Raw genomic sequence first — 144,179 nt, forward strand, 5'->3', positions numbered from 1 at the left:
TTCATTTTATTCTTCTAACATTGAGTTGTTTGTAGAAAGGAATAAAGGAACATCAAGTACTTCAACTGAAATTTTATTAGAAATTTTCCAGTACATTAAACAAAACGAAAGTTACAGAAATCTCAAGACAATCAAAACGTCTTCTGAAATTCTAGACTAATCAAGCTTATGTCTTCAGTAATATCAGCAGCTTGTAGTATTTTTGCAAAGTACTTCAGCAGAAGAAGGAGAGTCTTTTTCGAAAAGAATCCAGCAAGCTTAGGTCTTGCAAAGAATCTAGCAAGCTTGGGTCTTGTCAGCATTAATGTATAATCAGATACTTTACATGGCATTATAGATGATATTAGCATTATCGATCCACCAGAACTCTCTTATTGCATTAGCATGCTTCTGGAAGGGATCGATGCTACATATCAATCTCAATGAAAGCAAATAATCTTTTTGATTGATAATATTACAACTCCAGGAGTATGATCCAAGGATCATTATGTACAGAACGACTTTTTCCAACATCTTCTTAGAAATCGCAGCAAGCTGCCTTCTGAACATTCTTGCTTCTGCTTCCGGATCAGTTGTTACCTCTTCTTTCATTTGATTTTTATGTTTACTTAACCTTGTTTAACCCTTGCAGGTATTTATAGTGATATTCAAAGGAGATAAGGATCCTTGCGACTGTTCAAATTCAACGGTTTAAATTGAAAGATTGCCAAGAGTCGTTTAGTATTTAATATCCATTACTACTGCATTAATTGAGGGGGAACATCTTTATGGCATTTATATTAGAAACTGATTTGTCCTTTCGATAAAACAGTATACCTACCAGAAGTTGTTGAAGTGCTGCATTTGTTTCAGCATCTTATCCACTTCCAGTAGATATTATCATAAAATGACAAATCAGCTTCTGTTTATTTAGCAACCGCCTCGGATAGCCCGCCAATTTTTAAAATATTTTAAAATGAGTAGAGTAACTGACACTTTTGCCTCTCTCTCTTCTAATATATCGACACGTGTCCCTATGTTCACTGACGGCTGTATATTTTGCTTTAACCGTTCATTTTTTTTTTCACTACGCTTTACGAACTCAGATTATTTCCTTGTCTCTACTACTTTTTCGCATCTACTGCTAACATACTTCTATTCTCTTTCAAATTTAGAAATGGCCTCAGCATATACGTTGAATGCTTATCAGGTGAATTTTGCTTCTGTTCTCACCATTAAGGATGAGAATCTTGTCAAGATATTCAAATCATTGGAAAAGTCTGGGCTTAGAATATTGTTGGAATCGCCTGCTGTTATCTACAAGTCTGTTCTTCTGGATTTCTATGCCAAAGCAGAAGTTGTGGAAGGCAAGATTACCTATGCACAGGGAGATGCATCGATCTCTATTGATGCTGCACTTCTGTGTTCCACTTTCTTCCTACCGATGTCTGGCCTTTCCGAGCTCTCGGACATTTCAAAGGAAGACATGTCCATCGCCTTGACAAATTTTTCAGCCACTGGAAAAGAACTTTCACCCTCTTGCTTCAAAAAGCTACTGAAAATTGAGTACCAGGTACTCGCTGATATAGTAGCAAAAGCCTTGTTAGTTAAGGCTGGAACCTTTGACAAACTAACAAAAGAAAAGATTCAAGTGATTGTGGCCATCACATCAGAAAAGAAAGTGGATTGGGGACGTTTTCTGTTTTGCATTATGAAGGATATGATTCTCAGAAAAAGTACTGGATTTGCTGTACAATGTTGAAAGATGCTGGTTTTCTGGAACAGCAGAAGAGGATGGCTCTTCGGTAACAATGACTGATGCTGATAGCGTGCTTGCTTTAAGGCCAAAGCTAACCGTTGGTGAGTTTGTGGCAATTAAGAAGAAGATTGGAGAATCTCAAATTGAGGGGCAGAAGAAAATTAAACGAAAAAGAGTTGTGGTCTTGTCTGATTCTGACAAAACAGAATCTGGAGAATCAGCAGCACTCACTCAGCAAGCTTCACTGCCTCCCACCCCAGCTAAGAAGAAGCCTCGCACAACAATCCGCATCAAGAAAACAGCGGTTCTTTCTGAACTGGAGAATGTTCCTCTCCGCCAAGTTTTTCCATCTGTTGTTTCATCCACCAAAGCCAAACCTATTGAATCAGGGCCCTCACCTGCTCAAAGCTTCAGACCAACTTCTAGTTTGGTCATTCGAGAATCAGCTACTGGTTCTTCTGCTTTTAAACCAGTAGTCTCTGCCTCTTCTGGAAAAGGGAAAGGTAAGATTACTGAGTTGTCTGAATCACCGGTGGCTCCCTCCTCAATCCAAACAGCAATAAATCTACATCTGGAAGAAGTTGAGATCTCAACCAGAGAAGATATGAAATTTTTTGACGATTGGCTTAAGGTACGAGTCTACCACCCAATCACATTTTTGAAAACTACTGGTGTTTATGCTCAAACAGTAGAAAATGAGAAAAAGGTTTTTGATGCTGCCGGGACACGAAATGTGATAGAAGCTATAAATCGTCGCAATTACATTCTGGAAAAATTCAAAATGCAGAAGATGGACACTGTTCTGAAAATCTTAAAGTCAAATTTTGACTCTGCAAGTCCTACTGCTTTTCATGATCAGAATGTCATTCAAATTTTGTCGGAGCAGCTGACAATTCTTTCTGAACAAATTGCTGATAAGGAAAAGGCCTTTTCTCGGCCTCCAAAGTTCAGCCTCACTTCTGTCTCCGCAATTTTGAAGAATCAGACAGTTGAGGAACCGACCAAAGCTTCTCCTGAAGTCAAGGTCTCTAGTACTCCTGTACCAGTAGAAGTTCCTACTCAATCTTCATCTCTGATCTCTGTACATGATCTGGCCTCTGTTGATGAGGTAATCGAATCGATTATGCCGACCCAAACAGCACAAGATGAATTGCTTCAAGTTATTCCTACTACTACTGATCCTTCTCCAGAATCTGCTACTGCTACTTCAACTGCTGCTGCCAGTGCTACTGTTATGACTACTGCTTCATCGTCTCTTCCAGCACTTGAGCATTTTTCAGAAGCTCACCAAGCTGATATGGCAATTTTGTTGCATACTTCACCCTCTGTTGTTGAGCCACAAGCTGTATTTGTACCTGCTGCTATTTTGCAGCAACCAGACGAAGGGCCAACAGAACAGTCTACTGCTTCAGAAGGACCTTCTGCTGAACCAGAATCAGCTGTTACGACTCAAGCAGAAGCTGCACCATTCTCTATTCCTTCTTTGCAGTCTCCTGAGCGCATTGCCCGAATGGAGGAAATTAGACAAATATTGCAAGCAAGGACTCCTTCCCCAGCTATGGAACCATTTGATCTAGAATTCCAAATTGATGCTCTCCAAAGGGATCTTGTAAATCTTTCAGACTTAGTCAAGCGGATAATCTTATGAAAATGCCGTCGAATTTCATGATGCTCAATTCTTCCGAGAACGCATGTCTAAGGAAATACAGAACACTGCGGAATCTCTGAGTAAAATGCATGCTGAGACCATCGTCTTTCGACAGGCCATATCCAGAAGTTCCAGTTAGATCGCGCTTGCTCAATCTGATATATTTACCAGGATCACCGAGCATGATGAAATGTTTCGCTCAATCTCCACCACCATGGACCTGATGGATGCCAAGATTGATTTTCAATCTCAAACGCTCACTGCTATTAATGATCGAGTTTCTAATCAGACTCATTATTTGGAGATGCTGACAAATGGCATTCACAACTTATCTGGGAGAATGGATGAATTACTTGCTAGGGTCCTTCTTGATGATGCCAAAAAGGGGGAAGACGATAGAACTGGAGCAAGTAGCAGCAGACCAACTGGAAGGGATCAAAATCCAGATGAAGCCATCTTCAGGGATATTGGAACAAACTATTTTTCTTTGTGTCTCTTTTATATTTATGCTTTATGTGATTTTCTCTGGATATAAATTGTTTTGATTATCTAATACGTTCTTATCTTTATTTTACTAACACAGAACATGTAGGTTTTGGCATCACCACAAAGGGGAAAATTGTTAGAATTAAATTTATTGTGGAGATGCTAAGGAAAAATCAGTAGATGTTGGATTAAGTACAAAACCAGTAAAACCAGTAGATGTTGAATTAGTACAAAACCAGTAGAACTAGTAGATGTTGTAAACCAGAAGTACTTGTATCGCGCTAAAACATGCTTAAATAATTTCTTAGCTAAAACCAGAACTATAAGGATACAAAATTCGAAATATACACTAACAGAATCTTGCGTATCTCAAAGTCTCTAAATATTACCGTTGATCTATTAACGTGATACCAGCATTTATTGCTTCATTAAATGCAATTAAATGCTATACAAGAACATTTAAGACGGTATACCATTTTTGGTATGAACTGCGACTGATTACTTTATTCTGCAGGGTCTATTTTAAGCAATAAAGCTGAACCACCAAAAAGAAAAGAACCGTTCAGTTTTTGAACGTTGAATAGAGCCTATATATGGAGATGAAGGATTTTGTGAAGAAAATGATGTATTGAAAAAAAAAATCTGAATTGAAAAACATCATTCGAGCATTGTTAGAACTTTCAGTTATCTAAAGAGCTCAACACTGAAAAAGGCAGCACACGCTTCATTGCATATTGTTGATCATTGAGATCATATTGTGCTAGTTACTTCAGTTATATCTTCTTAAGCTATTTATTTCATCAATTCATTGATAGAAGAATTTGTAACTGGAAAAGAGTCTTTTCCAGAATTTAAGATCATTCAAGAAGTTGAGTTGTAAAGCTAAGAGTTTCAATAGGCGAAGGGCAAGTCCTATTGAAGTGGGTGTGTACAATTGTTGTGCTGTATTCACCAAAGTCTTTTAGTGATACCTTCTGGAAACAAAAGAAGGGGAGACGTAGAAGATTCATCTTCGAACATCCAGAAACAAACATTGTGCTATCTACTGCTTTTCGGCTTTATCATTTTTCACCCACTAACCAACAGATCGTTTTTCGCACATTATCTTGTGATCTGCTGGTCTTTATACTTGAACAAGAATCGTTAAAATCTCTAACAGGATTTTAGCACATCATTCGAAAAGAATTTAATAAGTTGGCCATAAATTCTACAAATAGATGAAAAAATAAAGATTTTTTTCATTAATAATCTTGGGGATGCTCTCGTATCTTCCCAAAAATCATATCCAAACTAGGATTAGACACACAAAAGGCATAACAAATGAAATCAACAAACACCAACCAACGTTACAAGAAAATGTTAGCATCATCATCGGATAAAATCGTCGTTGATTAATTTTTAGTGAGAGTTTTAACGTCATTTTATTTTTATTTTCGTCGATAACATAACGAATTATTGACATTATCCCAAACATATATGCTTGTTAGTGAGATATATTACCTTTGATATTTATATAATTATAATTATAATTATTATAGATTTGTGCATTTACGTAATATTAAAGATTTTCAGTCTAGTACATGGGCTAAACCATGTATAGGATCTGGGTTATATCTTGAACTCCGTCTGGTCATTTTTAAATGAAGATTTAACAAAATAATTATTTTGGTATTTGCGATACAATTTATAAATATTTTTTATAAATTTAAAATCATATCAAACACGATATATAATTTATCCGTTGCATATCTTTAACTTATGTAGGGATGTAATCGAGTCGAGTCGAGCCGAGCCGAGCCGAGCCGAACTCTTGAATGTTTGAGCTTGGTTCGTTTATAATCGAGCCGAGCTCGAGCTTTATTTAATGAATATATGAATGGCTCACGAGCTTATTCAAGCCTTTATCGAGCCTAAACAAGCTTAATAAATATGAATTATACATTTAAATTTTCATTAAATTAATTAAAAAATAAATTATATATTTAAAGAAAAATATATTACTCTTATTAAAATTTGTAAGTTTATTATAATAAATAAATTTAATAGATTTTTCAATATATTTCATAAATAATATGCAAAATCAATAAATCAAATATCAAAACTATTATTTTTTCATCTAAAAGATTACTCGTGAACTTATCAACTAACATGTTCACGAGCTAACGAGCCGAATACTGTAAAGCTTGAATTTGGTTTGTTTATCTTAACGAGCCTCATTAAACGAGCTCAAACGATCTTTTATCAAATCGAGCTTCGAATAGCTCACAAACGGTTTGGTTCGTTTACATCCCTAAACTTATGGTTCGGCAAGTGGAGAGAGCCTAAATTTTTTAAAAAATTTTACATTAAATCTTGGATCGGTTTTATATGAGTACGAGTAGCTCAATTTAAAAAAAAGGCAAAAACTTGTGTGAGACGGTCTCACAGGTCATATTTTGTGAGACATATTTCTTATTTGGGTCATCCATAGGGGTGATCACGGTGCGGTTTTGCGGTTTTTTTTTAAAAAAATTCAAGCCGAATTGCCATCTGTGGTCAGTTAGTATTTTGAAAAATTAATCGCGGTTTTACATGAAAAATTAGCCTTACGGTTTTGAGCGGTTTCAAGCGGTTGTGTTAGGTTTACGGTTTTTTTAATGAAAAATATTAGAATATATATTCTAATTTATTTGAAAACAACAACAATATATTTTCTTCAAATATAAAATAAAATATAGTTCAAAAGATATAAAGATCAAAATAGATAAAACAATAATCAAGATTCAAAACTAAGTTAATAATTTAACAATACATTCACAACAAAAATGACATTTACACTATTTTATCTTTTTTTTTTAACTTTAAAACTTCAAACAAAATATTGTAGCAAAAGAAATAAATTCTTTAATAAAAGACAAATATGATATTATTAAGAAAAAAATAAGTTTTATTTGTAAGAATAATAATTTTGAATAGATTTGGGATATAATGAATGATGACTTCTTTATTTGAATATGTTGTTTACAAATTATTATAATTCTAGGCCCAATATTATGATAAGCGGTTTAGGCGGTGCGGTTTGGTGCAGTTCTTGGCAAAAAAAATAACCGAACCACGTATGCGGTGCGGTTTATGATTAATATTTTTAATCGTGATTTTTATAAAATATTATGAAAAACGGTGCGGTGCAATACAGTTCGGACGGTTCAGACGGTTAATAAAAAAATTTGATCACCCCTAGTCATCTATGAAAAAATATTAATTTTTATGTTAATAATATAACTTTTATTGTGAATATCGGTATGATTGACCCGTCTCACAGATAAAAATTCGTGAGATCATCTCACAATAGTCGTACTCTTTAAGAAATTTCTTAAAACTTTAGCTTAGATAGATTAATAATCTGACTCGGCCATGGGTTCGGCCTCTCTCGATCTACCTTTCCCAACTTGTTTAAATTTAAATTTTTTAATAGCTAGCAAGGATAAGACGGTAAACTTAATTTAAAAATAATGACATCATCCATGACGTAATTTGAACCAGCAACTTCTTGGAAAAACCAATACACAAACCGAGATTTTGCTGTACGTTTTCTGAGACCAGGTGTTTCAATTTTCAAATGGTACACCTCAATTATTATGGATATGATTTTATTCCAGTTAAAATTTTAAATTTTAAAAATTTTTAATATTTTAAATCAATCTATCCAAATTAATATAAAATTATATATAAATTTTTTTTAAAAAAATTGAGTTATCATCGCCAAATGTGGCTACACCACTGTACACAGACAACTATTTTTCATATAGATCAAGAATGATAATCAATTATTTGAGTCGATTGAAGCTATTAAATTTAAAACAATACGCATTTAAGAAAATGATAAGATTCAAAAATCAAAATATTTGGATCATCTCGTGTTTGATCAAAAGTTTACGGTAATTAAAATTAAAAAATAATCATCTTATCCATATAATATCGACTAGTCAAGTTATGTCTTGGAGAAATCTTGCCACTTGCCCCAAAAAAAAATAAAAAAATTTGTCTGAGACGGTTTCACGGTCGTATTTTGTGAGACGAATCTTTTATTTGGGTCATACATGAAAAAATATTACTTTTTATGCTAAAAGTATTAATTTTTACAGTAAATATTGAATCTCACATATCAAAATTCGTAAGATCGACTCACTCAACGAGAAAAATCTCCATCTTTGTTTAGGGTCAATATGCACAAACAAAATATAATGACGTCACTGCAACCAATTTTCTTACCCCCTCTCTCTCTCTTCTGACCTCATCACCGCGAAGCTCATCTCTCCGAAACATTGTGTGCGTGTATGTATATATATATATATATATATATACGCACAGATTGTGTAATCATCCTTCGTGTCGTAAGTCGGTTAGTTGTAGGCTATGCGATTTCTTTGATCCAGGGTTTAGATTTTGTGAAGATTTAAGGGACGATTCATTGGGTGCTGAGATTGACCTCAAATGCACAGTCGAATTGCGTTTTCAGATTCCAACGACGTCAGCGGTGGGAGCTGCAGCACCTGCTGCGCCGCCGCCACCACTGAATCGTCGCTCTCGCCGTCGCGTGATTTGCCTCCAGACGTGGCAGCACTTAAGCGCCTTTCCGACAAGCTAGAATCGATATGCTTCCACACGTCATCGCAGCCGGACTTTGACTTTTTCGCTGACGCGAGGTTAATCGCTGCCTCTGGCAGGGAAATCCCCGTCCACCGGTGTATATTGGCTGCTAGGAGTATGTTTTTCAAGAATTTGTTTGTGGATAGGGAGAGGAATGCGAACTTTGACCTGAAGGAGGTGATGAAGGAATATGTTGTGGGATATGATGCGTTGGTGACAGTGCTCACATATGTTTACTGTGGAAAAGTTAGGACTCCGCCCAAGGATGTGTGCGTGTGTGTGGATGATGAGTGCTCCCATTTGGCTTGCAGGCCTGCAGTGGCGTACATGGTGGATGTTTTGTATGCCTCCTTCATTTTTCATATTAAAGAGTTAGTTGACAGGTTCCAGGTATTGATACGGTTTCCTATGGTCTATGAAGTAGATTGTTTTATTTTTCTTGAATTGTTACGTGATTCATGTTTATAATGTATGTGAGCGACCTATTTGGTTTCAAGTTTAAGGTTGATGTTATCGTTGCATTGGATTTATATTTCAAGTTTCGTGCAGTATTTTGGCTTTGCTAAATGATGAAAATTATGGTTGTCTTGCAGCATCATACACAGAATTTATTTCGTACATGTATTTTTGTCCTTTGGACATTTGTGGTCCAAGTGGTTACCTCGGGACCTTCAATTATTGGATTTGCAATGTGGCTATAGCAGGCCTTGAACTCGGTTCAAAGTGATAAAAAACAATCATGAATGAAAAGAAAGTAAAGAAAACCCAAATCATGCCACAAAATGATATGTTATGAAGGTTTAAAATTCTTTTAAGACGGTTCTCTGTCTTTTAACGCCAATGGTTAGAGGAAGCGAAGAAAGAACATGTTAGCTGTTGGATGGCATTTAAGTTGATGCTCTCTATTATTGGCATTTTAGGGGTGTTCTCATACTCTGAATTCCTTTATCGTCCCTGACATGACACTTTACTCGTGTACTGTTCTTTTTTAGTTGGATACCTGGGTGTTGTGCATTGTTCATAAGTTCAAATATGTGTGTCCTTTCAGGGGCATCTGATGGACATTCTTGACAAGGCTCAAGCAGATGATGTATTGATGGTTATGTCTGTTGCGAGCTTGTGTGGCATAGCTGGTGAGAGTTTGCTTGTAAGGTCCATTGAGATTATTGCCAAGTCTGATGTTGATGTCATTACACTTGATAGAGCATTGCCTCCTCACCTCGTGAAAAAAATAAATGACTTGCGCATGGAGCTTGGCCTACAATCACCCAAGAATAACAGTTTCCCTGATAAACATGTTAAGAGAATACACAGAGCTTTGGAGTCTGATGATGTTGAGTTAGTTAGAATGCTACTTAAGGAAGGGCATACTAATTTAGATGATGCGTGTGCTCTCCATTTTGCTGTTGCTTATTGTGATGCTAAAACCACCACAGAACTTCTTGATCTGGCAATCGCTGACATAAACCACAGGAATCCAAGGGGATACACCGTGCTTCATGTTGCCGCAATCAGAAAAGAGCCAAACATAATCGTGTCTCTGTTAACTAAGGGGGCTAGGCCATCTGATCTTACTTCAGATGGCAGGAAAGCCCTTCAGATCTCAAAGAGACTGACAAGGGCTGTTGATTATAATAAAAGTACGGAGGAAGGGAAAGCCACTCCGAAGGATCGGTTATGCATAGAGATTTTGGAACAAGCAGAGAGAAGAGATCCCTTACTAGGAGAAGCTGCAATGTCTCTAGCTATGGCCGGTGATGATTTGCGCAAGAAGTTACTATACCTCGAGAATAGAGGTAAATCTTTACCGCACTTTTCATTCTGTTTAGTCTTAAGAGTTTTTGCATGCTTTCAAAGCTCATCTTTTAACTTCTCTTTATGAACAATCTGAAAGTTAGTTCTGTAATCTTTGTCGCTCTAGAATCACTTCAGCCAGTCTCTTCGGCTAAATGGTTCAGTCACAGTGTTTAACTGGTGGAACGAGGAAAAATGATTTATTTCCACACAGGTTTCAGTTGAAAAATGGTAAGAAGTTGCGACATATGAAACTAGTTTGAAGATGAAGTAATTCACTTGAATTATGATGTGTTGGTTCTCAAACAATCTGCAAATGGAAAGTTATTTGTTTTCTTGGTTTTCGTCTTCTTTCTCCTCACAAATGATATTATTTTCTTCATAAGGCATAGCACTGCTTGAAGTGTGCCATTCGTACATTCTCCTTCAAAATACTTTCAATAGGCAGAACTTATTGAAATGCTGCATATTTTGTCATTTTTAAAACATATCATCACATTCATGTATTCAGAGCATAATTCATCTAATATTTACCTGCCTTGTCTTTTTACGACCAATCTGTATTTACGCTCATAATGCCTTAAGATTGAAATAATGATAGATGCTTTGGTAAAATCTTCAATGCTTGCTTCATGTGTTAAACTATAGACGAGCTATTTATCCTTTGTCCATGTGGGGACTTATAAATGTTTAAAGCAATTGTCTGCAACATCGTGGTTGAATTTTACTGGACTTTTTACCTTTCAGTTGCGATGGCCAAACTTCTATTTCCAATGGAAGCTAAAGTTGCCATGGATATTGCTCAAGTAGACGGAACTGATAACTTCCTTTTAACTGCTATGAACAAGAATATGACTGGTGCCCAGAGAACGGGTGTTGACTTGAATGAGTCACCTTTCAAGATGAAAGAGGAGCATTTGAATAGGTTGAGAGCCCTCTCGAAAACTGGTACAGAAATTTTTTGTGTTTACTTGCCTTTTGGCTCTTTTTCTTGTTTCACTGGGTGTATTAAAAGGTTTCGTAGTTTTAAGAATGTTCCAACAAAATGTGATTTAGTTATAGTTTGGAAAGTATTAGGGCATATCCTCATTTACCAGAAGAAATACTAAATAACTAGCACATGTAAGTGCATTGGAATAATCGACTGAATTCATTATACAGTCAGATATTAGAGACGGACTTGCTGAGATTAAGTTTTCTAGAGACGCGACATTTGTATACGATCAAATGTTCATCTTATCATCCACTTCCTCTATATGTTTGACTGACTCTTATAAAATTATTTGAAGCCAATTCTTCAAACGTGGTAACTGCCAGTGCACAAACTCTTCACTTCCTGTATGTGTGTTCCTAGAGAAAGAAGACTTCATTTCAGCTTTCATTTTGATTATTAGATGGTAAAATTCTTAGGTTCCCATAAAATGATAATTAAAAGTTCTTCTCTGGGTCTACGGTAACATAATAGTGGACTTGGTGTTACATTAACAAGTCTAGCTTTTAATTTTTCTAAGTCTATCTACCTGTTTTTATTGTGATGACAGTGGAACTAGGGAAGCGATTCTTTCCTCGTTGTTCTGCCATTCTAAACAAGATTATGGATGGGGACGATTTTCCCGAGATAGCTAGGCTGCAGATTGATCCTCACGAAGAGTGCCCTTCCAAAAAGCAAAAGCGGATGGAAATTGAAGAAGATTTCAGCAAGGCATTTACAGAAGATAAAGAAGAATTTGACCATACGATCAACTTTTCATCATCTTCGTCGTCATCGTCTATTGGATTGACGAAACCGAATGGTAAACTTACATTTAGAATGTAAATTTTAACAAAGTGCTTGGGAGAATTGTATTTTTCAAGAACTGTATACGTCAGTTTTCCAACTCTTTTTTTACAGGTGTACGATAGTTTTGTAAGTTGTAATTTCGTTAATTTACATGGATATAAAATTTAAATATATTATGTTGTAATGAATGTTGGGAAAATAAAGAAGCTATAGATTCTGGGTTTTATACCTTTTCAATTTTGGTTGAATTGATACTTGAATTAGTTAAATCTTGAAGAGATTTTTTCTATTCAACATGGGACAAAAATTTAAATTTCTCACCCCAATATATTATTATAATTTTTATTATTATTATTATTTTGGGAACTCACTCGTACATTATTTCGATGCATTTTTTTTAAAAAAAAAAACACAGTATATCCACTTGGAGGACTTTTCATGTCATAACGTGAGCCAATATCACATCATATCATACCAGATGAAATGCATTGATGTAATATAGGTAATTCAATTATGTATATAAAAAAAAGTAAAAACTTGTGTGAGACGGTATCACGGGTCATATTTTGGGAGACGTATCTCTTATTTGATCATCCATGAAAAAATATTACTTTTTATGCTAAGAGTATTGCTTTTTATTGTGAATATCGGTAGGGTTGACCCGTATCACAGATAAAGATTCGTGAGATCCGTCTCACAGATAAAGATGCAGTTAATAATCGAAATTATTAACTAATCGAAATTTATATTTATGAATCTGTTAGCCAATTTGCTAAAAGTGAAAATATGAACACTACAAATAAAGAACATTGAACGACAATAGTTTCGTGTATGTAAAGGCAAAGCACGAAACAAAAGAAATATACTATAGGAAGTATATTATCGCATATGAAAAAACAACAAGAATAAGTAAATCAAATCGAAGCATGTAACTAGGGGTGTTCAAACTTCGGATAAAACCGAAAAAACCGAAAATCCAAACCGAAAAATCCGAACACCAAACCGAACCGAAATCCGAATTTTGTAATTCGGATATAAATGTTAAAACCGAAGTTTATTTGGTTCGGTTTCGGATTATATATGTCAAAACCGAAAAAACCGAAAAAACCGAAATTTCATTAAATTTATAATTTTTTATATTTTTATTTATATTATATATTTTGTTATGATATTTAGTGAATGAAAAACCATTTTGAACAATTTTTAGTTGATTATTGTTTGTTTAACTAATTTAGACCTTATGTTTAAATATTTTACTAAGGAAAAGTTAACATATTATATTTTATAATATGTTTATATTATTAATTTAAATAATTATACCCAAACCGAATTAACCGATCGAAATAGCCGAACTGTTTTGGTAGAAAACCGAACCGAACCGAAGAAAAATGGTTCGGATATCGTATTATATATTTTCAAAACCGAAAACCGAAAAAACCGAAATAAAAAACCGAAAATCGAACCGAACCAACCGATGAACACCCCTACCTGTAACAAGTACAATTTTCTTAAAACAAATTTGTCCTCTAGTATGTGCTTGATGATCAAAATGGACGACTATTTCTCGGGATACAACAGGTAGACATGTTATGACAGTAGCACAAATCACTACGCTGGCAAGATGAATTAGTACCCTAACTTTATCAGCAGATTATGCAGAACAAGAAGCAATAGGAACGAGGGATGAGTTGATATGCCTGGTGTGTTTAGGGATGGCAATGGGCCGAGGCCGGGGCGGGTTTGCCATCCCCATCCCCATCCCCGAATTCCACCCCCATACCCGCCCCAATCCCCGTTTTTCGGGTTCGGGGAATCCACATACCCGAAACTTCGGAGATCGACTTCCCATCTCCGTCCTCATCCCCGTTTCAAAAATATTAATATGGCAAGACGATGACGAATTCGGAGATTTTCTCAAACCAAAATTTATTATTATTTATTATTATTAGAGATAATATTAATATTTAATATCAATATCAATATTAATAATAATATTATTATTAATATTTTAAAAAATAATAATATTATTATATTATTAATATTAATAATACTATTATTTTATTATTGATATTATTTTCGGGGCGTGTTCGGGGATTTCGGAGATGGGGATAGTAATCACATACCCGTCACGAATTACATCGGGGATTTTTTTAAATCCCTGAACCCGAACCTAAACCCGAAAAAATCGGGGATCCCCATCCCCATTTCGGGCTTTTCCCGCCGGGCCCCAAACCCGTGGGGAAAGTTGTCATCCTTAGGTGTGTTTGAGAGTTTGAGTCAGCCTCTATTATATATCATGATTGCATTCATACGAAAGATAAAAGGTTGTTATCAATATACAACCATACGATGCACCGACAGCCAATCATATGGAGGTGGAAGGTCTCACCGAACATGTGAAAGGTTTCTCTTCCGAAAAAAAAATAGAAAATTTTTGGGTATAACATTAGAACAACTATATTAATGTCAACACCAGGTACATATGTTTGTGTGCTTAAATATCATATATTAATATAAGATATAAAAGAGTTGATATTAAATATCATATGTTAGTTCCATTGTATCAATTTTCATCCAAAAAGACACGAGTTATTGATACAAATACTTGTTATACATATTTATGTACTTAAAAATCATATATTAGTATCAGATCTGTAATATTTTGACTCAAATATCGTATATTAGGACCATATTTTCAATGCTTTATACTCATTTTCATCCGAGAAAAGACGTGCCATTAAGACTAATACTTGTTATACATGTTCGAATACTCAAAAATCATATATATATTAATGTCAAATATAAAATATTTTGTACTCATACAACATATATTATTACAAAATTTCAATATGAGAAAACAATTGTAGGCCTAGAGAGTGTATACATATTTTCCGTGTGAATCAAAAACTACAAAAGAAAAAAAAATTGGTTTGACAGTCACCGAAAACAAATACAACTATGATTTCATGATATTTAATTTATATTTGGGGAAAAAAAAATTGAATTTATTTATATGTAAACAGCGTATGTTTTAACTTGAGACCATTGGACTGCGCGCAAACAACACCAACAGTGAGCACACTTGAGAGTTGAAGCGAATTTCGTGTGTGAAATGGCTAAGACTATCTGAGAATTGTCTTTGTTTCTCTGCTTCTCGCTTAACCTTACTCTCCTAGTCTTTAAATTCTGCGCGTTGGTCAAATACAAGGATGGTTTCTGTTTCAGAAGTTTTATCTGTTGGTTTTAGTTTTGTTCTTCCAATTGCCTTTAGTCCCCGCAAGCAACTGACATATTTTAAGGTAAAGTCGTTAACTTTCTTGAATTTAAACAATTTTTGGATATGTGCATGGATTTTATTTGATAACAAGTGCTTTTGCTTGCTGATATTGTGCAAAAATCTTGATCAAGGATTGTTTCTTGAAGCTTTTGATTTTTCTTGTTGTGCCCTCTTATATATTTGATTACTGAATTTGAGTTTTGGTGACAAAATCTATATCTATTACTATTATAAATATACGAGTTTGAATTGTTAATTTACATGTTTGTCCTTGTTTACATTTAATAATAATCATTAATACATGTTTGTTTTTCATCTTTCTTAATGTTTACTTTTAATAATAATAATTAATACATGTTTGTTTTTTCCATCTATTTACATGTATGTCCTTATTTTCATTTAATAATAATCATTAATACATGTTTGTTTGTTTTTCATCTATTAATTATTAGTGGAATTTAAAATATCTTTGTTTGTTTGTTTTTCATATATTAATTAATAGAATTTAAAATAAATTGAAGCCAATAATAATAAATATTTTGTTTGTTTGTTTTCTTCCAGCTATTAATGGTTTCTAAAATAAATTTAAGAAAAATAAATTTTAGCCACAATTTTTAACATTAGTTTAATAAAATCATTAATAAAGCACTTAACTCAATCAAACTATTTATTTTTTTATTTTTATTTTTACTTTTACTTTTAAATTTAATTACTTTAATTTATACATTAACATCAAATCCATAGAAAAATCATTATTATAATGTATACATTATAATAATTGTTAATATTAAGAATGAGTAATAATGGAAAGACGAATGGAGAGAGTGAGACTGAATAAAATTAAATTAGTAATAAATATTAAGGTCATATAAAACATCTTTTTTCCATTTAGAATAGATATATTTTTAGACTACTTATATATCAAAATAAATACGTGATTGAGAGAAAATGTTTGTATGTAAATGATTTCAATGCAAACATTTAAGCTATTTAGTCAAATTTCGATATATGATGCTAAATAAATATTACTAAATAATATATAATCTATTAATTAATTATTAATTAATATATTAAATATTTGACTTTCATTTGTAAGTTTACTATTTTACCTTCTTTTTTTTTAAAATTTGTCATCTTCATGATGTTGTTTACGTCATTTTTTATGTCAGTTTCATATGATCATTAATAGTGAACTAAATCAATCAAACTAACTATAATTTTAATTTTAATTACTTTAATTTATACACTAACATCAAATTCATAATGGAAAGAGTGAGACTGAATAAAATTAAATTAGTAATAAATATTAAGGTCATATAAATCATCTTTTTTCCATTTAGAATAAATATATTTTTAGACTACTTATATATCAACAGAGATACGTGATTGACAGAAAATTTTTGTATGTAAATGATTTCAATGCAAATATTTAAGCTATTTAGTCAATTTTTAATATATGATACTAAATAAATATTACTAAATAATATTATCTATTAATTAATTAATCTATTAAATATATGACTTTCATTTGTAAGTTTACTATTTTACCATTTTTTTGGTTTTAGAATTTGTCATATTCATGATGTTATTTACGTCATTTTTTATGTTAGTTTAATAGGATCATTATTAATGAACTTAACTCAATCAAACTAATTATTATTTTAATTTAAATTTAATTACTTAAATTTATACATTGCTGTCAAATTTATGAAAATTTTATACTATATCAATGATTGATAATAATGAGAAGACGAAGGGAGATGAGTTGGATTGAATAAAACTAAATTATTAATAAATATTAAGGTCATATAAAACTTCTTTATCTCATTTAGAATAAAGATATTTTCAGACTTTTTTTGTGTCAATAGAGATACGTGATTGAGATAAATGTTTGTATGTAAATGATTTCAAACACTCTTTTTAAGCTATTTAGTTTTTTTATATATGCTGCTAAATAAATATTACTAAATAATATGCTCCATTTTATCATTTTGTGTTCTTGCAATGAGAAGAGTTTTTTATCCTAGCGTTAACATGTTTTATTGTTATAAGTCATTTTTATTGATCATGTTATATTTGGATTGCTTATGTGATTTGTTTGTTTATCGAAAGAAAATAGAAAACAAAACTACATATCCCACAAAAATGGTTATTTTTCATTTTTTTTTCTTGAGGTATTTTGTTAATTTTTAAACACATAATGCATGTTTTCTGATTGCTTAGATTATTTAGTTTGAAGTGACTTAAAAATTATTAAAAATGATGAAATGTTTTTTAGTTTTTACCTTATGTCTCAAAATATCAAGAGATAAAATTTTTTTTATTTATTGGGGCAAATTTATTTCCAGACTTCTGTCTATAAATCGGTATTCAAAATTTTTACGACATTATTATAATCTCAATTCAATTTTTTTATTTAGATTGATATTTGAATTTGAGTTTTTATGTGCTTGCTTATATTATTTTTGTAGTATTATTTATTGTGAAAATAATAGGTGGACTAAAAAAATTGGTGGATCTAGGAGTCCTCTGATAGACAACAAACATGGATAAATTATTAAAAGAGATAATATCCATTAGATTTTTGACATGCTATTTTGTTTTAATTCAATGATTATGCATGATTCTAAGTCTTAATTGTATCTCAAGTTAACGTATGCTTTGTTGTTACCAGATATATTTTGTTAACGATATAATATTTTTCTTCGGATTAAGAACAATTGTGTGACTTCATATTATATTTTTACGACCATTTTTATTAATAGTCTTATTAAATGATTTTTTCATGATGATTTTGAGGCACTTTTTTTCTTTTAAAAAAAGTAGTAGAATATCTATGAAAGAAAGACGTTAATAAGGCATCTTCTCTTTATTTGAAAAAAATATTGAAAAATTTATACAAACTGTGAATAATATGAGTTAGTATTTAATTTGAGAGCGATTTATACTTTTTGTTGCTCGTATATACTTCAATTTATTTGTTATTGTACTAAATAAATTATTTTAAACTTTGAGTTATCATTTTTTTCTTACTGAGATTGTTTGTGTTATGAATTTTTTTATTTATTTGGTTAGTGTTGTTGGCAGTAATTGATTTTTCTGATATTCTATGATTTACCTTATTGTTTATATGAAAATAGGCATGAGAGTACATCAATCAAAACCACGTATTTTGGGTCATCTGTTCTACGAAGAAGATAATAAATGGTTTCTGTGAATTATATAATTACTTGATTCTTCATACATATTGCCTACGAAATGCATCAAATTTTGAACAAAAAAGTTAAGACAAACATAGTGGATGAAAAAAACATGTTAAATAAATAATAACGTTGCGTATTATTATGTCCTCATTTTTGTATGATATAATTCAAACACAATTTTTTTTATAGATATTTGAAATTAGGTCTAACTAAGTAACATGAAACATATACATATATATGTATATATATATATATATATCGTATTTAAAGCAAAATGTTAAGATCAAGAATGATATTTCAAATTTAAATTTCAACGAAGCACAATGAAGAATAAATTGAAGAATTGTATGTGTAAACTTTTAAGCATTATAGAGTGATTATGTTTCTACTTCATTGTTTGCGACATATGGATGTCATATAAAATGTCAATATTTCTCAAAGAATAAAATTGTTCTTCAAAAAGAAAAAATTATTTATTCCGAAAAAGAAATACATAAAAAACAAACTGTGCATAATTCTCGTTATATTTATAATGGTATGAGAAATATTCTAAAGCTTTGTGGATTCAATAGATCAATTTTGTGCATTTTTAGTACATTGAGACATTGAGTCAGTTGCACTTTATTACCTCGCACATTCAAAAGTGAGTTCAGTTTCCTAGCTATTGGACTTTGATGGCCTTTCACCACAAGCGAAAACCTATCACGATTAAAACATTTTTTCTTAGGAGTTATAGTTGATGATTGTCAAAAACTGAAAAATCATTCAACAACAAAACAAATAGTCGAAAAAATAAGATTAACGGATAAAAACAATGTAGAAACCGAAAAAATATCGTGATATGAAAACAAACTACGAGCATGTTAGATCCCAGATGAGGATTGTAATCATTTAACTCAATCAAGCTATTTATTATTTTATTTTTATTTTTACTTTTACTTTTACTTTTACTTTTAAATTTAAATTTAATTACTTTAATTTATACATTAACATTATGAAAATTGTTAATATTAAGAATAAGTAATAATTGAAATACGAATGGAGAAAGTGAGACTGAATAAAATTAAATTAGTAATAAATATTAAGGTCATATAAAACATCTTTTTTCCATTTAGAATAGATATATTTTTAGATTATTACATTTAATAATAATCATTAATACATATTTGTTTTTTTCATCTATTTACTTGTATGTCCTTATTTTCATTTAATAATAATCATTAATACATGTTGTTTGTTTTTCATCTATTAATTATTAGTAGAATTTAAAATATCTTTGTTTGTTTGTTTTTCATATATTAATTAATTGAATTTAAAATAAATTGAAGCCAATAATAATAAATATTTTGTTTGTTTGTTTTCTTCCGGCTATTAATTGTTTCTAAATAAAATTTAAGAAAAATAAATTTTAGCCACAATTTTTTACGTTAGTTTAATAAAATCATTAATAAAGCACTTAACTCAATCAAGCTATTTATTATTTTATTTTTATTTTTACTTGTACTTTTACTTTTAAATTTAAATTTAATTACTTTAATTTATACATTAACATCAAATTCATAGAAAATCATTATTACAATGTTATACATTATAAAAATTGTTAATATTAAGAATAAGCAATAATGAAAAGACGAATGGAGAGAGTGAGACTGAATAAAATTAAATTAGTAATAAATATTAAGGTCATATAAAACATCCTTTTTTTCATTTAGAATAGATATATTTTTAGATCATTAATATATGTTTGTTTGTTTTTCTTCTTTGTCCTTGTTTACATTTAATAATAATCATTAATACATGTTTGTTTGCTTTTCATCTATTAATTATTAGTTGAATTTAAAATATCTTTGTTTGTTTGTTTTTCATATATTAATTAATAAAATTTAAAATAAATTGAAGCCAATAATAATAAATATTTTGTTTGTTTGTTTTCTTATTGCTATTAATGGTTTTTAAAATAAATTTAAGAAAAATAAATTTTAGCCACAATTTTTTGCGTTAGTTTAATAAAATCATTAATAAAGCACTTAACTCAATCAAGCTATTTATTATTTTATTTTTACTTTTACTTTTAAATTTTAATTTAATTATTTTAATTTATACATTAACATCAAATTCGTAGAAAAATCTTTATTATAATGTTATACATTATAAAAATTGTTAATATTAAGAATAAGTAATAATGGAAAGACGAATGGAGAGAGTGAGACTGAATAAAATTAAATTAGTAATAAATATTAAGGTCATATAAAACATCTTTTTTTCATTTAGAATGAATATATTTTTATACTACTTATATATCAACATAGATATGTGATTGAGAGAAAATGTTTGTATGTAAATGATTTCAATGCAAACATTTAAGCTATTTAGTCAATTTTCGATATATGATGCTAAATAAATATTACTAAATAATATATTATCTATTAATTAATTATTAATTAATCTAACATACATGTAAATATATGACTTCTAATTGTGAATTTTCCAATATACCCTTATTCATTTAATGTAGCAAGTTAAATCAATAAATTTTTTTGATGGATTCTTTTATAATTTATTGTCTATCTTAAATGCCTTTGGATATTAATGCATATTGAATTTATCAATTTATCGATAATTTTTCTTGTTGCTAACTAAAATTTGTTACTAAAATTAGTGTATTTATTCATGGTTGCTAATGAATATTTAATATTCATATATTTTCTTTTATTTTATAAACTGATTTAAGTAATAATTAAATAAATAGTTACTCAGTAATTTAGTGATTTCATTTATGATTTATTATGTATTATGATAATATTTTAGATAATAATGTTTTTAAAATTAAAGTTTCTATTATTATATATTTTGTTATCAATTTTCAATTGCGTTCTAAACATAATATAAAGTATGGTTATATTAGCATTATTGTATTACGAAATCATCGTATATAATATATTGATTTGTTATATTGTTTTTTCTTTTCAACCTATTAATTAATTTCTAATTGCATATGATGAAATTACATACATAAAAAACAATTTGTTCTCTTTTCTACATATTAATTAATTTATCATTATATATGATGAATTTATATATATAAACTATTTTTCACATTTCAAAATAACAAAATTGTTATTTAATATTACTCACTTATTAAATTAAGTAAGTTATGTTTACCAATTCATTGTGCATTATTACTATGATTGCAACTTAATGAAGCATAAGTGATGACATAGAGTGGTCACCCTAACAATTAATATTTGTGTTTAAATTATTATTAGTAATTAAAACTACTTTGTGTTCGATGAAATTATTTGATTAGTGAGAATAAATTTAATTTAGAAAAATGATTTCTAAAATGTAAAATAACAACTATATCATATTTGTTAGGTGCAATAATTGTTTATGTAAGGTATAACAATCCAAATGTGACGTTTGAGTTGTTTTACGATTTTAAAAGATTTTAGTTAATGTTGCATCGTTACCCCGGTTATAACTTTTGATAAAGCGGCAAATACATGATCTTACAATTGGTATATATAAGAGTCAAAGTCATGAGATCGATTCTCATAGATTGCAATTAGTGTGATTATTGATATTGTTGGAGTGCAATAATTATCCTTGTTGGATACATCGATCGAATCATGATGGTTGAGCTACTATATCATTTAAAATATTTGAGTTAATGTGTAATATTTATTTTACAAAAGAAAAGGTTAAACAAAATTTGAAAGGAGTTAAAAGTTAGCAAAAACACAATTGATATTTAACTTAATAACAAGTTTAGGGGTTTTATTTTAACATAATTATGATAATTTAGTTAATTAAGAGAATTTTATTTGACAATCACTATATGCACTCCATTTAAATACATTGTGATTTTGGTTTTAGTAAAATTTAATATTCTCTTAATTTTATTTTTATTGTTTTTCATTGCGAATGATATTTGGATGAAAAATATCTTTGTTAATTTGATAAAGCTGTCATTATGTTATAATCATGCAAATTGAAAAATGTTATATAAATAAGTGAATATATTTGATTTATCGTCATGGTGTATTTTTATTTATTGTGTTTTGATATATTTAGATTAATAAATACTAATAAACAAGATGTTATTCAAACGATTTTAAAAATTATTAATTATCTAAATCTCGTTATTATATTTTTCATTATTAATCACCTATCTAAATCTCGTTATTATATTTTTCATTATTAATCACTCACGTGCATCGCACGTGATCATTCCTAGTACATATAAATTTATGAGTTTCATTTGTGAGCTTACTATTATGATATTGTGTTTTTATTCTGATATAATTGATGGAATTATTTTAATCATTGTCCATGTTAAGTTTAATAGAATTTAATTCATTTTACTAGTTATCATTCAATTTTATTTATGTCGATAGAAATTGATGTCTTATGCACTTATTTTTTGTTCATGTTTTTGTTATATTTTTGTGACATTTAGTATTAACTTTGTATTCTTTTTTTTCACATGTTTATTATATTCTTGTTACATTAGTATTCCCTCTGTATTTTTTTCACTTGTTTTATCATTCTTCTTCGTTTTTTATATTGTTTTCTTCATACTTTTCTTCATCTTCTTTGCGACATTCGTTTTTTGTTATTTTCACCATGTTTTTTCCTCTTTGTGGCATTTGTTTTTTAGTCATTGTCCATGTTAAGTTAATAGGATTTAATTCACTTTAGTAGTTATCATTTAATTGTATTTATGTTGGTAGAAATTGAAGTCTTGTTGTATTTATTTTTGGTTCATGCGTTTATTATATATAAATTCTTTTGACCTTTAGTATTACCTTTTGTGTACTTCATTTAAGTACGTTGTTGTTTGGACCTTGGTAAAATCTATTATTCTGTTAATTTATATTTATTTTTTTTCCTTTATGAATGTATTTGGATGAAAAAAAATCTTTAATGGCTTGATAGAGTTTGTTATTATGTCATAATCTGGTTGATTGAAAAGTTTGTCATATGAATAAGTGAACGTGTATGTTTATGATCATGATGCTATTTTATCTATTGTGTTTTGATCTGTTTAGATTGACAAATACTCTTAAACATGATATTATTCAAGCGATTTTGAACAATATCTAAATTTCGTAATTATGTTTTGATAGTTAGTCAACCACGTGTAACGCACGTGCACTTTCCTAGTATATAATAAAAATACTTCTCTCAGTTTCAGAAAATAAAAGATGCCACTGAAATACATAATATCCAGTTTCATTTATTGAAGCAACAATGGGGTGTTTTTGTCAACTTATTAGTTTACAATGTTCACTGCAAGAATGTAAAGAGTATTTGAGGAACTAGTAAGTCTGATATTTTCTCTTTTATCGAGTGAACAAATCACATTGTCTAAAAAGATTATGACTTGCAGTGTGCTATCCCGTGTTCAAATTTTTTCCTCTTTTAGAAAACTGCTTGTTGAATCTGTTTTTCTGATTCATCAGCTAGCGTTTGGTATTAGATTCATGCGAATGTCGCCAAGACTGAGCTGCCCAAGTGGTGGGGATGATATGCAGGCCCAAATATGAAAGGCATTCACTCCACACAAGAATTCTTGAGCGCCTTGAGTGAGGCTGGAGATAAACTAGTTATTGTTGAGTTCTATGGAACACGGTGTGCTTCTTGCCGAGCATTATTTCCCAAGGTAATTTTTATTTTCCAGGTTTCATAGTACCCTGATGATAGGATGGTCTATTGAAAGATTATTCAATGGCCATCATGTTAAACTTCTCTACGCATTGAGTTACATGTGATTGATGTAAATGACCTGAATACAAGATACTTGTACAAAAGGAAATTTATGTGGAGTGAAAGCTTTGTTACTTGGTAGAAGAAGGTATATCATTCAATGGTACACTGGAGAATCCTTGTCTGAGCCTATGCTAATTTGAGATCTTTCTTAAGATTGATTTTTCCAATTCACTTGAAATCAGTGTTAGCCTGGGAAAATTTTGAAGTGAATACATTACATCTGTATGCCATACCTCGAGAAAATAAATTATGATCTAATTTATTTTCCTCCATACATTACACATTGTGATTCAGTTTTCAGTTTCTCTTGTAGTTTAATTGCTTGTTACAATGTGAGCTTTGCAGAACAGCAGATGAGCATCCCGATATTGTGTTCTTGAAAGTCAATTTCGATGAAAACAAGACCTTGTGCAAGAGTTTAAATGTGAAGGTTCTTCCTCAATTCCACTTCTACCGTGGAGCAGATGGACCGCTTGAGTCCTTCTCATGTTCCCTTGCCAAAGTAAGTTAGCTAATTCTGTACTTTTTCTTTTCTTGCTTTTGCTGTTGGTAAATAAATTGCTTTAATGCCGCCTGAGGTTTTGCGTTTCAGATAATACTTGATTAAAATTTGAGTGGTATCTGGCTTTGATATCGAGTTGTTTAGTTCTAAACTGGGTGAAATGATTTTTGGCCTCCTGTGATAATGAAAACAGCTAAAATCCTCTGCTGAAAAGGTGTAAAAACTGTGGTCAGATTTGAAATATTTTGCTAAAGAACTCATGGCCACAAATGATTTGCCTTTATGCTCATCTTTCGCTGCTCTTAAAAATTTGTTCTCTTTAGTCGCCTAAGTAAAGCATTGTCTGTAGCCTAATAAAACAGAACATTCAAATTTTAGACACATAACTAAAGATCTATTTTTATCAATTGGTTATTTTCTAGACCTCCTCTTTCTGACAGATATTAGTTAAGGAAGAAGAGAACGAAATCTTCAATTTTAACAAATTAAAGAGTTGTGTTTGAGTCATCATGGGAGAGTAAAAAAGTCAAAAAAAACCTTAAAGAACAGTAATAATTTCTCATGAATGCACGTCATTGGAGTGCTTGGGATTTTTAAAAGCACGCTAAATGTCACTGGGCGAGGGTTTTCTGCTATTTTTTATTATCAGATTGGGGATAAAATAAATTTTACTCTGTATCAGTGGCACACAATGAACTTTAGAGTGAATATATAATAAAAATACTTCTCTCAGTTTCAGAAAATAAAAGATGCCAGCTGAAATACGTAATACAGCTCGCTGTAGCATCAGCCCCCTAAAGGCGTTGGAGATCTGAACTTCGAAAGCTCCACGAGGCCGAAGGATCAGCAAGCGAAATTCAACTGGAACATAATTCCTTAAATCCTACCAATTGTTTATAGCTTCGGATTTGTTGTTTGATACTAGGGATGACTCCTTGTGTAAAGTGTGTGTACATAATATATGTTTGTAGGAAATTCTTGAAATAAGAACACACAATGTGATCATGTTCAATGCTTGGGAATGTACTTTACATTTCCAATCTGAAGGTTTGGTACTATAAATTCAGGATCATATCTTGGAGAAGAGAGAGGGAGATGAAATAGAATCTATTTTGTGGGAGTAACACATTAAGAATTATAGAAAGCATTAGGTGCAGAAAATTTAATTATCATTTTTTTTGTTGACGAGCCTCTTTCGATTTGTGTTCCTAACTACAGAGAAATACTGAAGTTAATACATCTATGACTGTAACATGTGTGTGGGGATCGAATGTGGTCGTTGGTGGTCGTGAATAGCGATAATGTTTCGTTAAAAATTTTGCAAGTTGGAAAGGAAAAATTAGTGTGACCATCTGAAGTTAAATAGAATTACAGTAACTCCTATATATCTTGGTTAATTTGGGAGAGTTTTCTTGTGACACAGATGAAATGGAGACATATATGATAGCAGCTATAAAAGGAAATTATAAACAAATAATATATGCCATAATTATTTTTTTTAAAAAAAATAACAAAAAAATAAACATAATCATATCAAAGTTCTGTAAAATCAAGAAGGAAATGGGACAGTCAATAAGATATGGAGAGTGACGAATTCTCCACTGGGAAAAAGTGTAAATGATGTTTTTTTATATATATAAATAAAAAAAATCTTACTTTAAGGTAGTGGAAGCCTAAGTTTGTTATTTTGAGAGTAATCTTTTTTCCCCGCTTAATTTAGTATCACACCCTGACCAAAGAGAGCAACCGGAAAACAAACAGTGACTCGTAATTTTTCATACACATATACTATCACACTTTGCTCGAGCGTTCGTATTCATGCAACATGGCAGTGAGCAGTAACTTAACAGCAATCCTGAATTTCGTAGCCTTGATGTGCTCCATCCCTATAATCTCCTCTGGCATATGGCTCGCTTCTAAACCAGGAGACGACTGCATCCATTGGATTCGATGGCCTCTCCTTTTCATCGGAATCGCATTCTTAGTCGTGGCCCTCACCGGATTTCTGGGCGCGTATAAGAAAAAAGAAGGCCTGTTGGGAGTGTACTTGGTGTGTATGGCTATGCTCATAGTGATGCTTCTTGTCCTCCTTGTGCTGGCCTTTGTGGTCACACGCCCTGACGGCGCCTACTCCATCCCCCAAGTGGGATTCCGGGAGTACAGGCTGGAAGGTTTTTCCTCTTGGCTTCGGGATCAGGTTACAGGCAATGATAATTGGGGGAAGATATGGGCTTGTTTGGCGGATACTCAGACATGTTCTAAGCTTGCCAACAGATATTTCTCTGCTGCTGATTTCTTTGCTGGTCATCTGTCTTCTATTGAGGTATGCAATTGAGTTCATTAGTTAATACTCCATATAAATCTAGGATCGGACTCACAAATTTGGATGAGTCCTAGCATATACAGTCCATGTTTGTTTGTTCGTTCTTTTTTTTTTTGTCATAGGAGAGAGAAAATAAAGAACAACATTTTAATTGTACACTAGCATTTTCTGAGATTTATTTTACAGAGTGAGATAGTAATACTGTAATAGTTTGTTAATAAGTTCATCGAGATGTAAGAAAACTACCCAGACATGTTGTGACATTACAAATTAAGGTTGATTTGAGTTATGAACTGTGGGAGGAATGAAATATTTAAGGGGGAGTGGTGTTGATTACCACTCAAAGGGACGCTTCTTCCCTTGTTCTTTCTCTCGCTGTCTTCATGTAAACAGTTTAGTGTTTCTTTTTAGTTGGTTGAAAGTGTGACACGAACCACGAACTAACCACCATTGACCATTAGCATCGAAGAAGCTAGTTGACTGCTCACAAGATTGGTCGAACGAACTCGGACTTGTATGTTAGTTTAGGAGCTGAGGCTCGAGGGTTTTGCTGAAATGATCTTTACTTGGTTCAAGAGACACTTTTATCATTATTTTCTTGTTTCCTTGACTTTGATATAGCATAGAAAAAGCATACATGCATAAAGTTACGAGTAAATTTTGTTGAGTTAACGTGATCATATCCGCACTTGTGGTTAGCTGTCGAATACAGGGCAGTTTGTTTTCTCTTACTTCTCCATCTTCGAAAAAAGTTCTTTTTAATCTACAGATGAATTAATAAAGAGTCCAGAAATATTTGTGTGCATTACTCCCATAATCCCACTAATTGGTATAAAAGCTGATTTACAGTCAGGATGCTGCAAGCCTCCCATAATATGTGGGTTACAGTACTCGAGTCCCACGACTTGGATCGGATCATCGAACGTAGCAGCAAACGCGGATTGTGCTCTTTGGAACAATGATCCGAGAATATTATGCTACAACTGTGACTCTTGCAAAGCTGGTTTGCTTGAAAACTTGAGGCAGGAATGGAGGAATGTCAGCATTATACTAATCATAACATTGGTGGTTCTCATTTGGGTTTATCTCATAGCTTGTAGTGCATACAGAAATGCTAAGAAGGGTTGAAACTTCTAAAAATATAAATTAATTATTATTTCTACAATTTTACATACAGCTTGTTTTTTTAAAAAAAAAAACATAATTTTTTTTTTTTTCAAATTCTAAAGTCTGCAGGTGGTTGAAGGAATAAAATTTAATGGACTCCATCACATGTTCATATTCCTATTCTCATCAATTTGAAAGAATAAGAATCATGTGCTTCCCTTTTGCTTTTGGACCTATCAATTCACCCTTTCTTTGAAATTTCGAAAGCTTTCAACTGTTGATTTTAAATATATTTTGATCTGATTTAAAAATCAGAATAAATCAAAACCGTTCGTATGTTTGTAAGAATTTTGTTTAGAAAAAACTCAAGTACTTAAAAATAATTATAATTCAAGAATATATATAGCTTTCAAAGCATCAGCTAGAGTTTCTTTTGACAAACTGAAAGGGAAAAAAATCTATTTATTATTCTTATTTTATCCAATTAACGTTAAATTTTACGAGCTTGACTTTATGCGAGAAATATGAGTTCTATTAAGACATTATACATTCTCGTACTTCAGATAATTTGATTATATATGGAGTTTTTTTGTTGTATAAAGATAAAGATGAATAAAAAAATATTGAAATAACTTATATATTAAACTTGTTGGCATTCACTTATTGAATGCATAAAATGTTACTTCAATTGATACTCACATAAGTGTTCATGATAAGTACTTATCATATCAAATATATACACATATATATACATAGAGAGAGAAGTGTATATCAAGAACTTTGAAAATACAGTTTACTAGATCTTGTCTTAGAAATGAGAGCACTGGCTCTTGTGTGTTACTTCAACCGGTCCTCACATAATTGTTTTATGTATCCATTAATCGAAATTTGAATTTCAGATATATATGGAAAACACCCCATATTTTATTAGCTGGGCCTAGCTCAATTCAAAGGCAGACATCCAGACTGCATGAGTTTTGGAACCACTAACTTTGATTTTTTTTTCTTCCTCCAGCCCTTTTTTTTAGTGTCGACGTTCCATCGAAAATTGTTGACGTGTCTGTATCGTGTCATCAATTGGACTAAAATATCAGAAAATTAAAAACCAGTATGTGAAGACTAAAATTTGATGAATTAATAGACTAAAATCTAAAAAGATTGAGCTAGCTGATGGGTTTCGTCGGTCAACTTCGCTCTATGTATAGGTAAAAGGCGACTTCATAACATGCTCCAAGAAGGACAATTCTGAGCTGTAAAAACTCATCTCGTCAAAGGTCCCAAAAAATTTGGAAGGTTTTCTCATCACAAATGAGTCTTTTCCAGATAGTTGGAGGTCTTCCTTTAACTCATCTTCAAACCAAGATCGCATTACCTTGCTGTCGAGGAAGCATGGTCTCCTTTGTGCCATCGAAATTGTCAAGTACTACGACGATCACGATGTTGATACAGTTAAACTTATGAACTTAAATCCCTTCTTTACGTAAATTTAATGGACATGCATAAAACATCAAAATCTGATTATTATTAGTACAAGTTTATATATTTGTAGTAACTGATTCTACAATATTGACAGGAATTTGAAATGCTACTGAAGGAGATGAACTTCATTCCTGGTTTAATTTTCAGTGCGGATATCTCCTATTTTGATCTCCTCACAAGAGTCCCAAGATTGGACGTTCAGAATAGCCCGCAATCACCGACTCACCCGTGGCTGAATTTGTTTGTGCCGAAGTCTCGGATTCTTGATTTCAATGCTGGTGTTCTTGTCTCTCATTCCCAAGATTAACACTCAACTCATCCTCCTCTACCCATTTAACCGAGACAAGCAATCACTCTACAATCCCCCCTTTTTTAACTTGATTGACATTATTATTATTTATTTATTTCTCCATATTTTACAAATAATTTACTTGTTTATTCTTTGTATTTAAATTTTTCCAGATAGGATAAACTAATGTCTGCAGTTACAGCAGATGAGAACATCTTATATACTCTAGGACTACTTCATTCGAGTAGCCCCAACGAAACAAAGATTTACGATGAAGTGAATAATGAAATACTTCGATTCTGCCAAAAGACTGATATCAAGATCAAACAATATCTTTTGCACTACAAATCAAGGGAACATTGGATCAAACATTATGGCTCCAAATGGAACACTTTCCAAGAAAAGAAAACCAAGTTCGACCCAAGATTGATATTATCACCCGACCAAAGAATTTTCAATCAATAACTTATATTTAGATTGAAAATTTAGTTTGCTTCGAGTTGCTCACTCCTCAGGACTCGAAAGGTCGATTTGCTTTCTTTGTGAATAATATTGCAAAGGTACTTACTCGGGTTAAATAGGTCGACTTCAAGAAAAGAGTAAAATTTGACTTTGGTCACACACTCAAACTTGAGTGATAAACTTCTTTATTTTTCTTAAATGTTATTTAGATTTCAAGTTTATCATCAATTTTATCATAAATTACACATTTAACAGCTAATTTCCCAAAATTAAAGTAAAATTTTGTAAATATACGTTCAATCTCGTGCTTAAAGTCAAATCAGCAGTCGCTCAAGAAAATCAAACTTGCTGAGCCAAAGTTACTCAAAAATTATCCAAGTTAAGTTCTCCAACTTTAAAATCTAGACTTGATCAAACTCGAGCTCGAATCGGAGTATTAATTTATTCCCGTCGAGCTCTCCTAGGTGCCACTTGAGCTCGACTCAGCTGCATCTGCATCTACATCTACATCTCTAACTAAACTAAAGAAAAAGGTTGAAACAAATATTTGTACCGTTAGTGCCCTAAAGCTCATCAATAAAGGTTAAGGTTTGTAAGATTTTGAAGATTGGTATAAATCCTTAGCAGGTCAGTTCCAAACAATTGCATTATAATACTAGTCCTCAGTAACATCTACACATTAATATAATTACATTTCTAAGGATTTTTGGCTTTGGAAATTATTTTTAAAAAAAAAAACAAATCCTAACAAATAAATGAAACCAGTGGCATTCCAAATCCAAATATCATAAGACCATTAACTTTAAATTTATGTGTTTCGTTTCAGTTAATATGTATTTCAAATTCACCCAATAATAATGTCTTTTGAAATTCATTACACTTTCTGTAACATCGTATAAATAAGTAAATTATGGATTTAAGATTTGATATTTTGTTTCGTTGCAATAAAATTATAATCGAAATCCATGAATTTCAAATTAATCTCCACAATTGCACCATAAAAGAATTCATGCAAAAACATCAATGGTATCGGATTACCACAAAGAAGTGTATCTCAGAAACAAACACAAAAGCACATCGTTATCCAAGTAGTTTCCTAAGAACAGTTTGAAAGGCTATTATAGTCTCTAAAAAGTGCACAAGACGTAAAGGCAGATGGAAAATCAATAGTAGCCTTCACAAGTCTGAGACATATAAACAAAAAGACCATGTCATGGAACAGGAATGATCCAGAATCAAAATTTCATCTTTATTTTGTCTAAATACGCATATAAAAGCATCAAGATAGCTATTATACATACTAATTTATAAAGTAAGCATGTTTCTGAAATGCAAGATCAAACGGCATGTGAGATACTATACCACATGCGTGATAATGTCAACACGTTGCACATGTCATGCATCTCCAAAACTTTAGGGAAAGCCAAAATATTTCAGAATTTCCTTCCATATGTTACGCCGCCACCGAGATATTGCAAACATTTTTCACAATTAAACTGCTGGAACCTTTTTTCCGTCCTCAATAAAGAAAATGACGGTCTCTGAGACCTAAAACAAGAGGGTAAGGCCTTCAATCAATTTCACAACCGGTGCAAAGACGTTGAATTATATTGAGAAAATGAGCACAAATTGCAGTTCATTTTAAAGAATTAAACTAAAAAAAGGATTATATAACCAATGACATACGCAAAAGAACCATTTTCATGAAAGTGATTCATGGCAAGTTTTTTCTTTACATTTTTTAAAGACGAAAAACAAATTTTAATAATGAGAATAAAGTTGTCTTTGCATTGGAAACATGCTAAATGTTCTTTTAAGTCGATGGAAATTTCTTATTAAAGCTGCGTGTAGGCACAAGAAGTAGAATAATTAAAGATATCTTGTCCTGGTAATGGAACTGTCATCCAATTTAGGCCAAGCTGTAATCCCTCCTTGAGTTATGCATATTATAATGCAGAGCACTGTGCTGAACGCAAGGTCAAAATTCTAATATAGCCCTGTATTAACATATTTGTTAAATGACAGAACCATGGGTTCCAGTACTCAGATTCAAAGACATGCTCTCGTTGATATTTTGCATGAAATGACACCAAAACACACACACAAAAATTGCCACGCATGAACAAATACATACACTACAACCTAGGCACCATGGAAAGAAGTTTCAGAGCAGCATGATTGTATGATACTTAGCAGCAATAGAAATTGATTTGTGGAAGTAAAATTATAATCTACGTGAAGCATCAACTGAGAAATAATATCTTCCATGGGCTTTCTGCATAAACTCCTCCGTTACCTCAATCTAACAACCAACTCAGGAGCACATTACTGATCTAGACTAGTTATTTTTTTTCAAATTTCGCACACAACAATGGACTTGAGGAATGATAAAGAATGGTGCAATATCTTTGCGTTTATATGGATGAAAATAGACACAAGGTCATGTATGTCCAAAAATAATATAAACTTTAGTAGAATAAACATAAAATTCACCTACATTTTAGCAATGAGCAACGGCATCATTTTAATCCAAATATGCAAGGTAAGCAAAGGAAATATTACTTGAAAAGAAAAAAAGAAGAAGACGTGAAATTACATCTGGCCAGGTGTCAGTAATAAACTCTACAATGTCATAGACGATGTCTCCTTGAACATCAATTTGTTCCTTCTCGGTGGGGCCCTATTCAACATGTCATATATCAGAAAGGTGGAAAAGCAAACCGTTTACATGTTTGAATACTTATGTCAAAAAGGTTTATGCTGCTAATGCAAAATACCTTGACAACGGAAGCTCCAGTGGCAAATTTCTTCCCAAGCTTCTTTGATGCATCATTTAGTTTAACCCCTAAAAATTTGAAATGTACAACAAGCAGGTTATAGAACCTTCACCAAGAGATAATATAGTAAAAGTAAAATACAAGGAGCATACACCCTTACCAAAAAGTTCAAGGCCTTTCACAGTGGTGATACATTTCCTCTTGTTTCGAGTCACCTTTTCAATTATTACCTCCGGCTTCTCCTGCAGAACTTGAAAGTTTCAATACTGCCACTGTGTGTGGAACTAAAATGGACCAGACAATTCATCATGCAACTAGAAACCAATTATAGAGCATATCATGTATCAAAACTGTATAAAATATCAGTGTTAGCAAATGATATTGATAAAACCTGAACTGAGGTGCCCACTACACCCATCATTGTGATCGATACATTATTACAACCTCCCATTGAATTTCATGGTCAAGCACGTATGTATTAATTTCCATTTTAAATTATTAAAAATATTACATAGAGACTAGGGATACAATCCAAGCTGGGCACTAGATGCTAGAGTAAAGCCAGTGTATGATACACCTAATAGGGTGCTCTGTGTGCGACTTGATCATAAACAAAAGCTTCAGGTGACATAGCTCCTAAATCCTAAAGTCTTGAAACTGCAGAAAGATACAGCTTCAACATGCTATGTTCTCCATATAAGCAACTATCGATTAATTTATGGCAACAGAACCATGCACTACAGTCTACATTATGTTCAGATTCTCGATTCAAAAAATATAATATGAGAACATTTTTGTAACTACCTGAGCAAGCAAATAAAGATAAATAAGAAACAAAATATGAATCTTGGCTGCATCTTCCCGAATCCAGTAAATCTATTTTTGTACCATTTTACTGGCAGTTGCATGCAAAAAATCATTGCTAAACATCCATTCAAAAATAATTCACTAAATCTAAAGCAAACTAAGATTCCAACCCATTATTTACAAAAAAATTGCACAATTACAATACAATTGTGGCTTTCAAACTTAGCACGAGAAAATATTCTTTGCAAAAATCGTACCTTTTTTTTAATTTTCCCACCAGGTAATCGTTTTACTTCTTCCTTCGGTTGAGAAGAAGAACCTGTTGAAATCAAGAAGAGTAGTTCAAAAAGCAAGCCAAAGTAAATTTAATAGGTTTGAGTGTTCGACAATCAAAAGACAACAAAAAAAGTTGTTCACTTTCAAATCATGCACGCAAATATTCAATGATACAGCGACAACCAATGGAAAAACACGCAGAGGTAATGCAAATTAAGATACTTTTTAAAAAAACACAAATAAATAAATATAAGTACTTAAACCACAAAAAGATTACATTTCATTTGAAAAATGATATAAGAAATACTGCTGCATTACATCCTCTATCTGTTTCATAATTCTAAGCTCTAAAGAAGCACATTGTATTTTTTAGTCATTCACAAAAATAGTGAGAAGAACAAGTTACACAATCTGAATACAGGATCAATATATAAGGCTAAAGATCCATCGAAATACAGGATTAAAACAGTCGAAAAAAATTTACAAACAGAGATACTTGTGTGTGTGCAGAAGTACCATTGGAGGAGATAGAAGTGGACAGAAGCTCCGTGCCAGCCTCTGAAACCAAAACGTAGATTGAAAAAAGAAAACAGGGAAAAGTATCTCCAATTACAGATCATACTCGTACAATTAGGGTTCCAGGGGAAACCTTTGACAAGATCTGGATAAAGTTCAGGGGCGTTTTGGATCAACCATGGCTTGCATTTGTCGAAATCGGATCCAAACTCGCAATACTCAGCGGGTAATCCGCAAACCCCACAGTATGAAACCCTAACCGGTTCAGGCTTCTCGGCCATAACTGCAAACTTTGTGGAGACACACTCGCGGCGGTGATCGTCTTTGGGAGCCTCACGTCACACGACAGCGTTTTAAGAGGCCGTGATAAATAAATGGCCTATATATATATCGTCATGCATAAAGATGTAAAAAAAAAAAAATCAGTTCTATTCACGAATTATTGATAAATTAAAAAATTGATATAAAATTATTATAAATAGTTTAACTGATATTTAAATACTTTATAAATTAATAGATTTGTAAATAGTCGAACTAAAAATCACTTTTATCTTTTAACTTAAATTGTTTTTAGTTTAAATTATCATTAATCAATTTAATTAAATACATATTTTATTTTCAAATTTATTTATTTTATTGATTACTTTTTAAAATATATATTTATTTATTTGAGGTTATATTCTGATATTATCAATCAAATATATAAATAAATTTTTTTTATCATACTAATAAAATATAATAAATATTTGTTAACTCGATTTCATATTTCGGATGAACTAAACAAAATAATCAATATTTTAGTCTTGAGTACGTCTTCTATAAGACGGTCTCACGGATTTTTATTCGTGAGACGGATCAATCATATCCATATTTACATAAAAAGTAATATATTTGACATAAAAAGTAATATTTTTTCGTGGATGGCTCATATAGAATATTTGCTTCACAAAATTGACCCGTGAGACCGTTTTACATGAGTTTTTGTGTTTAGTTTTTAAGCGTTCAATATAAAAGTTATGGATTAGAAAAAACAAATCAGTTGGAACAAAATCGATAAAACGACAGTGTGTGAAAAATCTCATTTTGTTGAAAATGTGAAAAATATTTGTATTGAAAATTATAATGTTGAATGTTGAAAATTATGTAAAATTAGGTGTTGAATGTTGAAAATTAGTGTGTGATGATGTATGTAATGATGAAATTGTTTTTGGATTGTTTTCCAAATAAATCCTATAAATAGGTCTTCATTTGTAAAGATTTGAGAGAATTGAGTTGAGAAAAAAATATTATAAAGTGTGTAGTTTGATAATTTTGAGAGTTTGAGATTTTTACTTTTTATCATAAATTTTTACTTTTTCACAACACTTTATCAGCACGAAGCTCTAAAAGTCCTCCATACTTTTCCAAGCTCCAAACATAAGAAAAAGGTAACAAAAGTAATAATATTTATTTTACTGTTATTTATTTATTGTGTATATATTTAATATATAATATAATATTATTATATAATAAAAATTAGAAATAATAATAATAATTTTTTCAAAAAACTTGATATAAATCCTGGGAGGATGTTAAGACGACATCCCACACTCCCGATAAGGGATACGACAAGTATAAAAGCCTATAAAATTTTTAAACAAAATAACTTGTGACACCGCATTATAATATTGTGATATGATATACACAATTATTTAAACATGACTAATATTATATACATCATATTATTACCATAAAATTGTACAAATATATACGTTTATTTTTTGTACACCAACGGTCATAAACGGTAACAAAACGGCCAGTTTTTGCCCTATAAATATGATCTCATAAACACATTCAATCACTCCAACTTTCTCTTCTTCTCTAAAAATTATTCTTCATCAAATTTTTCGAAGAAAAAAGAAGATGGCTTTCTAAATGTTATTTTTAATTATTTTGGTTATCATACTCACGAGTCTTGTATTTATTGGAGAATATCCTCCTCGTGTGTTTTCTTTATTTTTACGAATGCGTGTACTTGTTATTTATCCATTACTTTGTATTGTAATATTCATTAACTAATAAAATGCATCGTAATTTTTTTTAGTATCACCATGTCAAATTTGACAAAGCTCGAATTTGTTGCGCTCGACATCACGGGAAAAAATTATATGCCATGAACTCTCGATGTAGAAATGCATCTTGAATCATTGGTCTAAGCGAGACCATTAAAGAAAATAGTATATCTTCATCACAAGAAAAAGCAAAAGCTATAATATTTTTGCGTCCACATCTCGATGAAGGTTTAAAATGTGAATATCTCATCGAAAAAGATCTCATGGCTCTGTGGAAAGGATTGAAAGAAAGATTCGAACATATAAGTGAAGTTATATTTCCGACCACCCGTGATTAATGGAATATGTTAAGATTCCAATATTTCAAGAAAGTTAGTCATTACAATTCGGCGATGTATCGAATAATCTCGCAATTAAAATTTTGTGGACATGAGGTTACGGAATCAAAAATGCTTGAAAAAATATTTTTCACGTTTCACGCATCAAATATAACTTTACAGCAACAATATAGAGTGCGCGGATTTGCGAGATATTCTGAACTTATCGCCTGTCTTCTTGTGGCGGAAAAGAACAACGAGCTATTAATGAGAAATCATCAGTCCCGACCCACTGGATCAACAGCATTTCCAGAAGTAATGATGTGGGATAAAAATGAATTTAAACCTGAAAACCAAAATCAAATCCAGAGACAAGGTTTTGGTCGAGGTCATGGTCGTGGAAGTGGACGTGGAAGTGGTCGTGGTCGCGGCCGTGGTTTTGAAAACAATCGAGATAGTTATTATTATAACTCATCTCAAAAGGGCGTCACGAACCACCCACCAAAAAGGCATCATGAGAACATGAGTGTAAATGAAAATCACTCAAAAAGATTTGAAAGTTCTTGTTTTAGATGCGGCACTCCAGGACATTGGTCTCGTATTTGTCGAGCCCCCGAGCACCTTTGCAAGCTCTATAAAGAATCAATAAAGGGGAAAGAAAAAGAGACCAACTTCACTGAACACAGTGGCCGTTTGAGTGATTCAACTCATTTTGATGCTGCAGATTTTCTGAATGATTTCTCTGGAAATGATCAATATGCTGGTGGAATATAAATGAAAAATATTGACGTTGGAGATTTTCTCAATGATTTTTCTGAAAATGAACAATATATTGGTAGAATATAATTGTAAAATAATTTATTTTTCATGTACTCATATGATAATGTTTCATTGTACAAGTATGATATGTGTTGTATTTTTCAATTTATTGCATACGTATTGTCAATAATTTTTTTTTCATTGTATATTTTTTTGAAATTCAAATATGGAAAATGCTACGAACAAAGCTAAAGCTTGCATACCTAATAGTGGTACAACGCACACTATCCTCCGAGATAAAAGATATTTCTTGGAACTAAAACCAACAAAAACAATGATGAATACAATATCAGGTCCTGTAGACTTAATTAAATGATGTGGTAAAGCACAATTTTTGTTACCTAATGTACAAAATTTTTTATCAATGATGCTTTGTATTCACCACAATCAAAAAGAAATTTGTTGAGTTTTAATGATATATATTCCCATGGGTATGATACTCAAACAATGAATGAAGGGAATGGGAAATATATGTGTCTTACCACATACAAATCAGGAAAGAAATATGTAGTTGAAAAACTACCAATGCTACCTACTGGATTGCATTATGCATATATAAGTACAATTGAATCAAACATGGTAATTGATAATTCTTCAATACTGATCAATTGTCATGATCGATTAGGACATCCTGGTTCAACAATGATGCGAAGAATTATAAAAAATACGCATGGTCATCCGTTGAAAGACCAGAAGATCTTTCAGAATAAAAAGTTTCAATGTAAAGCATGTTCTCTTGGAAAACTTATTATAAGACCGTCACCAGCCAAAATCCAAACGAAATCACCAATGTTTCTTGAACGTATTCAGGGTGATATGCTTGGATCAATCCATCCACCATGTGGACCATTCAGATATTTTATGGTATTGATTGATGCCTCCAGCAGATGGTCACATGTATGTTTATTATCAACTCGAAATATTGCATTTGCAAGATTACTTGCTCAAATAATAAATTGAGGAATCAATTTTCCAATTATACAATCAAGAAAATTAGACTTGATAATGCTGGTGAATTTACTTCCCAGACTTTCAATGATTATTGTATGTCTATGGGAATCATTGTTGAGCATCATGTTGCTCATGTACATACACAGAATGGATTGGCTGAATCATTGATTAAACGTCTGCAAATAATTGCTAGACCAATGATTATGAAAACAAAGCTCCCTATTTCTATATGGGGACATGCAATTTTACATGCCGCTGCATTAATTCGTATCAGATCAAGTGCATATCATAAATATCCCCCATTGCAACTTGCATTTGGTAAAGAACCAGACATTTCTCATCTGAGAATTTTTGGATGTATGGTGTATGTGCCTATTGCACCACCGCAATGAAAGAAAATGGGACCTCAAAGAAAGATTGGAATTTATATCGGTTATGATAGTCCATCAATCATTCGATATCTTGAACCTCAGACAGGCGACATGTTCACAGCACGTTTTGCTGATTGTCATTTTAACGAGGAAATCTTCCCAATGTTAGGGGGAGAACAGAAACATACCGAAAAGGAAATTACATGGTATGTATCATCATTGTTACATCTGGATCCAAGAACAAAACAATGTGAAAAAAATGTACAGCAAATTGTGCACTTGCAAAGAATAGCAAATCAAATACCAGATGCATTTGCAGACACAAAAGGAGTAACTAAATAATATATACATGCTGCAAATGCCCATGCTCGAATTGAAATTCCGAAGAAACAAATTGAAGATACTCATGATGCAATTAAACGCCTGAAGCGTGGAAGGCCAGTCGGTTCCAAGGATAAAAATCCTCGAAAAAAAAATTCATAGAGAAACACGATGATCACAAAAGAGAAAATGATGTTCCTGAAGAAATACATGATGATGAAAATGTTCTGTCAGAAACACAAACTGACGAGAATCGTGAAATATCTATCAATTACATTAATACTGGAAAAATATGGAACCGAAAAGATATAGAAGAAATTGATGATATATTTTCTTATAATGTGGCAATCGACATCATAAATGATAATGAAGATTATGAACCAAAATCTTTTGGTTCATGTAAAAATCGGCAGGATTGGATAAAATGGAAAGAAGCCATCCAGGTTGAATTGGATTCGCTAAATAAACGTAATGTTTTTTGACATATAGTCCTTACACCTGAAGGTGTAAAACTGTTGGATACAAATTGGTTTTTATTCGAAAGCGAAATAAGAAAAATGAAATAGTAAGATATAATGCTCGACTTGTTGCACAAGGTTTTTCTCAAAGCCTGGAATTGATTATGAAGAAACGTATTCTCCCGTGATGGATGCAATTACGTTTCGGTATTTGATTAGCTTGGCGGTATCTGAAAATTTAGAAATGCGTCTTATGGATGTTGTTACAGCTTACTTATATGGATCACTTGATAGTAATATATATATGAAAATCCATGAAGGATTTAAGATGCTTGAAGCACAAAGTTCAAAACTCATAGAATGTTATTCTGTGAAATTACAAAGATCATTATATGAGTTAAAACAATCCGGCCGAATGTGATATAATCGGCTAAGTGATCACATGATGAAAAAAGAATATGTAAATAATTCAATATGCCCTTGTGTTTTCATTAAGAAAACAACATCCGGATGCGTAATTATTGCTGTATATGTTGATGATTTAAACATCATTGGAACGAATAAGGAAATTCAAGGAGTTGTGTCATACTTGAAGGAAGAATTTGAAATGAAGAATCTTCGAAAAACCAAGTATTGTTTGGGTTTATAAATTGAACAAAAAAATGTGGAATATTTGTTCACCAGACAAATTATACAGAAAAGATCCTTAAACGTTTTAATATGGATAAATCAAATCTTTTAAGTACTCCAATGGTTGTTAGATCATTAAATATAGAAAAAGATCCATTCCGTCGATGTGAAGATGATGAAGATATTATTGGTCCAGAAGTACCATATCTAAGTGATATCGGTGCCCTTATGTATCTTACAAATTGTACAAGGCCCGATATATCTTTTGCAGTAAATTTATTAGCAAGATTTAGCACATATCCAACAAAGAGACACTGGAACGGAATTAAACATATATTCCGTTATTTACGAGGAACGACAGACTTGGGACTTTTATATTCAAAAGATGCTAATCCAAGTATAATTGGTTATGCCGATGCTGGATACTTATCTGATCCACACAAGGCACGTTCCCAAACTGGATATGTATTTACTCGTGGAGGCACTGCAATTTCTTGGCGTTCACAGAAACAAACGCTCGTAACAACTTCATCAAATCATGCCGAGATTATTGCACTACATGAAGCAAGCCGTGAATGTGTGTGGTTAAAATCAATGACCCAACATATCCAAATCTCATGCGGATTATCATTCGACGAGAAGCTTGTGATACTATATGAAGATTATGCTGCATGTGTTGCTCAAATGAAAGAATGATACATAAGAAGCGACATAACTAAACATATTCCTCCTAAGTTCTTCGCATTTACCAATGAGCTTGAGAAGAATAAATATATTGATATTCGTCACATTCAATCAAGTAAAAACTCATCAGATCTCTTCACAAAGGCACTTCCTACGACAATATTCAGAAAGCACATATATAATATTGGGATGCGCAATCTACGAAATTTATGAAGAATTGTTCATGTCAACATGAGGGGGATTTTACGTGACTGCACTCTTTTTCACTTACTATGGTTTTTATCTCAATGGGTTTTTCCTAGTAAGATTTTTAACGAGGCAGTATAAAAACACGTAATGAAGACAATCATTGTATTATGATCATCATCACAAGGGGGAGTGTTGAAAATGTGAAAAATATTTGTGTTGAAAATTATAATGTTGCATGTTGAAAATTAGGTAAAATTAGGTGTTGAATGTTGAAAATTAGTATGTGATGATGTATGTAATGATGAAATTGTTTTTGGATTGTTTTCCAAAAAAATCCTATAAATAGGTCTCTATTTGTAAAGATTTGAGACAATTGAGTTGAGAGAAAAATATTATAAAGTGTGTAGTTTGATAATTTTGAGAGTTCGATATTTTTATTTTTTACCATAAATTTTACTTTAACGACACATTTATGTTTTATTTATATGTAATTTTAACTAACGAATAAGAGTTATGATTGAGATAATTCATTCATAAAATTATATTTTATTGGGGAGGCCCAAGCCTACCTGGCCGAGCCCAAGCCTATCCATCCCTAAACATGAGCTTCATGTCTTCTTCTCCGTCGCCTCCTCCCCAACCCGCAAGATCAAATCTTTCTCCTTTATATTTTAAAAACGATAGCGGCAAATGAAGGATTGTGTTTTCTGGCAATTGCTGAGCACGCGCCACCGCCAACCTCGAGTCAGGGAGTTTATGAGACATAGGTCACCAGCTTTAATCCTCCCTTTGATTTGAGAAAGAATCGTTTTATTTCTGCTATTTGATCGAAAATGGCAAGAGGGCCTGCAAGCCGCCTGCTTTACCTTTATTCCTTCAATAAAAGAAATATTTCCAGGGTTCTTTCCAACAGTCTCCGCCATTTCCACCCTCAAATTCCGAGGCAATCTACCGATTTAATTCATTTTAAAGAATTTGGCATTTTCTTTAATTTTCATCGACATTCGTTCTGCACGTTGTCCGGAACTCAAGAAACCAAACACATTTTAGATTCAACTGCAAGTTTCCAACGTGAGCCCGAGCCTAGTCAAGTTGATTGTGAAGAAATAATGTCTGACCCTAACAGCGAAGGTTCAGAGATACGGGAACAGGATTTGAGCTTTTGCCATATAGTTAACCGTGATCCGGCGGAAATATACAGAGAGCTTAAAGATACTCTGCATGGTGAAAAGCAATCCAGGAGTGATTGGGATACTGTGACGGAGATTTTTAGTAGTTTTTCCAAGTCTAGTTGGGCTTCCAACCAGGCTCTGGGTATATATATCGGTGCCTCAGTCTTCCCCACGGCAGCTCATAAGTTCTCTAATCTTTTCTTGAAGAGGTTGAAGACTGATATAGTTAAGTTCTTGGTGTCTCTCGGCCCTGGTAATGAGTCTGATAAGTTCTTGTTCCCCCTATTTGTCGAGTTTTGTGCTGACGAGTTTCAGGATGACATTAAAATGTTCCGGAAAATGGTGGAGTCAGCTGACATGACAAAGCCTGAGTCATGGTTCCCATTTGCAAGGGCAATGAAGCGGAAGATTATTTATCATTGTGGTCCAACCAATAGTGGGAAAACATATAATGCATTGCAGAGATTTATGGAAGCAAAGAAGGGAGTTTATTGTAGTCCTCTTAGGTTGTTAGCAATGGAGGTTTTCGATAAAGTGAACGCATTGGGTGTGTATTGTAGCCTTATCACTGGGCAGGAGAAGAAGGATTTTCCTTTCTCGAACCATGTTGCTTGTACTGTTGAGATGGTATCCACAGATGAGTTGTATGATGTGGCAGTGATTGACGAGATTCAAATGATGGCAGATTCCTGCAGAGGGTATGCATGGACTAGAGCATTGCTTGGGCTAAAGGCTGATGAGATCCATTTATGTGGTGACCCTAGTGTTCTGAATGTAGTCAGGACAATTTGTTTAGGTACTGGAGATGAATTGATAGAACAGCATTATGAGAGATTCAAACCTCTGGTGGTTGAGGCGAAGACTCTTGTAGGAGATCTTAAAAATGTGAGATCGGGAGATTGTATAGTTGCATTCTCGAGGAGAGAGATTTTTGAAGTTAAATTAGCTATTGAAAAGCACACAACACACCGCTGTTGTGTCATATATGGTGCCTTGCCACCAGAGACCCGTCGACAGCAGGCAGCTCTGTTCAACAATCAAGATAACGAATTTGATGTCTTGGTTGCTAGTGATGCAGTGGGAATGGGTCTGAACTTAAATATAAGAAGGACTGTATTCTATAATCTTTCAAAATATAATGGTGATAAAATGGTTCCAGTTCCAGCATCTCAGGTGAAACAGATTGCCGGAAGAGCTGGTCGTAGAGGAAGTCGTTATCCTGAAGGACTGACCACCACCCTGCAGCTAGAGGATTTGGACTACTTGATTGAGTGCTTAAAGAAGCCTTTTGATATGGTAAAGAAAGTAGGACTTTTCCCTTTCTTCGAGCAAGTTGAGTTATTTGCAGCTCAACTTCCTGATATGAAATTCTCTCATCTTCTGGAAAAATTTGTAGCGAATTGCCGTCTAGACGGGTCGTATTTTCTGTGCCAGCATCATCATATAAAGAAAATATCTAACATGTTGGAGAAGATTCAGGGATTATCTTTGGAAGACCGTTTTAACTTTTGCTTCGCCCCAGTTAATATCAGGGATCCAAAAGCCATGTACCATCTGTTGAGGTTTGCCTCTTCTTATGCCCAGAAGCTCCCGGTAAATGTAGCAATGGGCATACCCAAATGCTCTGCTCGCAATGATTCAGAGCTTTTGGATCTTGAGACTAGGCACCAAGTATTGTCAATGTATTTATGGTTGTCTAATCACTTTGAGGAGGAAAGGTTTCCATATGTTAAGAAGGCTGAGACTATGGCCACAGATATTGCTAAGTTATTAGGTGAATCACTCATCAATGCATGCTGGAAGCCGGAATCAAGAAATGCAGGTAAATCAAAGCACCAAAAAAAGGAAGATGATTACGAGAGGCCAACGTCGATTATTAAACTACATCAAAAGTAAGTTAAATTATTTATTTATATGATGAACATCACATCATGAGTTTAATACTTACTTTAATTTTAGCCACATTTGACTTGGAATCATGAACCTGTGTACTAAGAAACCATATGCTTCACCAATTGGCTTATTGGTCGGGCACAACATTAATATGCTAGGCACCCTAGGAAATGGAATGGATCACCAAAGCTTTTGCTTTTTCTTTCACCAATTTTATTATGTTTTCTTAAAGAAGATATTTGGTCGCAAATTGAAATGTGAATAAAGTTTTTCTATAAGCTTGTTTTACTTTTTGCCATTTCAAATGACAAGCCCATGCGGAATGGAAAGGTTTGAAATCTAACTTTTTTTTATCCTTTTCCTTTTGTGATTTTTGTCATGTGGTATTGTGAAAGAGAAGAAGAGAAGTAGAAGGTTTTGTGTTTATGGTCCTCCTTTGACTTTGGTCATGTAGTATTGTGAAAGAGAAGAGAAGCAGAAGGTTTTGTGGCTATGGTCCTCCTTTGACTTTTTATATCTGATTTAAGAAATGGTATTACTGTAAAATGATGAAAGAAACCAGTTTAAGTTCATCGTAGTGGCTTTTTGACAAAGTGTTGAGTCTGAGAAAATATTTCTTGGCTGATGGTTTGACTCCTGTGAGAATTAAAGTTGTTGGTTTCGTATGTTGGAGAAAAATATGCTGTCAAGCTTAGGACAGTTCTACTTACCATAAGATAGACGTCAAAAGTTATGTGAAAATGTGTGTTCTGGCCTGAATCAATGACTTGGATGCATTTTAAGGTGTTATGTGCATGGGTTTGGGATCGCGTTATGGGGTGTTTAACAAGTGGTGAGTCGTTTTATTCTGTGATGATGTCGTGGTGTTTTCCTTCCTTGTTTATCTATTCGAACTTAGATTCAGGCTCGTTAGAGAGATCTCCACGATTTCATCTTATAAAAGAAATTTAGGAATTCAAGCTTGAGATTTTATTGCTTCTTGTTCCACCATGAATACAAGAAGAAATCTGGTAGCGATTAGTCGCGTAACGCTCAAATTATCCTCATTCAACGAAATTAATAAATGTGTAGTAGTGTGAGTAGGAACGAGGAGTTTAATTCTGCTAAAAATTAAAATACTTAAATAAATAAAGTGGTTTTTCTTAAAATTAAATCTAACCAGAAAATAATTAATTATCATGCAAAATAAAAAAATTCAAATTAACAATCAATGATAACTTACCTTGGTTTTGCTCGACTCCACTATTGAAACTTATTAACTTGATCATCAATGCATTGATATCAATTTACATTCAATTATTCACAATTGGAACTTCAATACGTATCTCACTTTTTAGTTAAATAGAAACAAGCGTGCTAAATTAACCCTTATCATTTAATCAACCCAATACAAGCTGTTAAGGTTTAATTTAAAAGTAGCATTAAAACTAGTGAGAATGATGAAGCTAAACAACACAAACACAAGCGGTTGTATTTAATTTAGTCAATTATTTTTGCTAAGAACTAATCATCCCAATGCATCAATGATTAATCTTAGTTGCTTCATTCTTTATTATATTCTGTTTATTTTTCATCTAGTTTATGCAATAGATAAAATCTAGCAATTTCTGTTGTGTTTCAAGATTTACATTACTTCATGCTTACTTTCGATGCTTTAATTTTTTTTAATGTCTATGAGCACCAGAATCCTAACTTCGACTTACTCCATTAATCAGGAAAAGGCATGAGATATTGAGGAATGGACAGCACGCTAAAAACGTGGCCGCATAAAATATTATGGGTAAATTTGGTTATATTATTTGTTATTTCTCGATTTTACTTTCATGTTATGGCTCATAAATGATAATATATGTTAATATTTGAACTTGGACTTAACTCAATCCCAAAAGCTAGCTCAAGAGGGGAGGATTGTCCAAGTCCATATATGCACTCTCAGGGATTTTATCTAACCGATGTGGGACAACTAACACACCCGCTCACGTCCAGGAATGAACATCTGGAGCGTGAATTTTACGAATGACCCAATTATGGGCAGAACGGGTGTCCCAACTATGGGCAATCCAACACATAACGGTAGAACCTGAGCTCTGATACCATGTTAAGATTGGAACTTGGACCTAACTCAATCCCATAAGCTAGCTCAAGAGGAGAGGATTGTCCAAGTCCATATATGCAACTCTCAGAGATTTTATCTAACCGATGTGGGATAACTTACAATATGTGTTAGAATACCTTTCGGTGAAAAGTATATCTCATCTAGGATATGTTTTCTTAATTACTTTTACATGCATGTATCTCTTGTGAAACAAGTTGAGAAAAACTTTCATGTTTGAATTTTCAAAAAAAAAAATAAAATAAAATTGATTATGTGATTATGTTTGTCAGATTGTCCTGATTCCCATTAATCAATTATTGATCAGAATCATTTGATTTTTCTCTGATGTACCTTCTTTTGGTGTACTTGTTTTTCAGGTTAGATGAACTATGCTTGCCGGCACATTATGTTTCATTATTTACCATCCGCCCAATAGTTTGGTTCGTTTATATAGCAAACTGTGATCTTAGATTCACTGGGAGGTGAGGTCTGTAAACAAGAATGGATTTAACCGCAGTCGGATACCAAATCACATGCTCAGGCAAAAAAGGAAATAAATGTGTGATCTAGAGACCTTACAGAATATAATTGGCGTCATGGTAAAAAATTTTGATATTAGATGTTAGTATCTATAGTTATATGCGGCTGCAACATCTTATTAGTCAATAGTGGGAAAAATTTGTAGTCATATGCCAGGTCGTTTAGTTTAGGCTGCCATTGTTGTACAACTTCTTTGTGAGTTTGTAATTGTGACTTCTATTTCATGAAAGCTAAACTACCATGCAATATCACATCAAATTAAACATGTGTTTTCCGCTTGCATTATGTGATTTTTATGCTTACGAGCTCTTGTTTTTCGGGTCATGGTGAGAGGAGAAAGGTGGCAATGGTATGGATCCAGAGATGGACGAGGTTTGATTAATTATTATGGTTTTTGCTACGTGGGACAAAGTAATTTTTGCTATGAATTAATTAGAGATAAAAACGTGGTGACTATTGGACTTTTCTACTTCAATTATGTTGTTTTAAGTACGTATGTTATCACCATCTGTGCTGCAGCAAAGTTGATTTCTCAATTTGGATACTATTCGAATTTTATCATCATATTGATTTGAGGATTTGATGATGATTGTAGTCTCCTGGAATTTCGATCCTTGAAATGAGCAATATAAAGAATCTCAGTTGTTAGATGGAAAACCCATGCATATATAGATTCATAAATCTATATCTACATATCTATATTAGTTTTTAATTGTTTATTTACTGTATTAACCTTGTTCTATAGGAGTTGATTTATAGGAGAAAGGACATGCTTGTCATTTTTCCTCATTCATTGTGCATTTAATTTGGTCGTACATCATCCTTCTTTGTTTTCAGCATTTCTCCCTTCATTGTTTTCAGTATTTTCGTTTCATCTTCCCAAGAGTGGCATTTATGTTTGTTTTGCATTCTGTGTGGAATTAATGTTGTACTTTTTGATTGATTGTAAAGAGTTTAAAAATAATGTTATACATGCTGAGATTACAGTAGAACAACATCAAGTTTTGATCCCTCGCATACCATTATCGCCTACAAATAATGAAGGTTATCCCTTCCAGTTTAGGAGGAAACAATTTCCTATTCATCTTTGTTTTGCTATGACGATTGATAAATCTCAAGGGCATGCTATTCCAGTTATCGATGTCTAGTTACCGGAGCCCATCTTCTTGCATGGTCAATTGTATGTTGCACTTTTGAGAGAGACAACTACGATGAATACAAAGGTCTTGATTAAACCGGATCTGGCTAAGAATGTTGAAGACTAAAAAACCAAAAATGTGGTGTACAAAGTGGTTCTGGAAAGCTTTCCTTGATTGCTTTTTTTGACATTCATGCCAGGTATATTCTGAATAATGTGCTGTTTTTACTTATTAATTGGTTACTCTGTAAAGTTTGATGTCTTGGATGGGAATTTGATTGACACTTGTTAATTTGTTGCCTTATACCACTGTACTGTTGTGGATACCATTTATTGTTCATATCATAAGAAATTATATTGTAGTTTCAACCAAATTTATTGCACTGCGTTGTAAGTATTCACTGTTGTAGATATTTATTTCCATTTGTTATGATTTAGGTTCTCTATTTTGTTTGTTGCAGATTTATAATGAAATTGTTGTGATATACAACAATTAATAGTGGAAGATAAAGTTGACCATATTTTAGTTAATGGTTTTGTGCATAAGATTTGTTTCGATTTGCAACATGTTTATTTGTATCAATGAAAGATTCGAACATCCTTGTCTCCTTACAGTATTTCTATTGTGTGCAGTGAAAAACTTGAATCATGCTTCACTGTTTTTTATTTCTTTTTATTATATATGTGTGTGGTTTTTTTTGGATGCAATAGATGATTCTTATTGGATTTTGTTTGTCAATCTTAAACGATGTTAAAGAAATATTATTATTCTGGCAAAATATTTTTGGTAAACTTATCGGTTAGTAGATGTATATGTGTAATATAGGATAATATTAGCTATTAAAATTAAATTATTAAAAAGGGAAAAAGACTAACAAAAGTTGCATATAAATTCACTTGAGAAAAGTAGCAAGAAAACTTGTTTTTAAAGGGTTTTTTTATTAGATTGTAGTACTTTTGAAATATTTTTTCAAAATATCATGTTTTCTCATAATCTATCAAATTATTGTGAAATAAAATGAAAAAAAAAAAAAAAAAAAAACTGAGTCACGTTGCTCCACACCAGCAAGAGGAGCGACAAAAAAAAACACTTTTAAAATAATTTTTCAGTATATACTCGAGTATTAATTTGTCGTGTTGCATTTTTCAGTATATGCTCGAGTATCTATAAATTTTAGTAGTTAACATTTTTAATATAACAAAAATTATGTTCACAATTAATTATTATAATTATAAATTTTGTGAAGAAAAATAAAATATTAAAATATGAAAATGATAAATTTCGAAACACATTCAATTGAACCATGAAACTTCATTACACTAATAAAATCGACAATAACAATATAATTAAAATTTTACAAAAGCAAATGTTTGAAAACAAGATAAAAATGTATAATCAAATCTTAATTCCTAAATAAAATTTAGAATAATATAACTCATAATATTATGGAAAACATATTTCAGTCATTCTCTAGCTTGATGATAGCTTTAAACTTTTTTATCGGATGAGAACTGATCAATAAGTGTTCTCTTCAATGTAGAATCATTTAATATATCTTTTGATGAAACTTTCTTGTTGTAGACTTTATAGGTGTGGAGACTTCATCTTTGGACGAAAGAACCTGAAAAGAATAATTTTATTTGATTTTGTAAGAGCAATGTGTTAAATGACCTTGAAATTTTTGGAATATAAAACGTAAGGGGTTTGTCTAGTTTGTCATGCATATTTTATATTAATTAATTCTTAAATTTCTATAAGTTTTTTGAATATTTTTTTTTTTTTACTATTAATCGGGGATTACAAGAAGTTGAAAGGATTTATAATTTCTGATTTCTGATTCGATCATTCGGAACATTAAAGGCAAGTCTAAGTAGACAAAACATAAGACACAGGCAAAACAAATTTGTCATTTAGAAAATATTATTAATTTATTATTCATTGCCAAAATATTAAATAGGAAAACTCTTTCTATCTTCCATTACTTATTAAATTATATTGTGTTTATAGATCAAGAAATAATATTCATATCTAGCTGTTAAAAATAAAATTATATATTTAAACCAAATATATATCTCGAATATATAGGGTGCATTTGTTTTTAACTCGTGAAAAAAACAAACAAGTCTATAAATTTGGGATAAATACAATAAGCGTAATTGTACAAACTAAATTTAAGTGGTTTAAAATTTTTAAGATTATTCAAAATATTTGTGTAATCTATAAAATAGAATTTATAATCCTTATTTTTCTGGGCTAAAGTCAAAAGTCGTTACTCTTAGTAAAGAGTTAAAACGTTAACACACATATAAACGTGTGACTAGATGAGACACGTACACACAATTTTGCGTCCGGAAAAATTGCCCCAAAAATTAAAGTTTTTGGGACAGATTAATGAATAATTTGCCCCAAAAAAAATAGAGAGAATCTATATGTTATATTTAAGAGAATTTCGATATCAAATATAAGAAAATTTGTTACCTCCTGATCATGAAAGATGCATTCGAAAGTAGGTCTATTGTTTCCATATGGAGGAAGATCGTAACAACGAACCATCCGTAGTTTCAGCGTCCATTACCAGGTTGAAGGTTCAACTTCACGAACATAACTAAATAAAGGTGCATATTTGGGACAGATTGCACTGAAATGGTGCTAATTGAATTTGTTGGGGTCTTGCAATCAGAAGTCATGCTAAATTGAAAAGTTATAAAAATTCAATAATAACAAAAGATAAATTAAATTATAAACAAAAATAATTAAATTTAAAATATCTGTTTCGAAATTGAAGAAATTAAGCTAAGTTTCCATTTATTATCGTTTTTGTGACATAAAACGTACTTTGAACTCACACTTCACCCCCAAATCGTCTTGCACGACACATTTGAAGAATCACAACAACTGGTTCATCACTGACCGTGCCCAAATGTGCCATGATTTCATCAACAAAGTTTCCACACAAAGTACATGATAATTTGATGTTTCTAACAAACAATAAATATAGATTTTGAAATGTCTAAAATTAATTCGCACAAATAAAATATGAAAATAAGAAAAATCGTTGTTACTCTAAATCTTCAATGACGAAATCGAAAAATTTTGTAGCACGTCCACTAATTTCTTTATTTTGAGGTGAGTCTCTTGCTATTATTTTACCAATGACGTCTAGAAAGAAATAAAAAAAACTTATAAATAAACATAAAAATAATAGAAATATGATAGATCCACAAGGTACCGTTTGGTTCGTGGTATGAGATAAATAGTATGAAGATAAGTAATATTTTTTAATAATAAAATATATAAAAATGATAGTTAATATAATATTTGATTTGATTGATTAATTTGATTAAATTTGAGATAATGTGATATTACCGTTTTGTTTTTTTGAAAATATTAATAAAATATTTATAATATTATTTATTAAGGGTAATATTGTAATTTCAATTCAATGATTTGATTGATGTGAGATAAATGATTGATGATTTGATTGATGTAAGATAAATGATTGATAGATGAATAATTAATATAGTGCATCAAACATGAGAATAGATTGAATCTGAGATGAAAATATAGATAAATAATATAGCGAACCAAACGGTACCTAAGTAAATAACAAAAACCAGCTTACCAAAAAGTTCATTCTCATCAATGACATCTACATTCTTCAAATCTGCAAAGCTCTTGAATTCAAGCATAGTTGATGAAAAAGTTAATCGAAAATCTCACAGACATTAGTTTTATTAATAAACATGAGTTTGTATTTATGTTGTTGCCTTGTATTTCAGACGATTGTCTGCAACAATTACGTTTTTAATTGCAAAAAGATGACCCTCTTTGAGAATTGGTTTCATTTTTTGTACGAGGCTTTCTTTTATTGTTGCATGTATGCGCGAACCCAAAAAAAATAGAGAGAATCTATATGTTATATTTCAGAGAATTTCGATATCAAATATAAGAAAATTTGTTACCTCCTGATCATGAAAGATGCATTCGAAAGTAGGTCCATTGTTTCCATATGGAGGAAGATCGTAACAACGAACCATCTGTAGTTTCAGCGTCTATTACCAGGTTGAAGGTTCAACTTCACGAACATAACTAAATAAAGGTGTCATTAGGGTATGGAAGACTTATTTGCTACAAAATGAATTTGAGCACGGTTCTCAGAGTATTTGGAATCTGGCTGTCGTTTTTGTGATAATAAATCATGCAAATTTATATATGTATTTATAGATTAAAAAAACTTTAATTTTAAATTAATAAAATAAAATGATTTAAATGAAGCAAAATTTTGAAACATGTGTCAAATTTCCATAATTCATATTTAAATTTTGAACAATAATCTGAATTTGATTTATAATTTCCAGAAGAGAATTCAATTTTTGGATTTGAAATTTGAAATGTTATTTAATTTGGTTTGTAATTCTTAGAAGAATTTCAATTTTCAAGTTTTATACCCACACAGATATTAATATATAGTTTTAATAATGAATTAAATATTTTTAGACATTTTTATAATATAATATAATATAATATACCTAAATATATTTCTCGTTTATTTCCTTTTTTAAATGTTTGTTTAGGCGGAAAATTACTTAAAATATCATACAACTTTGCTTTCACACACACACATATATATATATATACACACACATATAGATATTCCGGTTATTATCCCATTTTATTTTTCCTAAATTCATTTATTTTAGTCCTCGCTCGTGAACTTGGTTTAATTTTTTCATCTTTACTTTGATTTGTTGGTATTATAATAATGTTATTTTTGTATTTAACGCTTTACCAAAAGAATTTGACTGGTTCTGCATAATTTCTTAGGCATTTGATTGAAGTTGATAATTTTGATTCTCTAAATACGTGTAATATTTTTGAGAAAGAACCTGTCTTTTCCTAAAATAATGAGCTCCAATATTAAAAAAATTGTAGTTTTAAAAAAATAATTTAATTGATCAATCTAAAATTATGACAATAATTATTTTATTAAATCACCATATTACTTTAAATGTCTTCTTTTTTCAAATCCTTATTTGTTTGAATTTTATGGTGAAACGATTTTGTTTGTTTCTTTAAGAAAGGATTTGCGGATGAAGTAAATAAAACAATTGATATATTTCTTATTGGTTATTGCCCTAATTTAATGTGCCCCAACAGGCCCAATGCTCCAACAACGTGTGGTTTTCGGCAGCTGCAGAAGAAACAGCAACAATTGATTCTCGTAGTTTGGACTGTATCCATAATCTGTGCAGAATGGAATTCGATTTGAATGGAGCAAACCTCGATAGTCTCCGTATATCCCCCCTTGATGAAGAGGAAGATGAAGCTCGAAATAATGATACCGAAGATGACATCAGCGATGAAGAAGAGGGGTGGATACCAATGACCTTAGGGTTTGTGGTCAAACCGAAAAATAAATGGTCATTGCGCCGTCAGTATTTCCCCAGCAAAGCGGGTGGTACTCCGGTAATTATTTTTTTTATCAACATGTTTCATAAGATTTATAAGTTTAGTTTTACGAAAGCATGGACTCGTGCTGTTTGTGTTATCTATTATTGTTTTATAACAAATGAAGGAGAAGTGGATTTTAGTGTCTTCAAGGATATCTGTTCCAAATAGTGGATAATTATTTGATTTGTTGTGGATAGGCTTGGCTGGATCCGGTTAATTTTCCTTCAGAAAAATCGAATCTTTGTGATTTTTGCGGTGACCCTTTGCAGTTCCTGCTCCAGGTATTCTAGTTTTTGTGAATAGAATTTGGTAGGTTTCCATTTTCTTTTCCTAAAACATTGAAAATGTACTCTATTTTTATGTATATGTTGCTTGCCTTTGTAGGTTTACGCTCCACTATCGGAGGAGTGGACGTTTCACCGCTCACTGTTTGTATTTATGTGTCCATCAATGGTTTGCCTTCTTCGTGACCAGCATGAACAATGGAAGCGTTGTCCAGAGAAGCTCTCCAGAAGGTAGTGCATTTTTGTCTTACTTTTTGTTATATGTTTGTTGAGCTGATAGACTTACGATTTCATGTTTTCTGTTTATGATGCCGACCTGTTTTCTAAAGCGTGAAGGTTTTTCGGTGTCAATTGCCACGCGAGAATTCCTTTTACTCCATTGAAGCACCTAATGAAGATGGAACTGAGCAGCCTTTGACAGCCGGAGGTAACTTTTTTTTGTGTATCTTAATATATACCTTCTTATTGATATCTTGTAGTCGTCTAAACTTCACAAACTTCTGAAAATAGGTCTGCTCGTTGATAATGCTAGCTGACAAGAAAGACTAATATGAAAAAATATGAATTAAGACTGAAATGCACAGTTCCATGTGGTGGTAGTAGTTGTGAATAAGATGGACTAGGATACTACATTTGCTTCATTTTATATGTTTCTTGAAATGCTGCTGCTGTTACCTTGTATAATGATTTGCTTCTGTTTGCCTGGTGATTTGTTCCAGCAACACTCTGTAATTGGTGTGGTACATGGAAAGGAGATAAAATTTGTGGTTGCTGTAGAAAAGTGTGTTATTGTTCTGGGAAACACCAGGTATTCGGTTTGTTTTAGCTCCTATGTGCATGAGGCATATGACATTAATCTTTCAGGCTATCAAATAGAGGAGTCATTAGAGTTATGACTATTTGCAGGTGGCTCACTGGAGATCAAGTGGCTCAAGCCATAAGGTTAGCTGTCAGCAGTTGGAGACATCTGCAAGATCAACGGAACTAGGTAATGGTTATACAGAAATATAACTTTTTGTTCCTTTTTGAACGAACAAATAATGCTTCTCCACCATCTAATTATAGTGGTTATTGAATGTGACGGAAATTGATATGCTGAATTGCTGACATGACACGAATAAATCTTCCTGTAGTTTTTTTTTTCATACATGGTTGATTTCATTGTACCATCCAGTATATTCAGTATTTCAGCTAGCTATTACTTCTGAAAATATAATATTATCATGCCTAAATGAATAGATATGGATTGCTGCCTGTCAATTATCAAGAGGGTTTCACTTTCCATGTTTTTGGCGTGACGTTTTGTCCTACATTGTGGAATTACACTTTAATCTTCTTCAAGATAATTTGGTGTTCATTAAAGGCAACAAACAATTTTTTTAAATAAAATCTATATTGGTACTTTATTTGCCAATAGCTGCCAGCAACTCCCTTTGGCCAGAGTATGAGATCACAAATGAGGATGAGTGTGAACTTGATACAGAGATGTCTACTGATAATGATACTGCTAGCTCAATAATTCCTAGAACTCGTGTGGATGGATCTTGCACAAAACTGCTGAAAGATCTCGAGGCAAGCTTCTTGTTTAATTGATTTTGATAATTGTTGAATTGCAGTGTGTATCTCTTTTTTTCCTTTGTGATAGGGAGATGATGACAAAAGGAGCTGGGCATTTTTCCAGAAGAGAATATCTGTTGCCCCAGACCAGATCTTGAGGTGATCATATTGGTTAAAAAGAAGGAACTTATGTTTCTTTGTTTATGTCTTCGTTGTTATTATTGTCCTCTAAGAAGATTTTCGGATGGGAACATCGAGTAATACCAGGATTCGTGAATCTCGACATCCCCCTTATCTCAACTTTCCTATTCATTTCTTCGACAAGCAGGTATTCCAGTGATGCTGAAGCGAAACCACTGTGGCCTGTTTCTAGCGGTCGTCCATCGAGACCAGACATTCCCAAGTGTAACTATTGTGGTGGCACTCGTGGTTTTGAATTTCAGGTGCTGTCTCTATGCATAAAGATCATAAATTTATTTTTCAAACATTGATGAAAATAGATTGGCTCAAATAAATCCCTCGAAACTTTCAATCTCTTCTCCTGTCAATGGTTCGAATAGATTGTTCCTGCATTCACAAGCTTTAACCAATTGATGAAACTCAAATTATCGCTATTTTTGACACTTTGACTCTCCCTCGGAATCTTTTTGTTCATGTTCTTCCTGGTCGATGGTTTCAGGTTTTACCACAGCTGCTCTATTACTTCCATGTGAAAGACAGTGAGGATTCTCTTGATTGGGCGACTATTGTTGTGTACACATGCGAGGCCTCATGTTGGGGAAACAAGGCTTATAAAGAGGAGTTCGCTTGGATTCAACTTGCTTCTCAGTCGACGTCACAAAGTTAAGTGATTTGCAGATTTAAGAACCCAGATATTCTGAAAGATTTGATATTTATCCCCGCTTCTCCCCATGTTTCTTGGTCATGTACCCAAGAAAGCAATTTTCACATTGGAATACCAATTTTACAATCTTGAAGCAAGCTATCTCCAGTATGTGTAACTTTTATTGGTTTTGATTGAATAATATATTTTATTTATTTATAAAAAAAATGACTGAAAACTTGTCTTCATAAAAAAAAAAAAGACTGAAAACTGTGTTGCAAAGTTGCAAACAAAGTTTGACCTCTTCACATCAAAAAACTCGACGACCAGAAAAGCTTGATATGAAACGTCTTGTATCATATACAAATATTCTCCTGTTGCGGTTTGTTTGAGTTTGGTCTTCTTTCTAATAACTTTTTTATATTTTGCTCCACGCTGGTATTGTGACTTTGTATCAATAAAATAAATGATTATTAAAAGCACATTATTGGCACTTGGACCTAACTTAACCCCAAAAGCTAGCTCAAGGGGAGAGGATTGTCCAAGCCCATATATACAATTCCCAAGTTATTAATTAAGCCAACCGATGTGGGACAATTAACACACCTCTCTCACGTCCAGGAATGAACATCTGGAGCGTGGAGTTTACAAATGACCCAATTATGGGCAGATCGGGTGGTCTAATTATAGGCAGTCCAACACATAACGGTGGAAACCTGAGCTCTGATACCATGTTAAGATTGGCATTTGGACCTAACTCAACCCAAAAAGCTAGCGGGAAAAGGATTGTCCGAGTCCCATATATACAACTCTCAAGTTATTAAGCCAACCGATGCGGGACATTAACACATCTCATTAGTGAAGAATCGGGTCTCGTGAGTTAATTAGCACAAATTTTTTTTTTTTCAATAGAACACAGGAAACCTAGCTCGGCCCAAAGATGTTTTCCTTACTATCGAACCAATTACTGAATAAGCGTGCCGGATACATTTTCGCTGCACAAACCAGACTGGCGAAAAAGCTTGGTGCTTGATAGCTTGGCTCGTGTAGATTTTTAAGGACTTTGAATTTGTGCCATCCCACGTATTCATTAGCCCTTTTCCTTTTTGTATGTTTAAAAAATAATGACGCTTTATTTAGCTGCATTTTTCTATGTTTATAATTAGAATTTAATACTAGTGCATTGAGTACATGAGTTGTATGATAGAATATATATATTATTTAATGTAAAAAATTTAATTTGTATGTATGCATCACATATTATTTATTTGATACTGACCTTATTATTCATAGCCCTTGTATTGAGAATAAACATATGTTACATATATAAAAATAATTTTAAAAAATTAAAAATAAAGCAAAACGAAACCTAATATTATATTTCAAACTTTGAGGAAAAAAATTGTTGTTTCCATTTAGTTTTGCTTAGATAAATTTTAATATATACAATATATATTTTATTATCGCTATATGAGTTATGGAGAAGAGTATCATAGGTTAAATAAACAATATTTTATAAAGTTAGTGATTTCATATAAAAAAGACAAAAAAATCAAGTTATCAGATAAAAACCAAATTCTAACAAATTAAACGACTAAAGCTCAAAGCATGAAAAATCTCTGAACTAGCGTTCGATTTTAATTGATACTATATGAAAGATATCTATATATAACATACATTAGTATTTTTTGTTGTACAATCGAATTTATATATATAAAATAAAAACTGAAATTAAAAAATGACATTTGAAATTGAGTAATTTTTATGATCTTTATTAAGTCTTTTAAAAAATTTAAAATTGAATTTAAAAATTTTACGTACTCTAAATGTGTAAATAAAAAATTAAAATTTATAAATAAAAAGTACAAATAAAAGGTGCAAAATAATACAAGTTAAGTTGAAAAAAAAGTTAAAAATAATAAACATTTAGAAAAATATACGTAACATGGTGGATAGGAAAATAAATTTGTGTTTGAGAAATACAAAACCCTTAATTTAAAAAAATAAACCGATTGAAAATTTTAAAAATAAACCCTAATAAAATTTTTAGTGGTTAATTAATAATAATAATAATAATAATAATAATAATAATAATAATAATAATAAAAATAAAAATAAAAATACATCAATTGATATTATGAATTTGGCAAGTAAACCATGCTTCAGCTGAGCGGGGAGAGAAGGTGATAAAATCCTCGCCCATTAAGCATTTTCTCCGGCCAGAATCCAGGTAACTTGATATTTCTGCGTAGTTTTTTGGCGACAACGATTTCATTTGTGCTACATTTGTTCTGTCTTTTGTGCATATTAATCGGATGTATATTTTGATTGGTCATTTCTGGGGTTTGATTTGAGGGTTTTGGTGCGTCGGCTTGGTGTTAATTCAATTATTTTCTTGTTGTTTTTTCGTCTTATTTTGAGGGTGGACGTATCCAGGAAATGTATCATGTGGAATCCGGATTGGTTCCACGCCCTTTGATTTGATTAGTTTGAGATGAAGAAGAATTGATTTGGAGCCTGAGAAATGTCTAGCTTGACAATGGAATGATGTAAAGAGATTGTTAGTGGAGCCCCTTTATAGCTTCTCTGTGGAAATCGGGGTTTATAGATTTCAATCTGTTAATTAGCTGTTCCCTGATTCAATGTACAAATTTAGCTTCAAACAACAATTCTATAGATTCACCCACTTGATTATTTCATCTACAGTTAACAATCTCTTTCTAAATTTACTCCAACAGTGAAAAATTATTTAAATCGTGTACCTAACTGTGCATTGTACATATGTTCGGTAAACAGGCATCTGTTTGAAGTGAAATGGTCATCTTTTGTTGGACGGCTATTTGATCTATAATTGTTTTTGCAAATGATTCTTGCGTTTTTTAGATACGTTTTCAAGGTTCAATTTTCCATTCAAACATGTTGCTGCGATCATGATCTTCCTACTAGTGAAATTTTTCAAAGGTTGGGAATAGTTAAAACCAAGATTGGTTGTGGTTTGGAGTGAATGGTCATTGAAATGAGCTTTATATTGTTTTAGGTGTATACTATTGATTTTATTCTGGTCTTTGCTTAGTATTTGAGTATGACAAATCTCAGCTTATCAATAGGTGTACTTTTTGTTGGCTCAATAATATAGGCTTGTGAGGTGAACCTGTTACCCAAATATGATGACAATCGTGAGACGTTAGTTATAGCAAATTTATGATTCTGGACCAAACTAGAAGGACTTGAATGTTCAGTTTAGACCCTACAGATAATATGGAATCTGCTAGAAGCATTTATACGACATAAATATCCTGGCAAAAGCATATCTGTGGTTGATTGAAATTTTGAAGTAAAAAATTTTGTTTAGTTTCCCTTCAATTCTTTTCCCTAAACTTTAGTGCATAAAAGGTGTGTGGTGTTCTATCAACGAATGGTATCTGTCTGTCTCAGTTCTGAAGCTCTCGTACATGACCATTTCTGTTTTCTTGTTAACTTTTTGCTTGAAACTGTTCGTGTAGAACTTATTTTGGGAGGTAATGGCATCCAAGTTACATCAAGTGCAAGCCAAGGCTTGCCAAGTGTCACAATTCGTGGCCAAGAATGGAACCACCTACTACAAGCAGTTGTTGGAGCAGAACAAACATAACATTGTGGAGCCGCCAACTGTGGAGAAATGTAATGAGCTATCCAAGCAGTTGTTTTACACTCATCTTGCCAGGTTGCTCTTGCAGTATATTTCTTATTTTAATTTCAAATTGTTCAACTTGTTTCATTGGAACTTGATAATTATGAAATTCATTCTGTGATGCAAAGTGGCAACCAAGTTTGATCTCTCATCTTTTGTGATTATTTAGCTTTGACAAATCTTTTATTTTAATGTATTATTTTTTAGCCGACATTCAGTATAGAGGCTTTATTTTTTGTGTTACATGTTACATACCAGATCATAATCTTTGTATTTGACCCTTTACTCTATGGACGGTGGCTGTCTCTTGCTTTGATTTTTTTTCCTTCTAATTTATCACAACTTGAGGTCGCACCTGAAGGAATATACCTCCAGTTAGTTCTTTTCATCATGAAATTTCGATAGCTCTTTGCTTGCTGGAATCAATCATATTTGAGATTTTGTTTGTGTCACGATGCATTGGTCCTCTTGTGGTTTTTGTGACTTTGTTAGTTTGTTCCATTGGCAGCATCCCAGGTCGTACAGAATCATTCTGGAAGGAATTTTATTATGTCAAGAATATGTGGAAGCACAGGCAAGAGTTGAAGGTTGAGGATGCTGGGATTGCAGCTTTATTTGGGCTCGAGTGTTTTGCATGGTTCTGTGCCGGTGAGATTATTGGAAGGGGCTTCACATTTACTGGTTACTACCCCTGAAAATTTATGTTCAAAACGGCACACATTATCTTTCTAAAACTAATTTGATTTTCTTGAGAAGTTTTGAAGCTGAGAAACTAATGTTTAATACGATTTCCCCAATAATTAGTATATTTTGTTGACTGAATCCCCTCTCGAGTGAAGTTGTTTAGAAAAACAGGTATTTCAAAGGTTCATTTTGAGAAATGAGAGTTTTTTTTCTTCGCCTCCTTTTTTTTCCTTTTAAAGAAACATGTTTCAGGAGACTTAGATACATCCTGTTGATACAGACCTTGTTTTGTTTTCAAAATAAATGAATTTTAATATAGTTGTCAATTCCTATAAATTTTATTTACGCTTGCATTCAAAAATACTATTAAAATTTAATATGTTTATCAATATTATAACATAATAAATATATATTCTCAAACATTAATGGTTATATTGGGAGATATATCCAAATAAATTGTTAAAATGAATGTGTTTGGGAGAGACGGAATATATTATTATATTTAAAGGCAAACATTATGAAACAATTTAAGGTACTGTTTGGTTCATGGTATGAGATATATAGTATGGAGATAACTAATATTTTGTAATAATAAAATAAATAGAAAATGATAGTTTATATAGTGTTTGATTTAATGATTTGATTGATTAAATTTGAGATAATATGATATTACCATTTTGTCATTGTTGAAAATATTAATAGAATATTAATAATATTATTTATTAAGGGTAATATCGTAATTTATATTATAGATTTGATTGATGTGAGTTAAATTATTACGAATTTGATTGATGTGAAATAAATAATTAATAATTTGATTGCTCGAGATAAATAATACTTGTACAAAACAAGTGATATGATATGACTATTCATATTAATATTTACAAGTACTTGAACCAAACAGTACCTTACATAATAAGAGGGCTATATCAAATTTACCAGAGCACCAAGCATAAGAATTTAAAATATAAACAATAAATTTGTTTAAAAAATCTTTTATATATATACATATATATATTTTATTATATTATTCAGATTATATTAAAAACAAAACTAAACATTGTCAATTTTTTTTTCATGATGTGAGTTCCACATTTGTTATTTTCTAATATTAGATAAATCTCGGAAGTACTATATCCGGACTTCCATTTTTTTTTAAATATATACATTTTAGTTTTGTTGTATGCATCATGGATTGCATGTAGTCACTCAATACGCGCATGGTGGTAAAAATATAAAAGACTATTAATAAATTGATTGTCATACCAATAAATATTTAGTTGGTAAAATATATGACTTTGATATGTGAAATATTTGAGAAGATGAATATCTGATTTATGACGTAGATCAATGGTCAACAAATATTTAGGGAAAATATCTTTGATTAAAGTGATGGCTTTTTTTAAAAAATATTATAAATTTTAAAAATCATTATAAAAATATTGCAGAATGGGTGGGTTTACAAAACTATTATAATCCGCTGTTAACTGCTACGGATTTTCAAATATTTTAATTAAAAAAATAAAAAAAATTTTAAAAAAGAAAAAGACAGCTTGTCACGAATTCAAAGAATCCGTGACAGACTGTCACGGATTCTATGAATCCGTGTACAAACCGTGTTCTCCCCACTTTAAATATATGCTCATCTCCTTCAAATACCGTGTACCCTTCCATTTCATATACGAAATTATTTGTTCTTTCAGACAGTTTCGTGTATTCGATATGCGCGAAATCTTTCTTCTTCAACTTCAATTACTATTATTTGTTGATCATCCTTTTCATTTGAAGATATATCAACAGGTAATGTTTAATTTCGTTGATAATATTATAATTATATATTAAGAAGTAATATTTTTTTTGTGTACTTTTTTTGATAATACTTGTCATTTATTTCAGATATTAGCATCGTCCGTTGATATTATTACAAGTTCAGTATAATTACGTCTGAGAAGGTAATTTAAAGTAATTATATTTTTGTTCACTAACATTATATGATTAAGTATAATTTAGTTAAATGGTGTATTTTTAATATTAATCGCGATATTAAAAAATAGTTAGAAAATTAAAAAAATAATAAATATGATATTTTGATTTATGAAATATTTCAAGGTTAGTATTTATAATATAATTAATTTAATTTAGCATTAATATTATTGTACTTAATACTAATGAAATTATCAAGTATTTTGTTAAGTTTTTTAAATAAAATTATAAAAGTTTATATATGAAATAGTGTTTAGTTACTCTATAACTTTGGTCACTTTAATATAATTTAAAACCTATTATAAATATGTATAAGAAATTGATAATTCTAATTAAAATATTTTTATTCAATTATATTTTTTGAAAATAACTTACTTAAAAGTTTAATATACATAAATTATATTAATTTTTATTGTCAAATTAATTTGTGTGGTTATGTACAAAATATTTTAGAAAAATATGTAATAAAATTGCACCGAGTATTTGGCGAATTCATAAGTCCTTCAGCGTTTTCGGCTTTCTTCTTGTGCAGCTCTTTTTTTTTTTTCTTCACTCTGTGGTATTTTGTTTAGGTATAAAAAATCCGTGATTCTTCTCACTTTATAAATTGCGTCGATCGTGTGAGTATTGGAATTCCTAATTTGATTTGTTAGTTTTATGTCGAATATTATAATTTCAGAGAATTGCGCCGAGTCGCAGCAATTCAGAATTTGATTTGGAAGAATTGTGCCGAGTAACAGAATTTGGGAGAGTTGCACCGAGTCTAAGTCGAATATTTGTTTTTTCTTTCTATATTGAATTGTTTTATGTATATTATATCTCATGATGTTTGTAATTTATTGCAGATATTAAACTCCGGTAGCTCATTTAATTATAAATTACGTACAACTGACATTTGAAAAGGTAATTTAAATAATTTCTTATATTTTAATTGTATTATTTATGTTGTATTAATGTAATTATAATTTATTTCAGTTGCATTATATTATTTTATATAAATTTGTTATATTTTATATTTTTAATATTAATTATGTTTTATATTTGTCACAGACATGGATACTGTCAGGGCCTTACTTTACGTAAGTGGCTATGTCATTATTGAAGATGGTAGGGTTGGATATAATATCCCCGCGATCAGGCCCATTAAAATCCCCCGCTCTACTACATTTTCTCAATTGGTGAATTATGTGTATCGCAAGCTTGAGATCGACCCATCAAAATTCTGCATCAAATTGTCAACGAAATATTGTTATAGCTCGTTCTCTCGTTACATTGAAGAGCGTGTCTCTATCACAGATGATGATAGTCTACAATTTATGCTTGAGTTGCCGACACTGGATTGCATGTATTTGTATGTTGATTCATCGTCAGTGTTACAGAACGTAAGTGACTACGATTTTGATGCAGTCATGCCAGTAATAACGCAAGGTTTGGGAACAGTAGGTTTGAATGAAGCGAGACCTTCTATGTATCATGTCGATGAACAATCCGCTCATACATACTCTGGGATCGACACTGGTCCTTGGGATCACCATATCACCGCTCACACAGAAGAAGACTATGCGTGGGTGATGAATACAACACGAGAACGGGATTATGCTTCAGGGAGTTGGGATCATCATATCACGGGTCCATCAGGAGTTGATGTCGCATGGGGTTCTAGTAGAACATGTCAGTTGGATTTAAATTCATGGGCTGATGAGGAAAATACCACAAATGTTAGACATTTTGATAGTTCTACTATGGATGCAAATATTCTCACCCCAATTACAGAACACATGCCTGAGCAAGATGCTTTATTTGGGGACAGTTCGCATCATCTCATGAATAGCGATGATGATTTGTATGCTACATCAAGTGACGGAGAAGATGATCATCATGTTGACAATGCAACTAAAGGGGCATCGACGCGTGTGTTAATGTCTGGAGCAACAATGACAGAGAACATTCTATTGCACCGGAGAACATTTACGTGAAATTCCCCAATTTTTCAATGAAGTCTACGACGAACAAATTTCAGATTCATTTGGTATTCTTTCTGCATCACGAACAAACTCTTACAATCCTGAAAGGCCAGAGCTCGGTGTAAAAATGGTATTTAAGAGCAAAAACGATTTAATAGCTTCAGTGAAGGATTTTTCAGTTCGGGTTTTGAGACGTGAATATATCGTTGTCCAAAGTTCTCCGACAATTTGGAAGGTAAGATGCAAGAACTAGTTCGAAGGTGGCAATTGTGGGTGGGGACTTCGAGCATCGTTGAAAAAAAGTTTAGGCTACTTCATGATCACGAAATATGGTGATGATCATACATGCATGCCTACCCAAGTCGGTATAGATCACCACAACCTTGACGTAAACATGATAGCCAGTACACTTTGGGAATCGTGCGTTGTGATCCTGCATACGAAATCAAATATGTGCGAGAAAGTGTTAAAGAAAAATATGGGTATGATATATCGTATGCTAAGGCATGGCAGAGTTTGAAACGCGCGGTGGAGGTAGTATATGGCACATGGGAAAGCTCGGTAACTTTGCTTCCTAAATATATGGGAGCTTTGTCGAAGTACAATCCATGAACTGTTGTAGAATGGAAGCATCTTCGACCGTATGACCATCCACATAAAGTTTTGAACTTTGTGTTTTGGGCATTCACACCATGTATAGATGGTTTTCGACATTGTCGCAATGTAATCAGTGTAGACGGTACCCATATGTACATCAAATATAAGCACAAACTACTCATTGCAGTAACATTGGATGCCAATAACCAGGTTTTGCCGCTAGCCTTTGCGCTTGTTGATGAAGAAAATTACGAGTCTTGGCATTGGTTCCTCGGTTGTTGATATGTCGCCCAATCAAAGTTGTTCCGGCCTTGTCGAGTCAGTTTATGGAAATTGTCGAAGTTAGTAGCAGGTGGCGGAATACCCTGACGCATTCCAAACTGTCGGAGACACCGCTCTGGTCTATGCATCTCAACTATATGAAAATTAATCAATGCGCATGTCGATCGACATAGATGAATTCTATGTCCATCAAGAATTCTGCCAACCTCCGGGGACTCCATATCATAAACTGTCCATAGAAACTGAAGCAAATAAAATGAAAAAAAGATTAGCAATTTGATAATATATAATTCAGACTGAATTTGTAAAAAAATTTCAAACTCTAAACAAATAATTTATATATCTACCTGCCCTTCTATCATCCTGTCAAGCATATCTCTCATTATATGGACCGAATGATGGGCCGTAGTGCGTCCAAGAAAATTCGCGTCTCCACATGCAATTTATAAAAGTACACAATATTTTCATTTAAACAAAATAACAAAATAATAATAATAAATTTTAATTATTTCTTATTAGTACCGTGCGCCGTATGGTGGGAATGGTAGACCCTGAAGCACATCTGCAGCCTGCTCTTCTGAAATAGATACCTATTGAGCTCTATCAGGGCAAAGAAGAGTAATTCTAGACCACACCCAAATTTGCAATAACATACAACATAAATAGTCAAATCATAAGAAAAATTAAGTACAACAAATATAGTGACCGTACAAGTGTAAAATTACCTGCAATATCTGAACAGGGCCACACAAATCGACCTTTAATCTCATTGATGTGTCGCACAACTCTCTTTAAAGATATGCCAACATAGCAGAACCCCAGCTATACGTATTCACTATTTCTATGTTCTCAAAAAACTGCAAATACATAAGTTTGACAGCAGCACCTTCCGAGTCCGGAAACATACATCCACCAATGATCATTAATGCAACACAACGAGAATATTGTGTCCACGTCCTCTTCAGTGCTTTGATCATTAATCATATTATTTAGGCAATGGTCTAGCAAAGCTGTCAGATAAAGATGTGCACCTTTAATCTGAGAAGATGTGGGCGTAAAACCCAACCAAGTAGCGCATCGTTGTTGTAAAGTAAGTTTGTTGTACGCGGTATCTAAACCAGTGATAGGAATGCCATCAATATTCAACCCCCAAATAAGGGCAACGTCCTGCAGGGTGATTATTGACTCGCCCACGGTAAGGTGAAATGTGTGTGTCTCACGACGTCATCTCTCAAAAATGGCTGTAAGCAAATGATTATCATAATATTTAATCGGACCACACTGAATGACACCATAGAAGCCCATGCGTGCAAGACATAGGCGGACGCGGAGGTGAATCCCAGCATTAAGCAATCTCCAAAGACATTTGTCAGACCGGACGTGGCGGAATTAGTGCATCCATGTTCTCAGCGTTGATACTATTTGATATGTGTCTACCCCGCAAATACAACTACATTATCCGTATTTTCAGCCATCTTGCAAGCAAAAAAATCATTAGTTAACAAATATTTTTTTTTAATCAACAAAATTTAACTACATTTTTTAAATTAAACGAAAATTATTGGAAATTTCAGGCTCGAAAAAATAAAACGTATTTGATGATGACAAATTGATAATAAGAATAATTACTGTAGATTAAATAATTTCTTTTAAAAAACAATAATACTTCATAATACGTTACATTTAATTATAATAAATACATTTATAATAATAAATACATTATAATATACTTATAAATACATTATTAATAACAATAAGGACAATTCTATCCTAATCCGAAAGATTTACTACATATTAAATAATATATATGTGTCATTTTTTATAAATTTACTATTAATTTTATAAATTTTCTAGCTTAATTAATGCCACTAATATTAATTTTACCACTAGATCATTTTTTCTTAAAATATAGAACTCATTAACACAAATCAAAAAGTATAAAACAAATTGAGAATAAGTTTCAAATTTTCACGTAATTTTACCTTACGTAATTTATAACAAAATTAATATTATAATTAAACCAGATGTTCATATTCAAACTAAAGAAGAAGAAACTAATATTGTTTCTATTGCTACTTCTTCTATTCAATCCCCTCCAGATATCAAGGATTTTAAATTTAAATCTTCTGTTTCTGATATAGAAAAATTATTAGAAGAAAAATTTAAAAATCTGAATTTGAATACTCTTAATGAAGAGTTTGATAATGATAATGATCATTCTGAAGAAGAAATTAATAAAATTAAATGGGCAGATAGACCTACCCAAACTAAATATTATTATAATAGACATACTCCCATGGACGTTCTTATTGAAGAACAAGAATATATATTTGCTAATAGTTATAATGGGAAAAGTATTTATGAATGGAATATTGATGGTTTTAGTGATAAACAAATTTATAATACTGCTCACAGAATGCTTATGTATAGTACTGTGTGTAAACCTTCAGGCAATACTGATAAAAATATTGCTAAGATGATTATATCAGGTTTTACTGGCCAACTTAAAGGTTGGTGGGATAACTATTTAAATCAATTCCAAAAGGAAGATATTATTAATTCTATTAAGATAGAGAATAATATTCAATCAGAAAATGTTGTTTATTCATTAATAATGACTATGATTGAACATTTTACTGGAAAATTCACTGATGATAGTGAAAAGATTCGTACTTTATTAATTAATCTAAAATGTAAAACACTTACTGATTTTAGATGGTATAAAGATACCTTTTTATCTCGTATATATGAGATACCAGATTGTAATAATAGTTTCTGGAAAGCTAAATTTATAGATGGTTTACCTTTTCTATTTGCTGAAAGAATTAGAAAAGTATTAAGAAAAGATGAGATTAATATTCCATATGATAATTATACTTATGGAAATTTAATTAATATTTGCATTAAAGAGGGTTTAGCTCTCTGTAATGAATTAAAATTAAATAATCAAATTAAAAGACAGAATTTACTTGAGAAAAAACAATTAGGTAAATTTTGTGATCAATTTGGTATGGACTTACCTAATACAGGTAAGAAGAAAATTAAAGAAAAAAATGAAAAACTTTATAGAAAGAAAAGATATTTGTCTGATAGACAAAGAGATAAAAAGAAGAAAAGAAAAGAAAGCCGTGATTTAATTAATATTTGCATTAAAGAGGGTTTAGCTCTCTGTAATGAATTAAAATTAAATAATCAAATTAAAAGACAGAATTTACTTGAGAAAAAACAATTAGGTAAATTTTGTGATCAATTTGGTATGGACTTACCTAATACAGGTAAGAATAAAATTAAAGAAAAAAATGAAAAAATTTATTAGGTATATGATAATTATACTTATGGAAATTTAATTAATATTTGCATTAAAGAGGGTTTAGCTCTCTGTAATGAATTAAAATTAAATAATCAAATTAAAAGACAGAATTTACTTGAGAAAAAACAATTAGGTAAATTTTGTGATCAATTTGGTATGGACTTACCTAATACAGGTAAGAAGAAAATTAAAGAAAAAAATGAAAAAATTTATTAGGTATATGATAATTATACTTATGGAAATTTAATTAATATTTGCATTAAAGAGGGTTTAGCTCTCTGTAATGAATTAAAATTAAATAATCAAATTAAAAGACAGAATTTACTTGAGAAAAAATAATTAGGTAAATTTTGTGATCAATTTGGTATGGACTTACCTAATACAGGTACCTAATACAGGTAATTTTATTAAGATAGAGAATAATATTCAATCAGAAAATGTTGTTTATTCATTAATAATGACTATGATTGAACATTTTACTGGAAAATTCAATGATGATAGTGAAAAGATTCGTACTTTATTAATTAATCTAAAATGTAAAACACTTACTGATTTTAGATGGTATAAAGATACCTTTTTATCTCGTATATATGAGATACCAGATTGTAATAATAGTTTCTGGAAAGCTAAATTTATAGATGGTTTACCTTTTCTATTTGCTGAAAGAATTAGAAAAGTATTAAGAAAAGATGAGATTAATATTCCATATGATAATTATACTTATGGAAATTTAATTAATATTTGCATTAAAGAGGGTTTAGCTCTCTGTAATGAATTAAAATTAAATAATCAAATTAAAAGACAGAATTTACTTGAGAAAAAACAATTAGGTAAATTTTGTGATCAATTTGGTATGGACTTACCTAATACAGGTAAGAAGAAAATTAAAGAAAAAAATGAAAAACTTTATAGAAAGAAAAGATATTTGTCTGATAGACAAAGAGATAAAAAGAAGAAAAGAAAAGAAAGCCGTGATTTAATTAATATTTGCATTAAAGAGGGTTTAGCTCTCTGTAATGAATTAAAATTAAATAATCAAATTAAAAGACAGAATTTACTTGAGAAAAAACAATTAGGTAAATTTTGTGATCAATTTGGTATGGACTTACCTAATACAGGTAAGAATAAAATTAAAGAAAAAAATGAAAAAATTTATTAGGTATATGATAATTATACTTATGGAAATTTAATTAATATTTGCATTAAAGAGGGTTTAGCTCTCTGTAATGAATTAAAATTAAATAATCAAATTAAAAGACAGAATTTACTTGAGAAAAAACAATTAGGTAAATTTTGTGATCAATTTGGTATGGACTTACCTAATACAGGTAAGAAGAAAATTAAAGAAAAAAATGAAAAACTTTATAGAAAGAAAAGATATTTGTCTGATAGACAAAGAGATAAAAAGAAGAAAAGAAAAGAAAGCCGTGATTTACGGAAAGAAGAAAAATACAAAAACAAATTAATAATTTGTAGAAAATGTAAAAAGCCAGGTCATTATGCTAATCAATGTTGGGCTAAAAACAAAATTAATAATTTAGATATAGATAATAATATAAAAGAAACATTATTTAAAATAATAATGGATTCGAATAATAATTCTGACAGTGAAACTGAGAATTCTTCAGAATATTATATTTCAGAAGAAATAATAGATAGTGAATCAGATATTTCTAATGATTTAAATGGATGTAATAATTGTATACAAGGAAAATCTTGTTTAAATCATATAGAAGATAAAAATGATGAATTTTATAAACTCATGTCTCAATTTCAGGATTTAAATATTAATGTGTTAACTAACAATAATATTTTAGAATTCCTTAAAATGATTAAGGATCCAGTTTTAAAATCCACAATTATTGATCAAATGGAGAATACTGCTTCAACTAGCAATAATAATAATAATATTCTTGTTAAACAAGAACAAGCTTACTCTATGAAAGAAGTTAAAAATCTTCTTCAACAGAAATATAGTAAACAGAATCCAGTTACTATACAGGATTTAGTTAAAGAAATAGAAAATCTTAAAGAACAAGTAAAAATTTTACAACACAATAATAATAGTTTAAATTATCGTGTTTCAATCATTGAAACTAATAATAATAATTCAGTTAATAATTCTGATAGTTTTGATAATCTACAAGATATTTCTTTTCCTGATCCAGATAAAAAACATTTATCTGTTTTGAGCATGATCATATCTCAAAAATGGTACATTAATATAACATTATTAATTGAAAATCCTTATAAAAAAAATTTCATTGCTATGATTGATAGTGGTGCAGACTTAAATGTTATACAGGAAGGATTAATTCCTACGAAATATTTTCATAAAACCACTCATTCTCTCTCTCATGCAGGAGGAGAACCATTAGAAATAAATTATAAATTACCAAAGTTTATATTTGCAAAGATAAAAACTGTATTCAAACCAGCTTTTTATTAGCAAAAGATATTTCTAGTCAACTTATACTTGGTCTTCCTTTTATTTATCAAATTTATCCTTTAACTTATGTTGATGAAACATGTGTTATAGGTACTATAGATGATAAATTACAGAATCCTAAATTACAGGAGAAAATCAAACTTATTTATAATAAGTTCTCATTAGAAATATGTAATGATCTTCCAAATACTTTTTGGAATAGAAAGAAGCATATTATCTCTCTCCCATATGAAGAGAATTTTGATGAAAAGAATATTCCTACCAAGGCTCGTCCTTGTCAAATGAATTCTGAATATTTAGAATTATGTAAGAATGAAATTCATTCTTTATTAGAAAAAGGATTGATAAAGCCTTCCCAATCTCCTTGGTCATGTACTGCTTTTTATGTTAATAAACATTCTGAACAGGAAAGAGGTGTTCCAAGATTAGTCATAAATTATAAACCTCTTAATAAGGTTCTAAAATGGATTAGGCATCCTATTCCTAATAAAAAAGATTTATTAGATAGACTTGTTAATGCTATCATATTTTCAAAATTTGATTTAAAATCAGGATTTTGGCAGATTCAGGTAAAAGAATCAGATAGATATAAAACTGCTTTTAATGTTCCAATAGGACATTATGAATGGACAGTAATGCCATTTGGCCTTAAAAATGCCCCTTCTGAATTTCAACAAATTATGAATGATATTTTTTATAATTACAGCAATTTTATAATTGTTTATATTGTTGATATCTTAGTATTTTCTAATGATATTGAAATACATTTTAAACATTTAGATATATTTAAAAATATTGTTATTCAAAATGGACTTGTTATCTCAAAATCTAAAATGATTTTATTTCAAACTAATATTAGATTTCTTGGTCATATGATTGAGAAAGGAAAAATAATTCCTATACAGAGAAGTATAGAATTTGGTTCAAAATTTCCTGATATTATAACTGATAAAACTCAGTTACAAAGATTTTTAGGAAGTTTAAATTATATTTCTCCTTATATTAAAGATCTTACTAAAGATTCTGCTATTTTATATGATAGATTAAAGAAAAATCATTTACCTTGGTCTGAAAGACATACAATAGCTGTTAGAAATATTAAGAAATATGTTAAAAACCTTCCTTGTCTTATGATTGCTAATCCCCAATGGGATAAAATTGTGGAAACAGATGCTTCAGATATAGGTTTTGGAGGAATCTTAAAACAAAAAGATCCCCAAAATAAACAAGAATATCTTATTAGATTTTATTCTGGTAAATGGAATAATGCCCAGAAAAATTATTCCACAATAGCAAAAGAAATCTTAGCTATTGTCATATGTATTTTAAAATTTCAAGATGATTTATATAATCAAAAGTTTATTATAAAAACTGATTGCAAATCTGCAAAATTTATGTTTAATAAAGATTTTAAACATGATGTTTCTAAACAAATGTTTGCAAGATGGCAAGCTCATTTAGCTCCTTTTGATTTTGAAATCATTTATAAGAAAGGTGAAGATAATCACTTGCCAGATTTCTTAACTCGAGAATATTTATCCTAATGTTTTCATCTACAGATATGTATTCCCGAGGAAGAGGAGAGTCCTCTTATAGAGGGCGAGGAGGTAGGGGAAAACCCCCTAATATCATTGCACAGCATGGAAAACAGAGGCTTATAGCCCAAAACTTATCCAGTTCATCAGCCAGTAATACTGAGCAAAATAATGAGTTATACAATGAATTTCAAGAATTCTTGAAACAAAAGAGAAGTAATACAGATTCTCAATCTTCAGCATCATATGCTAATATCATAAAAGATGATGATAATGATTCAGCTCTATATACAGAGACAAAACATCGAGAATTGATTCTTCTTATAGAAGAAAAAGATACCCAATGGGAAAAAACTCCATGGACTATCATGGAAAGATATCTAACCAATACATCATATGTATATGGTTCCTACAAGCAAAGAGGATTTTATGAAAATCTTCTGATATCTACAAAAAGTGTTGACATAACTCACTTTTTCAGTAATACTCAGCAGAAAGGAAGTTATAACTTCTCAAAGTTTATAATTAAGAAGATTATATCTATTGAAGAATGTGGTATATCTCCATTAGTTGAAAAAGAATTTTATTCTGAAAATCATAAAATGAGTTTTAAATTCAATTTTTGGGATTATATTGAAAGTTTTAATAAAACCTTGTTTTATGAAAATGAGAAAAGAGACATACTTGGTTTTTAAAAATTTGTGAAAATGTTTTTCACTACCCAGTTCCAAATTGGTTTTTAATATGGTGGAAGATTTTTGGTCCATCTGCAAAGATTTTGCCAGAGCTTTTTATAAAACCCATGAATACTTGGTTAAATTTTCTCCAAGTATTAAAAAATCATTTTCTGAACATTGGATCGATGGTAAGACTCTATGTCTATTTTTCATGGAATTTGGTATCCCATGGATCTGGAAATGGCAGCCAGAAAAGGCCAAATGGCATTACTGTCCATTCATAATGTCCTATTGGAACATTAAAAGCAAGTTTATATCTATCTGATTCTTTTACCTGAATCTACCAAAATCCTGATTTTAAATCAAATTTTGAAAATATGATAGCATTAACAAGTCTATCTAATAAATCTTTTTTATTAGGAATAGGATGCCTAATCCATTTTAGAACCTTATTAAGAGGTTTATAATTTATGACTAATCTTGGAACACCTCTTTCCTATTCAGAATGTTTATTAACATAAAAAGCAGTACATGACCAAGGAGATTGAGAAGACTTTATCAATCCTTTTTCTAATAAAGAATGAATTTCATTCTTACATAATTCTAAATATTCAGAATTCATTTGACAAGGACGAGCCTTGGTAGGAATATTCTTTTCATCAAAATTCTCTTCATATGGGAGAGAGATAATATGCTTCTTTCTATTCCAAAAAGCATTTGAAAGATCATTACATATTTCTAATGAGAACTTATTATAAATAAGTTTGATTTTCTCCTGTAATTTAGGATTCTGTAATTTATCATCTATAGTTAATATATTAACTTCTTCTTTTAAAGAATTAATCTGAAAAGTTTTCCTATTAATCTTCTCTTGTAATTCATTAAGAATTCTATGAACATGTTTAGTTATGAACTTAAAGGAAATAGGATTACCTTTAAAAGTACCTATAACACATGTTTCATCAACATAAGTTAAAGGATAAATTTGATAAATAAAAGGAAGACCAAGTATAAGTTGGCTAGAAATATCTTTTGCTAATAAAAAGCTGGTTTGAATACAGTTTTTATCTTTGCAAATATAAACCTTTGGTAATTTATAATTTATTTCTAATGGTTCTCCTCCTGCATGAGAGAGAGAATGAGTGGTTTTATGAAAATATTTCGTAGGAATTAATCCTTCCTGTATAACATTTAAGTCTGCACCACTATCAATCATAGCAATGAAATTCTTTTTATAAGAATTTTCAATTAATAATGTTATATTAATGTACCATTTTTGAGATATGATCATGCTCAAAACAGATAAATGTTTTTTATCTGGATCAGGAAAAGAAATATCTTGTAGATTATCAAAACTATCAGAATTATTAACTGAATTATTATTATTAGTTTCAATGATTGAAACACGATAATTTAAACTATTATTATTGTGTTGTAAAATTTTTACTTGTTCTTTAAGATTTTCTATTTCTTTAACTAAATCCTGTATAGTAACTGGATTCTGTTTACTATATTTCTGTTGAAGAAGATTTTTAACTTCTTTCATAGAGTAAGCTTGTTCTTGTTTAACAAGAATATTATTATTATTATTGCTAGTTGAAGCAGTATTCTCCATTTGATCAATAATTGTGGATTTTAAAACTGGATCCTTAATCATTTTAAGGAATTCTAAAATATTATTGTTAGTTAACACATTAATATTTAAATCCTGAAATTGAGACATGAGTTTATAAAATTCATCATTTTTATCTTCTATATGATTTAAACAAGATTTTCCTTGTATACAATTATTACATCCATTTAAATCATTAGAAATATCTGATTCACTATCTATTATTTCTTTGAAATATAATATTCTGAAGAATTCTCAGTTTCACTGTCAGAATTATTATTCGAATCCATTATTATTTTAAATAATGTTTCTTTTATATTATTATCTATATCTAAATTATTAATTTTGTTTTTAGCCCAACATTGATTAGCATAATGACCTGGCTTTTTACATTTTCTACAAATTATTAATTTGTTTTTGTATTTTTCTTCTTTCCGTAAATCACGGCTTTCTTTTCTTTTCTTCTTTTTATCTCTTTGTCTATCAGACAAATATCTTTTCTTTCTATAAAGTTTTTCATTTTTTTCTTTAATTTTCTTCTTACCTGTATTAGGTAAGTCCATACCAAATTGATCACAAAATTTACCTAATTGTTTTTTCTCAAGTAAATTATGTCTTTTAATTTGATTATTTAATTTTAATTCATTACAGAGAGCTAAACCCTCTTTAATGCAAATATTAATTAAATTTCCATAAGTATAATTATCATATGGAATATTAATCTCATCTTTTCTTAATACTTTTCTAATTCTTTCAGTAAATAGAAAAGGTAAACCATCTATAAATTTAGCTTTCCAGAAACTATTATTACAATCTGGTATCTCATATATACGAGATAAAAAGGTATCTTTATACCATCTAAAATCAGTAAGTGTTTTACATTTTAGATTAATTAATAAAGTACGAATCTTTTCACTATCATCAGTGAATTTCCAGTAAAATGTTCAATCATAGTCATTATTAAGGAATAAACAACATTTTCTGATTGAATATTATTCTCTATCTTAATAGAATTAATAATATCTTCCTTTTGGAATTGATTTAAATAGTTATCCCACCAACCTTTAAGTTGGCCAGTAAAACCTGATATAATCATCTTAGCAATATTTTTATCAGTATTGCCTGAAGTTTTACACACAGTACTATACATAAGCATTCTGTGAGCAGTATTATAAATTTGTTTATCACTAAAACCATCAATATTCCATTCATAAATACTTTTCCCATTATAACTATTAGCAAATATATATTTTTGTTCTTCAATAAGAACGTCCATGGGAGTAGGTCTATTATAATAATATTTAGTTTGGGTAGGTCTATCTGCCCATTTAATTTTATTAATTTCTTCTTCAGAATGATCATTATCATTATCAAACTCTTCATTAAGAGTATTCAAATTCAGATTTTTAAATTTTTCTTCTAATAATTTTTCTATATCAGAAACAGAAGATTTAAATTTAAAATCCTTGATATCTGGAGGGGATTGAATAGAAGAAGTAGCAATAGAAACAATATTAGTTTCTTCTTCTTTAGTTTGAATATGAACATCTGGTTTAATTTGATTAATAGCCATAATTATTTTATCAATACGGTCCTTAAGAGAAACTATCTCTTCTCCTACTATAGTAAGATACAAATTTGTATAATTCTGTTTTTCAATTATCTGATTAATATGTTTAACAGTTATCTGTAACATATCATTTTCAAATAATTTTGAAAAAGCAGTAAAATTTAAAATTTTATTATTCTTTTCTATAATAAAAGATTGTTGAGGAGGATAGACAGATTTTTGAATCTGTCCTGTAGAAAGTTTATAATTTCTTTCAAGAATAGAAATATAATCTATAATAAATGTTTTAAAAAACCAAGGAACAAAATGAATCAATTTATTCTGGTTTTCATAATATTTATAAAATTCCACAACAATATAATTAAACTCATCTTCAGAAAAACTTTTAAAGTACCAATTTCTGAAAGATTCCCATTTGGGTAAATAAAATTCTGCATTGATCCTTGCCCTAGCAAGAGATCCTTTAGTAAAATCAATTTTAGTTTTACTATCCATTAAATACTAAAATTCATTTCTGAAACTGTATCAGTTTCTATAACTTTTTGAAAGTTACTTTTATGCACAATATTATTCTGATTAATAATTAATTCATCTACTGTATCTTGTACAGGAGACTCAACATCTTCTCTTATCTGAGAAGTAGAAGCTCTAGAAGTTTGAGGAATATCCACCAAATAATCTAAAGGCGAAATAAAAGAATGACTAGATCTTGATCTAGTATAGATAGAATATGTCAATAATCTTCTTTGTTCATTATTAAACTGTATTTGAACAGATCCTTCATTATTCTGAATAACTTGTTGTAAATCCCTATTTATTATAGGATTTCTAGGAACAGCTTGTTCAATTATCCAGTTTTCTGGAAATTCAATTTCTTCCCATTTTATAGATCTACGGGTTGTAATATTAGATCTATTAAAATTAGTTTCTATAAGAATAATTTCATTTAATTTTTTATCTATTCTTTTACACATAGGATTCAGTGTAAATAATGGCTTATAATAAATACGATAACAAATACATATGACTTCTGTGCCAGGAGTATAATTATAACCATGAGTTTTAACATTTAATGTTAAAGAATCTAATATATTAATATCAGACAAAGATAAAGATAAATTCAGATAAACATCAAAATATAATGGACCATGAGCCAGACTAGATTGAATTATTCCCATAAGGGATTGTTTCCAATTCAAATTTCTACCATCTCTTAAAGCTGCTATGAAGCTTTCTGGTATTCCTTCTAATGTTAAAGGTCTAAAAGCTATTTGAATTAAACCTATATGCATGAATCTGTAATTTTTCCTATAAGGCAAAATATCTTTATTGTTTAACAATCTAATAACCATTTCATTATTATGAAGTGGTACCGATGATTCTGTAGTTTTAACCACTTGTTTAAAACCAATTTTTTCAAAGGTTCCTAACTTATAGATCATTTTAGATTCTATCTTAGGAATAGTCCATTTATTCAATAAATCTAAATTATCAGGTAAATCATATTCTTCATTCAAACTGTTTTGAACAGTTTCTTTAAAACCGAAAATATTCATTTGAATAAAAAGTGCTAAATTATTATCCAGACTATTTCCATGGCTCTGATACCATCTGGGGCTTGGGATCAAGATGAGGAATATGATACGTGGCGTTGTTACACCAAACTTTTCCTTAGTGGCTTTCGCACACATGGAGGTTATTGGTTTCCAGCCTATATATCATCTTCAACTCTTATTGAGCTAAGAAAAGGAAGAATTTAAATCCCAGAATAAAATGAATATAAGATTCATATTTGGAACTTTTACAAAACATAAAAGGATTTATAAAAGATATACCAAAGAAATTAAACAACAGAGAATTTTACCGAGGTCCACCTCAGAATCATAAATTCATAAAAAATCACCCATGAACGCCTTAAACGCCATCTCTCGGCTAAGCAGGCTAAAGGGCTACAACATGAATTTATTTTTCCTGGTTAAACTCGAACCTTGTGTTTACCATTTCCTGGTTCATCTATTTACCTTATGTTCTAACCAAAGACTCTTATATTACATTAAATATCAAAAATTTAAATAGATCTTTTATTATCTCAATCTGATCTCAAGAACAAATAAATATAGATCATGTCATAGTAAGGTAATAATTTAGCACAAATACTTTAGCCTGTCATTCAGGCTAAGCTTATGAAAATAGAAATTAAAAAAAACAGTAAATAAAAACAGAAAATAAAAACAGTAAGAACTTACAAAGTTGTTACCAGAACTTTAAATTTTATTGATAAGCTTCAGAAGGGTTTTTACAAGAGAGAGAATAGAGGGGAGCAAACTCAACCGTGTCCTTCTAAAGACACAGAATGAACTTATTTATAGATAGAAGAGCCGGACATCAAACCCCGGATTCCATCTTAAAATAAAAACAGTAAATGCTTTATTAAAGCAAATAGTAACATGGTTACAAAATTTAAAAAGTAAAAGTGATATGCCACCCACTTTTTGTCACGATATGTCATGATAAGATGTGATATTCCACCAACTGCAGATTCTTCTCCTGATGATCTTAATCATCTTTAATATTGTCTTTTAAAGAATTTTTCAATTTCTCAAAAATGTCATCTATTTGAGAAAATTGAGGAATATCATCCTCAGGATCTTGAGCATCTTGCATCTTCATTAGATGAATAAATTGATTTTCACTAGATTCGGACGCCATAGATTTATCTGATTTGGAATCAGAACTTTCAATATTCTGGAAAAGATCTTTTTTCATTTCTTCAATATAGATCTCAATCATTTTGTCTTTTGAATATATTTCAGAATATTTCTGAGTAAGAATCTTGAAAGGACTCATAGAGGCTTTCTCCTTTTCTTGTTGATTATTAATTTCTTGTTGATATAAAGAAATTTTTTCTTCCATTTGATGAAGAGTTTCATAACCATATGGTTTTCCAGTTTCTGGATCATCTCTTAATAATTTGTCCCAAAATTTTGTGGAACTGACCCTCCATATGCAAGGGATACCTTCATCAGTGTAACCGAATTCTGGCTGCCATTTCCAGATCCACGGGATACCAAATTCCATGAAAAATAGACATAGAGTCTTACCATCGATCCAATGTTCAGAAAATGATTTTTTAATACTTGGAGAAACATTTAACCAAGTATTCATGGGTTTTATAAAATCTCTGGCAAAATCTTTGCAGATGGACCAAAAATCTTCCACCATATTAAAAACAATTTGGAACCGGGTAGTGAAAAACATTTTCACAAATCTTTAAAAACCAAGTATGTTTTCTTTTCTCATTTTCATAAAACAAGGTTTTATTAAAACTTTCAATATAATCCCAAAAATTGAATTTAAAACTCATTTTATGATTTTCAAAATAAAATTCTTTTTCAACTAATGGAGATATACCCCATTCTTCAATAGATATAATCTTCTTAATTATAAACTTTGAGAAGTTATAACTTCCTTTCTGCTGAGTATTACTGAAAAAGTGAGTTATGTCAACACTTTTTGTAGATATCAGAAGATTTTCATAAAATCCTCTTTGCTTGTAGGAACCATATACATATGATGTATTGGTTAGATATATATTTCCATGATAGTCCATGGAGTTTTTTCCCATTGAGTATCTTTTTCTTCTATAAGAAGAATCAATTCTCGATGTTTTGTCTCTGTATATAGAGCTGAATCATTATCATCATCTTTTATGATATTAGCATATGATGCTGAAGATTGAGAATCTGTATTACTTCTCTTTTGTTTCAAGAATTCTTGAAATTCATTGTATAACTCATTATTTTGCTCAGTATTACTGGCTGATGAACTGGATAAGTTTTGGGCTATAAGCCTCTGTTTTCCATGCTGTGCAATGATATTAGGGGGTTTTCCCCTACCTCCTCGCCCTCTATAAGAGGACTCTCCTCTTCCTCGGGAATACATATCTGTAGATGAAAATATTAGGATAAATATTCTCGAGTTAAGAAATCTGGCAAGTGATTATCTTCACCTTTCTTATAAATGATTTCAAAATCAAAAGGAGCTAAATGAGCTTGCCATCTTGCAAACATTTGTTTAGAAATATCATGTTTAAAATCTTTATTAAACATAAATTTTGCAGATTTGCAATCAGTTTTTATAATAAACTTTTGATTATACAAATCATCTTGAAATTTTAAAATATATCTGACAATAGCTAAGATTTTTTTTGCTACTGTGGAATAATTTTTCTGGGCATTATTCCATTTACCAGAATAAAATCTAATAAGATATTCTTGTTTATTTTGGGGATCTTTTTGTTTTAAGATTCCTCCAAAACCTATATCTGAAGCATCTGTTTCCACAATTTTATCCCATTGGGGATTAGCAAGCATAAGACAAGGAAGGTTTTTAACCTTTTCCTTAATATTTCTAACAGTTATTGTATGTCTTTCAGACCAAGGTAAATGATTTTTCTTTAATCTATCATATAAGATAGCAGAATCTTTAGTAAGATTTTTAATATAAGGAGAAATATAATTTAAACTTCCTAAAAATCTTTGTAACTGAGTTTTATCATTTATAATATCAGGAAATTTTGAACCAAATTCTATACTTCTCTGTATAGGAATTATTTTTTCCTTTCTCAATCATATGACCAAGAAATCTAATATTAGTTTGAAATAAAATCATTTTAGATTTTGAGATAACAAGTCCATTTTGAATAACAATATTTTTAAATATATCTAAATGTTTAAAATGTATTTCAATATCATTAGAAAATACTAAGATATCATCAATATAAACAATTATAAAATTGCTGTAATTATAAAAAATATCATTCATAATTGATTATATCACGTAAATATAATTATCGTAATTAAATTAAATGTAGTTATTATTATTCCAAAATTTCTAAATCACAGTATTGTAATTGCAATAATACAACTAATATTATACTTATTGTTATTACTTAAAACTGGTATAACAATCGAACAATAATAAATATTATTGACAATAAAAAATATCGTTACCTCTAATTATTCTGAAAAATATCGAAGACTTACGTTAATAAATAGAAAAGTCTGAAGACACCGGCTGGAAAATGTGCTCGATGATCGGAATTCGAAAGAAAGAAGAAATTTGTTCCTGCGCCTCAAGACTTCGGTGCGAAAATGAAGAGGAGGGCACCACATTATATACTGAAAAGTCACGGATATCAAAAGTCACGGGTGGGAAGCAAGGTCACGGATTGAATCCGTGACCTTCTGAATCCGTGGCAGACCTTGCCTCCCACCCGTGAATATGTTTTAATTTTTTTTTAAAAATAAATTAGAATCCGGTGCAGCATTGCACGGATTGCAATATTTTTATAAACCTTCCCACTTTGCAATATTTTTATAATACTTTTACTAATTTATAATATTTTTTAAAAAACCCTTAAAGTGATTGCCCGGAAAAAAAATCTCTTTGACTACTTAATTGCAGTGGATACGTGTCAAGTTAAGTCGTTACACAAGCACAAACATGCAAGCTTTTTGTGGCTTTATTCAACTCCAAGCGTGTCGGCTTAAATAATCTTCCGTTCCTTCTCCTCCCCCTGCATCGTGTCGTCGGGTGGTTAATTATGAATTAAGAAATGGATTATCATTTTAGCTGTGTTTGCTCTGAGAGCAATAGTGCAATTATTGTATGCAGGGATTGATTTTGGTTTTGTTCTGGGTTTTCGTGTGTAAATTTTTTTTTTTGACGTAATTAGGGATCTTCACTCATGGCTGGGGCATACAGCAGTAAACACAGCTCATTGAACGAGACTGAGGAAGGGGAAATCTTGTATTCGAAGGATAACGTGGCAATCCATCCTACTCGGAATGCTTCAGAGAGAATCAGAGGTCGGTTGAAGATGATTAAGCAAGGGAATTCTGTTTTTATGGTATTCATCATTCTAAACTTGTACTAGAGGAAAACGAATGTTACTTTTGGTTTTGAGAATTTTCTTGCTCTTGAACTAAGTTTCGAGGATACTGTGTTTGGGTTCCTATTCTTCAACGATGGAAGTGTATATGTTGTAAGAATCTATAGGAAGCTATGGTGGAAAATATAATTTTCTCAACAATTAATCTATTTTTATTATGTCCTTGAAATAATCTTTAAATTTTAATGCAGACATGGGTTCCTTACAAAGGACAAAGCTCGAAGGGTAGGCTGTCTGAGCAAGGTGTGATCTCAAGTAACTTATCCTTCGTGACATACGATATTTACATTTTTTACTTGAAACTTTTATGTTTCAACGATTTTGTGCAGATAAAAATCCATATTCCATTAAGGCAGTGCCGTTTTCAGATATTCGGTCAATACGTAGACACACCCCAACACTGGGTTGGCAATATGTTATAGTTGTCATGTCATCAGGTATCATTTTACTCGCGATCCCTACCGATTCTCAACATTTCCAAGGGCATACTTTATAGTGATTGTTTAGGGCATGTGATATGCATTTTTTTAATTCTTTGACCTACAGCACTGAGATGATGGGGAATGGTGCGGAGTTTCTGTCTAATGTTTTTTTTTTTTAAATTATATTCCTATTGGGACTTGCACTTTCTTCAAGAAACTGAATTAGTCCCGGATATATCAGTTAATCATATCCCCGGCATGAGTCATCAGTCACCCTAAAACTAACTATAGACAAGTCATGCTTGCTAGCTAAATAGTTCATGGATACTTCTAGTAATTCATCCTGGGCTGCTGCGTATTATAACATTAAACTCTTGTATTCATAGTTGTATCACTTTGTTCCCAATACCTATTATCATTGCCTCTGCCCCCTAATCATTGCCTCCACCCTCTTAACTCCTCATTTTATCATATCTCTTTGCTTGCATAACATGGCAGCACTTATTCAATAATTGTTAAGAAAATTTAGTCAATTTATCGAATACTTTTAAAACACCTCACCATTATAAATAACAAGGTAATTAATACTGTAGTAGCATAGTTAAAGTATCTTTTTGAATTAAAATGTTTTTGGAATCTTTTTCAAAAAATAAAAATAAAATAAAAAATTCTTGGAATCGAAATTGAATTAGCCATAAAATTTTTGTAAAATGATTATCGTATATTAACATTCCTATTTTGGTAAGCACGAGGAAAAAACTGAAAATGTCATAATCGCGTCTTCTGAATTTCCTTTGCTTAGCATTTTCTGGCATGAGTTGTTTTGTTAACAACTTAACAAGTCCTTGGCCTTATCAGGCAAGCTGAGCTTTTTCTCTTTTTCTTTTTAGCAGTCATATCCATGCTCTTTCCTTGATTATAATGCGAATGAATCCCGTTATTTTCTTCTTTTCCACGTTTTACTTTCTCTCTTGGTTTCTCTTTTCTGGACAAATTATTTATTCTCATTATCATACCATGATATTCCACCAAGTAAACCTTTTTTGTTGGATTTCGTTTACATGGTTATCCTCTCCTTCTTTCCATCTTGCATAGATTCACTCACCTCAATTCATGTTCTGTATTGCTTTCAGGACTAGCTTTTCCTCCCCTATACTTCTATAGTGGTGGAGTGAGACAATTTCTTGCTACCATTAAGCAGCATGTTTTTCTTGTGAGGTAAATTTGCTGCAATTCTGTAACGAATGTAATTTCTATTGCTTTTAAAACCCAAGACTTGCTTGCTATTTACCCAAATTCTATCTAGTTGATTGGTGTTCTATTTCCAGGTCAGCTGAAGATGCCAATGTTTTTCTTGTGAATGATTTTCAAAATCCTCTCCAGGTAATTGAATAATTAGTTGCATATGCACTTGGCAGATTATATAACAAGCTATGTGTAAAAGAGATTGGATTTGATTTTTGCTTAAGTTGTATATTGACTATTCATAGCTATGAAATTGACCAATAATCAGGCTGATATCCATTGCTGACCTTTTCTTTCTTCAGAGAACTCTGTCTTCTTTGGAACTTCCTAGGGCTGTTCCTGTTTCAAATGTCACGTCCCCAACTCTTTTGGCTAATGAACTTCCCTCTAATGATGATCACGAAAAGGATGCTTCTAATAAAAGCTTTGGTAGTAGCTTTCGGGAAAATGACAGGTTGAGACGGAAACGTCATGATCCTGCTCGGGATCTATCAATTCAAGTGCTGGAGAAGTTCTCACTCGTTACCAGATTTGCTCGAGAAACAACTTCCCAGCTCTTTCGGGATGGCCATATTGATGGATTTTTTCCTATTGAAGAGAGGAAGCGTGATCAGTCTTCTAAGGAGTATCACCCCAGCACATTTGATGATTCTGAAAAAGTTCCTGAAGTGTCTGTATCATCTGATCCACGAGAGGTGCTTCATGGTTCCTCCTTTTGAATGGTTATCTATAACTTCGACTTGAGGATGCTTGCATTTATCAGTTGTTGATTACTAGTCCTCTAGAATTAAGAAAAACTCCTTTACTGGTTCAAAAGTTCCATATAAAATATCTGGGTGGATTCCAAGAGGATGTAGATGTGGCTGTCTGTTTTCTAAATTTATAAGCGGTTACATTTCGCTATAAACTGCTAACACGGAGTCAGTTAACGCATATTCACCTGATGTGGTTATTCTCTTCGCTGTGGAAAATTAGGATCAATTGTTGAAGCATCCTTGGGAATTCCATGGCCTTGTCATGCCTAATCTTGTTTTTGAAATGATAATCTGGGGAATGATAACTGCCTCGAATACTGCCTATCAGAGTGTCAAATTTTGTTTTTCAACTTGGTTCTTACAAATCAAATTATTTAGTTTTGCTTAAATCCCAAATCAGGCCATCTCATTCGGGCCTTTGTCCTTTCCACACAGAAAACCTTTTCTAGGAAACAATCTTTTGGTGAAGAAGCAGCCACCAATGTGGGAATATTCGAGCTTATCAATGTTAAGGAGGTATACAAAGGATCTACGCCGTTGAGTATCTCCTTTCACCTTTATATTATTTGTATCATCTTTTTAAATCGAGAAGTTATCCTTATCATTTAGAGGTACGTTTGTTATATTTGTGGGTGTTACTAGTCGATCTACCTTGACATTTATACTAAGTTTATGTTTGCTGGCTTAATTTACTTGGTAAATCTTGAATCTGAAATTTTTATTGGTAATGGAGTATTTGCTCTGAACAATTCTCAATTTAGTTTGGTGGCTTGAAACTGTTTTCCATGTATTAGTGTTGAGGAATCCTCTGCATGCAGGGTGATCATGAACAAACCTGAAATGTATTTAAATCAGATTTCTGTGAATGAAATAATCAACTCACCTATTTGAAATCCATTGAAACAAGTGCCATTATATTTATCATTGGCGAACCTGAAATTTTTTCTAAATCAGATTTCTGTGAAAAGAAATGATCTATTTACCTATTTATAATTCATTAAAACTAGAACCAGTATATGTGGAACTTTGGATATCCTTTGCTTTATTTGGATGTCACGCCCCTTCCCTTCTGACCCAATGGATTCAGAAATTGATTTATACTGCAGAAATTGGTTTATGATACGAAAATAAAAAGCTAGTTTGCTTGAACTACTTGTGTATTTTCCTGCAACTTGACTTTCTAAGACCCTATCTAATTCCATGTATATTTCAAATAATGTCTGTTTGAATTGGGATTGTGTAAACTACTTGTCTCATTTGCCCGAATCAATAATTCTTCATTTTGATTATCCTAATTTTCTGCTTAGCGCGAGGTGTTGTAATGTTTTGTACAGCCTGTGAATTTTATTCCTTGATTCGCCTCTTAAAGAGAGCCAATCTGTTATTTCAAACTGCAATAAGATGTGAACCTATATATTTCTTCCCTTGGCAGGTTGATAAATTATTGCTTGTGTGGGGAAAACCACGTCAGCCACCTTTGAGACATGAAGAGGTAAAATGATATTTTGAACTTTGCTTGTGCTCGGACGCTTTTTGGTTGTTACTATAGTAGGGTGTTGCAACAGTCCTTCATTTGTGCTTTTCCTTTGTTATTACTCATTATCAAGAGCTGAGACATGGCTGAAACTGGTAGACATGCAAAATATTACTCGTTTATTGAGTGTGATATGAGTAAATAAGTATTCTGACTTATGTGCATACATGAAAAATGAGATGTGATATGAGTAAATAAGAATTCTGACTTATGTGCATTCATGAAAAATGAGATTCGTTCATGACTGAATTTACAGAAGCACTTTGGTAGCAAATGTATTGGGATTGAACAAATAGGCAGGAGTTTCTTGAATTTTTACCTTATCAGGTTGGGGTCAGGTACATGGGTTTCCAAGTTGAGTCTTGGGTAGAATAAAATGAATGCAAAGCACCTGTCTTAAATGCCGTATTTGGACCAAATCTTGAAAAACCAAGATGTGACAAAGTTAAGTGCCTGGCAGTGCAAGAACCGATTTAAGTGCTATTTGCAATCTCACTCAAGCAGGTTTAGCAGTTGTCTTCACTATCTTAGATACCCTGTGCTGTGTGGTGTATCTTTTACCATTTTAGCCTGTCTTCTATCTTAATAAAGTTTCTTACATTTCTTTTATTAGAAATTCCCTGAGACATTTTTTTTCTTTAAAGGACCTCTATTTTTGTGGTTAATCGCATTTAGGGAAGAACTTCAGTCCTGAAACTTGTGCTTGTTGGGATGAATATTTGAATGAACCTTTTGCCATTTGAAAGCTTCATTTCTTGTTTGAACAAGTTCTTTTTGAATATCTATCCCAAGTTATTTTTCATAAACTGTAATTTTAAATGTCACTCCAATTTCCGAGACAATTACTCGAAATCAAACTTATTAAGTATTCACTCTTTTTTTCCCTCGTGGTTCTCAGCTAATTATTGTATGATCTTGCTATTTCATATAGTTATTACATAGCACCACTTCATTATATGTCAAATAAACTATAAATCATTTTATTCAAATACCATTTTAAAATTATTGTGAAACTCCTCAAATTCTTAAAATTGAAAACGAGACTGAAGCCCAACGTAATGCTGCCTTCGCTTCTTGTAAAAACCATGAAATAGAAATACATTTTCACCGATGATAAGGGGAAAAATAAAAAATAAGAAATAAAGGATGAGATGTATTATAGGGGGTGTTCATGAATCTGTCCTGTTTCAGTTGAACTTGTAAAGTATGCATTGATGATTTTTTTCTCCTTAGTTAACTTGTTTATCCTCATCATTGATATGGACAATAAGATTCTGTTGCTTTTTCCTTTAACATTTTATTTACTACCAGAGCAATTGCTTATAACATGAATATTATGTCTGGTTTGAACTTTGGATTTAAAATATGTACTTGCAGTGGGCTACCTTCTCGGATTTAAAAGGGAGAATATTGGATTCAGAAACATTGAGAAAGAGAATTTTCTATGGGGGCATGGAGCACGATATGCGAAAGGAGGTATGTTTATTGATTGAGATTTTTGTGTTGCTGCTGGAGGACTTTATGCTTGTGAATTGATATATTTACCTTTTTTCTCCTCAGTTATGATGTCAATTACCTTGTAATGTTACAGGTTTGGAAATTTTTATTAGGTTATCATTCATATTATTCAACATATGCCGAGATGGAATACCTTGTTTCCATTAAGAAGTCAGAGTATGAAACATTAAAACGACAGTGGCAGGTCTGTGGATAATGTTTACTTTGTACGTATATTTCAGGAGTAATTCTTGGTTATAATATTGATTTTTGGTTATATTATCTGGTTACAAATTATTTTGCATTTCCTACTTGATACCCCCGGATTGAGCCCGCTCTCGGTAGCCCACCTAGTTTAGGACCTGGCGTTCGGAGCAACACGGGAGGTCATCTGGGATGTCATCCCAGCCGACCTCCCATATCAGCAGTCCTGTCGATCAAGGAGGTCAGCCGACCTCCCAAGGCCGAGCACCCATGCCGACCTCCCAACGTGAAGTCGAGCCGACCTCCCAGATTATTGTATCGGTGTGATTGGAGACACATCGGCCGAGCTCCCCAGCCGAGCTCCCATATGGGTCCATACCCCAGGCCGGCTCGTACCTGCAAGAGCTCTTATTCAAGCATTAGCGCGTAGCCCACAAAAATAAGGCCCAGAAAGGTAAAGCCCATTAAAGATCTAACCAAATCTGGCACAAGATCTAACCAAATCTGGCACAAGATAGACTCAAATCTTTTAAGATTCTGAAGATCTAAACCTACCAAATCAGGACTCTATCATTTTCCTATAAATACCAGGTTTCGTTCATTGTTCATTCATTCATATATTCACATTCTCTCAGCACACACATTACTCTCTCAGTTTTCTGTTCTCTGACTTGAGCGTCGGAGAGGCTACGCCGGAACAACCTTCCGGCCCCCTTCTAACACTCTTGTTTGTGCTTTCAGATTTCGAAGGTCCGATCCGAGCTCCCCAAGCGCCGATCCGACCTCCCAGCTTCTTTTCGAAGGTCCGATCCGTGCTCCCCAAGCGCAGATCCAACCTCCCAGCTACCATCCTCGATTTCAGCAACATCAATTGGCGCTGTCTGTGGGAAATACTGAGCAAAGACGTAGACATGTGAGAATGCACAAGGAAATTGGGTGGGAGAGCTCCCAAGCGTGCTATGGTCGTACATGACCACTCCAAAGATTGGCATTGGGAGACGCCTTTCAGCTTAGTTTATGGAAATGAGGTAGTGCTCCTGGCAGAGATCGGCGAAGAGACCTGCCAAGTAATATTCTATGATGAGCAAAACAGTGAGAGACGAGCAGCGGACTTAGATTTCTTGGAAGAAAAGAGGGAAGCCGCGACCATAAAGATGAAAGCTTACAAGAGACGCATAGCCCAATCCTACAATAAGAAGGTCGTTGAGAGGAGCTTTTAAGTGGGAGACTTAGTTTGGAAGAATGTTCAAGATGTGGACGTGGGAAAAATAGATCTAAGATGGGAAGGACCATTCAAGGTGAAGGAGAAGCTTAGCTCGGGCGCCTACTACTTGGAAGATCTGGCAGGGAAGAAATTGAAGAGACAATGGAATGCTTACCACGTCCGCAAATATTATGCTTAGATATTATACCTTTAATTTCTTTTATTTTGTCAGTTACTTTTGTAGCAAGGACCTAAGGATTCGATGCTATATTCAGTTATATTATTAAAATTACACATTTTAATTCAAAATTATTGAAGTTTACAAGGGTTTTCACCCTCAGACAGTTCAGGAGCCCAGAGCTCACCTCATCTTGGTTACGCCAAGTTTACAAGGGTTTTCACCCTCAGTCAGTTCAGGAGCCTAGAGCTCACCTCACCCTCAGTCAGTTCAGGAGCCCATAGCTCACCTTATCTTGGTTACGCCAAGTTTAAATGGGTTTTCACCCTGAGTCAGTTCAGGAGCCCAGAGCTCACCTCGTCTTGGTTACGCCAAGTTTAAAAGGGTTTTCACCCTCAGTCAGTTCACGAGCCCAGAGCTCACCTCGTCTTGGTTACGCCAAGTTTATAAGGGTTTTCACCCTCAGTCAGTTCAGGAGTCCAGAGCTCACCTCGTCTTGGTTACGCCAAGTTTATAAGGGTTTTTCACCCTCAGTCAGTTCTGGAGCCCAGAGCTCACCTCGTCTTGGTTACGCCAAGTTTACAAGGGTTTTCACCCTCAGGCAGTTCAAGAGCCCAGAGCTCACCTAATCTTGGTCACGCTAAGTTTACAAGGGTTTTCACCCTCAGACAGTTCAGGAGCCCAGAGCTCACCTCATCTTGGTTACGCCAAGTTTACAAGGGTTTTCACCCTCAGTCAGTTCAGGAGCCCAGAGCTCACCTCATCTTGGTTACACCAAGTTTAAAAGGATTTTCACCCTCAGGCAGTTCAGGAGCTCAGAGCTCACCTTCATCTTGGTTACGCCAAGTTTATAAGGGTTTTCACCCTAAGGTAGTTCAGGAGCCCAGAGCTCACTTCATCTTGGTTACGCCAAGTTTAAAAGGGTTTTCACCCTCAGTCATTTCAGGAGCCCAGAGCTCACCTCATCTTGGTTACGCCAAGTTTAAAAGGGTTTCACCCTCAGTCAGTTCAGGAGCCCAGAGCTCACCTCATCTTGGTTACGCCAAGTTTAAAAGGGTTTTCACCCTCAGTCAGTTCAGGAGCCCAGAGCTCACCTCATCTTGGTTACGCCAAGTTTAAAAGGATTTTCACCCTCAGGCAGTTCAGGAGCCCAGAGCTCACCTCATCTTGGTTACGCCAAGTTTACAAGGGTTTTCACCCGATCTCAATTCAGGAGCACAGAGCTCACCTCATCTTGGTTACAGCCAAGTTTACAAGGGTTTTCACCCTCAGTCAGTTCAAGGAGCCCATAACTCACCTCATCTTGGTTACGCCAAGTTTACAAGGGTTTTCACCCGATCTCAGTTCAGGAGTTCAGAGCTCACCTTCATCTTGGTTACGCCAAGTTTATAAGGGTGAAGCGCAAAAGGGTTTTCACCCTCAGTCAATTCCGGAGCCCAGAGCTCACCTCATCTTGGTTACGCCAAGTTTAAAAGGGTTTTCAGCCTCAGTCAGTTCAGGAGCCCAGAGCTCACCTCATCTTGGTTACGCCAAGTTTACAAGGGTTTTCACCCTCAGACAGTTCAGGAGCCCAGAGCTCACCTCATCTTGGTTACGCCAAGTTTAAAATGGTTTTCACCCTCAGTCAGTTCAGGAGCCCAGAGCTCACCTCATCTTGGTTACGCCAAGTTTAAAAGGGTTTTCACCCTCAGTCAGTTCAGGAGCCCAGAGCTCACCTCATCTTGGTTACGCCAAGTTTAAAAGGGGTTTCATCCCTCAGATAGTTCAGGAAGCCCAGAGCTCACCTCATCTTGGTTACGCCAAGTTTACAAGGGGTTTCACCCTCAATCAGTTCAGGAGCCCAGAGCTCTACCTCATCTTGGACGCCAAGTTTACAAGGTTTTTCACCCTCAATCAGTTCAGGAGCCCAGAGCTCACCTCATCTTGGTTACGCCAAGTTTACAAGGATTTTCACCCGATCTCAGTTCAGGAGCCCAGAGCTCACCTCATCTTGATTACGCCAAGTTTACAAAGGTTTTCACCCGATCTCAGTTCAGGAGTCCAGAGCTCACCTCATCTTGGTTATGCCATGTTTATAAGGGTTTTCACCCTCAGTCAGTTCAGGAGTCCAGAGCTCACCTCATCTTGGTTACGCCAAGTTTAAAAGGGTTTTCACCCTCATTCAGTTCAGAAGTTCAGAGCTCACCTCATCTTGGTTACGCCAAGTTTAAAAGGATTTTCACCCTCAGGCAGTTCAGGAGCCCAGAGCTCACCTCATCTTGGTTATGCCAAGTTTACAAGGGTTTTCACCCTCAGACAGTTCAGGAGCCCAGAGCTCACCTCATCTTTGACGCCAAGTTTACAAGGGTTTTCACCCTCAGTCAGTTCAGGAGCCCAGAGCTCACCTCATCTTGGTTACGCCTAGTTTACAAGGATTTTCACCCGATCTCAGTTCAGGAGCCCAGAGCTCACCTTATCTTGGTTACGCCAAGTTTACAAGGGTTTTCACCCGATCTCAGTTCAGGAGTCCAGAGCTCACCTCATCTTGGTTACGCCATGTTTATAAGGGTTTTCACCCTCAGTCAGTTCAGGAGCCCAGACCTCACCTCATCTTGGTTACGCCAAGTTTACAAGGATTTTCACCCGATCTCAGTTCAGGAGCCCAGAGCTCACCTCTTCTTGGTTGCGCTAAGTTTAAAAGGGTTTTCACCCTCAGTCAGTTCATGAGCCCAGAGCTCACCTCATCTTGGTTACGCCAAGTTTTAAAGGGTTTTCACCCTCAGTCAGTTACGGAGCCCAGAGCTCACCTAATCTTTGTTACGCCAAGTTTACAAGGGTTTTCACCCGATCTCAGTTTAGGAGCCCAAAGCTCATCTCATCTTGGTTACGCCAAGTTTACAAGGGTTTTCACCCGATCTCAGTTCAGGAGGCCAGAGCTCACCTCATCTTGGTTACGCCAAGTTTACAAAGGTTTTCACCCGATCTCAGTTCAGAAGTTCAGAGCTCACCTCATCTTGGTTACACCAAGTTTATAAGGGTTTTCACCCTCAGTCAGTTCAGGAGCCTCAGAGCTCACCTCAGCTCGGCAGAAACTTTACGGGTTGCCGTCATTATTTTAATAAAGAGTTTGGCCGACCTCCCTAGGCCAAGCTCACCTCCCATGTCATGGGGTGGTGCCGAGCTCCCATGACCGAGCTTACCTCCCACGACATGATTTTACCGAGTTATTATTTTGTCAAGGGCTCAGCCGACCTCCCATGGCCGAGCTTACCTCTCATGGCATGATCTTACCGAGTTATTATTTTGTCAAGGGTTGTGCCGACCTCCCATGGCCGAGCTTACCTCCCACGGCATGATCTTACCGAGTTATTATTTTGTCAAGGGTTGTGCCGACCTCCCATGGCCGAGCTTACCTCCTATGGCATGATCTTACCGAGTTATTATTTTATTAAAAAGTTCTGCCGATCTCCCATGGCCGAGCTTATCTCCCACGGCATGATCTTACCGAGTTATTATTTTGTCAAGGGTTCAGCCGACCTCCCATGGCCGAGCTTATCTCCCATGGCATGATCTTACCGAGTTATTATTTTGTCAAGGGTTGTGCCGACCTCCCATGACCGAGCTTACTCCCACGACATGATCTTACCGAGTTATTATTTTGTCAAGGGGTGTGCCGACCTCCCATGGCCGAGCTTACCTCCCACGGCATGATCTTACCGAGTTATTATTTTTTCAAGGGTTGTGCCGACCTCCAATGGCCGAGCCTACCTCCCGCGGCGTGATCTCACCGGGTTATTTTGTTAGTGTTGTGCTGAGCTTCCATGGAGCTCCCAGGTCGACCTCCCTCAGGATGTCCTCTTCGAGTTATTAATTTTATGAAGTGTTGGGCCGAGCTCCCGGTCGACCTCCCTCAGGATGACCTCCTCGGGTTATTACTTTATGAAGTGTTGGGCCGAGCTCCCAGCCGACTTCCCTCGGGATGACCTCATTGGGTTATTATCTATCAAGTGTTGGGCGGAGCTCCCATAGCCCGGCCGATCTCTCTCAGGATGATCTCCTCGGGTTATTATCTATCAAGTGTTGGGCCGAGCTCTCATAGCCCGACCGACCTCTCTCAGAATGATCTCCTCGGGTTATTATCTATTAAGTGTTGGCCGAGCTCTTATCTGGTCAATATTTTATTAAGTGTTGGGCCGAGCTCCCATGGCCTGGCTGACCTCACTCGGCGCGGCTTTACCCGGTATATTTTATTGTGTTTGGGCCGAGCTCCCATGGTCCGGCCGACCTCACCCACTGGGACCCCATCGGGTCATTATCTTATTAAGTGTTGGACCGGGCTCCCAAAGGCTGGCCGACCTCTCTCAGTGTGACCTCATCAGGTTACTATTTCAATTAGGTGTGTGGCCGACCTCACCCAGCGGGACCCCATCGGGTCATTATCTTATTAAGCGTTGGACCGAGCTCCCAAAGGCTGGTCGACCTCTCTGTGTGACCTCATCAGGTTACTATTTTATTTAGGTGTGTGGCCGACCTCCCAAAGCCGGCCGACCTCACCCAGCGGGACCCATCGGGTCATTATCTTATTAAGTGTTGGGCCGAGCTCCGAGAGCCCAACACTTCATAAAGTAAATGTGCTTAGTGAGGGACACACTTTCGGTTATATGAATGCGTATATTTTAGTTCCTAATATTTTAGTTCTTATAGGAGGTTCCTGCAATATGGTAGAGAGTTGGAGCTTTTGGCTTCGTCTTCACCACTATTTTGCTAAAAAATAACTAAAAAATTATGCTCTAGGCTTTTATAAAGTCTTCCACCTGCACGATCCAGGGCGGATTAGATATATTAAATATTAATGGTCTATTGGTCTTACATTTCTATCAAGCTTGAGCTTTTTAAAGATATATGTTATTCAACTATGAGGCAAATGCTGATATGGTTCTCTACAGGTTTTTGTGTTATATCAATAATGCATGGAACAGTTTAGCTTGAACTTGATATTTAGAGTGAATGTTTTGTAAAATAAGATACTTCATGTAATGTGAGTTTCAGTGGGCATTGTCTTAAAAATGGAAGTGAAGTTTCATGACTGAGATCTCAAAGGAAGCATTTAGAATAATGTTTGGAATTTATTATATTTATATCTAAAGGTTTTCCTTCCTAAGTCGTGTTTATATCCTGCAGGCCTAGTTGCAATCTATCTGAAGAGTTTAGTTCTAATTTTTGCAGAGCATTTCGCCAGAGCAGGCGAAAAGATTTACTAAATTCAGGGAGAGAAAAGGTCTTATCGATAAAGATGTGGTATACTCTTCTAACACATTTCATTGCTCATATACACATTCTTAGATCATGATGCATGACAAAATTATAATGTTTTTCCCATTTTGTTTTCCATTTCCAGGTTAGGACTGACAGGTCTCTCTCATTTTATGATGGGGATGATAATTCCAACGTATATCTGTTACGTGACATTCTGTTGTCGTATTCATTTTATAATTTTGATCTTGGTTATTGTCAGGTAGCCAACTTTAAGCCTCATAAGTTTGACAAGTGCTTGTGAAACACTCTTCGCATTTCCATGGTCAATACCTATATTTGCTTGCTAGCTAATACATTTTTTCATAGGGCATGAGTGATCTCCTCTCTCCCATTGTGTATGTCATGAGAGAAGAATCAGAATCCTTTTGGTGCTTTGTTTCGCTTATGGAACGCTTAGGACCCAATTTCAATCGTGACCAAAGTGGGATGCACTCTCAACTTTTTGCATTGTCAAAGGTTCTTTCTTTCTGTTACTATTTATCGCTTTGCATCTCCATGCATTTCATCTATTGATTGTGTTACGGGAAGTGGATCTATTATTATTTTTTGTAGATCTATGATTATTGTTGCAAACTTGTTGCTTTTGATTCAGGATGTGACAGATTTTCAACATGACATTGATATTTACATTGGTTATAATTTCCCGGGAATTTTGTTATGTCCTTTATCTATGTTGTGCTCACATGATCACTCGAAATTTTGCGCTGGAAACCACAAAAATAGATTTTTTACCGTTGTGTGATTAAATTAAAAGTTATCCTGCTAGAAGCTTTTAAAATTGTAGCTCTCTCTCTCTTTTGCCTTTCCGTACACATCTTGGTCACTGCACTTTGCTCAACATGTCTTCTTTTCTGACGCTTTGTTCCATGTGTTTATCTTTGGTGTTTCACTTGGGCTACAATATGGGTTTTTTTTTTTCGAGTTTTTTTCAACATAAGTAACTTGTATTTTTTTTATATCATGCAGCTGGTCGAGTTGTTAGACAGCCCATTGCATAACTACTTTCAGCAGAATGACTGCTTGAATTATTTCTTCTGTTTCCGTTGGATTCTTATACAATTTAAGAGGCAAGTGAGACTGATGCTTTTATCTCATCTCATCTTAGATATTTTGAATTTTGCATTTAGTTCAATCAAGAAATAACCACCTTCAGGTTGGCAGCTAATGGCGAAATCATGGTCATTTGATTTTCTAGGTTTTAAACCACCGTCGGGTTCCTAGATTTTTTTTCCTTAAATTATTTCCTTAAGCATGAATTAAATGATGTAGCATAAAAAACTACTGAGGTGGATGTTGTGAATTCCTATCCAAGACGAAGCACATGCACCCTCTATTTGATTTTTGAGCTGTAAGCTTAAAGAATTGTGTCAGTATAAATTTGGAAAACACGTTGGAGATGGAAAAATGTATTGTTCATGAACGTTGTATCTATGTTTCAGTTTGCTCAGTGGGTGATTCTGATTATTGCAGGGAATTCGAATATGAGAAGACAATGCGTATGTGGGAGGTACTATGGACTCATTATCCAAGCGAGCATCTGCATCTCTATGTTTGTGTTGCGATCCTCAAGCGATACCAAAACAAGATAATTGGGGAACAGATGGATTTTGACTCGCTTCTAAAATTTATCAATGAGCTGAGTGGTCATATTGACCTCGACACAATCCTCAGGGATGCCGAGGCACTGTGTATATGTGCTGGTGAGAATGGCGCAGCTTGTATTCCGCCTGGAACTCCTCCTTCACTGCCAATTGAGGATGCCTCAATATATCCTCAACAAGATGAAGATATACTTTAGATTATTATTTCTTCGTGATACTCGGAGCACCGTACAGGAAAAAAATCGGTGATACGTTTTACTACTCGAGTCTGATTATATCCTATGCTTTTGGAAAGTAAGGTGTTAATGAATGGACGCATCTGAAAGTCTTTTGTAATGCCCAGGGTTCATTTATATGCGTAAATCTGCGTTTAACGAAATACAAATCAATTTAAATGTGTAGTCCAAGTAAAGCATGATTTATTTAGAGCCATGGCGAACTCTGTCCTCCGTAGAATCCAACCCAGACCAAGTCACGTTTGCCGATCATGCACGTTGCATGTTATTTTCTCTAGAATGTAATTCATATATCTATTGAGTTTGTACAAACTTAACTTTAAAATATGTTTCTAAAATTTTTGGAAAACGAAAGGAAAAGAAGTGGATGATTGAAGCATAGAATCGGGTGACAATAAGGAAGTGAGCACTTGAACTAATCAAAAAATGACAAGAATAATCAAAGTCTTGATAGATTTTCTTTGGAATACATGAACAATTTTATCTTTATAGATTAGTGTATAATTGTACATGGGATTTGTAGTTATTGATTGTATTTCTTTTTTCGTTTATATTTTGATATTCCTAAACTATAAGGTGGGAAGGGCTCGAACTTGAGCCACTAACATGATGAAAGTAGGTGAGATTACTTAGGTCAAAGTCCGATCTCGTTATTGATTGGATTTCCATCTAAGGTACCCTCGTATTTTTTTAATAACATAATATAATTCTTATTTATTACTGATAAAAGAGTAAATGGGCATTTTTGAATTGAAAATGTAATTCTTTTCTTTTCAAGATTGAATTTTTGGCTGATACAAAATTTCAGTGTGCTATTTCCAGAGACTCGGAGAAAAAAATGTCCAACGTGGTGGTGCTAGACAACGGCGGCGGCCTCATCAAAGCAGGCTTCGGCGGCGAGCGTGACCCCACCTGCATTGTCCCCAACTGCACCGCCCGCTCGCCCTCCTCCAAGAAGTGGCTCCTGGCGGACCAACTCCTCTCCCCATCTGAAGACCTCACCTCCGCCACCCTCCGCCGCCCCTTCGACCGCGGCTATCTCATCAACCCCGACCTCCAGTCATCCATATGGGCCCATCTCTTAACCACCCTCCTAAAAATCCACCCCCCCAACACCTCCATTCTCCTCACCCAACCCCTCTTCACGCTCCCCTCCATTCAACGCTCCGTCGACGAAATCATCTTCGAAGAGTTCAACTTCAAGTCCCTATTCATGGCCGATTCGCCGTCGCTTGTTCATTTGTATGAGGCGTCTAGGAGGCCATACGGTTTGATTTCGAAAGCGCAGTGTAGCTTGGTGGTGGACTGCGGGTTCAGTTTCACTCATGCGGCGCCGGTATTTCAGAACTTCACGCTGAATTATGGTGTTAAAAGGATGGATCTTGGGGGGAAGGCGTTGACGAATTATCTGAAGGAGTTGGTGAGTTATAGGAGTGTGAATGTGATGGATGAGAGCTTTATAATGGATGATGTGAAAGAGAGGCTTTGCTTTGTTTCTCTTGATGTTCAAAGAGACCTCAAGATTGCCAGGTGCGTATGCGTTCTTGCCTTGAGTTCGTTTTCTTTGCATTGCTTGTTTTGTTTCTGAAGTTGAATTAACTAGGTTGACAACAACGATTCATCTTGTCTACCCCCAGCGAGTAGCTTGTTGAAATCTTTAGTCGACTGAAATGCCATTATTGAGAAAATTCAAATGCTCAGTCCATATGAAGTAGTTTTTGAGTTTTACGTGAATGGTCTCTTCCGTGGTCAAAGCTACAGATAACTGGTTTCTATATCGAAGATTTATTTAAAAATAATGTAACTAAATATAATTTTATAAATTGAACAATTCTTTTATGCAAAAAGTAAAACGTTGAGCTTGAGCCACGGTTGAGCTATCTACTATGAGCTCGAGCTTGAGGAAAAAAGAGATTTCTATCATGGAATAAAAAAGCATGAATTCACATATTTAAAATGACAGATGATATTAAACTTTATATGTTGTATTTGGTTGGTCTTGTTAGTCTTTATTGCCTATTGTTCGATGATCAACGTGTGCATATAAAGTTTGGATGTTACTTTCGGTCATATGTTTCCCAATCATGGACTTAACAGTTAACACATGTAGTGACAAAGTTAAATACTATAGTTAGGCTATCTCCTTCGAGCTTTTGGTAAGATCTGTTAGTTTTTGAAGTACGCGAAATATTTTGTGCGAAATTTACCACGTTATATCAGAAAAAGCAAAAGTGCTAAGCAGTGGCAAGAAGCACACACGATAAAATTCGTATAACATTGCTAGTGTTCTTTAAAATTTTGGCTGTGGCTGTTCAACTCTCAATATCTTCTTTATTGTTTCTGTATTCTGGAACAGTAATATTTTCTCTTTACACTCGAGTTTTTTTTTTTTATATCGGATATCTTATCAAAGAATATAGTCATCCAACCTATTGCAGTATCTCCGAAACACTTCCTTACTTCAATTGGAATCATGTTAACAAGATTTCCCGGGATTTACCATCTAGAAACCTCATTTATTTCGAAAAATAAAATATCTTACTTTTATTTACCTGGTTTAACAACTATAAATTAAACCATTAATTGGAATTTTAATTATTTCGTTGTCATGTTTATTTGTTGATGTAAAACATAGTGCTCTTTATGATTTATCTAGCAGTGAAATTCATCTTGTTCCTTTCTTGGTTACCATGTAGGAAAATATATTGACAATATGTAGGTCTTTCGTGATTAAGTCATATGTGTGGTGAAAATTTTATCCAACAGTGTAAGCCTAATCTTTTTTATAGGAGCCGCTGGAAAATATACTGAGGGTATTGTGTTTATGTAATGTCCATGGAAATACTGAAATACTAACCTTTTATTATCTCTTTAATGTTGCACATGTGATTTAGGTGATGCATTTTTGGTTTTCCGCATCATCAAATTATATCTTATACTCCAATTTTATGCATCGACTGATTCCCGCTTCTGTGTATTATGAACTCTTACTTTCTAGAAATTCATTTTGGCATGTTTTCATGCGTGAAAATGAATGTACAGGAGACCTGGTAACGATAATATATTTAGGTGTACTTACGTGCTTCCTGATGGCATCACTTATATGAAGGGTTTTGTGAAAGATCCTGATGAAGCAAAGAGGCATATCTCCTTGGATGATGGTGCACCTTTTTCCCCTGCAGGAGAAAAGGATTACATGGAGTGTCATGATGTTGCTGAGAAACGTCAGGACAGGAGAAATATTGACCTTACCAAAAATGTATTCCTCATCTTGTTCAAGTTCTTTACAATCATTTATTGTATTCCCAAATTGTAAATGAACCTTTTGTTGTAGGAATTTAGTCTCACCAATGAGCGGTTCCTAGTTCCAGAGATGATATTTAGACCAGCTGATTTGGGTATGTTTACAAGTCCATACTCGAATTGGTTATCAATGGTTTGTTAAATCCATGCTTAATCAATATTTGTCAGCAACGTATTAGATTCTGTTCTATATTCAATTTTGTATGGTAAACAGCTGCAATTTGAATTTTTTTCGGTCATTCCAATGTTGCGCAGGAATGAACCAGGCAGGACTTGCAGAGTGTATCATCCGAGCTGTCAGCTCCTGCCATCCTCATCTTCACCCTGTGTTATATGAAAGGTAGCATAAAAAAAAATCATTTTCTGTTATCTTGGAATTTTATTGTGGATTTTCTTCAATTCTTTACAATCTTCTGTGCAGTATTATTTTGACTGGTGGCAGCACATTATTCCCTCGATTTGCTCAAAGACTGTGAGCATCATCTTCTACATTCTCTGAATTTTCTTTTTGATACAGCTCGGATACTAACATTAATTAATGTAACCAGAGAAAGAGAACTTCGACCCCTTATTCCTGATGACTACCAAGTGAAAATAACAACTCAAGAAGAGTAAACACCTGTCTCTTGAATATTTTTGCAAATGATTCATGTTTCATTTCTGAATATGACTCGATTGCGTTGGCTCCACAGTCCAATTATAGGTGTTTGGCGTGGGGGATCACTTTTAGCATCTAGTCCTGATTTTGAGGCTATGTGTTTCACCAAGTCCGAATACGAGGAGTGTGGATCTGCTAGGTGTCACAAGAGATTTTTTAACTAATTTGGAGATCGTCCAGGTAATGTTGTGGATCTGCTAGGTGTCACAAGAGATTTTTTAACTAATTTGGAGATCGTCCAGGTAATGTTGTACGAGAGTCTCTCCTTAGAACCCGGTTGTGTACAGCATGTGTGATTGATTTTATGCATATTTCATGGACCATTGCTGGCGTGTGTATGCGTTGTTTCTTCATCAGAACTATGATTTTCTGTAATGTTTTATTTTTCTCAATTTGCTATAAGAATATGATACTGAGTGCAACAATGAAACGAAGTGCTATACAATTGTTTCTCGAATGAAAGGAAAATCCACAAATGCTTCCTGCACGTGCAGTGATTTGTCGCATGGGAGATTTCTTGGCGTGGCTAGAAGAATTCAAGAATTGTTTTGTGAATGTTTCAAGGATCACAATTGAGAAATATATCGGAGGTTCAAGTTAAAAAATTATATTATTGAATTTAAATGATACAAGCTGTATAGTTCTCACTTGACAAGTGTAATGCAGGGTCCATTGGTCTAGAAACAGGTAATGACATTTACATCCTTAGTGCAATAATTCATGGTATCCTGCCACAGCATTTTAGTTTATTTTTAGTTATTATTTTATGTAATAATGATTATAATGATAATAATATATCATGACAATAATCGCCATAGTAATATTTATTATTTATAATCATAATAATTATAATTATTATCTGAAAACACCCCAATAAAAGTACATTGAAACCAACATTCTAGGATGAAATAAATAAATAAATAGAAATATTAATAAACAATTATTTTAGTGCATTCCCACGTTTGAATTACTTAACATAGACACGTGTGACGACCACTTAGATTCGCAATCCTGCATGAATTATACCACAAACAACACTAGGTGATGCGTGCATATCACTTTTCAGGTGGTGATACGGCCACCTGTTTAGAAGCTACTAACTCTGTTTAGCTACTGTAAGGCTGAGAGTCCATGCACTGATGTACTAGTTTCCTTTGGTGCTGTCCATAATATTCACCCACTGCAATCACATCATCATTTACGGGGTTCAACCCAGGTAAGTTTGACAGCTTATCTTTGATTGAAGATGCCTCTTCATCAGAATCCAAGCTTGAGAGAAATTTGGCATGGATTTCACGGCAAACAAGTATGAACATCGCTGCTTCCCGAAGTGCTGCCAGTGCCTCTGGCAACGCACCAGCTGCAACACATAAGATCAAAGCCCAGCATTGAAACATGGTTGCGGTTGCGGTAAAATGAAAATAGAGACATCGTTTTAAAAAGACTGATACTTTTAACAATGATACCTCCAAAGGTTATGTTCAGCGTATAGAACTTGTTCGGCCAATCTTTGCGATACCATGTGGATTGTTTCACATACATACAAGCTACCGTCATTTAACCCTTGATGAATAATCAACTCTTGAAACATTTTACAAGCATGGCTGAAATACAGTAGCCCAAGAGCCTTTGACCAGCTATTTATTACTTATTGTTTCTGCTTCTGGGAATGCTACGATAATTTTTGTTTCGGGGTTCGAATAAATCAACAAAGCATGAAAATATATTAATTGGACTAAAGTTGGAAATCGTGGGCATATGTTTGCATTCATTTCCAAGCCCCATTTCCATTCCTGGAAATAAAAACCAAGTGTAACATTTTTGCTTACATTTCTTCTCAAATTCATTTTCAGACGTAAAAACAGATTCATTATATTGAATATAGGATTACATCGCTCACCAAAAATAGTCTACAATTATATCATATCATACTACATTATATTCTCTTCCAATAAAGTACGTATATCTTAAATTTTACAGCACTCTCCATACCTATAGTATATTCCCTTCCAATAAAGGATATCACATAACATTGTGGCAATCTGAACAAGGAGTTGACGCGCATGAATAAAAAGGTAATCAATCATATATTGTGGAGCAAGAAAACGATATGGACAGCATGTTGGCGGTAGCGTGGTGATCCAGTAGAGGTGCAGAGGAGTGCAGCAATTAGTGTAAAATTGGATCAAATTATGGGAAAAACCTGGCCTGGTTTACATCGTGGATTGAGCAATGTCAGTTAAAACGATAAATGCATATTGCTATTTTTTTGAGTGGCTTTAAACCATCATAGGGCTTGATGCTAGAGATTGAAACTCGCGATAAGACAAAAATGGAGTTACCCCCAAAAAACCTAAAATTTTTCTTTTAAAATTTCACTAAAGCCATCTGTGTAAATAAGTTTGCAAATATGATGAACAAAATGGTATTTGTGCTTATAGTTCTCATAAATTTGGAAGATAGACTTGATTCCGAACTTAAGATGGAATACACCTTGCATAATCAGACCCTTTTAAATATGTTGCAGCTAGTGTTGCAGCATCAGTCCACCGTCCAGCATCCTGCAACTCATCTTATAATTAAAAAGGACGCAGGGAGACAGAGACGAGAGCTGGGCATACTCCACAGAAAGAGGTCCGACTAGGGAGGACAGGAAGAGCAAACAAGCCAACATGAATAGCCCTCTGAGTTAGATCTTAGTAAGCCTTAACAATTACATTTTGGGGTACACCTTATGAGAACAACTGGAAGAGATGATAACATGTATTCATAAGAAATGAACATGTCGCCTTACTGGGTGTACAGATTCCCAAGGAACAACTTACTTGCATTAGAAAAGAGTTATAACACGTGCATGTCAAGGTGAACACTGGACTTATGCATAATAAAATCAAAATCATAGCCGGGCAAAAGTTTGTCTCTTGTGCGTGTAGACATATATCACCCAAGATAAAATGCTACCTGAGAGCAAGCTTCCTGGTACCTCCCTACAGCACAAAGCAGGTGTGTGCCAGACAATGGTCGATCAGACCTGACCATATTGGCTGCAACTACCTAATCACAATTCACAAAAATCAAATCGATAAATATTACCGCCGTCAACAATGTAATTCAGAAGAAACAAGAACATACCTTCACAGCCAGTTCGAGCAGTGAACTGTACACAGCAGAAGAAAGAGCAACAGCTCGTAAGGCATTTGCATAAAAGTAAGAGCTCTCTGGAGGAGTTGAGAGCAATAAAACTAACAGCAGCTTCCAAGTTGCCAACTAAAACAAGCCTGACCATCAAGGAAATAAAATTTTCTTAGATCCAATGATGTGTTGTAACATACACCGAGTTTCTGTATAATCATTAAGAACGTCCATTAACTTGAATGCAAAACCATGAGCACACATTACACTTAAAGCAGGAGCAGTCAACACTAGACACATGGAGTGCCTCCGAGCTTCAAAGGATTTCATTCACTACTTTGCGCCACATTATTTTATCGCAACACTTATCACAATCATCTTTAAGCTCTGCAACTGTAAAGAACATTGGGTATTAAATTAGATTTCTCCATATCCGAGAGTATTAAGTATACCGGCGTTCCTCTTGTGACTACCAACCTAGAAATCGAATTCTAAGGCATCTAAACCTGGCTTCTGTTATTACTTATGCAATAACTCTTACAAATAGATACAAGCATGTTCATAAAATCCGTCCAGAACTAACGCAACAGTGTCTCACGCTGATTAAACTGGTAAAACATATCTATTAGCACAACCACTCTAGGGAGTCCAAGGAATATTTCACGTTTCATATGGCAAGTAACAAATTCAACTTAACTATGCAGTTAGAAATAGAGCTATCAAACACAATGATAAAAGGAAGATGCCTAATCTCAGTGACCTTCCATCTTTTTATGCTTAGACCAAAATAAAGGGACCGAATCGAGTTCACATATCATGTTCAGTACTTTCTGACTAAAAGCAAATCGAATCTTAATATTCAAATTCTATGTCTTAACACAAAATGAAGCCACCAGATTATTCACGAATATTTTAGCTTCATTGTGATTAACAAATATGCCAAATCCAATTTCTATGAACCAAAACGGACAATATCTTAAATATAGCTGAAGATATCAAATAGAATCATGCACAACAGGAACATGACTATGGTTAACAGTTAACTATCACAAATACAATTGCTATCTGGATCATAGAACAATGTAATTGAAGAACTGTAAACCTCCAAAATTGGTAATAGAATTCTTCAATATAGTCAATAGAGGTCATGCCTCTTTTTTTTTTTTAAAGCATGTGATATGGCAGCAATGCAAACGGCCAATTGACAGTTTCATTGTCTCATAAGTGAAAAAATAATTTCAGAGGAACAACTCACTCATGTACACGGTTTTGAATTGCCTCTTCATCTTCAAATTTCTCATGCCAAGAAATGCGTTCGGTTGCACGCTCACACGGTTCTTCTGGTTGAAAAGCCACAATTCTAAGTTGGCCATTAATCTGGTCATGAGAAGAGCACCTAAGAAAATTCTCAAGTGTAGGCTGTATAGCATATGATCTATGTACTGACACAGAATGACTCTATCATACAAACCAAAAGACATCACACCTAAGTTGATATCAACAATGATGAAAACTAACCAACAAATTTTTTTCCCCTGATCCAGGCACTGATTTCCCTTTTGAAGATATCCTATTCAACATTGATGCCTCGTCTATCTCAGGAGTTTGAGCTGATGTTGGGACATTTTGCAGAGACTTATTGGCCTTTTTAATCATCAAGAAGTTGAGAGCACGAGGCAGTTGTAGCCAAAAAAGTGTTTCCATGGAGTCACCAAAGATGGCAGCAATTGCCAACCTCAACGATGAGTCTTTTTGAACAACTTTAGAGTATAGTATCACTTTATCATCATCAAGAAGGCAGCCTTAATGGGATACAAAGAGAGGTAAATGTCATTAAATGCTTTAAATCCAGGAACTTTACATGTTTGTAAACAAGAAAGAAACAGGCCTTCTTTATGTTGTTCAAATATACAGAGTGGCACAGTACATATATGTGAAAAACCAGCAAATAAATATAGTAAACGAGAACAGTAGTACAACGCCTAAAATAAAGCAAACCGAGGCCTGTACAGTGTCCTTAAAACATTAAAACAGATTTGCCCTCTCCGGTATGTGCTTCGAGTATAAAATTGGACGTCTGTTTTTCATGATACATCGGAACAACCAGCATTACCCTAGCACGAGGCACCACTATGGCGAACTGAAAAGTACCTGAACTATTGGATAAGGTGAGTCCTATCAATTGCAAACATCAAACAAAATTATTCAAGATCCACATGAGAAAAAAGTGAAGTGAAGCTTGACATTTGCATGGCCTTTTAATGTACTTTGATTCATAAAGCCTAGGAACATATGGCTTGCTAATCCAAGTATTTAAAACAAGTGATTCGGGAAAGCGCACAATTTGTAAGTATATGCGTGATTTCACTGACAATACCATAAAATCATTTAGTGCATGTCTGCATCCATTTCTACCCCTCAATGCCCCAAAAATGAAACCAAATATTACAGTTTCGTTTTATTATTCTAGCCCCATAATATATCTACTTCCTCTATCCATCATAATCATATTTTCACTTTAATTTTACACCACCCTTCGTAAGCCATACCATTATTTTATTTCTTAATCCTATATTTAATGTATCTGCAATATGATATCATGAACTAATATTGTATGATATCTACTACAGATATCCCATTCAAATAAAACCATAAGTAAATAGCATTTCGTCCAATATATATTATTTTCAGAAAATAAATTTTTAGCAACCAATGAAAGAAAAACCAAACATTGCGTTAGTTTTCGATAAAACTTCCAAAGAGATATGTGAAGAGAGACACCATAACATGCGTGAATATGATTCAACTTCAACCACTGTCTTGTAAACTTACAAGGTCAAACAGAGAAAATGTGTTGTCATAAAATAGCAGGTCTCCAGGAACAACCGGTGAGAACTTAATTCTCTTAATACCATCCCTTTGAGTGTTGAATGAGGATGAATATTGGCCAGTAGTCATCCCACCAGCGTACGTTCCCGGACCTGTCCCCCATAACCTGAGATGCAAATGCAAAGTGTTAAGATTGGAACTTGGACTTAACTTAACCCCAAAAGCTAGCTCAATGGGAGAGGATTGTCCAAGACCATATATACAACTTCCAGGTATTTTAACTAACCGATGTGGCACTACAGGAAATCCTGCATACAACAACGCACATACGACAACGGTTTTTGTGAAAAACCATTGTCGTATGTTTTTAACAACGGTTTTAACGAAAACCGTTGTCTTTTGGGGGGTCAAAGACAACGGTTTTTAGGGTCAATGACAACGGTTCTATAAAACCGTTGTCTTTGAGCGTTTTTTTAGGGTCAATGACAACGGTTCTATGAACAGTTGTCTATTAGCATGTCTTTGGACAAAAAAACAGTCGCTAAATTTAGCGACGGTTTCAGGCCACACCGTCGCAAAATTAAAACATGCGACGGTTTTTCAAATTACCGTCGCTATTAACCAAAAACTGTCGCAAACTGTCTATAAATTACACCATTTTCGTTCCATTTTCCTCCACAACACTTCACAACACTTCAAATTTTTCTCTCTTACACGATTTTATCACTTCACACAACACTTAAAATTTTTCTCACCACTTCATAACACTTAAAATTTTTCTCTCTTACACGATTTTACTAATTCACAACACTTAAAATTTTTCTTTCTTACACGATTTTAGTTTCGATTGTTAGTTTCTTTTAGATTTATTAAATTATTAAAAATATTTTTTTTTATTTTTTGAAACAAATTAGCGGCGGAAATCTTGATTATAGACCATCGCTAAAATTAGTGACGGTCTTGATTGCTAACCGTCGCTAATAAAATTAGTCGGTTTAATAAACCGTCGCTAAAATTAGCGACGATTTTGAATAAAACCATCACTAATTTTATTAGCGACGGTTTTCGCAAATTCAACCTACCACAACGGATAAAAACCGTTGTCGTTGAACGAACTTTCAACAACACCCTCATTTACAACATTTTTAAAAAGGCTGATGATAACTAACACACCCCCTCACGCCCAAGAATGAATATCTGGAGCGTGAAGTTTACAAATGATCCAATTATGTTGAGGGAGTTGCTACCAAAAATTATAGCTGATGATGACAGTGCAACTCAATTTTTTAACAAAATAACATTCCAAACATTACATTTCAATTGCTCTACCTAGTCGATACACTCATTGCATCCCAACAAGTAATTTTTCATTAAGTACTTGTCTAATTTTGAGTCTAAGTACACTAAAATTAAAAATAAATTGGGTTTGGTGCATTAACTTTTTTTGTTTTTTCTGTTTTTAATCATAGAAATTTAATATACCAAGACTGAAAAAAAAGACTAGTAAATTAACTTAGACCCGAAATTGAATAAATTTTTTTTTAAAAGAAAAAACCATCCAACCTGAATGTGAGGTTTGACAGACCCGTACATCTATATAAATAAAAATGTGGGATTTTGACTAACGTAAACCTCCGACAAATTAAAAATAGGACTTTTTACAATGTAAATAGGGTAACATAAAATGGAATAAGTTAGTTGACCAAAAAAAATATTTTTCCTGCTGCTTGGATACATTTTCGTTATGATCCAATCTGAACTAACATTTATTTTTCAAACTTAAATGTACCCAGAGAGAAAAATAATGATATATGTAAGACAGTAAAACTAATTGTTCAAAATTATTAATGTTAGACAATAATATTAATATTGTGTTTTTATTTAAAATAAATAAAAATAAGAACTAATTTATATAAATCAAATAGTTTAATTGCATAATTTTACCTATGTATAATGAAGAATGTGTCCATTCAGACAAAACCAACTATGCGTGAGCACATTTTTCAATATATTTTTATAATAGAAACATTTTCGAAAGGCAGATCGAAAAAAAAAATTATGTTTGGTGAATATTGCTATCAAACTAGCCCTACATTTAAGTTGGAACAATAATATTTTTGGTCTAGTAACGTATACATTTTTCATTTTTTGTTATGTTATCGTGATATTCGCGATTGTAGTGCATTAACTTGAACTTTTATTTATTTATTTTTAGTCATGTTTCGATCGAATGATGATGTGGCATCGAAAAATGCTAATTTAGCATAAAAATGGTGACATGGTACAAGAAAATGCTGATGTCTTTGGTGACACGTCAACACTCTGATTGACCAATAACATTACTAAAAACGAAAAACGTGCAAGTTACAAGATAAAAAAAATCTTATTTTTTCAAGCTATAATGGAGAGTGTTAACGGAGGAGAAACAAGAGGAAGTGAAATTGGTAAAAGAATCATGCTTCCTGCAACATTTATAGGTGGGCCAAGGGATATGTGCAGACAATACTTATATGATATCGCGTTAGTTAAGGCATTTGGAAAACCAGATTTGTTTATTACAATGATGTGCAATCTATAGTGGAAAGAAATCACAGATAATTTGATGAGTGGTCAACGACCCCAGGATCGTCCAGATCTAACCGCGAGAGTTTTAGAGCAAAAGTCCTAGATTTGAAAAGGAAATTGTTTAGCGTGTTGTTTTTGGGCAAGTCAGTGCTTATGTCTATGTTGTTGAATTTCAAAAAAAGAGGTCTGCCACATATCCATATGATGATTATATTAAAGCAGGAGTTTAAAATAAACAACCCAAATTGTTTTGATCAATATGTGTCAGCTGAACTACCAGACAAAGAAGAGAATCCTAAACTATTTAGTTTTGTTGTCAAGCACATGATCACTACAAAAAAAATGCCCAACGACAACGGTTAAAACCGTTGTCATTAGCACTTTTAAAACTGTTGTTAAAGCCCCTGTTGTTAAAGGGTTCGCTCAAAAACTACAATTTTTTCACCATTGTTGTAGCTACAATTAGTGACGATTTTTAAAAAATCTTCGCCAATAAAATTAGCGACGGATTTGTGAAAAACCGTCGCTAACATAAAGTCCGTCGCTAATTTTAGCGACGGTTGTTTCATGAATTCCATCGCTAATATTTTAGGTAAAATAAAAAAAATTACTTTTAATGATTTAATAAATCTAAAAAAACTTACAATATTACTATGCTAACAATATTCTCGATCTTAACTAACACTTAAAAATTTACTAAAAATTAAAGCTAAAAAATTTACCCTAAATCGAAACTAAAATCGTGTAAGAGATAAAAATTTAAGTGTTGTAAAGTGGTAAAATTGTGTAAGATAGAAAAATTTTAAGTGTTGTGAAGTGAGTGAAAGAAAATGGATCGAAAATGTATTTATAGAAAGTTTGCGACGGTTATTGGTAAAACCGTAGCTAATTATGGCGGTATTTTCAAAATTTAAATTTTGCGACGGTTTAGCATTTGACCGTCGCTATATTTAGCGACGATTATGCTCAACAAGAAGTTTTTGCCAGAAAACAACTCAAGGAGAAAATGGTTATCCCATTTACCGACGAAGAAATGATGGTCAAGTAGTTGATGTGCGAAAATCAAAATTAAACAACCAATGGGTTGTACCGTATAACTTTTATCTTCTTCAGAGGTACAAGTCATATAAATGTGAAGCTGTGTTAGGGGTTGACAACAGTTAAATATTTGTACAAGTATATTTATAAAGGACATGACAAAATTGGAGTGCAATGTTGGTTCATCCAATGAAGATGGAGTTGATGAAAAAAAATTTCCAAGATGCAAGGTGGGTTTCGGCATAAGAAGCCATGTGGAGGATTTTTGAATTTGATTTGAATGAAATTTCAACTGCTGTAATTAATTTGCTCTTCACTTACCAAACAAACAATGTATAACGTTTTGGAATAATCAAAATGTTCTGCAGCAAGAGAATAGTTCGAAGACCATGCTGATCAAATTTTTCCATATGTGTTCACATAACTCTAAAACAAAAATATTGTCGTATTCTGAATTTCAAGATTTCTATGTTTGGGACAAGAAGACAAAATTTTAGCTGACAGGGAAAAGAAAAGAGTGAGAGGACGAATCAATGGAGCTAATCCTATCGAAGGGGAAATATATTACTTGAGAATTATTCTCAGTCATGTTAGAGGGCCATATTCTTATGACGATCTATTAATTGTAAATGGCCACATACATTCTTCATTCAAAGAAGCAGTGCAGAAAAAAAGGAATACTTGAATCAGATAAAAGTAACTTTGAATGCTTGAATGAAGCTGTTAGCTTTCAGATGTCTCACTCACTTAGAAGATTATTTGCAACAATTTTAGTATATTGTGAACCAACAAATGTTAGATTACTTGGGGACACCTATGTTGAGGCAATGTCAGACGATTTACAAAAACAATATTATTCAAATAGAGAACCTGTTGTTTCCAAAACATTGCATCTTATCAGAGTTATTTTAGAGAGAATGGGAAAAAACCTTGAAGTGATCTACCACGAATTTCTATGTAAATGAATGCGTGTATTGATAATATTCCAAGAGAAATACAGGAAGAAATGTCTCTTCCCATTTCCCTAGATGATTTAGAAGCAAATAAGAATTTGAATACTGAGAAAAAAAAAGCATTTCGAGCAATTATTGAATGCTTAAATCATGGTACATGTGGTGTATTTTTTGTAAATAGTCCAGGTGGAAATGAGAAGATTTTTTTGTATAGAACACTTCTTGGAAAGGTACGAAGCAAAAAGTTGATTGCACTCGCAACGACAACCTCCGGAGTGGTATCTTCAATTTTACCTGGAGGATTATAATTGATTCACAAAATCGAAACTTTTACACGATAACTCTTTAAATTAAGATATATTGTCTGAGAAATGTGAAGAGTTTAATAGAGTATGATAAATTTTTTTTTAGAATGTTTACAAACCCGTTAAATATATTTTAGTGAATCAGATTAAAAATGAAGTGATAGTATTGTATTTTATTTGGGAATTACAAGAAAAATATATTTTTTTATAAAAAAATTAACGTTTGTTTCCATCCAAAACACAACTAATTTATTATTATTATATGTAATATCTAGGATACGATTTAATTAATTCTAGCAGAGTTTTTTAAAGTGTTTATCTATACATATTATAAAAGTGTGAATCAAGGTCAAAGTTTTTCTATTGTGTAATGTCAACTTTATCCTTAGTTTGTACATACAGGAAAAATTTAGTGAGGATGTTTTTGTCAAATCAGTTATTATGATAAGGACAAAATTGTCAAACTACATTTATGTTAGATAATGATCAAATCTATACAATTATTATTATTATTATTATATTATATTATATATATTATATATATATATATATATATTATAAAAGTGTGAATCAAGGTCAAAGTTTTTCTATTGTGTAATGTCAATTTTGTCCTTAGTTTGTATATACAAGAAAAATTTAGTGAGGAATTGAGGATGTTTTTGTCAAATAAGTTATTATGATAGGGACAAAATTGTCAAACTACATTTATGTTAGATAATGATCAAATTGCCAAAAAAGCTGAAACTTTAAAATTCTTTGATTTTTATTTTCTTGTAGATGAATTGAACAAACTTTTTTCACAAAAAATATTAATTTGAAAAGATTGAAATACCAAAATATATTGGTTTTATTTGCTTATAGATGAAGTGAAAAAGAATTTTTTCACAAAAAACTTAATTTGTAGATTTTTTCACAAAAAAGTTAATTTGTAGAAGATTAAAATAACAAAATTCGTTTGTTTTATTTTCTCGTAAATAAAGTGAAAATATTTTTTCCACAAAAACTTAATTTGTATAACGATATGATGTTAAATATATTTTATTTTACGTTCATTAAGATTAATTATTTTAAAATGAAGAATTAAACTATTGAAGCCAAATAATTAAACTAATTTTGTTTTTGTTTTAACAAGGTTGGTGTCATGAAGAAGGTTCAATATTTAATTACATTTACGAAATGATACAAGAATTATCAGATATAAATATAGATAATCCTAATAAATATTTCATTGATATTTATTTTATCTATATTTCTTTATCAAAAAGAAAGTCAACTAATATTGTTCAAAGTATTGGTTCATTATGAAAATTTAACGATATAAGATTGAATAATATATTTGTATTAATTTTAACTATATTTTCCTTTTTTTAAAGGCTATAAACTATAACAATTATTTTATGAGATATTCTTGCAATTAACGAATGATTATTTTTATAAAAGATATATATTGACAAATCAGTTATAGTTTTTGTAACATTAAAATATATATCTTTGAATGTAAATTTTTAAAATTATGATAAATAAATTTTTATAAAATTTATTCATTAGCAATACACACTACTTCTCCATAGACAAAGTCCAAGTTATTTGGTTTTTATTTACTTGTAGATGAAGTGAACAAATGTTTTTTACAAAAATATTGGTTTGAATGTGATTTATTTTATTTTGTAGATTTATATTCTTTTGAATGATTTTATATATGCAAAAAATTTATCTTTAATTTGGTGAGGAAGTTTTTGTAAAATCAATTATTATGATGATGTCAAGATTATCAATCTACGTATGCTAGGCAAGGATCAAGTTGCCAAGAAGATTGAAACTCCAAAATTCTTTGTTTTATATTTTCTTGTAGATGAATTGAACATATTTTTTTCCGCAAAATATTAATTTGAGAATATTGAAATACAAACAATCATGGGTTTTATTTGTTTATAGATGAAGCGAAAATAATTTTTTCCCAATAAAATTAGTTTGTACAATATTGAAATACCAAAATTCTTTTGTTTTATTTGGTTGTAAATATTGCGAATTTTGTCCACAAAAACCATAATTTGTGTAAAGACATGATATTAAATATCCTCTATTTTGCATTAATTGAGAATAATTGATTTAAAACGACGAATTAAAATAATGAAGCCAAATGATTAAATCATGTGGGTTGGTGTTATGAAGAAAGTTCGACGGCTAATTACATTTTACAAAAATGATACAAATCATTATTGGATATAGAAGAAAGACGACCTTATAAATATTTCGTGAGTATTTATTCTATCTATTTTTCTTTATAAAAAAATCCAACTAATATTTTTCAAAGCCTTAGTTTATTATTAAAATTTAACAATATATGACTGAATACATACAGTTTTACTAATTTTAACTATTTTCCGTCTTTGTAAAGATCAGAAACTATAACAATTACTTATTTGATAATCTTGCAATTGACGAAGATGTGTTTTATAAAGAATGGATATAAGTAAATCAATTATAGATTTATGTAATCTGAAATTACATATCTTTGAAGGTAATTTTTTAAATGAATAAATCTTTACAAAAATTATTCATTATTGCTCATTATTTCTCCTTATGAGTTATGATTGATACTCAAAAAGGTCAAGTTTATTTGTTTTTATTTGCTTGTAGATGAAGTGAACATATATTTTTCACAAAATATTAAATTGAATATGATTTGTTTTATTTTGTAAATCTATAATCTTTCGAATGAATTATATATGCAAGAAGTTTCTCAGAAAAAAAATTAATATATACAAATTTAATACTTCCAATAATATAGTATGAAATATAAAAAAAATATTATCGTAATTTTGAATTTTTGTATTTAAATAACATATTGCATAAATATGTTATATCATTAAGAGTTACACTTTTTGATAAATATAATAAAATATTAATTAAATCATATTTTGTCAGCTGTCTAGAAGATAGAATAACCGAAATTCATTGATTTTATTTGCTTGTATATTAAGTTAAAATATTTACAAAAAATAAATATAATTTGTAGAATACTAAAATAACAAAATTCTTTGGTTTTATTTGCTTGATGAAACAAATTTTTTTTTCATACAAAACACTTAATTTGTGTGGAGATTTGTAGAGGCATCAAATAGAGAAGAATATACATTTTTTCTCATAAGATTTGCTAATGAAGATGACGAGAATATTGTTTTTTCACAGAGTAGAAAAACTGATGACAAAAAAAAATAATAAAAGCAATATAAATTGAAAATATAAAAGAAGAAAACATTTGACGCAATAATTAATTTAAGGTTTAGAATATATTATCTATATTATATTTTTAATTTTCATAAATCAATAATACGTGGTAAAATAAGTGGGCAACGTTATGTATTATACTTTTTTCTTCTCTCAAATTTAATTTTAATAACTATTGTGATATCAATTTTATATTATATTTTCTCCAATGTCTAATTTATACAAAATTATAATATTTATTACTACTATGTTTTTCAACAATTATTAATTTATTTAGATTGCACTTGGATAAATTGATTTCAAATTTATGGATTATAATTATAATTTTATTGTTAACAATAAAACAATATATCAAATCTTGAATCCACACATTACTTATTTACATATTATTATTATTTATATAAAGTAAAATAAATTTCAAATAACATTATTATTGGGTGGACTTGAAAAATATCATAATTAACATGAAATACTACTATATAAACATGAAATGAGTGGATTTGAAAGTTTATGATGTTACTTCTCTAAAATAACAAAAATACATTTGAATGTATTGAAATCCATGGATTTGAAATCCTTCCATTCAAGAATAACCTTAGATTTATAACATATAAAATTTATAAACAAATATCTTTTGCACTCATTTTATAATACATGTAGTACAAATTATATTACATTGAATTTCCTACGGATAATGCTAAAGGTACAACCAATATATCGTACCGCGATATTTACAAAAATTATATCGTGAGATTTTGTTATTATCTAATGAGATTTTATATTTAATTTATAATGAGATTTTAACAAATGAAATTTCTGTATTGATTTTTTTGAATTGTAAGAATTATTGTACAAATTTGGTTGCACATGTAGCATTACTCATTGTCTATCGACTAATATAGCATCAAATCATTAATATATAATTTTTTGTAAATTAATCTCTTCTGATCTCATTTATTTAACAACAATTATTGATAATAGAAATGTATTTTCACGTGCGTCGCACGTGTCTTTAACTAGTTTTAGAAAAATATGATCTTATAATTTAATGCTTGCACAGATTAAATTTTAAACTGTACTTTTGTTAATACTTTTAAAAAAGTTTAGTCGAAGATGTGAAAGACTAATATTTAGGGATGTCAATGGATCCGGGTTTTACCCAGACCCGCAATGGTCCCGTGTGCATGGGGTGGGTTTGAGCATACTAAATGGGTCATGGGACGAGTCTCGGGTCCACTTTTTCAGACCCGTCCGGATATGGGGCGTGTCATGGGTCCTATAATACCCGCCCCATATATGTGGATATAAATACTCTAGGGTTTTAGTTTTATTAATTTTCATTTTTTTAGTAGCTCAACTCAACCATAACGGTCTTAATTATTCCTATGTCAACTGTTGCATTTGAATCTGCTTTTAGCAATAGTGGAAGAATAGTTGGTCTTCATCTTAGTAGACTTAATCCAACGACTTTGGAGGCATTGATGTGCTCGCGAAGATGATTGTGGGGTGAGGTGAAAGGTAAATACATAACAGTTTATTTTGTTATTGTACTTTCATTTTAATTTTTTTATTGTACTATCTCTTTTTAAATTACATTTTTTTACAATTTGAAATTATAGTTTTATTTTTTCAATGTACTTTCTCTATTTAATTTTGTAGTTAATTTTTCAAATAGTTTACCAACTTGTCCCACCATTCTTGATGAAGAGGAAAATGATCCCGAAAAATGTGTCTGAAATATTGCCTACTCGCTGATTTTATATTGATTTGTTTAAATTATATTATGACTTATTTTTGAGGATGTCAAGATTTTTTTGGAGAGCTAGTAACTCTTTTTTATGTAATTCTTTATGTCGTAAAAATACTTTGTTTGTTATTATTAATTGTGGTCGAAGACATGAATTAATTTTCCCAATGTTGTATTTAGAGACTTGTCTGTTTCATAATTCAGTCATGTGAGAAGAAAGATTACTTTTTAATTTTAAAAAAATTCGGGTCTCACGGGTCTACCTGGCCCCGTTTCGTATTCAAGGTGAGGTGGGTCCGAAGAATATTTAACCGAGGTGGGGCGAGTAATGTGTCAAAGTTTTTTCATGGGGAGGGTCTTAGGGTTTAGCCAAACCCGTCCCATACCCGCCCCATTGACATCTCTACTAATATTTAGTGTTTGTCAAAAATACACAATTTTTTTTAATATATATATATATAAATAGTAAGAAGCTATCATTTTACTATATACAAAGTGCGTAATCATTGGTTTTGTTTAATAAATAGTAAGAAGCTATCATTTTACTTTGATATACAAGGTAAGTATTATAATCTCAACAGTATAAAATGTTGGCCATGGAGCCACAATTACCACAACACTACAGTCACCACTGTCTTTCAATTAAAATTTTTCCACATTTGAAAAGTTTGGTTCTTATATAGTTCAGCACCATGTTTATCAATCGGTCTTTTTCGGTTACGGTAATCGCAATAATTTTAATATCCATGTCCCAACATTGTTTTTGCAAAAACCCAAAATCATTGAACTCGTCCATGGCTAATGGTTTTGCCCCGGCGGTAGCAACATGGTATGGGAGCCCTACAGGATCAGGAAGTGGTAATAATCCTAACTAGTTTTAATAGTGAATAATAAAAATGAATGTGATAGGTAACAAATTAAAAGCAAATAAAATAAATGAAAGTTGATATATATATATATACACGAACATGCATGATATTTTATGTACCTGCATGCAGGTGGAGCTTGTGGATTTGCTGATGATGTGGCAACTGCGCCATACAATGGCATGATATCTGCGGGAAATGATAATATATTCAAATCAGGAAAGGGTTGTGGGAGTTGCTATCAGGTTCTGAGAATTCTTTCAATATAAATTTGCGTGTCAAAAAACATAACTTTAATGATCTCACTTGGAGATGGCTGCACGGGACATGGAATATCCCCAAGAAGAACTTTGCACCACTCGACATAATGTAATTTAAATGTTGTTATTTCCAGGTAAGATGCAGCAAGCATCCCTCGTGTTCAACATCTCCAATTACTTTAACCATCACAGATCAGTGTCCCGGTGCCTGCAACAATGTTCCTTACCATTTCGATTTGAGTGGAAAAGCTTTCGGGCTGTTAGCAAAACACGGGCAAGAAGATGCATTGAGAAAAGCTGGAATAATCGACATCGAATTTCAAAGGTATATAAATTTATCACGTTTTCAACATCTTGAAGTTATTTTTCAATATACATTTTTTTTTTCTTTCAGGGTGCCATGCAGCTATAAATCAAATATAGTGTTCAAAATGAACGAGAAATCCAACCGTAACTTCCTATCATTTGCAGTGGAGTATGTTAATGCAGATGGGGACCTTGGCGCCATAGAGCTATCGCCTTCAAATTCAAAACCGATAGCAATGAAACAATCGTGGGGTGCGACATGGGCAGCAGGAATACCAGAAGGAGTAAAAGGTCCTTATTCAGTGAAGATAACTACAATTGAATCAAGAAGATCAGTTGTTGCCAGAAATGTGATTCCCGTTGATTGGGCTCCTGGCAAATACTATCATGCAAGTGTTAATCTGTGATGCATCTAATAGAAAACCAGACAGCCTGCTGGTAGTTTTTTCTATTTTTGGTTCATTAAAATAAAAATACTTGAGCCCTTATGTGGGTACTGTTCCACATGGATATTTGTACAACGTATCGTTTGATCGTGCTGACGATTACGACACCTTGTAATAAAATAAGCTTTGTGCTAGCTCATTTTCTGTTGGTTTTCTACATTTTTGAATGATCACAATCTCCAAATATGAATTTATGATTGACAAAACAGAAAGCAGATAATTTAGAGAAAAGTTTAAAAACTTACCGGGATTGCAAACCTGTGGTTGATTTTTCTCTCGTTCCGAACAAGTACATAAACAGCAAGTCGAGACAAGGATGTTCATTTTTCCGCAAGACGAAATTGACCGTATGAAGTGCTATACGTTGCAGGCAATCGTCCCTAAGATAGAACGACTTCAATTCGAGAGATTCCAACTATACAAACTCTAGAAAACAATGAAAAAAATTACGCAGCAACTTTCAAAGAACGAAGTGAAGTTTTATGCAATAAGATGACAAGAAGAAGTGCAGAGAGAATGGGCAAGAAGTTTTCGAAAATCTGAAGAGAGGGATTATTTATAGATGATCACCGGATGCGTAGAAGATGCACGACTTTTCGGACCAGATGCGTAGAAGAGTCACAACTCTCTGCGAGTAGTGAAGGAACACATTGTTTGGTTCAAACATTAGGCTGGAGTAGACACAACTTGAGAAGGGACGCATACACACTGTTTGGTGTGTTAAAACGGTGGGAGGCTCACTGTGGCGGCATTATTTGCGTGCACCAGCGCGCCTGGTTCTTTTTTTTTCCGCTCCAAACCAGCGGGAGGCGTACTGGGGCACACATTTAGTCGTGCACCAGCGCTGAGTGTTTCTGTCTTCGGATGTATCCGTGTGCGGCGCCTTGGCGCACATTTTGTGTGCTTCTGTCCACAAAATTTATTTTCCAAATGAATTTGATCCAAAAAGATTAATACTAATCAAAAATCGACCGACCGGGTCAAGAGCCCGGGCCAGCTGGCCGCGCATGTGTGTTTCACCGAGACACAGCTTATCACTGTCTTCCCCCTTTTAAAATCTTCTGATATCCCTTAAGGCTCAAACCCTTAGCTCAGCTAGCAGCTTACGAGGGAGACCAAGTTTGTCTAATATTCCAATATGAGACAACTCTCACTCCCTTTTTCATTCATCACTCTTCATTTTTCTTTTATAAAAAAAAACCCTCCTTTCCTTAATATGCTCTAGCATTATATTACCCTTTATATAAATATTATTCTACCATTTTACATACACTCGTTTGAGATCGTCTTGCGAGTCAATTTGATGAGACGGATCTCCGACCCCACCCAATTAATGAGTGAGCATGCCAACCCTATTTTATCATCCACATAAACTCTTTATCATTTACGTAATTAGTGAGCATGTCAAATTTAATTTTCCAAATTACCTTATATCTATATAGGACTCTGACCACAGTTTAATAATTCCCATTTATTTTAATTAATACTTGATAAAACAACAATTCAATTATTCGTACCATCAAGCCAACAAAATATGCAATATTGAACGACTAGGTGAAGAATATCGTTTGTATTCTTAATTATTTTCGCACCAACCTTAATTAAAATTTGTGAATATTTTTATATTTAGAAGTCAGATATTCATGAAAACTAATTATATGTATTTTTTATTCTTTTATTACAAAGTACTATTACTTGGTCGTCATTCTTGTAATAGTTATGAATATTTAACTTTAATGGTGTCGTTGAAAAACTATTTCATATTCCAATTTTATTATATTTGTTTTTTTTTTTCCAGATCTTCGTAATTTAAACCCCTTTGAAGGTCTGCAAAGTTTAACCGCACACTAAAGCAGAGACTAATTTGGGTAGAAAACTGAGTATCAGGACTATTTTGGGCCATCTTGGTTCGCGGAAACAACATAGATCAGGATTTCTTAAACATATTCTCAAAACTTCATTAATTAATCTGCTTACGTATAAATATATAACTTTCAATTGTGAATTAGTAAAATATATTTGTCATTTTTCACAAAATTAAAAATCACATCTATGTCTCTAAGGATTTATTTTTATGGTTATTATAAATATATCACTCCCCTCATCTAAACTATATATTAGTCTATATTTATTTTAACTTTATTACATTAATTTGTTTAATACATTAGATTTTTTTGGGTTGTATTTTATTTTAGTGATTATCTATTTTTCTTTTTTTACTTAATTATTTAATTGTTACGTTAGTTTCTTTGATTTAATTAATTTAATTTATCGATGGTTCGTGTTTTGTTTTCATTTCTTTTTCTTAATTTTTTTTTTACGGTTTGGTTAATCTATATAATATACCTATCATTTTCACAAAATTATGAGATTATAGTCGTCTTGAAAGATTTATTTTGATAGTCATTTTGCGCTCTCCTCCTCAGAATTATATATATATGAGCAGTAATATTCATTGAATACATTGAATTTATTCCTACTTTTTCTCACCTTGCTGTTTTAATGGCTTCTTCTTGTTTTTTTTCATAGTTTGGTTAATTAATTAGTAAAATATATTTGAAACTTGTCACAAATTTGAAGATTACATCTCGATTTCTAACGATTTATCGTTGGTTATTTTGAGCTCCCCTCATCCAAACTATATATTAGTCTATATTTATTTATTTTTATTACACTAATTTTTTTAATGAATTTGATCTTTAAAGGTTTCATTTTATTTTAATGATTATTTATTTTCCTCCTTCTATGAGTTTTTTTACTTAATTATTTGACTTTAGGTTGGTTTCCTTGATTTAATTAGTTTAACTAATCAATGGTAAGTGCTTTGAATCATTTTCTTTTTCTTAATTAGTTTTCGTGGTTCTGTTAATCTATATAATATACTTATCATTTTCACAAAATTATGATATTATAAGTTTCCAATGATTTATTTTGATAGTCATTTCGAGCTCTCCTCAACCAAATAATAAAATAAGGTTATTCTCATTTTCAACCTCAATCCCAGTATATTTTTATTGAATAATTTATAACAATATTTGACCTTAAATAAGACAAATATTATAAAAGTGTAATGCCCCTAAATTAATCGCTGTTAATTAACGATTATTGATTTATAATTTAATGTGATTATGAAAGGGCCAACCGAGACACGATTTGAGGTAACGTGTGATAATGTATGTGCGAGGACAGTGCATTTCGCGCACATGCGGGACGTGATGCGCGCTCATGCGCTAAACGGGCAGAAGACCTCGCGCATATGCGCGACGTGAGGGCGTGCATATGCGCGAGCTGTGCGAGAGACCAAGTTGTTGTCCAGAGAGCCTCGGGCATATGCGCGGCGCGCATATGCGCGAAAGATTGACGCGTATATGCGCGAGCTGCCAAGGTCCGAGACCAGTAGGTCTCGCGCATATGCGCCAGTGGATGTCGCGCATATGCGCGAGACATGCAGATTGAAGATTTTCCACGTTGCCTTGACATGCGAATTGATATATATATATGGAATTCAGTCTTCGAAGGAAACAAAAGGAAAAGGGAAAAACGAGGCCAACTTTACGATTTTGATTTTAAAATTCGATTTACGAGAAATCTGTCCGTCCGAGTTTAAATCTGGCTTCAGTACTGTGTTCCTATCGACGCAGGCTACAACTGGACGTAAGTTTTATTGAGTTTGGATATGTTTTGAAATTATGATGTTGTAGGAATTTGATATGATTCATATATGATATTCTTGACATGTTAGACATCATAGAATCGAAGTCAGATTGAAAAACAGATTGATTATGGAATTGCTATGATTTTCTGATCATATTAATTTGGAATCGGATAGATTGGAATTATGAATAAATTACAGATTGTATCGGATATGAGTTATGATTTGTAATTGATGTCTGTTGATTTGGTATTGACGGGGATACTGAGAATGTGCCGTTATGCTGTTGATTTGACTTAAATCCAGATTAATCAGATTCAGTGTTGAATTGAGAATAGAACATTGATATTATAATTCTCGATATGTCGTTTCAGATTTACAGAGACAGTCTTGAGTTCAGAACTGATATTGCTTCAGACCAAGACTACAGACGAAAGGTATAAGTCAATGTGGTACCGGGAGATCGACTCGAGTATAGTATGATATACTTGAGTTTCCCTAAATCACATACTTCTTATTATTATGTTCATTGATTTGACTAGATATGCTTGTTCTATGAATGTATAGAAAGCAGGTATTAGTCGAGTGATCTTGTGACAGAAGTGCTTGATAGTGGTGGGATCGCCACGGGCACATTGCACGATGTCACAAGATAGGAAATTGGTGAAAACACCAAAGTCTGTGACGGTTAGGTCAAGACACTGGATGTTTGATTATATCGATGTGGATAGAATTGGAGTTTCTTCTATTACTGGTGATCGATACCATATCGATGTGGATAGAATTGGAGTTTCTTCTATTACTGGTGATCGATACCATATTGATGTGGATAGAATTGGAGTTTCTTCTATTACTGGTGATCGATATGGAATGCCAACGTCTGGAAACCGGGATCCCTAGACTAGGATTGAGTGTAGTCTGAAACGTGGAGTCACGAGTCTGATTGGCGATTTTATATTGATTATGTTTCTGATTTTGTTACATGTTACTGATATTTGTTACATGTTTTACATGTTTTTACATTGTTGATATAACTGCATGTTTCGTTGATTTATACTGGGATTTATTTATCACCGGAGTTATCCGGCTGTTGTCGTGTTTGTATGTGTGCATGACAACAGGTGGGACAGGTTCAGGGTCGAGGAGATGAAGAGAGATCGTGATTAGAGTGGAGACTACGGACTTGATCTGAGATAGGGTTTGGAATACTTGATATGTAGTTATTAAACCTTAGCTCGAATGATTGTATATAGTACCAGACTTGTACTTTTAATATACTGATATGTATATTTGCATGTATTCCATTACGTTCCGCAATTTAAAAAAAAAATAAGACCCTATTTATTGTGATTAATTAAATTGTCCTAATGATGATTAAGAACATGATTAGCGTCCGGGTCCCCACAACAGGTGGTATCAGAGCGATAGATCCTTTAGATTGAGATAGGAGCTAGGGAGCGGGGTAGAATGAGTGTTCTTTCCTATTTTTGATTGCTAGCATGATTTACTGCTTTATAATGCATGTTTATCTGACTTGATTTGAAAACATGTGTTATTGAGAATGAATCAGCACCGATTCTGGATCAGCAGTAAGATGATCGGAGGAGGACTGAAACATATTTGTGTATTTGGTTGCTAACCCTTTTGATTATTAGATATGCCTCCGAGAAGAATACCAGAACATGGTAGTACTTCGAATCCTCCAATGGACGTTACAGCCACTCCTATGAAGACATTATTGAAAAGGTTTCAGTCGTTCCATCCACCAAATCTGAAGAGTAATGAGAATTCAGTGGATTGTGAGAGTTGGCTAGATGATATCGAGATGCTGTTTGAGTCCTTGGACTATACTGATGAGAGGAGAGTGAAACTGATAGGGCACCGGTTGCATGATGTGGCAAAGAACTGGTGGATTACCACAAAGCGGGCCTTGGAACATCGAGGTACGACTATCACCTGGAATGTCTTTAGAACTGAATTCTATTAGAGATTCTTTCCAGTGTCGTACAGGAAGGATAAGGGAGCGGAGTTTGCAAACTTGAGACAGGGCCAGCTAAACATTGAGGAATATGTGACTAAAATTTCTACTCTGTTGCGATTTGCTCCACATGTGGCCGAGAATGAAGAAGCTATTGCGGATCAGTTTATCAATGGCTTGAATCCCGAGATTTTTACATTGGTGAACACAGGGCGACCGAATAACTTCACTGATGCCCTGAACCGAGCCAAGGGAGCCGAAGCTGGTCTGATAAGACAGAGAGGAGCTTCGTTTGTGCTACAAGCACCGAGACCACAGCAACCACCTCCTCGGTTTGAAAGTGGCAGCAGTAGTGGCGGAAAGAAGGATTTCTTGAAAGCTAGAGGGAAGCAATTCAAGAAGTCAGGAAGTAGTTCTTCTAGCTCTGGGAGTCCTCGACAGAGCCAGAGTTATACAGGACCCTATTGCAGCACCTGTGGAGGGAAGCATTCCACTGAGCAGTGCCGAGGAGTGTTTGGCAGTTGCCGTATTTGTAGGCAACGGGGACATTTTCCCAGAGTGTGTCCACAGAGAGGTTCCCGAAGATTTCAGAGAGCAGAATCATCTGGTGGTAGTGACCGAGGAACAGACCCAGGAGGCACTTGATGATATAGTGACAGGTAACTGTTCTTTTATGATTATTTTGCATATGTATTAAGAGATATTAATACATCTTATACATAATTTTGTATGAATTGCATTGAGACATGCTTTATCTATTGGGTCTGTATTTACTGGAGTATTGATCTCTTTACCTTTTGGGGAGAGGATTTGATATCAGTGACATTCTGTGAAATATTGTATACTGCAGTAAGATGAGAATGAGATTGAGTTAGATTATGTTGTACTTGTGTTGTCTGATTTTGACTGCATTATTGATATTGATGTGTTGACAAGTACATAACTATTGTAGATTCTTGCCAGGAGATGGTGAGATTCAGACCTGAGATGGCTGATGAGTGAAAATTCTATGGTAAGGGTTCTCGATCTAGAATTTCTTTGATATCCGTATTGTCTATGACTTGATTGTTACAGAAAGGAGCGGAAGGATTCCTTGTCTATTCAGTTGATTTACTGAAATCGAGTCCATCATTGGCGGATTTGCCAGTGGTGTGTGAGTTTGCTGATGTCTTTCCAGATGAGATTCCTGGTTTGCCTCCGATTCGAGAGATAGACTTTAGCATTGAGTTGATGCCAGGTACAGTTCCGATTTCGAGGGCTCCGTACAGAATGACACCAATTGAGTTGAAAGAGTTGAAAGAACAGTTGGAGGATTTACTGGCCAAGGGATATATCAGACCGAGTGTCTCTCCTTGGGGTGCTCCAGTACTGTTTGTTCGAAAGAAAGACGGTTCAATGAGACTCTATATCGATTACCGGCAACTGAACAAGGCAACGGTAAAGAATAAATATCCCTCTCCTTGCATTGATGATTTGTTTGATCAGTTGCAGGGTTCATCTGTATATTCCAAGATCGATCTGAGATCTGGATGCCATCAGCTGAGAGTCAGGGATTCTGATATCTCGAAGACTGCATTTAGAACCAGGTATGGACACTATGAATTTATTGTCATGCCATTTGGTTTGACGAATGCACCGGCGGTATTTATGGGGTTGATGAACCGCATATTTCAGAGATATCTGGATGATTTTGTTATCATATTCATTGATGATATCTGGATGATTTTGTTATCATATTCATTGATGATATCTTGATTTATTCAAAAAATATGATTGAGTATGCTAATCATCTGAGAACTGTGTTGAAAATTTTGAGGGCTGAGAAATTGTATGCTAAACTGTCGAAATGTGAGTTTTGGTTGAGACGGGTAGTATTTCTGGGACATATTATATCCAGAGACGGTATAGCTGTTGATCCCAGTAAGGTTGAGGCAGTGATTTCTTGGTTGAGACCGACTTCAGTGCCTGAGATTCGCAGTTTTATGGGTTTGGCAGGATATTATCGTCGATTTATCAAAGATTTCTCCGGTATTTCCAAGCCGATTACACAGTTGACTCAGAAGAATGCTCCATTTGTTTGGTCCGAGGAATGTGAGACCAGTTTTCTTGAATTAAAGAAAAGACTAACCAGTGCACCGATTTTGACTGATTCCATCAAGTATAGGTGATTTTGTGGTTTATTGTGATGCATCTCATTGAGGATTGGGTTGTATACTGATGCAGCGAGGGCATGTTATTGCTTATGCCTCGAGACAGCTGAAACCACATGAGACTCGTTACCCAATTCATGATCTTGAATTGGCGGCCATTGTCTTTGCTTTGAAGATATGGCGACATTATCTGTACGGTGAAAATTTTGAGATATATTCTGATCACAAAAGCTTGAAATATCTGTTTTCACAGTCTGAATTAAATATGAGGCAGCGAAGATGGCTGGATTTACTGAAAGATTTTGATTGTGAAATCAAGTATTATCCGAGGAAATCTAATGCAACAGCAGATGCACTGAGTCGAAAGGTATGTTCTTTATCCTTGTCGACGATTGGTGTTTCCAATTTGATAGAAGATTGGTGTCTGTCTGGATTAGCCTTTGAAACAGATTGTCAGCCTCTGAGATTATGTGTAATTCGAGCTGAACCAGAATTGATATTGAAAATCAAAGAGGTACAGAAAGTTGATCAGAACGTACAGAATTCGATTGCAATGGTCAGAGCTGGTCATCAATCGGAATATCAGGTTTGTGATAGTGTTTTGTATGTAAATAATCGTATTGTTGTGTCAAATGTTTCAGAATTGAGACATCGAATACTGACAGAAGCGCACAACAGTCATTTTAGTATTCATTCTGGTGGCAGGAAAATGTATAATGATTTGAAGACACAGTATTGGTGGAAACAGATGAAATCTGATGTTACTGAATTTGTAGCCAAGTGTCTGAATTGCCAACAGGTGAAAGCTGAGAGGAAGAAACCAGGAGGATTGTTGCAGAGTTTGTCCATTCCTGAATGGAAATGGGATCACATTTCCATGGATTTTGTGACACAGTTACCACGTTCCTCCAGAGGTTGTGATGCGATTTGGGTCGTGATTGATCGATTGACCAAATCTGCATGTTTTATTCCATACAAAATGACATACAGATATGACCAGATGGCCGATATTTATGTCCGAGAAGTGGTTAGATTGCACAGAGTGCCGAAGTCGATTGTTTCAGACCGTGATCCTCGGTTTACTTCGCACTTCTGGCAGAGTTTGCAGCAGGCTCTCGGTACGAAGTTACATCTGAGTACCGCATATCATCCCCAGACTGACGGACAGTCAGAACGGACGATTCAGACATTGGAGGATATGCTGAGAGCGGTAGTGCTTGACTTTAGCACTAATTGGCAGGATGTATTGCCACTCTGCGAGTTTTCGTACAACAATAGCTATCAGACGAGTATTGAGATGGCTCCATTTGAAGCGTTGTACGGAAAGAAATGTCGATCCCCTCTGTTTTGGGATGATATCTCCGAGGTTCCCGAGACTGGACCTGATATGATTAGAGATATGACGGAAAAAGTGAAACTGATTCAGAAGAAAATGAAGGCAGCTCAGGACCGACAGGCCAAATATGCCAACATCAGACGACGACCGTTGGTATTTGAGACTGGAGATCGAGTATTTTTGAAGATTTCACCTTTCCGAGGAGTTGTCAGATTTGGCAAGAAAGGAAAATTGTCTCCACGATACGTTGGTCCATATGAAATTCTCGAAAAGATATGAACTCGCATTACCGCCTTCATTATTAGGGATACATAACGTCTTCCATGTATCTATGCTGCGGAAGTATCTCCCCGATGATTCTCATATTATGCAGCCAGACGAGACCGAGCTGGATGAGACATTGAGTTATGTCAAGAAACCGATTCGGATTATCGATCGTAAAGAAAACATCTCAGAACAAAGACAATTCCGCTTGTAAAAGTTCAATAGACTCGTCATGGCATTGAAGAAGCCACCTGGGAGACTGAATCAGACATGAGACAGGAATTCCCAGCATTGTTTCACTGATGTAAGTTTCTATTCCGTTTCTATTACATTCCTTCTTATTGGTATGATTGATTGTCTGTGATTTCGGGGACGAAATCATATCTTAGGAGGGGAGAAATGTAATGCCCGAAAATTAATCGCTGTTAATTAACGATTATTGATTTATAATTTAATGTGATTATGAAAGGGCCAACCGAGACACGATTTGAGGTAACGTGTGATAATGTATGTGCGAGGACAATGCATTTCGTGCACATGCGGGACGTGATGCGCGCTCATGCGCTAAACGGGCAGAAGACCTCGCGCATATGCGCGACGTGAGGGCGTGCATATGCGCGAGCTGTGCGAGAGACCAAGTTGTTGTCCAAAGAGCCTCGCGCATATGCGCGGAAGATTGACGCGCATATGCGCGAGCTGCCAAGGGCCGAGACCAGTAGGTCTCGCGCATATGCGCCAGTGGATGTCGCGCATATGTGCGAGCTGCCAAGGGCCGAGACCAGTAGGTCTCGCGCATATGCGCCAGTGGATGTCGCGCATATGCGCGAGACATGCAGATTGAAGATTTGCCACGTTGCCTTGACATGCGAATTGATATATATATATGGAATTCAGTCTTCGAAGGAAACAAAAGGAAAAGGGAAAAACGAGGCCAACTTTACGATTTTGATTTTAGAATTCGATTTACGAGAAATCTGTCCGTCCGAGTTTAAATCCGACTTCAGTACTGTGTTCCTATCGACGCAGGCTACAACTGGACGTATGTTTTATTGAGTTTGGATATGTTTTGAAATTATGATGTTGTAGGAATTTGATATGATTCATATATGATGTTCTTGACATGTTAGACATCATAGAATCGAAGTCAGATTGAAAAACATATTGATTATGGAATTGCTATTAATTTATGATCATATTGATTTGGAATCGGACAGATTGGGATTATGAATGAATTACATATTGTATCGGATATGCGTTATGATTTGTAATTGATGTCTGTTGATTTGGTATTAACGGGGATACTGAGAATGTGCCGTTATGCTGTTGATTTGACTTAAATCCAGATTAATCAGATTCAGTGTTGAATTGAGAATAGAACATTGATATTATAATTCTCGATATGTCGTTTCAGATTTACAGAGACAGTCTTGAGTTCAGAACTGATATTGCTTCAGACCAAGACTACAGACGAAAGGTATAAGTCAATGTGGTACCGGGAGATCGACTCGAGTATAGTATGATATACTTGAGTTTCCCTAAATCACATACTTCTTATTATTATGTTCATTGATTTGACTGGATATGCTTGTTCTATGAATGTATAGAAAGCAGGTATTAGTCGAGTGATCTTGTGACAGAAGTGCTTGATAGTGGTGGGATCGCCACGGGCACATTGCACGATGTCACAAGATAGGAAATTGGTGAAAACGCCAAAGTCTGTGACGGTTAGGTCAAGACACTGGATGTTTGGTTATATCGATGTGGATAGAATTGGAGTTTCTTCTATTACTGGTGATCGATATTATATCGATGTGGATAGAATTGGAGTTTCTTCTATTACTGGTGATCGATATGGAATGCCAACGTCTGGAAACCGGGATCCCTAGACTAGGATTGAGTCTAGTCTGAAACGTGGAGTCACGAGTCTGATTGGCGATTTTATATTGATTATGTTTCGATTTTGTTACATGTTACTGATATTTGTTACATGTTTTACATGCTTTTACATTGTTGATATAACTGCATGTTTCGTTGATTTATACTGGGATTTATTTATCACCGGAGTTATCCGGCTGTTGTCGTGTTTGTATGTGTGCATGACAACAGGTGGGACAGGTTCAGGGTCGAGGAGATAAAGAGAGATCGTGATTAGAGTGGAGACTACGAACTTTGATCTGAGATAGGGTTTGGAATACTTGATATGTAGTTATTAAACCTTAGCTCGAATGATTGTATATAGTACCAGACTTGTACTTTTAATATACTGATATGTATATTTGCATGTATTCCATTACGTTCCGCAATTTAAAAAAAAAATTAGACCCTATTTATTATGATTAATTAAATTGTCCTAATGATGATTAAGAACATGATTAGCGTCCGGATCCCCACAAAAAGACTTTAATATGATACATTAATTTATTTTTAATTTCTTATATTGTCATATTTAATTATTGTCTCAGTATATATACCAATCTTACGCTTTTCTACAAGTGTGATTAAAACATGTCAGTAAATGTCTTTTTTATGATACTTTTCCAAAAAAAAAAAAAAACAGACATTGAAAGTATGTAGATTTTGTATGCACTTTTGCAAATTTTTTCTAATTTTGCATTCGTAATTTATTTTGATTAGTTTGATTTATTTCAAATTTATTCATAAGAAGAGAAATTAATGAGAAATTAAAATACTAGAATTTTTTTTATATTTATGAGATAATTCTTATAATTTTTTAACCAAGATAATCCTTATAATAAATATGAATTATAGCGGTTCTTTATTAGCATTTGTTAGATATTAAAATTTATATATGATATTTTTAACTGAATATTACTTATTATTTTATTAGTTGGTCTCTTGTGAGACGGTATCAAAAAAAATTCGACGGATTAACTTTGTCATATTTACAATAACAAGTAACATTTTTGGCAAAAAATAATATTTTTCATGAATAACTCAAATTGAATATTTGTCTCACAAAATTGACTCGTGAGGCCATCTCATAAAAGTTTTTGTGTTATTTTATTTATATATGTGTTTTACTATACATATATATTTGAATGATATTATTTTAAAATTTTATTTCACATGGAATTATTGATAATTGGTATTAATTTACAAATGATCTATTCTGATATAAAATTAACTATATAATATGTATTCTAAAAACAAACAGAGAAAGTTAAACAAAATCTACAAGAGGTTAAAAGTTAGCAAAATCACAATTGATATTTAACTTAATAACAAGATTATTGATTTTATTTTAACATTATTACGATAATTTAGTTAATTAAGAGAATTTCATTTGACAATCGTTTATTTAAGTGTATTCAATTTAAGTATATTGTGGTTTTGGTTTTCGTAAAATTAACTATTTTGTTATTTTTATTTTTATTATTTTTCCTTGCGAATTATATTTGAATGAAAATATATTTGTTAATTTGAGAAAATTGTTATTATAACAGTGAAAAATGTCATGTGAATAAGCGAATATATATGATTTATAGTCATGATATATTTTATCTATTGTATTCTGATTATTTAGATTCATAAATGCTCACAAACAAGATGTTATTCAAACGATTTTAAACATTATTTAATATCGTGACTATGTTTTTTATTATTAGTCATCCACGTGCATCGCACGTGAACATTCCTATGTTACTTAAATTTGTGGGTTGAAGTTAATTAGTTTTAAACGTATCCAAGTTACATGATTAATACCTCTTTGATTTCTCAAGGAAAGTGAGATTAATAATTTGACCATAGAGTTTAGTCTGATTCAGACAACATTAACGCAAGTACGTTTTTGGTTACTTATTGTGCCTCTATAAGCTGAAATGGGTTGCTAAGATTGCACCAGGTCACTAGTGAAATATCTAATATATGGCTATTTTATGTTTCAATCTAGTGGGCCTACATATTAGTTAGAAGGGAATGAGTTGTTTTTGTATGTACAGAACTTCTTCGAAGACTTTCTGAAACAGAGTTCTTATTTCACTTGTCCAAAACGAATGATTTCTTTTTCATTCTTTGAGAGTTATAGGCTGCATAATTTTGTTCCCAAAATCCTGCTGCTAAGTAGAGGGGTTTTATACACTCTCTGTGAGATTCTGAAATTGTAAAACCCTGAACTTTGGATGTAGGATTATTTAAATGAAAACCAAGTAAAATTTGGCGTATTGCTGTTTTTGATTGCTTGTTAATTCTACTTTCTTGTCCATTATTCTGGAGGATTTCTTCACACTTATAATAGTAAGAAGCTCTGTTATAATTTTAACAATATAAAAGGCTGGTAATGACCAGTACAAACACAAAGTTTGGTTCATATATAATATAGCATCATGTTCCTCATTCCATTTTTCCCAGTTATAATGATTGTTGAAAATTTAATGTTTGTAACACAACATTGTTTTTGCCTGAATCCCGAATCATTGAACTCATGCATCTATCGCCGATGGTCTTGCTCCGGGTGTAGAAACATGGTATTGGAAACGCGACGGGACCAGGAAGTGGTAATAGGCATTAGCTTTGATGTACATTACAAAAGGAAGTAAGAGACTAGACAAAATTGCTTGGAAAGGCATTATATCAATAACAAAAAAATTAATCAGAAACATTTTAAAGATAAATTCCTGGCCGTGGCACTCATTATCGTACGCTGGGAAAGTAGAGTTGATCCAATCAGTGGTACAAGGAGTGGGCTGTTTCTAGCTTTAATTCGATCCTTCCAATACCGTCTACAATCATTCGGGTTGTCTATGCCATGTGCAGGAAGTTTGTTTGGCCAACAAAGCACCGTCGATTGCTTGGAAAAGGTACGTAAGCTGATTTTTAATGGGGGTTTGGGCCTGAAAAACTTGGAGGCATGGAACAAAGCGCTACTCACAAGAACACTTTGGAAAATACACTCTAACAAAGATGGCTTGTGGATTGTCTGGGTGAATCATATCTATTGTAACTCTCACAGTATTTGGTATTGGGATTGGCATAGAGGTGAATCTCTACTTATCAAGCAGCTGATTCGAATCCATGATGAGATAGCTAGTTCAAAGACAGGGTTCAATGGATGGGGCAATTAATATGTTGGACAGCTGGTTCAATGGTCATGGAGTTATTATGTCTTGTGCCTATAATTTCTTTGCTGGGAGTGTGGGCATTTGGCCATGGAAATCTTTACTCCAGAAAGCTTGCATCCTACCGAAACATCGCTTTGCATTATGGATGTACGCTCATGGTAAGCTTCCCACCCGTGATAGGCTTGAATTTGTGGAGGACAAAACATGTATACAATGTAGTGGTGCAACCGATAATTTGGCACACCTATTCTTCTTGTGTCCGATTACAGGGATGGTTTGGGTGGGAATTAAAACATTGGCTTGGAATGAAGAAACTAATGGGCTCCAAAGCTGCGATTCTGCGAGCATTTAGAGGAGTGTATCGGGAGAATTCCACGCTAGCTAAGATGCGCGGCTCGGCTTTTGCAGCTACGGTTCACCAAGTGTGGAACGTAAGAAATATAATCATGTTCGAAAATGAGAATCCATATATCGATTCAACAATTAAAAAGATCAAGATATTCATTTTACGTTGATTTCCTAGTTAAATTGATGTATCTATGATTTTGCTTTAGTTAGTTACTTAGTTGTTTGATATTTGAGTTCCTCTATCTCCTGAAGATGTCTAGTGTACCTGTATAATTACTTTTTACCTTATTAATGAATATTGTTTTCATCGTTAAAAAAAAAATTAATCACATGCAAAATGAATGCAACGTTTGCTATTATAAAGTAAATAAAATAAAGCAAATGGAGGAGACATCCTTGGATGCATAAATAATCATAATATATTTATGTCCTTCGGGCGTAGCTTGTGGATTTGCAGATGATGTAACGACTACATCATACGACGGTTATACACCTGGAGGAAACAACAATATATTTAAATCAGGATATGGCTGCGGGAGTTGCGTGCTTAGATTATTTTAATATAGTTGTTAGGGCTTCACGCCATTTTGGTGCAAGGATTGTTCTCCAATGGAAGCACAGCTCCATTTCCCCTCTGCGCCAAATGGCGCAGAGCTCCATTTTTTTACATTTTTTTTTGTTTTTTTTAAATTATAAATATTAATATTAAAAATTATAAATATTATTTATATAATAATAACATATTATTTTAATAATTAGATATTTTTAAATAATAATATATTCAATAATATATTTAAAATAATTAAATAAATCAAATTAAAAAGAATATTTTGAGAATATTTTAGGAATATATTTTTTAGTGTAAGATTTGGAGTAAATGGGTTGGAGATGAATGTTATATTTGGTGCAGAAGCTGCACCAAACTGCACTATTTTGGTGCAGCTTCTGCACCAAAATAGATTTATGGGTTGGAGATGGCCTTAGGATCAGAAGAGGGGTTAAATGAACACTCTCAATTTTTTTATTTCTTCTGCTTCTAAAATATTAAAATATGTGTTTCAAATTTTTTTAGGAGTAAGAAACTGCTCTCGATCTTTTGATCGTGTTGCGGACTACTTAAAAGTACGGAAACAGTCCATAGAACTTGATGAAATTTAAAGACTGTGTAAGCTAAAATAACAAGATGTTTGTTTCTGAAACTTTGAAGGTTCTGTTTCCAAAAGGTATAACTAAAAGACTTTTAACATTTGTACAAACCCACTTTAGTAAGAATTGCTCTTGTCTACTGAAATTGATCTTAGTATTACAACTCAACAAATATTCTTCTTGTTCAGGTTCTCCGTTAACTTTAACCATCATCAATGAGTGTTCCGTGCATGCAACAATGTTCCTTATCATTTTGATTTGAGTGGAAAAGCTTTCGGGTTGTTAGCAAAACAAGAGCAATCCGATACATTAAGAAAAGCTGGAATAATCGACATCGAATTTCAAAGGTATGACATGACCTAACTTGTAATGCCCGGAATCTTATTTGATAAATTGCGATTATTGATTTATAAATTGCTGATGGACAGAAAGGATCGAACCGGGAAAGACGAGAAAATACAGTGAAATGTGTGCGAGGACAGTACCATTGACGCACATGCGTGACACGATGCGCGCACATGCGCGAAAGGGGCAGAAGATCTCGCGCATATGCGCGATGTGAGTGCGTGCATATGCGCGAGTCATATGGGAAGCCGAGTACAATTCCAGAGAACCTCGCGCATATGCGCGATGCGCGGAGATGGGGCGCGCATATGGGCGAGCTGCCGAGAAGCTTATCGCGGAGACCAGTAGGTCTCGCGCATATGCGCCGGTTGAGGTCGCGCATATGCGCGAGACGTGCAGTACATACAAGAGGCCACACGTCCCTTATCATGCAACGTGTATATATATATATACATATAAGTATTGCATTGTTCTTCAGAATCTTCAGAAAGAAAGGGACGAGAAAACTTCGCGAAAATCACTTACGCCTTTATATTTCGATCCGTCCGTTAGATTTTGAATCCGAATTCAGTACTGTGTTCCAACCGACGAGAGCTTTAACTGGACGTACGTTTTGTTACGTTTTATTATCATTTGAAATTATGATATTGCCAGAATCGGATATGATTCATATATGGTGTTTATGATATGTTAGACATCGTATAATCAAAACCGGATTGAAGAACGGATACCGTATAGAATTGTTATGATTTTCTGAGTTGGATTGATTGAGATATGATATCAGATTTGTATCGTTATTGATTATGAGATGTTGGGATGGATATCCGATTGAGACTATATTGCTGGGTATAACGAGATTGTGCAGTTATGCTGTTGAAACAGAATTTGATTCAGTTCTAATTATATCCAGTACTGATTTGAGTTGTATAGTGATACGATACCCTCGATATTGTTATTGCCAGATTGATATTGACAGGCTTTGAATCCGAGGCTTCGACAGAGTCAGATAAACAGAAAGAAAGGTATAAATCAATGTTGATTCGGGATTGCACAACTCGAGTTTGATTCAACTTAAGTTTCCCAAAATCACATACTGAATTATATTGCATTGATATTTGCAATTCTTGAGATTGATTTGCTTAGTCTATTGCTTTATAGCAGAGCAGGTGTCGAGTCATGGGCTGATGTGCCTAGTCATTGGCTTATGTGCCAAGTCTTTGGCTGATTCGCCAAGACATTGGATGATTGGTTTATATCGATGTCGCTTAGGAGTTGATTCATTCCTATCGCTGAAATTCGATATAGGTGCCCATATCCAGGAACCGGGGATCCCTAGATTAGAAATGAGTCGAGTATGAGATGACGAGTCTAGAGTTTTACGTACAGCCGCATATCGATATATGTCTTCTGAGTTGATACATGATGTTGATATATGTTTCATGGTTTTATATATGCTTTTATATGACTGCATGTTTACATTGTTTATACTGGGATATATTTCCCACCGGAGTTATCCGGCTGTTGTCTTGTTTGTATGTGTGCATGACAACAGGTGGGACAGGATCAGGGTCACGAAGAGAATGAGAGATTCCAGATTAACGTGGAGATCTGGACTTATAGTAGAGTGAATTGCAGTACTTGATGTAGTGGCTGAACTCTAGTTGGAATAAACATATGTTGTACATGATTTGTACTTTATGTTGAGATTTATATCAGATTGATTACTTTACGTTTCCGCATTGTATTTTTTTAAAAAAAATTTAGACCCAGATTAATTAAATGATTAAGAAGATGAATTAGTTTCGGGTCCCCACAACAGGTGGTATCAGAGCAGTAGATACCTTAGACTGATATAGGAGCTAGTGAGCGGGGTAGAATGAGTTTTTTTTCCTTGCTTTTGACAGGTGATATTAGAGCAGTAGGTACTTTATACTGATATATGTTTACCTGTTTATCTGATTAGATTTGGTAACGTGTATTATTGAGAATGAATCAGAACCGATTCTTGATCAGCAGTAAGATGATCAGAGGAGGACTGAAACAGGTTTGTTGTATTTGGTTACTAACCCTTTTGGGAATCAGATATGTCTCCTCGAAGAGTACCAGAACAGGGTAGCACTTCGAATCCTCCAATGGATGTAACAGCAACACCGATGGAAACATTGTTAAAGAGATTTCAGTCATTCCATCCACCGACTCTGAAGGGTACCGAGACTTCTGTTGACTGCGAGAGTTGGTTAGACGACATTGAAATGCTGTTTGAGTCTTTGGATTACACTGATGAGCAGAGAGTGAAACTGATTAGGCACCAGTTGCATGATGTTGCAAAGAACTAGTGGATTACGACAAAGAGAGCATTGGAGCATCGAGGTACGACTATTACCTGGAATGTTTTTAAAGCTGAATTCTATCAGAGGTTTTTCCCAGTGTCGTATAGGAAAGACAAGGGGGCAGAGTTTGCCAATCTGAGGCAGGGACAGTTGGACATTGAGAAATATGTGACCAAGTTCTCTACCTTGTTGCGATTTGCTCCACATGTGGCCGAGAATGAGTAAGCTATTGCTGATCAATTTATCAATGGTTTGAACCCCGAGATTTTTACATTGGTGAACACATGGCGATCGAATAATTTCACTGATGCTCTGAATCGAGCTAAAGGAGCTGAAGCTGGTCTGATGAGATAGAAGGAAGCTTCATATGTTCCTCCAGCACCGAGGCCACATCAACCTCCTCCCAGAACTGAGGGTGGTAGCAGCAGTAGCGGAAAGAAGGATTTCTTGAAAGCTCGAGGAAAGCAGTTCAAGAAATTAGGGAGCAGTTCTTCTGGCTCCAGTGGATCCAAACAGAGTTATACTGGAGTTTATTGCAAGACTTGCGGAGGGAGACATCCCACGGAGCAATGCCAAGGAGTATTTGGTAGTTGCCATATCTGCAGGCAGTCTGAACACTTTGCTAGGGTGTGTCCACAGAGAGGTTCGAAGAGATCCCAGGGAGCGGAGTCATCTGGATCAGTGGCTCAGAGAGGTGGACGATCATCCGCTGTACATTCCTTTCAGCCGCCACCAACGACTCCTCAGTCGCAGCCAAGGCCAGGAGGGAGCCAGACAGGGAGCCAGCCTCCGAGACAGCAGGCCCGAGTATTTGCTTTGACAGAGGAGCAAGCTTAGGAAGCACCAGATGACGTCGTTGCAGGTAACTGTTCCTTATGTGGTTACCCTGCTTATGTATTGATTGATACTGGTGCTTCTCATACGTTTATTTCTGAGAGATTTGCATTGAGTCATGCATTGCCTGTTGAGTCATTATCGTCTGTAGTGTCTGTCTCTTCTCCTTTGGGGACATGTTTGATATCGGTGAATTCGGTGAAACATTGTATGCTACAGTATGACGGGCATGAGATTGAGTTAGACTGTATTGTGCTTGGGTTGTCTGATTTCGACTGTATTACCGGTATCGACATGTTGACCAAGTACAGGGCTACTGTCGATTGTTTCCACAAGATTGCGAGATTCAGACCGGATATGGCTGATGAGTGGAAATTCTACGATAAGGGTTCTCGATCTAGAATTCCTTTGATATCTGTATTGTCTATGACTCGATTATTGCAGAAAGGACAGGAGGGATTCCTTGTCTATTCAGTTGATTTACTGAAATCGAGTCCATCATTGGCCGATTTGCCAGTGGTTTGCGAGTTTGCTGATGTCTTCCCAGATGAGGTTCCTGGTTTTCCTCCAATTTGAGAGATCGACTTCAGCATTGAATTGATGCCAGGTACAGTGCCAATTTCGAGGATTCCGTACAGAATGGCACCGATAGAATTGAAAGAGTTGAAAGAATAGTTGGAGGATCTACTGGCCAAGGGGTATATCAGACCGAGTGTGTCTCCTTGGGGTGCTCCAGTACTGTTTGTGAGGAAGAAAGACGGTTCTATGAGACTCTGCATTGACTACCGGCAACTGAACAAGGCTACGGTAAAGAACAAATACCCTTTGCCTCGTATTGATGATTTGTTTGATCAGTTGCAGGGTTCTTCTGTATATTCCAAAATCGATCTGAGATCTGGATATCATCAGCTGAGAGTCAGGGACTCTGATATCTCGAAGACAGCGTTCAGAACCAGGTATGGACATTATGAGTTTATTGTCATGCCGTTTGGGTTGACGAATGCTCCAGCTGTATTTATGGGTCTGATGAACCGTATATTCCAGAGATATCTTGATGATTTTGTTATTATATTAATTGATGATATATTGATTTATTCAAAGAATATGATTGAACATGCCGAGTATTTGAGAACTGTGTTGAGAATTCTGAGGGCTGAGAAATTGTATGCAAAACTGTCGAAATGTGAATTCTGGCTGAGACAGGTTATATTTTTGGGTCAAATTATATCCGGAGACGGTATTTCTGTTGATCCTAGTAAGGTTGGGGCAGTGATCAGTTGGCCGAGACCGACATCTGTGCAAGAGATACGCAGTTTTATGGGTTTAGCAGGTTATTATCGTCGATTTATTAAAGATTTCTCGAGTATTACTAAACCGATTAAGCAGTTGACTCAGAAGAATGCTCCGTTTGTATGGTCAGAAGACTGTGAATCTAGTTTTTTTGAGTTGAAGAAGAGACTGACCAGTGCACCGATACTGACTATTCCATCAAATACTGGTGATTTTGTGGTTTATTGTGATGCATCTCACCGAGGATTGGGTTGTGTTCTGATGCAGCGAGGACGTGTTATTGCCTATGCCTCGAGACAGCTGAAGCCACATGAGACTCGCTATCCAATCCATGATCTTGAATTGGCCGCCATTGTATTTGCATTGAAGATATGGCGACATTACTTATATGGTGAGAAGTTTGAAATTTATTCTGATCATAAAAGCTTGAAATATCTGTTTTCACAATCAGAATTGAATATGAGACAACGAAGATGGCTTGATTTGCTTAAAGATTTTGATTGTGAAATCAAGTACTATCCGGGGAAGTCCAATGCAGCAGCAGATGCACTGAGTCGAAAGGTATGTTCTTTATCCTTATCGACGATTGGTGTTTCGAATTTGATTGAAGATTGTTGTATGTCCGAATTGATATTTGAGACAGATTGTAGACCGCTGAGATTATGTGCTGTTCAAGTTGAACCCGAGCTGATTTTGAGAATTAAAGCGGCTCAGAAAGTTGATCAGAATGTTCAGAATTTGGTGTCGATGGTCAGAGCAGGGCATCGATCTGAGCATTAGGTACGAGATAGTGTACTGTATGTGAATAATCGTCTTGTTGTGCCGAATGTTTCCGATTTGAAACGACAGATATTGTCCGAAGCGCATAGCAGTCGATTCAGTATTCATCCTGGTGGCAGAAAAATGTACAATGATTTGAAAAGACAGTTTTGGTGGAAACAGATGAAAGCTGATATTGCTGAATTTGTATCCAAATGTCTGAATTGCCAGCAGGTGAAAGCCGAAAGAAAGAAACCAGGAGGACTGTTATAGAGCTTATCTATTCCTGAATGGAAATGGGATCACATTTCCATGGATTTTGTGACGAAGCTACCGAGATCCTCCCGAGGTTGTGATGCGATTTGGGTCGTGATTGACAGATTGACCAAATCAGCATGCTTTATTCCGTACAAGATGACGTACCGACATGACCAGATGGCAGAGATATATGTCAGAGAGGTGGTCAGATTGCACGGAGTGCCGAAGTCGATTGTTTCAGACCGTGATCCCCGGTTTACTTCGCACTTCTGGCAGAGTTTACAGCAGGCTCTAGGTATGAAGTTACATCTGAGTACTGCATATCATCCACAGACTGACGGACAGTCAGAGCGAACGATTCAGATATTGGAAGATATGCTTAGAGCTATAGTGCTTGATTTTAGCACTAATTGGCAGGATGCATTGCCACTTTGTGAATTTTCGTACAACAACAGCTATCAGACGAGTATTGAGATGGCTCCGTTTGAGACGTTGTACGGTAAGAAATGCAGATCCCCTCTTTATTGGGACGACATCTCTGAGGTTAATGAGATTGGACCTGACATGATCAGAGATATGACTGAGAAAGTGAAGCTGATACAGAAAAGAGTGAAGGCAGCTCAGGATAAACAAGCCAAATATGCCAATGTTCGACGTAGACCATTGGTATTTGAGGCAGGAGACCGAGTGTTTTTGAAGATTTCACCTTTCCGAGGAGATGTCCTGTAACGCCCCAGATTCGACGACTGTCCTCACTGTATCAAGACGAGTCTTTCCAGCGTGCTTATGTCCTCACTCACACGCACCCTGGGAAAATTCCCAGGAGGTCACCCATCCCAAAATTGCCCCAAGTCAAGCACGCTTAACTTTGGAGTTCTTATGTGATGAGCTACCGAAAAGAAAATGCACCTTCGTGATATGAGTAGTACAAATCAAATCTTTTAAGCCCTCTTCAACTGTACAGTCCATTACATTGAACAGTCTCGGAATCCCTCTCATTCCCGTGTGGGTTCGGTTCATTCATGTTCCCTTCACCTAGAAGCCTGCCAGCAGCCGCTCATTGTCCGTGCAACTGATGGCACCGGCGATCACCCCTCGCCCTCTTCGGCCCCGGGCCTCACATGTGCGGGCCTCACATGCCCACCAGCTTCCGCTTGGTTCGTCCCCGAACCACACCGTACTAAGAGAGGTCGGCTCTGATACCAACTGTAACACCCAAGATTCGACGACTGTCCTCACTGTATCAAGACGAGTCTTTCCAGCGTGTTTATGTCCTCACTCACACGCACCCTGGGAAACTTCCCAGGAGGTCACCCATCCCAAAATTTCCCCAAGTCAAGCACGCTTAACTTTGGAGTTCTTATGTGATGAGCTACCGAAAAGAAGATGCACCTTCGTGATATGAGTAGTACAAATCAAATCTTTTAAGCCCTCTTCAACTGTACAGTCCATTACATTGAACAGTCTCGGAATCCCTCTCATTCCCGTGTGGGTTCGGTTCATTCATGTTCCCTTCACCTAGAAGCCTGCCAGGAGCCGCTCATTGTCCGTGCAACTGATGGCACCGGCGATCACCCCCCGCCCTCTTCGGCCCCGGGCCTCACATGTGCGGGCCTCACATGCCCACCAGCTTCCGCTTGGTTCGTCCCCGAACCACACCGTACTAAGAGAGGTCGGCTCTGATACCAACTGTAACACCCAAGATTCGACGACTGTCCTCACTGTATCAAGACGAGTCTTTCCAGCGTGTTTATGTCCTCAATCACACGCACCCTGGGAAACTTCCCAGGAGGTCACCCATCCCAAAATTTCCCCAAGTCAAGCACGCTTAACTTTGAAGTTCTTATGTGATGAGCTACCGAAAAGAAGATGCACCTTCGTGATATGAGTAGTACAAATCAAATCTTTTAAGCCCTCTTCAACTGTACAGTCCATTACATTGAACAGTCTCGGAATCCCTCTCATTCCGGTGTGGGATCGGTTCATTCATGTTCCCTCCACCTAGAAGCCTGCCAGGAGCCGCTCATTGTCCGTGCAACTGATGGCACCGGCGATCACCCCCCGCCCTCTTCGGCCCCGGATGTGAGGCCCGGGGCCGAAGAGGGTGGGGGGTGATCGCCGGTGCCATCAGTTGCACGGACAATGAGCGGCTCCTGGCAGGCTTCTAGGTGAAGGGACATGAATGAACCGAACCCACACCGGAATGAGAGGGATTCCGAGACTGTTCAATGTAATGGACTGTACAGTTGAAGAGGGCTTAAAAGATTTGATTTGTACTACTCATATCACGAAGGTGCATCTTCTTTTCGGTAGCTCATCACATAAGAACTCCAAAGTTAAGCGTGCTTGACTTGGGGCAATTTTGGGATGGGTGACCTCCTGGGAAGTTTCCCAGGGTGCGTGTGAGTGAGGACATAAGCACGCTGGAAAGACTCGTCTTGATACAGTGAGGACAGTCGTTGAATCTGGGGCGTTACAAGTGGTATCAGAGCCGACCTCTCTTAGTACGGTGTGGTTCGGGGACGAACCAAGCGGAAGCTGGTGGGCATGTGAGGCCCGGGGCCGAAGAGGGCGGGGGGTGATCGCCGGTGCCATCAGTTGCACGGACAATGAGCGGCTCCTGGCAGGCTTCTAGGTGAAGGGAACATGAATGAACCGAACCCACACGGGAATGAGAGGGATTCCGAGACTGTTCAATGTAATGGACTGTACAGTTGAAGAGGGCTTAAAAGATTTGATTTGTACTACTCATATCACGAAGGTGCATCTTTTTTTCGGTAGCTCATCACATAAGAACTCCAAAGTTAAGCGTGCTTGACTTGGGGCAATTTTGGGATGGGTGACCTCCTGGGAAGTTTCCCAGGGTGCGTGTGAGTGAGGACATAAGCACGCTGGAAAGACTCGTCTTGATACAGTGAGGACAGTCATCGAATATGGGGCGTTACAAGTGGTATCAGAGCCGACCTCTCTTAGTACGGTGTGGTTCGGGGACGAACCAAGCGGAAGCTAGTGGACATGTGAGGCCCGGGGCCGAAGAGGGTGGGGGGTGATCGCCGGTGCCATCAGTTGCACGGACAATGAGCGGCTCCTGGCAGGCTTCTAGGTGAAGGGAACATGAATGAACCGAACCCACACGGGAATGAGAGGGATTGCGAGACTGTTCAATGTAATGGACTGTACAGTTGAAGAGGGCTTAAAAGATTTGATTTGTACTACTCATATCACGAAGGTGCATCTTCTTTTCGGTAGCTCATCACATAAGAACTCCAAAGTTAAGCGTGCTTGACTTGGGGCAATTTTGGGATGGGTGACCTCCTGGGAAGTTTCCCAGGGTGCGTGTGAGTGAGGACATAAGCACGCTGGAAAGACTCGTCTTGATACAGTGAGGACAGTCGTCGAATCTGGGGACCGCCTTCTTTATCAGGGATACATGATGTCTTTCATGTATCGTTATTGCGGAAATATCTTTTTGATGCTTCACATATTATTCAGCCAGACGAGGCCAAACTGGATGAGACACTGAGCTATTTTGAAAAGCCGATTCAGATTCTCGATCGCAAGGAAAAACAGCTCAGAACGAAGACTATTCCGCTTGTGAAGATTCAGTGGAGTCGTCATGGCAATGAAGAAGCTATCTGGAGACTGAGTCAAATATGAGACAGAGGTTCCCAGATTTATTTCACTGATGTGAGTATTTTTATTTAA

General features: G+C 33.7%; 9 protein-coding genes and 1 long non-coding RNA gene across 24 annotated transcripts; 8 read left to right on the forward strand and 2 right to left on the reverse strand.

Moving 5' to 3' along the window:
- Positions 1-8,121: 8,121 nt before the first annotated feature.
- Positions 8,122-12,312, forward strand: LOC142528424 (BTB/POZ domain and ankyrin repeat-containing protein NPR1-like). The gene is made up of 4 exons (XM_075633475.1): positions 8,122-8,891; positions 9,550-10,297; positions 11,043-11,243; positions 11,837-12,312. Exons 1-4 carry the CDS (start codon positions 8,346-8,348, stop codon positions 12,109-12,111), a joined length of 1,770 nt encoding a protein of 589 aa, XP_075489590.1. The 5' UTR covers positions 8,122-8,345; the 3' UTR covers positions 12,112-12,312.
- A 2,814-nt stretch (positions 12,313-15,126) lies between these two features.
- Positions 15,127-28,433, forward strand: LOC142528431 (tetraspanin-2-like). Of its 5 annotated transcripts, none has more exons than XM_075633496.1 (5): positions 15,127-15,374; positions 24,021-24,220; positions 24,665-24,829; positions 26,698-27,152; positions 28,002-28,433. In XM_075633496.1, the coding sequence occupies exons 3-5, from the start codon at positions 24,814-24,816 to the stop codon at positions 28,278-28,280; spliced, it is 750 nt and encodes a 249-aa protein (XP_075489611.1). In that variant the 5' UTR covers positions 15,127-15,374; positions 24,021-24,220; positions 24,665-24,813; the 3' UTR covers positions 28,281-28,433. The 5 variants fall into 5 exon arrangements, with proteins under 5 accessions (XP_075489611.1, XP_075489595.1, XP_075489602.1 ...); XM_075633480.1 differs by having other exon boundaries at positions 15,129-15,374; positions 25,563-27,152; XM_075633487.1 differs by having other exon boundaries at positions 15,129-15,374; positions 24,673-24,829; positions 25,563-27,152.
- Positions 28,434-31,635: 3,202 nt separating this feature from the next.
- LOC142528446 (translation machinery-associated protein 22-like) lies at positions 31,636-35,240 on the reverse strand. Its single transcript, XM_075633502.1, has 7 exons — positions 34,999-35,240; positions 34,866-34,907; positions 34,331-34,392; positions 33,427-33,508; positions 33,267-33,334; positions 33,086-33,169; positions 31,636-32,037 (listed from the first exon to the last, which is right to left on the reverse strand). Exons 1-7 carry the CDS (start codon positions 35,144-35,146, stop codon positions 31,981-31,983), a joined length of 543 nt encoding a protein of 180 aa, XP_075489617.1. The 5' UTR covers positions 35,147-35,240; the 3' UTR covers positions 31,636-31,980.
- A 6,980-nt stretch (positions 35,241-42,220) lies between these two features.
- Positions 42,221-47,622, forward strand: LOC142528451 (DExH-box ATP-dependent RNA helicase DExH18, mitochondrial). Of its 2 annotated transcripts, none has more exons than XM_075633510.1 (3): positions 42,221-44,720; positions 46,443-46,501; positions 47,194-47,622. In XM_075633510.1, exons 1-2 carry the CDS (start codon positions 42,490-42,492, stop codon positions 46,489-46,491), a joined length of 2,280 nt encoding a protein of 759 aa, XP_075489625.1. In that variant the 5' UTR covers positions 42,221-42,489; the 3' UTR covers positions 46,492-46,501; positions 47,194-47,622. The 2 variants fall into 2 exon arrangements, with proteins under 2 accessions (XP_075489625.1, XP_075489621.1); XM_075633506.1 differs by having other exon boundaries at positions 42,222-44,720; positions 46,437-46,501.
- A 5,891-nt stretch (positions 47,623-53,513) lies between these two features.
- Positions 53,514-56,782, forward strand: LOC142528458 (uncharacterized). Its single transcript, XM_075633513.1, has 10 exons — positions 53,514-53,961; positions 54,144-54,227; positions 54,331-54,461; positions 54,560-54,657; positions 54,950-55,038; positions 55,137-55,218; positions 55,648-55,802; positions 55,876-55,946; positions 56,116-56,230; positions 56,467-56,782. Exons 1-10 carry the CDS (start codon positions 53,749-53,751, stop codon positions 56,632-56,634), a joined length of 1,206 nt encoding a protein of 401 aa, XP_075489628.1. The 5' UTR covers positions 53,514-53,748; the 3' UTR covers positions 56,635-56,782.
- Positions 56,685-57,202, reverse strand: LOC142528462 (uncharacterized). The gene is made up of 2 exons (XR_012815684.1): positions 56,875-57,202; positions 56,685-56,841 (listed from the first exon to the last, which is right to left on the reverse strand). It is a non-coding gene; the product is annotated as an uncharacterized LOC142528462 (long non-coding RNA).
- Positions 57,203-58,723: 1,521 nt separating this feature from the next.
- Positions 58,724-61,182, forward strand: LOC142528466 (uncharacterized). The gene is made up of 3 exons (XM_075633518.1): positions 58,724-58,840; positions 60,114-60,313; positions 60,789-61,182. Exons 2-3 carry the CDS (start codon positions 60,132-60,134, stop codon positions 60,973-60,975), a joined length of 369 nt encoding a protein of 122 aa, XP_075489633.1. The 5' UTR covers positions 58,724-58,840; positions 60,114-60,131; the 3' UTR covers positions 60,976-61,182.
- Positions 61,183-82,438: 21,256 nt separating this feature from the next.
- LOC142528471 (uncharacterized) lies at positions 82,439-97,194 on the forward strand. Of its 7 annotated transcripts, none has more exons than XM_075633527.1 (16): positions 82,439-82,541; positions 82,681-82,854; positions 83,088-83,151; positions 83,226-83,333; positions 84,452-84,536; positions 84,647-84,701; positions 84,866-85,258; positions 85,754-85,834; positions 86,751-86,810; positions 88,230-88,328; positions 88,444-88,554; positions 95,141-95,212; positions 95,313-95,429; positions 95,537-95,686; positions 96,197-96,297; positions 96,701-97,194. In XM_075633527.1, exons 2-16 carry the CDS (start codon positions 82,693-82,695, stop codon positions 97,026-97,028), a joined length of 1,986 nt encoding a protein of 661 aa, XP_075489642.1. In that variant the 5' UTR covers positions 82,439-82,541; positions 82,681-82,692; the 3' UTR covers positions 97,029-97,194. The 7 variants fall into 7 exon arrangements, with proteins under 7 accessions (XP_075489642.1, XP_075489652.1, XP_075489646.1 ...); XM_075633537.1 differs by having other exon boundaries at positions 82,681-82,813; XM_075633531.1 differs by having other exon boundaries at positions 82,439-82,538.
- Positions 97,195-97,784: 590 nt separating this feature from the next.
- On the forward strand, positions 97,785-101,750 carry LOC142528505 (actin-related protein 6). Of its 3 annotated transcripts, none has more exons than XM_075633556.1 (8): positions 97,785-98,597; positions 100,110-100,326; positions 100,402-100,465; positions 100,626-100,710; positions 100,792-100,842; positions 100,919-100,981; positions 101,063-101,167; positions 101,230-101,410. In XM_075633556.1, the coding sequence occupies exons 1-8, from the start codon at positions 97,906-97,908 to the stop codon at positions 101,252-101,254; spliced, it is 1,302 nt and encodes a 433-aa protein (XP_075489671.1). In that variant the 5' UTR covers positions 97,785-97,905; the 3' UTR covers positions 101,255-101,410. The 3 variants fall into 3 exon arrangements, with proteins under 3 accessions (XP_075489671.1, XP_075489683.1, XP_075489678.1); XM_075633568.1 differs by lacking the exon at positions 101,230-101,410 and adding an exon at positions 101,517-101,750 and having other exon boundaries at positions 97,786-98,597; positions 101,063-101,208; XM_075633563.1 differs by lacking the exon at positions 101,230-101,410 and adding an exon at positions 101,523-101,750 and having other exon boundaries at positions 97,786-98,597; positions 101,063-101,208.
- A 15,659-nt stretch (positions 101,751-117,409) lies between these two features.
- On the forward strand, positions 117,410-118,727 carry LOC142537346 (expansin-B6-like). Of its 2 annotated transcripts, XM_075642886.1 has the most exons (4): positions 117,410-117,686; positions 117,827-117,939; positions 118,089-118,279; positions 118,349-118,727. In XM_075642886.1, the coding sequence occupies exons 1-4, from the start codon at positions 117,521-117,523 to the stop codon at positions 118,665-118,667; spliced, it is 789 nt and encodes a 262-aa protein (XP_075499001.1). In that variant the 5' UTR covers positions 117,410-117,520; the 3' UTR covers positions 118,668-118,727. The 2 variants fall into 2 exon arrangements, with proteins under 2 accessions (XP_075499001.1, XP_075499000.1); XM_075642885.1 differs by having other exon boundaries at positions 118,089-118,727.
- Positions 118,728-144,179: the final 25,452 nt, after the last annotated feature.

Source organism: Primulina tabacum, chromosome 2 (genome assembly GCF_025594145.1).
Source record: "Primulina tabacum isolate GXHZ01 chromosome 2, ASM2559414v2, whole genome shotgun sequence".
NCBI lineage: Eukaryota > Viridiplantae > Streptophyta > Magnoliopsida > Lamiales > Gesneriaceae > Primulina > Primulina tabacum.

Bases quoted from the DNA above. Each gene is read 5' to 3' on its own strand.
- LOC142537346 (XM_075642885.1), top strand. From the start codon at position 117,521: ATGTTTATCAATCGGTCTTTTTCGGTTACGGTAATCGCAATAATTTTA. The intron at 117,687-117,826 runs GTAATAATCCTA...ACCTGCATGCAG, and splicing joins CCCTACAGGATCAGGAAGTG to GTGGAGCTTGTGGATTTGCT. The intron at 117,940-118,088 runs GTTCTGAGAATT...TGTTATTTCCAG, and splicing joins GTTGTGGGAGTTGCTATCAG to GTAAGATGCAGCAAGCATCC.
- LOC142528446 (XM_075633502.1), bottom strand. From the start codon at position 35,146: ATGGCCGAGAAGCCTGAACCGGTTAGGGTTTCATACTGTGGGGTTTGC. The intron at 34,393-34,865 runs GTACTTCTGCAC...TGATTTCAACAG, and splicing joins CACTTCTATCTCCTCCAATG to GTTCTTCTTCTCAACCGAAG. The intron at 32,038-33,085 runs GTAATTTCACGT...CTCTTGTTTTAG, and splicing joins TTACTGACACCTGGCCAGAT to GTCTCAGAGACCGTCATTTT.
- LOC142528458 (XM_075633513.1), top strand. From the start codon at position 53,749: ATGGAATTCGATTTGAATGGAGCAAACCTCGATAGTCTCCGTATATCC. The intron at 54,228-54,330 runs GTATTCTAGTTT...TTGCCTTTGTAG, and splicing joins CTTTGCAGTTCCTGCTCCAG to GTTTACGCTCCACTATCGGA. The intron at 55,803-55,875 runs GCAAGCTTCTTG...CCTTTGTGATAG, and splicing joins AACTGCTGAAAGATCTCGAG to GGAGATGATGACAAAAGGAG.
- LOC142528451 (XM_075633506.1), top strand. From the start codon at position 42,490: ATGGCAAGAGGGCCTGCAAGCCGCCTGCTTTACCTTTATTCCTTCAAT. The intron at 44,721-46,436 runs GTAAGTTAAATT...TCCATTAATCAG, and splicing joins ATTATTAAACTACATCAAAA to GAAAAGGCATGAGATATTGA.
- LOC142528431 (XM_075633480.1), top strand. From the start codon at position 26,655: ATGGCAGTGAGCAGTAACTTAACAGCAATCCTGAATTTCGTAGCCTTG. The intron at 27,153-28,001 runs GTATGCAATTGA...GCTGATTTACAG, and splicing joins GTCATCTGTCTTCTATTGAG to TCAGGATGCTGCAAGCCTCC.
- LOC142528466 (XM_075633518.1), top strand. From the start codon at position 60,132: ATGGCATCCAAGTTACATCAAGTGCAAGCCAAGGCTTGCCAAGTGTCA. The intron at 60,314-60,788 runs GTTGCTCTTGCA...TTCCATTGGCAG, and splicing joins TTTTACACTCATCTTGCCAG to CATCCCAGGTCGTACAGAAT.
- LOC142528505 (XM_075633556.1), top strand. From the start codon at position 97,906: ATGTCCAACGTGGTGGTGCTAGACAACGGCGGCGGCCTCATCAAAGCA. The intron at 100,982-101,062 runs GTAAACACCTGT...TTGGCTCCACAG, and splicing joins AAAATAACAACTCAAGAAGA to TCCAATTATAGGTGTTTGGC. The intron at 101,168-101,229 runs GTGTCACAAGAG...TGGATCTGCTAG, and splicing joins GAGGAGTGTGGATCTGCTAG to GTGTCACAAGAGATTTTTTA.
- LOC142528424 (XM_075633475.1), top strand. From the start codon at position 8,346: ATGCACAGTCGAATTGCGTTTTCAGATTCCAACGACGTCAGCGGTGGG. The intron at 8,892-9,549 runs GTATTGATACGG...GTGTCCTTTCAG, and splicing joins AGTTAGTTGACAGGTTCCAG to GGGCATCTGATGGACATTCT. The intron at 11,244-11,836 runs GTACAGAAATTT...TTGTGATGACAG, and splicing joins GAGAGCCCTCTCGAAAACTG to TGGAACTAGGGAAGCGATTC.
- LOC142528471 (XM_075633527.1), top strand. From the start codon at position 82,693: ATGGCTGGGGCATACAGCAGTAAACACAGCTCATTGAACGAGACTGAG. The intron at 88,329-88,443 runs GTATGTTTATTG...GTAATGTTACAG, and splicing joins AGCACGATATGCGAAAGGAG to GTTTGGAAATTTTTATTAGG. The intron at 96,298-96,700 runs GCAAGTGAGACT...TGATTATTGCAG, and splicing joins ATTCTTATACAATTTAAGAG to GGAATTCGAATATGAGAAGA.